Source organism: Platalea leucorodia (assembly GCF_965183815.1).
Source record: "Platalea leucorodia genome assembly, chromosome: 1".
NCBI classification, from domain to species: Eukaryota; Metazoa; Chordata; class Aves; order Pelecaniformes; family Threskiornithidae; genus Platalea; species Platalea leucorodia.
The window spans coordinates 135,824,391-135,968,569 of NC_138823.1; the positions used below are offsets into that span (position 1 = coordinate 135,824,391).

General features: G+C 39.5%; 3 protein-coding genes across 7 annotated transcripts; 1 reads left to right on the forward strand and 2 right to left on the reverse strand.

The window, feature by feature from the left end:
• Positions 1 to 6,619: 6,619 nt before the first annotated feature.
• Positions 6,620 to 67,897, reverse strand: BZW2 (basic leucine zipper and W2 domains 2). 4 transcript variants are annotated; one of them, XM_082326984.1, is made up of 12 exons: positions 67,825 to 67,897; positions 43,698 to 43,762; positions 37,079 to 37,255; positions 35,801 to 35,904; positions 32,967 to 33,032; positions 26,429 to 26,564; positions 22,840 to 22,949; positions 20,708 to 20,878; positions 20,070 to 20,216; positions 15,632 to 15,770; positions 8,974 to 9,096; positions 6,620 to 7,077 (listed from the first exon to the last, which is right to left on the reverse strand). In XM_082326984.1, exons 2-12 carry the CDS (start codon positions 43,753 to 43,755, stop codon positions 7,049 to 7,051), a joined length of 1,260 nt encoding a protein of 419 aa, XP_082183110.1. In that variant the 5' UTR covers positions 43,756 to 43,762; positions 67,825 to 67,897; the 3' UTR covers positions 6,620 to 7,048. The 4 variants fall into 4 exon arrangements, with proteins under 4 accessions (XP_082183110.1, XP_082183111.1, XP_082183112.1 ...); XM_082326985.1 differs by lacking the exon at positions 43,698 to 43,762 and having other exon boundaries at positions 67,825 to 67,883; XM_082326986.1 differs by lacking the exons at positions 43,698 to 43,762; positions 67,825 to 67,897 and adding an exon at positions 38,722 to 38,767.
• Positions 67,898 to 68,247: 350 nt separating this feature from the next.
• On the forward strand, positions 68,248 to 93,225 carry ANKMY2 (ankyrin repeat and MYND domain containing 2). 2 transcript variants are annotated; one of them, XM_082321251.1, is made up of 10 exons: positions 68,248 to 68,444; positions 71,646 to 71,710; positions 79,942 to 80,080; positions 81,951 to 82,049; positions 84,137 to 84,297; positions 85,439 to 85,653; positions 86,805 to 86,940; positions 88,781 to 88,909; positions 89,334 to 89,475; positions 91,664 to 93,225. In XM_082321251.1, the coding sequence occupies exons 1-10, from the start codon at positions 68,378 to 68,380 to the stop codon at positions 91,885 to 91,887; spliced, it is 1,377 nt and encodes a 458-aa protein (XP_082177377.1). In that variant the 5' UTR covers positions 68,248 to 68,377; the 3' UTR covers positions 91,888 to 93,225. The 2 variants fall into 2 exon arrangements, with proteins under 2 accessions (XP_082177377.1, XP_082177378.1); XM_082321252.1 differs by lacking the exon at positions 71,646 to 71,710.
• A 4,045-nt stretch (positions 93,226 to 97,270) lies between these two features.
• Positions 97,271 to 117,068, reverse strand: LRRC72 (leucine rich repeat containing 72; the record flags this gene model as incomplete). Its single annotated transcript, XM_082307945.1, has 9 exons — positions 97,271 to 97,436; positions 99,033 to 99,060; positions 100,298 to 100,462; positions 102,447 to 102,536; positions 106,850 to 106,963; positions 108,651 to 108,732; positions 111,642 to 111,711; positions 115,196 to 115,269; positions 117,039 to 117,068. The coding sequence occupies 9 exons, from the start codon at positions 117,066 to 117,068 to the stop codon at positions 97,271 to 97,273; spliced, it is 819 nt and encodes a 272-aa protein (XP_082164071.1).
• Between the last annotated feature and the right edge of the window lie 27,111 nt (positions 117,069 to 144,179).

Here is a 144,179-nt window from a genome sequence, read left to right on the forward strand (position 1 = left end):
TGCATCCTCTGCAGGTGTTGGCATAACTTCCCCTCCGCAGATTTGTTTCCATTTACATGAAGCTTTCAAGGCTCACGTGGCTGGTAAGGAGCAGGAATTAACCTTTCCTTAAATATCATAGCACAAAACCAAAAGCCTGGTGGAGAAGTGGAAGAAGCCAACCCTGAAGATTTGCTTTTCCGCCCTCGAAAATCAAAAGATGTGGCTTTTTTGGAAGAGATATACTTATGGAGTTTGTCCTCATTTTGGTTCTTAATAACTGGCACAGCTTGGCCAGCACTGAATCACAGAATCATAGAATCATAGAATGCTTTGGGATGGAAGGGACCTTTAAAGGTCATCTAGTCCATCCCCCCTGCAATTGGCAGGGACACCTACAACTAGATCAGGTTGCTCAGAGCCCCATCCAGCCTGGCCTTGAATGTTTCCAAGGATGGGGCATCTGCCACCTCTCTGGGCAACCCGTTCCAGTGTCTCACCACCCTCATTGTAAAAAATTTATTCCTTATATCCAGTCTGAATCTACCCTCTTTTAGTTTAAAACGGTTACCCCTTGTCTTATCGCTACTGGTCCTGCTAAAAAGTCCCTCTCCATCTATCTTATAAGCCCCCTTTAAGTACTGAAAGGTTGCAATAAGGTCTCCCCGCAGCCTTCTCTTCTCCAGGCTGAACAGCCCCAGCTCTTTCAGCCAAGGAGTGTGTTTGGCTTAAAGATGCTGTAGTGAACACTGGTGGGGCTAGTACTGAGAGCCTGGAGAGGTTATGTTGTAGTGCTGTTTAGCATAGTTTACGCTTTTCATGTTCTGCTGCTCCCCTGTATTTATACTTGAGCTTGCTGACCCCTTTTGGCCTGCTGTCAACAGCTGGGAAATGATGCAAATTGCTCACTCATTTCTGTTTATGTGCCCAGCTCTCTGTTGTATGGCAAACAACAGGCATGAGATGGTTGGTACTTAGAAGTCCTACCCAGGAGCGTGGCTAGGTAAGTCATAGGAGAACCCACTACCTCGTATCTCGTGATGAGGAATAGGAGCCCTTCTGGAAGGTGTTTCTCGAGTCCCAAGAAGAAGTGGTAAGAGTAGAAGGTTCTCCTGCACTTATGTGCATCCATACGGCCCAGTTTGCCCTGGGCCACAACTAGGCTTCCAAGGCATTTCTGTGTTACAAAGTTGTTAAGAAATAGCCTCTCTTGAATTATGGTTGAGATAAGAATTGATCTTTTCAGAGATTTTTAATAGACCTCAAATCTCTTAATTTGAAAAGCTGCAGAGGTAAAATAATGCATAGCGTAGAGGTATTAAAAGGAATCTAAGATCAATTTTAATAGCTAGATGATCAATTTTGTGTGTTTTCTTAAAGTAGTTGCCCAGCCATTTCTGACAGCAGAGGAAGGAAGAAGGCTGAATCGCTCATTTGTCTGGTTGTCACCCCCGTTACTAGCGCAGAGCAGGGTAAATTCCAAGCAGCAAGTGATTGCATGCAGGCTAAAAACATTATGTATGAACAATGCTTCAAAATACCAGTGTTCTGAATTTTCTGAACATTTTTATTAAAAAGAGCCTTTCTGAGTAAAGCTACTAAATGGCTCAACAAAACTAAAATATGTTCCCAAAATTTTGAAGTTACAAACTAGTTCATTTGCTTAGAAAGAACTCTTATGGACTGCAACTGAGTTGTAGTCAAAATACTCTGTCTAATTATCTTCCCTTTAGTATTGCACACATAGATTTTACTAGTGCAGTGACTTTCTCACACATGTACATTTTAAATAGCTTTCTTCAAAAATAATTTTACATTTTATAAAATTTTATTTATATATTTAAATATATTTTAATATTTAAATACAATGCATGTCACATGAATTCTAATATGTATAATATTTAGCAATATTATATATTGTTTCTATTGGACATACTATAGTAAGCATTTTAATATTTTATTTAAAATTAAAAATAATATTCAAAAATAGTTTTTCATTTTTAAGTTTGTTTTGACAACAGCATCAATGGACAGGGCCCTAATTAGAAAGAAGCCATTACTAGAGCTTAGGGTTCTTTGTTAAAGGAACATATGCATCACTTCACCAATATCTATCATCTCCTACGTTCTGAAATTTTTAAATATTAAGAGTAACTGGCCATTATTTTAATATATGTAACTAGTGGACGTGTGGTTAGCTTGCTAGAGAACTCCTTAAATCTGTAAGACTGAACAAAGAGAAGAGCTAAATCCTTAATTTTCCAATTGGTTAATAAATTGCTAGAATTGCCAAGAACCACTTTTGTGTAAAAATGGTCATTGCCCCCCGCCCCTGCCCCAGCGTATCCCTCCCTCTCCCAAGCGCGGTAACAGACTGGGCTCTGGGACCCCGCCGCGGGGCTCGCCCGGCAGGAGCGGCTTTCTCCAGGCGCTGAGTGCCAGCCCACAGCCGCCCTGGGGACTTTTCCACCGCTCCTTTCGGCACAGGTCTGGCTGCTGGGTTTGAGACGTGCTGGCCAAGCAGATACGAGGGATGCTGGCGTGGAAGGTCATCACCACCTGTCCTGGGGGTAGATCTCTATCGGACAAAAGGTGGCAAGGGTGAAAGCAGGATTGCTGCTGAAAATGCTGAAGGGAGCGTCGGCTCAGTGGTGGTTTGTGATCTGTAGGATTACTGACGGCTGTGGGGTTGGAGCCCGCTTTGTATAGGGACTGACACAGTTAGACACGTCTGCAATGCAATTACATAGTAAAAGCAGCAAGAAACTGTATTGACACCTTTCAGATATCTAACCAGTGCTTTAACTGCAGCGCCTGTCAAACCTGGCTGGCTGTTGCATCCCCAGGAAGATGCAGTCCCTCTCCTGGAGAGCACCTGCATGCCAGAAGGATGTTTTAAAGCAATATAAATGGGTCTCAGTTAAAACCTCCGCATGAGTCCAGAAGGGAGATGCCAGGAGGGAGGAATCACCTTCGAATTAAATAATCCCCATTTTAAAGTGCATCTTATTGCAATTTATTGTTGAGTAAGAGAGATACGTACAGTTCTGACATATAGAGTCCACTGATGTTTCAAAATTAAATGCAATATATTATGCAATGCACATTTTCTATGAAGTTCTTTTTATAAGACAACTGACTCCAGATTTGAAGAATATCTTTAGTGTTGACTGCAACTTTCATTTCTCTAGCAGAGAAATACTAATTCAAGGGTTGTGTTAAAAATTGCTTTGGGTTGGGGACATTTTGAACTGAAACGCAGACTCTGTGAAGGCTTCCAGGGAAGGGTACTTTGCCTGAAGAGAGTCACATCAAAAGCTCTGCCCAGCTTCTAAACCACAGGCTTATCGCAAAGCCTAATCATTACAGGTTTGTACTGAAATTCAGTCTGATGCAAACCAGGTCTAGTTGTATTTGTGCCCCTATCTGGTTCAGTTTCTGGCATATATTTAAAATGCCAGATGAAAATACACATGTGCATGAAAAGTCCCCAAGAACTGATCTCAAAGATTAAGTGGGGAAAATTCCTGAAAACTAGAATCAGAAACCCTGCCTCAGTAAAATAACAAATGAGTTTGCTGGGGGAGGGCAAACTGAGAGGGACTCCCAGGAGCTAAACTTTAGACACGACACGGACACAGAAGACATTGGGTTTTGGCAGTTGTGTGACTGAAAACTGGACAACTACTGTCAGTCCAGAATGCAACTCCTCACCCCGCTCGAAGTCACAAGTCTCAGCTTGGCCAGCAGCCCTGTTCTAAAAACACCCGTTTCTCTCCAACACAACAACTATAAAGGGAGCCTGGGAGAACTGTGTCAGCAATCACAGAATATCTCATGTTGGAAGGGACCCATAAGGATCATCTGATGGGTGCCTGGCTGGTAGGTACCTGGACTTCAGGGAAGCGGATCCCACCGAGCATGAGTGAGCGCTTTGCTTATGTCCGCTGCACGCCGAGGGCACGGACGCAGCAGGCGTCCAAGACTTGCTGCCTTTGCCACAAAGGGCCGCCTGCCGACGATGATTTTTCTCTCCAGCAGATGGCCCAGCCAGCCCGCAGCCAGCCCTGGCAGTCTCAGCGCAGGTGCGTTAAATGGTGTCCTCTGCACGTTGTTCTAGATCGGCACCTTTGAAATCAGTCTGAGTTTTAGATTATACAGAAAAGTAATTTTACATACACCCAGCTGAATATTCATTAGTACCTTAGAAAACTGCAATTTTGAATTTGAAATGTTTCCAGCAATAGCGGCTCCGTGTCAATGACGACTCAATGATACCACTTCACAGCTGCAGAGTTTGTGAACAGGGGGTCCCAGGTCAGTGGTGCCTGGCAAATTGATTTTCTGTAGTAACAAAGACTGCAATGGAAAGCATGCAGCTAATGCATCAATTCTGCTTGATAGTAGGACTGTCTTACTGTCTCCTCTAAGTTATTGGAAATGTCCACATGACATATTTCCCCTTCCAAAGATCAATACCTGTTACAAAAATACACGCTGTTCTAGATGGAAAGCTGGCATTCAACAGCACTTGATTACCGCTTGCTATTTGCTGTTTCCAGTAAAGCTAGATACATATTGAGACAAGACATTTACAAGCATACGATCTGTGGTTTGCATGAAGCGTTGACTTTTCCATAGTACAGATTTTTCTATCTGTTCTGCTCATTGGTTTCTAATGACAAAATACACCACTTTGTTAGTTAATTATGCTCTTTCATGCTTTCTCCCTGTAAGAATACAAGCCTGTCTTTTCTAAACCTGACTAATCCACTCACTCATATTTCATGCGGATTTAACTCTATGTTTAAAGGGAAGGATGCGGAGTGGACAGGCTGGATCGTTCAGCTGGGGCCAACTGTATGACATTCAACAGGGCTCAGTGCCAGGTCCTGCACTTGGGTCACAACATCCCCATGCAATGCTACAGGCTGGGGGAAGAGTGGCTGGAGAGCTGCCTGGCAGAAAAGGACCTGGGGGTGTTGGCTGACAGCCGCCTGAACATGAGCCAGCAGTGTGCCCAGGTGGCCAAGAAGGCCAATGGCATCCTGGCTTGTGTCAGGAATAGTGTGGCCAGCAGGACCAGGGAAGTGATAGTGCCTCTGTACTCGGCATTGGTGAGGCCGCACCTCAAGTACTGTGTTCAGTTTTGGGCCCCTCACTACAAGAAGGACATCGAGGTGCTGGAGTGTGTCCAAAGAAGGGCAATGAAGCTGGTGAAGGGTCTAGAGCACAAGTCTTACAAGGAGAGGCTGAGGGAGCTGGGGTTGTTTAGTTTGGAGAAGAGGAGGCTGAGGGGAGACCTTATTGCTCTCTACACCTACCTGAAAGGAGGTTGTAGCGAGGTGGGGGTCAGTCTCTTCTCCCTAGTAACAAGCGATAGGACGAGAGGAAACAGCCTCAAGCTGCGCCAGGGGAAGTTTAGGTTGGATATTAGGAAAAACTTCTTCACCAAAAGGGTAGTCAGGCATTGGAAGAGGCTGCCCAGGGAAATGGTTGAGTCCCCATCCCTGGAGGTATTTAAAAGACGGGTAGACATGGTGCTTGAGGACATGGTTTAGTGGTGGACTCGGCAGTGATAGGTTAGTGGTTGGACTTGATGATCTTAAGGGTCTTTTCCAACCTTAATGATTCTATAATTCTATGATTCTAAGTAACATATTCTTAAGGAGGAGATGAACTGGAGTGGTGCTGTCTCACTGCCCTAGTCATTCTGGGCCACCAGCATGGTCAGAGGCATGGACAACAAAGGGGGGAGTGAGGCAGGAGAAGGGTCCTTCCAAAGGAACTGGACCTGTGAGAAATGAAATGGCAGCAACTGTTACCTGATCAACTGCTGTCTGAAAAAAAGCACAAGTCGGGACATGGTTCTGCACTGGACCTTTGCTGTTGAGTTCACATCCACAAGGCACAACACAGGATTCCAGGAACTCTGATCCCGAGTGCTGGCTGTGTATTCCCCCAATGTCAGACCGCCTGCTCTGGGCTTGGGTTCTGAGACTTGCATGCATGTACAAACCTGCACATTGGCTCTATTTATGCAATATCCTAACTAGGTCCCACGCACTGGAATTGTAAAAGGCATCACATCAAGGCACAAGGAGAATATTAAAGGAAGTAGGATGGGTCTTGAGAAGTTTATACACTCATTTATGTATTTCCGTCAAATATCTGATTGTAACATCATGCTGATGTAAATAAATTTCAGATTTCACATGTAATGACTTCTAGTCATGCATGTTTTGAAGCTAATGCTTCTAAATGAGATGTTGTTTCTTGCAAAATTTAGCCATCACCAATAACTGAGTGTAGTCTGAACTGAGAACAGCATATTATTCTACTTACCATTTGCATCAATTTTGTACATGCAAAATTGGGACTCTGCAGATTTGTTCTTGTACATTTTCTTTGAATTAATAAATTGAATGAATCAACATTTGCTATGGAATCTGGTTAATCTGTCCAAAGTTATATGGAAATACAGGAATAAAGATTAGATAGTGAACCCAATTCACTACTGATTTTGTGATTAAGAAGTATGAAAACAGTCTCTTGACATTCTTGTGTAATTTTCACTTGAAGAATCATGAAAACTTTGGCAAACCAAATACAGAAAACATACACACTAACACCACAAAACTAAGATATAAAAGCCATTTATTCAAAAAAATGTGGTGGTGTCAAATCACATACACAAGCCAATATTGAGCTACAAACACAGACCAAACAGTTCTATAAACAGAAATTGGAGTGTTCATATACCATAGTACCTGAAAAAGACCATTAATAAAAAGGAGTCCATAAGTATTTCATTTCACTTTTTTCTACATGGCTCCTTGCTGAATGTTTTTGCCTAAGTTAGTGTACAATGAGCCAGAGGTAGAGTCCCAAGTAAAGCATCTAATGCCTCAGGGCTCCATTAAAAACCTTTACTCTTCTAAACAAAAGGAAAGCCTAGCCTATAGTTTTCTGTATGACACTGAAGTAAAGCCTCTTTGCTTGAACAGTACGGCATTCCCAAGCGCATTTGGCATTAACCTAGATTGAGACTGTGCTTTGCTGAACCGTCTCAGTTCTCCTCCCCTTCGGACTCCGACTCTAGAAGAGAAGTAAAACACTTCATGTAGGTTGCACAAGGACAGTGATGTGAGTAATTCTACAAAAATAACAAGATAACCTTCCAAAATTCAGATGAAAATTTTCATCACACCTAGTACTTCCTAGGAAAGGTTGGCAGATTAAACAGAATAAGCCAGAAAGAAATGAACAGCTTCAGAAGACAAAGATCTACTCTGCTGCCCTCCACTGTGGAGCTCTTCATTTACAGATCTGTCACTAGACTTTTAACCAGATCACTATGAATTATTCTGGTCATCTGCAGAGCCATGCAATGTGTATCTGAGCTGAGTTTAATACAGGATCAGCATTATTGGCTCGCTCTTCTAATCTCTGAGTAGGCTGTACTGCTATTATCCAGGAAGCACCCTTTAAACTATTTGCTCTGCAAATATCAATCATCATCATCATACAGCCTATCTAGAAAGGCATATGTGGTGTTACCCTACAGCAGGTATGACACCTGTACAACAAAATTTTTTATGATTTGTATAGCCTAAGATAAAAGTAATTTAGAAGTAGAAGGAGGAGAAGTAGAAGTAAGAAAAGTGGAAGTAATTTAGAAGTAGGAACATACACGGTGTTTTTGTCACCTAAAGCTACTTTGATAGAACCATAGAATGCTTTGGGATGGGAGGGACCTTTAAAGGTCATCCAGTCCAACCCCCCTGCAATTGCAGGGACATCTACAACTAGATCAGGTTGGTCAGAGCCCCATCCAGCCTGGCCTTGAATGTTTCCAAGGATGGGGCATCTACCACCTCTCTGGGCAACCCGTTCCAGTGTTTCACCCTCATCATGAAAAATTTTTTCCTTGTTTACTTTGCATCATACTATATTTCTGTCTGTGTTCACCTGACAGGAAAGGGCTTGCTGCCAACAAATGTTACACATTAGATCAGATTTCTCAGAGCAAACATGGTCTACATGTTCTTACAGTAACATTTTGTTTCCATTCGTACTGGACTTTGTAATTAAGGACATCTGGCAGAGGGGACACGCAGGAAAGGATAAAAATAAAGAGCAATAAAAAGGCATACAAGTAGGAGATGAAAAGGGGAAAAAAATGCTTAATTAGACCAAGATCATTAGTCCAAAGTCTCAAGTGTGAAAGGAGCTACCATTTTTATACTGCTACCTGGACATGTGAATTGCTGCAATCGCATCTGCTCCTTGGCATTACTACATATTCCCTCCAAGTTTCTAAAACCAATTACATTAAATGGATGCAAATGAACACTAATATTTATATCCCCATCTATTACACATGGATTGCTCTTCCCAACTGAGGTGGAATTCCTTTTTAATGCAAAAAAGAGAACTTATTTATTCCGTACAAACCAAAGTATTTTCCTATACAGAACATGAGAAAAACAAAAAGTTAGGGACTAAAGAAACTAGTTCCCCTCCCCAATAACTGTTTTAAAGCAGTAAATACAGACCACATATCTTAGCCTGATCATTCAGCTAAAAGCAATTTCAAATTGCAGTGGCACAGGCAGGCTTATGCTGTGTTCGTGTCACTAGTACGGATGATAATAGCAGAAAGGCACTGATACAGAAAACCGTGACGTTGCGCCTGCAAACACCACGGTACTTCACGCTGTCATCAGTGCAGCCTTCCTCCCTGCGGAAGCATAAAGAATTTATCTACAGACAAGTGGTACCTGATGACTTAAGGGCTTTACAAGGACACCACAAACATTAAAAAGCAGCAAGTGTTGTTAGGCTTGGCCATGACTGGAAACAATTTGGAGCAGTCACGCCTGCTGTTTTCTATTCTAAGTCTGTATACTTCATATGCCTGGTACAACTAAAACCTGGAAAATAAATTTGATTTGCCAAGAGACTACCATATTTCTTTAAATGAATCCATACCTTCTTCAGCGTTTTGCAGCCACTCCACAAATTTCTTCATCTGGTCAAGAAAAACACTTTTGCCTTTAGCAACATGCGCTTCTTTATACCACTTGAGGATAGCTTCTTCACTCAGAACATCAGCTGAAATACAGATCAGTGTTTGTAAAAAATCAGTGTGGTTTTTAGAGGTTAGAAGATTTTGAACATGTGGGAACAAGGATTTTCTTTTTTTTAAAGGCAGCATAAAAAAAAAGTTAATATCACAGTGGAACAAGCTTTGCATGAACTATATTAGGCTACGACTACAGAATATCTGATGCATATAAGGGATTCCAGATGCAATAAAATGTGTAATGTATTAGGCTTAAAATAAAGTACCAAATATTGTGCTTCTGTAAAGGACAGTTCTCTATTCGTCTGCTTTCAATACCCCACGTGACATGGTTGGATAAAAAAAAAAAAAAAAAAAAAAGTCATTCTGCACATCTTAGAGGTTACCACAATAAGAAATACCACGCCTTTTCTTGCTGTTGGATCACAGAACTGTGCATGGTTCTAGAAATCTGAAGTGACAGACACCTCCTGACTGAACAGTTAAAAGACAGCCAGTAGGGATTTTTTGCAATCATTTTTCCCTAAAGGTTTTATATTGTTTTTAGCTAATAAGTTTTAAGGCCTCTATTCAGACCACCCATTTTAAGGGAGCAGCTCAGATGGACAGCACAGCTGACATTTTTCTGTCAAGCATCGAGAACAAAATAGCTGTCAGTGAGGGAATGTGAGGCTGAGTGAGATTCAGAATAAAGAAAACCTAATAAACAGCAAGGACACTTATTGTTTCCAACAGATGCAAATTTAGGTCTAGCAACAGACCTCTAGCCCCAGGAACAAAGCTCCTGCGATCCAGCCAAGCCAAATATTTCAGTAATTGATGGCTGTGGAGGCAAAATCTGGGATCCACAATGGCATTTTGGCAGTTATGTAACGTGAGAGGCAAGAACAAAAAAAAAAAAATCCAACTGTATTTGTTCTATAAAAAGACTAAAGACAGCTTTCTACAACTCATTAAAAATTCCATTCTTTTTGTCTTTGAACAAACTACCCTCCCTTCCTCTGCAAAATCAACACATTTATGTTGAGTTCTTCACTGCTTCCTTGAGCTCCTTGGTGCCATCCCAGCCATTGGGTATTCGCTTGCCAAAGCGCCGACCCTGACCATCACCTTCTGCTTCAGCCTAAAGGTTATAGCAGATGTGGCAGGGAAGGGAAGAAGGCAAACTGAAATAAATGACACCAAAACCCCAAAGCATCTGATCAAATGAGACAGGGTAGACACATTTCACATATGCTGTTGAATAATAAACAGATGGAAGCAACCAGGGATACATTTGAACTTAATCAAAACTATCCCAAGACATCCAACAGTAACTGAATATGAAGTGTCCCTGTAAATCTGGAATTTAGTGAGTGTGTGTGACTGGAAGTTACCTTGTTTCTCAGACAATTTTCCAAAATAAAATGTCTTTTGCAGTTTGCTGCAACTGACAGTAAGCTGAAAATGCAGGGAAAACAGGACTGCGCTGGCTCTGGGCTTTTTTCAGTACATTTAAAGTTACGCTTTGTGAACCCTACAAGTAGCACATAAAGCCGTATCTTCCTGAAATCACAACCCACCACAATAAACTTTTTCTCCAATGTAACAGAAACACTGCAGCTAAGAAAGAGGTTTCAAACATGTTGCATTAAATACTTGCCAGTAGTGTTTAGCAGCAGCTCAAAGGCATCACAGCATTTAACAAATCAGGATTTTCATTTAGCAAACCTGAAAATATTTCACATGGACTCTCATGAAACTTCAGTTTAATCCCTGCATGTAAAAAGCTTACGTTCACCGCAGAGTCCTGAAGTTCACACAACTACATCTGCAGAATTACTCAGGGTGTGATACGTATTATGATCCTTAGGGATAGGCAAAGGAAATCAGGAGAGATTTTAAAAAAAAAAAAAAAAAAAAAAAAAAGAGAGATAGTAGAGCAACCCCCTCCCCAGCTCAAGCTTGCTCTTGGGTGTTGTGGACATCTAAAAACATGAAGCTGCTGCATAGAAGAAGCTGCAGAAACCTTCTGCGGCACTACAGTCCATATTATGATACCGTACAAGGAAGCGTCTCCAGGTAGGCACATATCTCAGTCCAAGCCTAATAGGATTTAAGTTTAGCTTTTTGATTTGCAGACTGTAAGCTCGATGGATTTGTTGCCAAGAGGAAGGGGGAACTTCTCCCTCCCTTCCCAAAACCCCAAACCTGATAATAGCAGCATGCAATCTCACTGTGTGCCTTGAAGATTAAAACATTCTCAAGCCAGGTGGATGAAAAATTTGCCTGTATATAACTCCATAGCAATAAGCCTCCTACACTAACAGAGAACAAAATGCATTCGACTACAAAAAGGACAACTATAACTCTCCCTCTCCTTTCATTCCTGAGCAATATTATTTGTAATACATTCATGCCTCCAGTGCTAATAAGAGATGATATTCTCCTGTCAGCACAGGGATGCTCAATTAAACAATAATGCAGGACAAGGTGCAGTTAATCATACCTCTAGGTTGCTTTGAAGCAATGGGAACACCGGGGGGGATGGGAGGAGGAAGGGAATGATTCATTTTGTATATATATAGTTATTCCTCATTAAAGTTGATTATAGATATATTTTAACGGCTGAAGCTGAACACTGTGGTTTGTGGGTGTGTGCACATCATTTTCACTGCAGTCCCAGGTGATGTCAGCCTGAGAGAGCTGGTTTTCCTGCAGGTGCAGCCAACTGCCACTCACACCACCCACAGCCAGCACCTCCAGGGATGTCCCTCATGAAAGGGAGAAGCTGCAGAGCAGAGAGATTGAAGAGCCCAGTGTCTTTACTGCAGGGTTAACTGGAAAGTTACTTGAAGTTCAGGTCTCAGCTTTGTACTAAATCACCCAGTTCGAATAAATTTCTGCTTTCAACCCAAACTGCATAGCCATCGGCAGTAAAGGGAAAAGCACACCCTGTCAGCTGCCACCACAGTCAATCAATCTGCAAAATTCAACTCTATTGCAGCTAACTCAGTTGGGAGGACAGAGCCTTAAGGCAAAAGCTCTTTCAATGCAAGGAATGTCACCCACAGTACAGTTATGGTCTTTATGGTATTTTTTTTTTCCTGGGAAAATTTTGCATCCAGTACCAAAAGAAAGTACTTGAATAATGAAGATATTAAAAGATAATTGTGTTCCATCTAAAAACAAAACCAGTGTATCAAGTGGAACTTGAAGATTCAGTTCTTGTAAGCGCAGGATTCCTGCAGCGTTTGAGAAGACAGTCTGCATCGTTTGGTTACAACATCTCCGTACGGCAGAAGAGTATCTCTGAGGCCTAATTATGCTGCCAGAAACCAGAGTACTATTTCACATGTACTTGTGATTCCCCCCCCCGGTATTTTGTAAACGTTGTCTTGAATTCTAATGCAAAAGTACACAAAGGCTTTGTGCCTGCTAAGGGTGTTTGCTGTTCAAAGGGTGAAATTCTGAAAGGAATGGTTATTAATTTCAATAGCATTGAGATTTCACATTTGAAATTTCCAGGTTGGACACAAACTAAAAGAAAGACTCTGCAAGTGAATATGATATATAGCATGTAATCCAGTAACAACAAGGCTTATTTTACCCACAGTTAAGGGATACACTGCAACATGGAATGGACTGAAAAACAACATACATCTTACAGTGCAAGCTTATCTAGCAAGGAGGCTGGGAAACTTATTAGGTGTCACTCAGGAGAATTCAGTAATTCTTATTCTGCAACTGGCTATTAGATTATTGGTCAAAATGCAGCTGGCAGATTTACAATTGCACTGGCTTTAAGTGATAACCAGAGAAACAACAACATAGCCAGGGATCAGTACAGAACTGGACAGCTTATTTTTCTCTATACTGTACCAGGAACACAAAGATATAACAATAGTAATGTCAACAGGCTTTAACTGACTACAGAACTGCTTTTGCAGATTATACCTACAAGCTGGTAAGAAGCTGCTACCACATAAGGGAGAACAGGACTTGGGCTTTCACTGGGGGAAGAGTGGATATTCCTCCTTGTTTAGAGACAGAATGAAAAAAACCAAACCAACCAACCAAACAAACAAAAAAACAAAACAAAAAACCACCACCACAGGCTTTCAAGACTTTCTAGGTGCTAATGAGCCCCACCATTCCTGTTAATGTGTTTAGGTATTTCCAGGCAATTCCCAGGAAAGTAATCCAAGGGCTATTTTATCATGGAAATATGGGAAGGATTTAAATGCAAGATGTTGGACATACTGATGAGAGTAGTCATACAACTAAATGTGTCAAAGCATGAGTGGCATTTGGTGCCTATCATCACTGATGACTGTCTTCTTGCCCAGAAAGCACGCCCTCATAACGAATAATAAACAATAAACTGTCCACACTCATGATAGCTGCATTGCTGTCTGTCCATCCACAGATACTTCAGATGCCTTTATTTGTCACTAGAAAAAGTTCATCAGGTACGCTGAAACCTCTCAGGATTCTGTGCACGTTACACTTCAAGCACAACAGAAAGAGGAATACAGGCATCTGCTGTTCCCTCACCACCAGCCAGTAATAGGTTTTGGGGGCTGTTTTCCTTGACTATTAGGAAACAGAAGATATGCTGTCATCAGCAACTTATCTACAATAAAGCGTATGTCTCTAAAAAGACTTGATGGCTTGTTTCTAGTGGATAGGTATGAACTGGGGAGAAGGAAAGGGTGAGCTCTACCAGCACAGAAACGAAGCAGAGGCAGGCAGCATGGCTCTGGACAAGCCAAGGCCATAAGCCGTTAAAGCTCGATAACATCACGTGGGAGAAACAGGAACTGGAGGACCAGCACTCCCACAATCTTCCCTGGTTAACGCAGTAGCATGTCCTCACCTAATGGACGCTGCTTAACTCCAAACCTGCCTTAAACAGATGGAGCTGATGACTTCCTTACTCTGCCCGGCGCTCAGAAGAGCCCTACGGCTAGTGGCTGTAAAGTCAGGCGAGCAGTTGCTAGTAGGCAGCAGTAAGTCTGCCAAACAGGGCAGATCCAGCCTCAGCCTAAATGGGGCCAGGAAGGGCTGGCAGTTGTGTCACCGCATGGCTGCATCAGATGGCAGAGAGGCAGGTGCTCCAGCACGCCTGCCCGAGATATTCCAGGCAGGAATATGGGCACAGCGACTATCGCAAATGCCGGACACACTGAACTTACAGCTTCTACTGACGGGCCATACGGTAGCTCCAAACACTCTTCTAGACATCATGCGAATCCTAGACAATATTGTGGCACCTGTAGTGCTGAGGCTAAAGGCTTCTCACCCTTCCTAACAAGCTGGCCTGCATACATCTCCAGAGTCAGAACAAGAGCACGCGGGGTGAGCGGAGTAGATGGGAACTGGGCTCTTGGAAACATGTTAAGTTTAACATACAATTTAGTGATTTATTTTCTTTTTATAAAATACTTTGGAATGTCAGGGTTGCTCTTGCAGGCTAAAGCAGTAATGAATTTACAAAAGTTTTGAAGGGAATCCTACACAAGACTATTTCTAGTTTAACCATCACTTATGGTCTGAGGTGCACAGCAGTTACGGCGCTCATTCACCATGTCCAAAGAGAATCTTCTTTTCCAAAGAAAACTGAATAAAGTGCTTGCTGCAGGTTGCAGTTTCAAGTTTGTCCTCAGTCATCAATAGTGTTTACAAATTGTAGAATTTGAGGGCAGAGGGACAAGGTGCATTGCTTTTTCATTTGATCATGAGGCCACGCTATATTGACACAAGGATGGAAATAAATGCACACGATTCACTTACTTCTGCCTTCTAAAGCTTATTTTAACAGTCTGAACTTATTTGCCTTGAACATGTACTTGGACACAACAGGGTGAACAAAGATCAATACTGGGTTTCTACTCCTGCTGATTTTTCTCCTTCAACTATTTATAGCAAGAATGTCAGAACAAACGGGTTTGCACCCACCCCATCACATGCAGTGCAAGACCATTAGTCTCTATGACAACCCGATCAGAATAAACTTGTGAAGAAGTCAACTTCACAATAAAAATTAAATCCCTCAAACTATGGCACCTGCAAGAAATTGGCAGGAAAAGGAAAAGGGAAAGAAGAATAAGGAAAGCTCCTTCTGGCAGGGAGGGAGTAACAAAAAAAACCCCAAAACCACCCCAAAAAAAAACCCACAAAAAAACCCCAACTGTGAAAAATCTTCCTGCCAAGAGGGTTTGCACTTTCAAGGTTTCTTACAACCAAGCTCTAATCTACCTTTTAAATCTGCCAGGAATTTACAGAAATGTCTTCCTAGAACTGTTTTTATACAAGAAGTAAGCCGCACTTGAACAGACCATGGACAGTGCTTGGATCCACTACAGGATAAACACCACAGAGAGAGGAAGGCTTGTTCCGTCTTTTCCTGCTGCCACACGCTCCTTTGAACTATCTCAAAGCATAAGGTATTTCAGAGTTCAACTCCAACACAACCTTCTCATATGCAATACCCAGAGAACACCTGTTTCCTATTACATCATAGGTGAGTGGTTGGCATACAGCATCCACACACAGTATACAACAGTGGACATAGACTTTTACCTTTATAAAAGAGTACCACTATCTTCTGAAAGGCTTTCATGAAGTGGATGTTGTCATAACAGTACTCCTGCACCTTCTGGAGAAGGATCAACTCTGACTGGCCTTGAGTGCTGAACACAGCAAGCAGGGGGGCATATTGCTGAAAGGAAGAGAGAGTAAAAACAAAATGCATGTCAGTATACTGACAATAAAGATAAACAAATAAAATTTTTTAATGTATGCATCATGAATTTCATCCCTGAAAATCCGTTTCGCTGAAACATTAGATTTACTTGCCAATTGCATTTACTTGAACACATACAATGCACGGACATAAACATCCATGAGCTTTTGTACGATGTGCTGCATGCTGTGAGCTAAAATCCAGTACCACTTATAGATATTTACTTTTGTAAAATCAATTTATAAAGTCCATATCCTGGAGTACTGCTGTTCGTACATTTCACAAGGTAGCATGCTGCTGATTCACAAGCGATGCTTTATTGATGTTCATAACATAAGACATCCAAAGATGAAGCACATGAAAATACAAATCTATAGTTTCACAGGGGTTTCAGAAGTCCCAGGAAATTGAATTAAATAAAATTATTCCAAGTTAACTGTGGTCCAGTGTCATTATTTTTTCTCATTATCACCATCAGAGTAGCATGACAACCTTTGCTTTGGTAAACACCAATGTTTTCAAAGCACAGCATTAACTGCTAACTTTATTCTGACAAGACAGTAGCAGTACATTGCATTGTCTTTTCCTGGAGTTTATTAATATAATAAAAGATAAAGCAAAAACTTCTTTGTTATGATTTTTTTTTCTCTAATTTCTGACCTTAAAAGAAAAAATTATGAATGACTATATCCTGTTCACTCTTTCCTTAAAAACTACAGTGTTTATATCCATCTCTCTTCAATTTCCTTTCCTCTTAGCTTGTAGTGAGTTCAGCTAAGACTGCAATCTTAAATTTAAGGTAATATTAATAGCATTTTTCAGAGCTGAAGGAAGACAAATCACCCTTACTCTTCAGAGCCCCTGGCCAAATATACATTAAGGTTACTATTTAAATTGTTCTTGCACTGCTCAGTTCAGCCTTTCTGCATCATTTTCAGTAACACTGTCAGTTTGGCATTTTTCAGCTGCATTTGCAATGGCCTGATATCTCAGAGTTCTGGTCTATGCGACCAGGGCTGCTGATGGATGCGGTCAAGTAACAAACCACCCATCAGCAGCAGCACTGATGGACACGTTCAAAAGTACCTACACTTCAGGACTTCTTTACAAGGGGCTAAATCCTGAGGGTTTTACTCAACATGATCCATGGGAAAAACTATTAAAAGACATGAAAATTGACTAAAGCATGAAAAGTTGGTCCAGAATGTCTTTTGCAAAATAATTATCAGCTATTAATGTAAAGACAGAGAACAAGAAATCACACAGCAATTGTAACAAGAGCAGCTAGGCAGGCAGACTTTTGGAAGAAACTTCCTTATAAAGTAACTATGAGAAATTACTAGATGTAGCTAACACCAGAGGTTGAGTTTTTCCACTGCTGGCAGGTATAGTCACATCTTTAGAAACAACATTACTGTTTTGGTAAAAGCAGTGCAAAACTTGTGCAGGCTTTGGGTAACAAGACTCTCTCTTTTTCACCTTTCGGCCCTTGAAGCATCCAGCTGGTATCTAGGCACGTTGCAGGGAGGCAGGGCAATATACACTGCAGTTCATTTATTTAACAGCAGCATCAGCAGAACCCACTCCCATCCACAGGTTTGTGAAATGCTGCTGTCTATAAGCATTAAGTAATTTATAAAAAAAAAAAAAATCCTATCTTTTCAGTTCAGAAGTAAGATACCTTCATTTTGCCACATCTGACTGACTCCCTTTGCATTCCTCTCTCACTCAACTGGTACAGACTTACAATTAGAAGTTTCACAAGTGTCTAACTGACTAAGGAACCATAAAATTAGCTTCCTCTCATTGCCGCCTGAGCTCAGTGGCATTGTTTTCCATTTGCCTCGGGTTAGGTAGCAGCGGATCAGCAGATGCAGTGTCACGAAGCTCCCACCACAGCCTTGCCCGCAGTGCCAATTGTCTGGAGGATTGTCCCCACCCACGGGGAATGTCTCTTCTCTGCACTGGAGGTGGCCTAGGGGGCAAGCCCCAGTGTTACAGTGAGGTTACTGGGACGATGAAGAGCTTATCCTGTAAGATTCAGGGTTTAACAGCTTGCCCTGTCTCCTCCGGAGTTCAGCTCCTGCCAGTCCTGATATGCGGATGGCACACATGGCATTTACTGGTTCGTGGCTGCCCACCACCTCCATTAGGAAGCCACCCATCCAGTAAAGCTTGCTAAGAACTGTAAACTAGGTCAACACTCTGTGCCTTGACACATCTTTTCAGGGGTCCCTCATATACAGCTTACTAGAAGAAATCTAATAAATTCAAGAGATTGGTACCCAGATGCCAGAGCTTTGGGAACTGTGCTTTGTGAAAAGTTATCTGGCAGGTACAGCCATACAAGAATAAATCCCACCAGCTGGCATGTCCCATGTCAAGTATGTATTTATACGCATCCTGACCCATGCCACCAGGGCGAAACAACTCCATGATTGCTTCACTGCATGCCCACACACAGGAGGGGAAAGGAACTAGGCTCTGTGTCATGCTAACAGCATTCATTTGATTGCTGGAGTTGGCTCACACATTGGGTCAGCTGAGAGCCCAAAGAGAGGAATCCAAGATCTGTCTCTACCTATCCATAGAGGAAGGATGTGAAACAAATGCTGTTCATTTTTGAACACCGAAATGTAAAGAATCAGTTAGAAAGGCTAAATTTCTATTTCTACTGCTTCTGTTAAAATCTTACCTGTAAGTGCAAATAGTAAATACCCCATAGAAATTTGTCCTCTGTTTTTAGACAGTGGATGTAGCTAGAAAGATGCCTATCTTACATAGGCAAGAAGCCTTACCTAATTTAGTGGGGTTACATACATAGCTGATGGCTTGGGTCAGTGAAATGCATAGGACTAAGTATCCCGTCAACAATATTTGTACAAAGCCAGTTATGTTTCTCTTTTCCCAATGTTCAAATATTCCAAAAAGTGTTTGTTAATTTGCCCTGCAGTACTAGACAATAGATCTCAATGGATACTCTGTTACAACTCAGAGAGATGAGATCAATTTTTACATCAAAAGAACAAGAAAAGCAGTATCTCTCCTCCTTCTGGAAACTGTCTCATCTTTCTACTGCTATTTGGGTCACTTGAGAGGACTTCAAGGCATTCAATCTTACCATCAAAGACTACACAAGATCCCAAGCGACTACATTTCTAGGATGACTGATTGGGAAACCAAATTCAGATGAAAGGACAGCAGTAGTAGGAGCTAAACCAACGTGGGAACTCCAAGTATGGAGAGGCATCCAATATGAAGAAGAAAGGAATTCAGATGAAGCTTAAGATGCATTTTACCATAAAGAATAAAGTACAGATTGCTTCTGTCCTAGGGCAAATCTCTGCAGCCCTGGCTATGAGGGAGTATTCTCTTGCTCATGGTTTACCAGCTTAAAAGGACTAATTCTGCTGAAAAGCCTCTCTGCCTCTGTTCTCAGTTCAAGTGTCTTGCACCGCACAATTTCCTTCAGACTTAGATGAGGAATACCAACCACAGCAATGACTCCGATGCCTCTGCATTGTTTTTAGGTTTTGGGGTTTTTTTCCACTCCAAGGTCATAAGAGTTTTTGTACCAACATGGAACTGTGATACTGCAATCTGTCAGTTAGCAAACTACAGCCCATCTTTCTATGCATTCAGTTCTCTCATCCACAAGAATAGTACCTGGATGAGAACGTAACCATGCTACACAGTGCACATGCTCTCAAGCCAGCTCCTGGCTTATTAGTTGACAAGTCACTGAGTATCCAGCTCCCGCAATCAACATCAGCAACAAGCATTTCACAAATTCCGAGCTCAGCAGTCCTGCCTGGATCTAACCAGCTCTGTGCAAAGCCAGCACAGGTGCCGCCTTACCACGCTCCCAAAACTTCTTTGCTTCTGGCAAAGACATTGGGAAGGAAGTTCCTACAGGCTTACTAGTCAGGTCTGAGCAGAGCTGAGTCTCAGCATTTGCTTAGCATTGCCCCAAGGCAAGAAGCCTCCCAGGATCGGTGCACTGAGAAAGCACAATACAGAGGCACTCAGGCTGTGGCCACCTCCATTTGCCCTGGTTCTCTGCACTGTATGCCTCAGGGCATTCAATAATCTGAACTACCTCAATTTTGCATTCATTTAACTAAAGGAGAAGGGACTATACACAATGCTTGGTGTGCTCAGTGTCAGCCCTCGAAACTCTAAATCTTCTGAATTTAAACAGGTAAAAACTTGACAGCTGTAGAATGTATTCTGTTAACTCACAGCAGCCCTTCCCCTCTTTACCCATGCACGCACCTTTAGATGTTTGAGGGCTTGCTCTGCAACCAGCTCTTCTTTCTTGTTCCATTCCACAGCATTCATGACACAGGTCCACAGGAGACCGATCACTGCTGGCTCTGGCAGCTCATTTCTCTTCATTTCCTCTTTTACATAAAGCACTACCTGGAGCAGGAAATAAACTGCTGCCTTAAGCAACATTTCCAATCAACCAGAATCGATGCTGACTTACCAAATACTTGCAGTCATTTACAAATAACACCACAGTACAGAAGTAATAAGAAACAAAATTAGAACAAGAATAATAAAAAGGAAGCATTTTGCATGTTTTTATTTAGCAACATTACTATTACTTGGCTACAAGTTTTGTCCCTCCCCTCCAACCTAACAGTTAATGCAGTTAAACGAAATACATTTTCATCAAGTATAACTGAACAAACAAAAACCAAACGCCACAGTCAGCTACACTTGCAAATCCAGAGGATGTTTTGTTGCTTTAGTCTTAAGCACAGAGTGAACTGATGAATAAATTAAAATAATTTAAAGAAAAGCAGAGGAAATCTAAGAGGTGCTCATATCCGTTCCTCTGTACCTACTGTTGACTTAAGTCTGGCTATTATTTTATCAACAGAAGTTGCAAAAAAATCACTCTTTACCTCTTTAATTGGGCATTCCTGAGAGAGACGTTCTTGTAGCTCTTTTTGAAGTTCTTTACGAGTCCCCAGTGACTGCTGAACTCTAAGGAAATCTGAGAGCTCTTTTAGACCTGCTTCAGTAAAATACTTGGCAAAATGGTCCACATTCTGCCTGTTGGCTGGAAATAGTTCCTAAAAAGACAGGAATGTTCTCCGTTAAATAAATAACCAACTATGACTCTTGACAGAATGGAATGAACATTTTTTAAGAATGAACAGTGGGAATCACCTGGTACTGCACTTAAAAAAAGTCAATGCTTGTATTAACACTGGAAAAGTCAACACTTTATTCATAATGTTGTGTTTCATTATAGTGGATGGTCAGTTATGTAAAAAACCTAACACCCTCTCACATGAAGTGCATGTACTTACGAATAACTACGAGCTTAAGATCATCATAGAATGCTTTGGGATGGAAGGGACCTTTAAAAGGTCACCTAGTCCATCCCCCAAGATGTCACTGTTTCGAGAGAAACTCAGAGAAATTATACCTTTTCCAGATTCCAAGAGTTTTGTAGGGCAAGTACAAAGGAATAGACAGCAAAGCCATTATATGCAAAGCGCATTTACCATGCCCTCCCAGTGCGTCCACACATTCACCTCTTAAGAAAAATACACTTAGCAATACATACATGGCCCAGGCACCCTGGCCTGATGTCGCTACTCTGCTGAGCAATGATTACCACTAATCCATCATTTAACAAAAATCACAAAATCCACTTTGTAATGTTACCGTTGACTTCTGTAGGCATTTCTAATTCAAAGACACTGTCAATCTATGATTTATGAAAGTCCAGCTACTTAGAAAAGTTAAAATTATTGTTAAAAATTGCTACAGCAAATGCCCCATCTTGGCAAAATTCAACGGCATTTGCTTACCCTCCAGTTCTTGCAGTCTAACAATGACTTGTGGGATGGATAGCACTTTTTTTACAAAGAAGCTAGACACACTCAATCTGATTACTTACTGAAAATGAGATTAAGAAGAAACTATCATGAAGGCATCTATGCTAGGCAACATCATCTAATACTTTACAGTTCTTTAATATAGCAGCATAATGAGAGCCAACAGCTGAAAACTTAAGTCAGTCAAGTTTGAAACAGAAGTGAGATGCAGTTTGGTGTCATCGTCGTCTGTCCGTCCGTCCGTCCGTCCCCCCCCCCGCAATAAAAACTGTAATTAGCCCATTTCCCAGCTTTATGGCAAACTATTTATGACTTGGACTCTTCAAATGAAATACAAATTGAAGAGATGAAGGGGCGTGGGAGGTTGCTTCACTTTTGAAAGTTTCTTGCCTAATCATAAATTATTGAGGTAGAAGAAGGAAATACTGCTGAAATTCTCCAGGGAGTGCTACACAGGATGCAGCAGATTTGATTGGATTATCGCAGCAGCAATCCTTTTGAGGATTTAAAAAAAAAACAAACTATTGATCTTCAGAAAGACACTGGGAGAGAAAGGCACATAACATTGCTGCATATCCATATATACTCTAAATACCTCAGGCCATTGCTACAAAGCCAGAACACAGGTTTTGAGTCCAAAGGCTGAAAGCCTTCCTGCATTGCTCCTACTAGGTCTGCTGTCATTACTGCAGGACCGTTTATGCTACCCAGATGGCTATTGCTGCAGAAAATGAGCTTACTGCGCTTTCACTACACTATTTAAACACTTGCTTTGGAAACTTATATTTTAATCATAACCCTTTATACTTTATTTATTATTTACAAAAGTAAAACATATTTCAAAAAAATAAAAGTCCTCATGCACAGTTGCTGGTGATGTGTGTTTTGTCAGCAGTGGTTAGAGAAAAAAAACATTTAATTAATTCCTAAGCCCCATATATACAGTCTTTCAGAAGGCATTTAACGACAGGAAAAAGAGAGACAGAATGTAAAAACGTGATATTTAATATTCCTGAACCTGTATCAGTGCTACAGCCATAACAATATTGCTGTGATTCAAAACATTTAAAAAATGCTAAGAGAGTCTGAGGGGGAGTTAACATGCTTACAGCAAACTACCATCTGCATTTTATTTCCTTCTCTTTCCCAAGGAGAGATAAGGATTATTGAAAATATATTGTACTTACTAGCAATCTTTTATCAAGGTTAGCTTTTCTTAAAGCAGAGGTAACAGAATTGGCATCTTTCTCTGCCATCCATGCTTTAAAAAGCTTTACAGCAAAAGAGGCTGCAATCCCTGTTTGAGAAAAAACACAAAACATGCTTCAGCTATTTTCAACAGGAATTAGAGATGGCTATGAGAATTATAGGGTTACAAGATGGTTACAAGAATATGGAATGAAAATACATTTATGACAACGGGACCAAACACGTAGAGCTGAAATGATCAATTTTTCTTTAATGCAGTATTAATTTCCTGAAGTATGCTAGATTGATTGAAAATCTTTTCATTCTGTATCACCCATCTCCATTCAATTGTTCAAAGATTTTCTTTGCAATTTTTTTTCCCACCTCCCCAGTTTACAGACCAAGTCCAATGCAAAAGGAAAACATTATGCGTTAAATCAGTTAGGAAATGAAGGCACAAAATAATAAAGCATAGTCAGGAATAAGAACTGAAAAAAAAGGCTTTTTAGCAAGTACTGGAATAGGGTTAAATAACTTTGCAACTTCAAGGTAACCGATTGTACCCTGTCCTCCTAGGAGGCATTTAGTAGCTGGTAGGACCAGGTGCAAATACTATTTTAAGTGGAAAAATTCCTTCCTCAAGGCACAACTTAGTATTTTGTGCATTAAATCAAATTAACTCTACCTCCGCTAGCTGTAGCTTTCCTAGGGGAACTAAGAAACCATTAGCCCCACACCTCCTAGTTCCTAGAGCAGCACCACCATGGCCCTGCTCCAGCTTCTCGGCTGCGAGTGGCAAGTGCAGGGAGCTGAAGGAAACCGAAAGGTCTCAGAGATGGAAACCTAGCTCATCCTTGAGGAAGGTCCTCTGTAGGCCAGTTATGCTTCTCTGTACTACACTCATATCAACATTTACCGTGCTATTGAGGGTGGTGATAATGATAATGGTATTACTATGCTACAGCCGGGCGTTATAACTTTCTGTTTCACCTCCAGTCCTGAAGCTCTGCGAGCTAGATCGGACCTACTGGTAGAAAGTAGCTTCGTCATTCTTAGCCACTTTCTAGGTAGTTATCCATTCTTTTTATTTCTAGGATACATTGACTAAATGAGTCATCAAACAAGAACAGAAGAGATTATTCCCAGAGCAGTATAAACTTCATTAACATTCATTACAGATCTTGACTGTTATGACAGTTTTGGCAACCTTATTTCAAGAGCTTAGTTGTAAGGCATGATCCTTGGAGAAGTACTATATGGAGCCACGGATGCACAATGCCATGCCAAGAGAGGCCTATAAATACTACTTTGGGCTTGTTTTACATGTTATATAGCAGGTTCCAAGTAAAACCAGCATGATGCAGCGATCATAAGGTCTATGGGCTGACTAGTCAAGACTGACAAAGCCTGGTCAACCAACAGGGGACCTAGGTGTAACATCTGCCCGTAATTTCTGAACCTGCAAACACAGTTCAACGTATCTGATGTGTTTATGAGTTCAATACCAACATTGAATGGAACTCTCTGGTCTCTGTCACCAAGCACTGTCCCCAATACCCATGTCCTAAACCCTTTTTCAAGTTTTAGCTTAAAACAACACAAGTCTTATGCCAATACAAATATCAGAGGGAGGTTGTTCTAGGACTTCACCACCCACATATGTTTTCAAACTTACTTCTAATTTACTGTCCAAATCTATCATTGGCCAGTTCCTGTATTCTATTCATGTGCTGCCACTGTCTTTTCCTTTAAATAGCTCTTCTGTTTTTCCCCCTATTTGCAGAAAGCAACTTCAGCCATTCATTTTATTGATTAACCCCGTTAGCTGCTCTTTGCATTTGCACTTGTTTTTCAGCATGGGTGACAATAAGGGTACGCTTAACCCTGATAAGGTTTCACCACTGTCTAGACTTTTCTCTGTCTCTGCTAGAAATATGTCAGCCATCCCCAAAAGACATTTTTTCCCATCTGTACATCACAGTAAAAGTAATAACAACACTGAAAAAGGGTAATCCTAAAATGAATTAGGTATTTGTCCTCAAACTTGATAGGTCTCCTATCAGCACAATCTATCCTCTCTCCCTTTCAGCCAATTCTTTGCCAATGTTACAATTGTCACGCTGATCAACAACTCCCTCAGATAATTTTTTCCTCGTGTATTTTAACCTTGCTTGCCTGCAGCATTGTTTTTTGTAAATCAAAGAAAGTATCAAGTCTATTTTTATATGATCTACCTGTTTTAAGCCTTGATCTTTTTCCTGTTTTTCGTTTATCTTCACATCTTTAATTATTCTTCCATAACAGATCTATTCCAGAACACCGATTGAACAATCTTTTCCTCAAATGCTGACACAGGTACATTTTTAGTATATATAAACCAAGAACCAAAAGTATATGTAAGCTCCTGACAAAAGTTTAGGGCTCCTACAAGCATAAATTTGTAATGCAAATGGAATTTGTTATAGGGTTTGTACATAACAATTGTGTTCTTAAAATGTTAAATTTAAAATACAACAAATTACTTGAATTTTAAAAATTTGAGTTTTCAGATGCCTCTTGTCTTCCCATAACTAGGAACAGACTTTGATTCAAAAACATTGCAGGCCATCACCCTAAGATACAGATTAGTGGTTTTGTTTGAATTTTCTCCTAGTTTAATTCTGATTCTGTAAGCTGTGGGTGATGACAGAGCAAAGCTGCAGCTGTGGCTTTTCTTTCTGCAGCATTTAGAAAACAAATGTAATGGTTAGCATGCAGCAAATGAGAACATGAAGTTAGAACACTTTTTTTTTTTTTTTTAAATGAAAGTTAGAATACATTTTAGCTGATATATAGCTCTAACAAAACCAAAAAGATTTCATGAAAACTGTTCAACACTGACAGTGCATTTGCAATTATTCCAGGTAGTCGGTAACTGGCAGAGAAAGATACTGTTGAGCAAGCATTTGGAAAATCAGGATGCCAAGGTAGATGGCTATAAATAACTAACTACATAAAAACCCTCAAAAAAAAAAAAAAAAAAAAACTCATCTCAAAAAGGCATTACACCCTAAGACTGAAAGAACAGTTACTCATCGTATGGTAAAGACAAGTCCATGGGAAAGTGTATCAAACACTGATCACTACTGGTATTAAGGCAAAATGAGAGTTTGAATATCTTTTTTTCTTCTGCAATGTCCTGTTGGCCTGCATGTGTTCTCTGTCCCGCTTCACACTCACCTGCACAAGATACTGGCAACACTTGAAAAAATGCTAGTAGGCATATCGCAGGAATAGATACTATACTTCACACTTCTGTAGTATCACAATAATACATATATTCTACAGTTTTGCACACACATGTATAACTTCCAAAAAACATAAATCCTTTGGAGCTTATTTTTGCTTTTTGTTGCCTTTTTCCTGTGTTTGACTGCCCTCTTATTAGATTTCACAAAGTATGTTGGCTGTTACTGTCTGTATATGCTTCTGCTTTAAAATACTAATTTCTGTTGTACAGTTACAGGCTTCCAACATATAAAATATGTTGCAATAAAATACATCTCCTATTAAAGCTAGTGTAAGAAAAAATATCATATAGAAAATTACCTTCTTTGACTATATTGTCAGTGAAGAGGCTGGTTAAAATTGTAGCAGGAAGAGTCCCATTGGCTAACAGGATGCCAGAAAGCATTGCCAGCTTTGTCTGTTCTGTCTCAGTAAAGGCTTTAAGAAACAGCAGAAGCTGTGGGTCAGACGAGAGAAAAAAAAAAAAAAAAAAAAGATATATTTGAGCCACAGGCAACGATAACAGGTAGAGATGAATATTAGCAGACAGTTTAATTTCTTATTTCTCGAGAAGTCCCACTATAATTAATAGCAATCACATCAAAATCTGTCCTGAAGCATGGCAGTGCCATTTCACTGATCGCTTATAATTTCACTTTCCGTAAGGACACAAGCATGTGGAATAAGGCCTTACTCAGGGAGACAAACCCTGTCCTCTCCAAATATACCTATACATGTGCAAAAATAAAAGTGCTTGTTAAAGGCTTGAGGCCCACAGAAATTACAGGATCACGGGCTTGCTGATTTCAACAGGCTGACAGGAGCCTGCCCATTCACATCTTCAGACTTCAGACTAAGCCCCACACAGTTGCGGTTCCTTTTCTAGCTTACAAAAACTATTACTCATGTGAACAATAAAAGGATGAGAAAGTTTCCTGTTTTCCTGTTGGGGAAGGGAACACAGCACAATTACAACAGATTTTCTATTGGCTAAAATAAGAAATATATTTCAAGTTCAGACATTCTTGATAAAGCTGACAAAGGACAGACAGGAACAAAAGCTGCTTTAAGACCTTGCCATTCCCACTACTAATTACAGGAGGAAACAATTAGCTTCAGAAAAAAACCAACAAATCTCACCATCTTAAGTGCTAGAAGATCTGAACTACATATTTAGCTCTTAAAGTCTAAAAATGGCAATTAAGTCTTTTAAATATCTTAATTTCATATGTTAAAATGAATGACTTGAAAGCATACTGATGAAGTACATTATGCCTCTTTTCCCTTACAACAGGAAAAAAAAGTTGGGCTAAATGAGATTTTGCCAATAGCATTACCGTTAACAATAATATTTTCTTAACATGTTGTTAGCAATCACAATATGGGTGATGGGAGAAAGGAGGCTACAGAGCAAAGTGCAGGTTCATTCATTGCAAAAAGCTGCTGGCTCCATCAGAAGCTAGCTTACAAATTTACCATCATTACCAAAAAAAAAAAAAAAAAAAAAAAAAGAAATAGAAAAAAAAAAAAAAAAAGACTGCAGACATCCATTTCTGGAGTTAAAAAGGAATTCTCATTTCCTTCTTCAGCCACCAGCACTTTATTCAGCTACCTTCTGCTGTCATGACACCCTTTTTCCTTCTCCAAATGAGCAACAGATGCAATCAAAGCAGAACAGCTCAGGCTGATGGAAAATTCCCACCCAGTTTCCAATTTAAGGGTATTTCTTAATTACCAAAACCTACCCATACAAAGGGACAGAATACCACTCATGTCCCTGCGCTTGTTTGTTACCATGGACAGTGAGAGCTCTTCTCCAAGACATCTAAGCAGCTTATCATTAACTGTAAAGCTTTCTGAATGCAGTGATATTTTAAAAATCCAGGTAACTAATGAAGTAAGTTATTAAAACTCATGCAGTGTTTTATGAATAGCTCTGCTCTGTATCAGTGAACAAAACAAAAAAAAACCCTCATTCATACGGTAGTACTTACATAATAGCATCAGCTTTAAATTATAGCTTACCAGGCCTGAATGATTCAGCCACAGACAAATCATTTAGTTTTTTTAGTGGGCTTCAGCCAAATGATTGCAACATGCAGTTTTAAATTAAAAGAAAAATTATGAAACTGTAAAATCTCAAGGTGCAATTTTATTTCAACAAACTGTGACTCACCACCAAAAAAAGTAAGAAAATTTGGGATGCAGATGAATGGAACTATTACTTCTAAATATATGGATAAGAAACAAGTGCTGTGCTGTATTTTCAAATGCAGCAATTAACTGGTATATATAATGGTGCAGGTAAAGGAACTCCAGGGCCACATTTAATGGGAAGACTGAAAACATTTTAACAGAATTTCAGTATAAGTCTAGTGGAAAATGGAGGCCCGGAGGGTTTCAAATTTTCTTTATGCAAGCTTTATCCACAATACTGTACCAAAATGAGATTTGCACAAGAAAAAATCTGAATTAGACCTTTTGCTTTTTACTGTAAGTACTGAGACTGTTAACAGAGAGGAAACGGCTTTAGATTTTTGTATAGGCTACTTAACTCTTACTCCTTCTGCTCCCATAGAAGCAACAGATGAGGATTTTGATTAGAAAGTGGTCACACTGACTACTTTAACGTTGACAGATCAGGTTTTGACATATTTCTGAGCTGTAACCTGCATTGGGTTTTGTCAGTAATGAGTAGACCACGAACAGTTATACCCCATGTCAGATTTGAGTCACGAAAGCAACAACGGCAGTAAATCCAGCTGCAAAGCCAGAGTTATGCAGTCCAAGGTGGAGAAGGATTCTAAGAGAAGAACATCCAAATGTTTGTCAACTCTAGTTTTGAGAAATCTGTATTTGTTTAAATGTTCTGCAAGGTCTGAAATCGAGTATCTATGAAGTTCACAGCCTCATCCTCTTCCCTTTCCTTTGAAACGCTCTTCTTGCAAGTCTCTTAGCATGAATCTGAATTACGGTGTTCTTGAACTGTACCCCACTGCAGTATGTTTTGAGCAGGAACCTCATCTTCTACGTATCTGTCACTACTTAAAGTACTGTTGGTGCTACTAGCATAATTTCTGTTTTAATAATATTTTTGAAAAGCAGTTCAAATAAACTTATACATGTCATTTTGTGTTGTTCAAGAATATTATCCTATACCTTCAAGCAATTGTGAAACATAGCCTAATTTAGGGGGAGACTGGGTGATGGAAAGAATCAAAGCCTTTAATAAACCCACTTAAAAACCATCAAAAAGAACAAAATGTTCAGTTCAAAGCTGTTGTTTCAGGTTTTTATTGCCGATTACTTGAAGAGCTCTTCTTTTACCATCGTGATTACAAACCCCAGCAGGGAAGTCACGAAACGTCCAAGTCACTTCAGAATAGTACTAAACCACCCATGGAAAGTTCTCCACGCCGATGCTTCCCTGCTGCTAGCCAAGCACTGGCATTACTGCTTTTGTTACAGATACAGACTGATTCCAGGCATAAAATGCACAGTTCTGGCTCACGATTTTGTATTTTTATCATAGCTATAAGAACTCCCACCTATTTAAGTGGGAGTTCAGAATGCCTAATAAGCACAAGACCAGACCTAATGTGCTGTTCCATGCTATGTTTGTCTTTAAAGAAAAAGTCTTTTAGGCACAAATTCTGGGCATAAAAGATACACGCAAGTAAAGACACACATGCAACATTTAAGAAAAACAAGTGCTGCTTCTCTCCTCTTGCGATCTGGAAACCTTAATAGTGAAAATTAAGGAATTTTATCCACACAGGGAGTGAGGTGTCTTTTTATACCTTCATTATCTGAAGTGGTCTGTTGCTTCAGCATCTGACAGTTTGTCACATCTGTAGACAGCACTGAACTGCCATTAATGGAGAAGGCAGCTAACATAACAACAGATACCTGCTGACTGATGCTTGACTTTCATTTAGCTGACTTAAAGCATCTCTGTTTACTCCCTATTTGATCTCAGAATAGTAGTCTCCTCTTATTTCAGAATTCACAACTTGATTTAGTATTCTTTGATTAGGAAAAGAGGAACATGAACAAAGGACCTCATCACATCTCCCAGTAGTCCAGACGTTCTCATATGACTCAGTAATATTTACCACTGTTAAGACCAAAAATATACTTATCTGTACTTTATCCCAATTTTGATAATAAAAAAACCTATACAGAATGCTACTTAAACATACAAACACACTATATAGGCAGCTAACATTGCATTCTTCATCCACTGACCTGAACAGAAATACATATGTCAGGAAGATGAACACAAATTTGGAACCAAGAATTTTACTGAAATTATTGCAAAATATATTGTCATAGGTCTATGCCAGTACACTGAGCAGTGCTCATATGAACTTAACCTGCCTATATCAAAAAACAGTAGGTGAGTAATGCACTTAAACATCTTTGTCTTCTGTTGAAATTGCTTGTATAAAATAATTTAGATTAAAAACTAAGATGTGGTTTGCTTATGTCACTAGGAGAAAGAATAACTGGCAATTTTGGGGGGAGAGAGTTAAAAAATAAAACATTTGAAAGCTAGAAGCAGACAAAAAAGGGAAAGGTGCTGGGAAATAATAATAATGTCCTAGAGACAAAATTATGAACTAGAAGTCATAAAGCAAAAACTTGTACAAATACTGCCATTTGATAGAATCTCTCTTAAAAGAGAAGTCCCACTGACACCATCTGCTTCTTTAGAGTGAAATTGCTGGTATTGCCTTGTTTTTTTTAACATGACTTTTTTTCTGTGAGAAGAGCTAATATTCCCCGAAGGGTTCTAGCTGCCTAATGAATCTGCCAGAAAAAACACTTTCATTGCTGGGACAGTGACCCATGAAACAACATCAAGGAGTTGCTCTCTTGCTTTTCTAACCACTGACTAACTGCAGTAGACTTTGAACTGCTAAATCTTGCAGAAACACCTTCTGGAAATAGTAACGTATCTGTCTTCTGACCCTCTATGAGCAGCTACTCTCATATGAGTTACTGCACACAGTGATTAAAGCATTAAATAGTTAAAAACCCAGCAGCCTCATCAGTGAGATTACAGTCACTTGGTGACAAACAGGGAGAGGGAGAAGGTAAGCAAAAGGCATCTACGAATAGTCCTCAAGGTTTTTAAGGCAATGACAGCGCAGGTGCGATACACAGGCCCAAACCTTCACAACCACCTTCCCAGTTTCTAATTCTCGATAAATTGCATTAACTCAGGAAAAGAGCGCACCCAGCACCCACGCCGAAAGGCCAGGTCCCCAGGAGCCACACCAAGATTCGCACCAGAGCACAAAGCTAAGGGCAGTGATGGAAGGGCAGATGGAAAAGTTACTCCCCAGCCTAGGACAACTATGGAAACCCAATCGCACGATCTATTATACATGATGTAATCTGACACGAAAGCATGTACATAAAATTGAGATTTGCAGTCTGCAAGGTGAACAAGCCCACTCTGATCCTGTGCTGCCATGGCTAGGATGCTTCCAATGGCTTTAAATGAGTATCATGACTCCAGTCACACTGTACCTCAAATTACTGCTTTCTCTCAAGCTAGCGTATGGCTAATCTTCAGATCATAGCTACTTGTTCCTCAACTAGAGAGTCAAATTATTATACATCAACCATAGTCTCATCTTGTTACTAAGTGTGCAAAGTGAATTCTTAGAAACTTAAAGGATTCAAACCCGAGCAAGTTACGGAAGAGAGAGGAGGCGGCTTGAATTGACATGGCATTTGCTTAATATGCTGAACACTCTTTGAAACTTGAATGCTATGAGTCAGCGCTTCTCATGTCAATGATTATAGTAATTAACAACAAGAACATTAGATTTGTGTGGGGATAGAGGTAAATTTAGGTCTTTAGAATGATGTATTGAGCAATCAGCATCAGTTAATAGGCATGCTAGCCACAAGCGCAAAAATAATTTCCTATATGAGCAAGAATGTATAAATCAGAGCCAAATTTATTCAGCCCCAAGAGGTGGTGGTGAGGCATCATGCTCCAGACTTACCCTCACTTGACACTTGCAGCAATCTTTCTAATATTTAAATAATATGGAAACACACTTTTACTTTTAACAAATGTGGTATTTTAGTCACAGGACAGGTTTTGTCATTATCAGCATGCCTGTTAACTTACAGCCCAGCACAGTGTTTATTACTTATTCAGGATATTAGAAAAATATATTTACATCTGTTACTAGGAACTCAAAATAGACAAAATAAGTCTGTATTTTGTTTTTCAAAAATTTCTACCCAGGTATCTCCCGTCTCCTTAGAATTCAGTATCACAAAACAAAACAGTATTCACAAATATCTGTGACAGTCTAACAGGCAAATCCTGAGCACTCTGCCAGTGGTGATGACTTTCTCTTGCACATATCTATGGCTTCGAATACTAAAACTTGTGGTTAGGATTCATTCCACAATGCAGGAGTACTTTAATACTCATACATCAAGTGACATTCTGCACAGCAGATCTGCATTTATGCTATGGAAAAAAACCACAGAGAGCTGTTCTATTAGCAGGATAGTAACACCACCTCTCATTAAGAACAATACCCCAAAGCATATCGAAGTTCTGCACAAAAAAGCCTGGGATAAGAAGGTGAGTTTGGTCAAAGCAACCAAAGGAAGCATTAATTCAGAGTTACTTTACATCAAGTGCTGCCAGCAGTATTCCCACAGAGCTAAATTTGCAGACAAAAGCTGCCACCTGTAGATTCCACCCTCTTTTCCGGTAGAGCTAAATAAAATACATAACAGCACTGCATTTGTACATATACAATTATATTAGATATAGGGTAAAAATTATGAATGCTCAAGAGGAGACTGCCACTAACATTACCTTTTTGATTTCATCTTCAAATGCTTTCTCCAGATATTTGTATCTCCTGATAAGTTTATTGAAGACCTAAAGATAAACACAGATTAACTTAAAAAATGTAACAATTGCAGCCATCCTTCTTTACAGAAAAAGGCAAAGGGAAACAAGACTGCCACTACTAAATCCATAAAGAATATCTTTGATAAGACATTTTTTTCTTTTCATTATCTCCACAGCAGGACAGAAAAAGTAGGAAGCACTGCTGGATTCTTACACTCTAATATTCCACTGCACAGTTTTCCTTTAGACACTGTTTCTAGGAAATAAGCAGCCAGCAGAATGATATTTCTGCAGTCATCTGTTGCGTTGTCTGTCTCACGGCAGACCATGAAATATCTTTCTCTATTAGTTTGTTCACAAGTGGAAAAATACAAGTTTTGCAATTCATGCTTCCTAGAGCAATGTTTGAATCAGAGAATTTATTCCAGTTTGAGAGTCGTCTTTTTCGTATTTCTCAAAATTTTAGTCTTACTCTACTTTTCACCCTGTCCATAGATCAAAAGCAGGGGAAAGGAGGAGGAGGAGAAGGAGGTTAACTCTGCACCATTCCCCTGGTAATGCAGCTCTCTGGGGAAGCTGTCAGGTGTAAACCGATGGAGTGAGGCAGTCAGGTAGCACTGCTGGGCATCTTCAATAGAGGCACGATCTTTGTCAAATCCACTAACACGAATGCTTACAACAGAACACGCTACTGCCAGGGAAAGAGGAAGAACATCTGACAAAGCTTTTACAACAAGTGTGTTCTCCAAAACACTTGTTCTCCAGTTTTCACCATTTGTTTCCCATCGTGCAACCACAGATTATGAAAGCAGAAGCAGCACAGGTGCAGGCGGGATGCATTCAGATGGAAGAAGGGAGAGAGAAGAAATTAAAAGATCACTGCTCTCACTACTGTACAAAGGGCACAAAACATATGACTCACTGTCACAGGTAAAAAGGTTTATATGGGGGACAAATGACATTATTGTTAGGCTGGATGGTGGTGGTGGGGAGAAATAAGTTTAGAAAGTTTCAATTCACTTTTCAGAGAACGTAAAATACATCAAAACATCCCAAATGTAGTATTTTGGCTCAGAACAAGTGAAAAATCAAGCTGTAGCCATGCTGAGAGGCAGAGAGACACAGAATTCTAATAAAATAAGGTGTAAAGTAAGGTATAAGATGAAAATGTAAGCTAGCATCTTGTTCATATTTCCAAACAAAATTTTGCATCTTTTTATAAGTCCCTGTAAACGACAGAAGTACACTTCATAAGCAAATAATCTGCTAAAATATCAGTATTAGCTTTAGTCTTTTTTTTTTTTTTAAGACTTTTCACTCTTTGAATTGTTTCCGCAACTAAAACCACAAAAAATAGCCACACTACTGGTTCACTTTGGAGTCAGAGTAAGAAATTACCTAGAAGATAAGGAAGCTCCAAACGCTATTGTAGCCTAGCTCCACTTTTTCTTAATACTATAAGAGCTCTATTTCCCATTATGCACGAAAAAAACTAGCGACGTCTACAAAAGGATACATCTCTTCAGGCATTAACTACAAAATGTTGACTTATTTTGGTGGCTTTTGGTTCGAAATGCAGAGAATACATTCAAAATGCCACTGCTTCAAATCCTGAAGCCTTCCTTTCAATTTTCCAACATGCAACTTTTTACTTTAAAGTTAAATTTCTCCTTGGAGGAGTGGGACTGCCTATTTTTATTATCAAATCATTAAAATACTAACATTCAAGACGACAGAATCAATGCTTTTACCAATAACAGAGATTTTCCTGAAGTAGAATACCCTGTTTTTAAGAGATGATAAAACTGATACACAAGATATATTGACTCCCTTTCCAGAAATAGGTATATTTCACTTCTTCAGATTATCAAAGATGTGTTTTTAAAGGAGCTTTCTGCTATTTAGCAAACATTTGTTACTGATGCAGATTCTGATCCCAGCATCTTTTAAATCAACCATGCACCTTTTCAGCAACTTACCACCCTCAACACCTTAGCAGGGACAGTGGCTTTTATACTTTCAATTACTGTCTCCAGCGTCCCAATAATAACTAGTTATTTAAAAAGATAAATATGTTACTCAATTAAAAATAGAATTTTGACATATGGGAGTTTCAATGGTATTGCATTTTTATGCAATCCTACTTGTATCCAAAATTGCATGGTGGCTTTGAACTTTCAACAGAATTCTTAGTGTATTTTCTCATGCAATTATTATCTTCCATCAAGGAGTTATGCCACATTAGCTTCTCTTAAGCAATGAAGCCTAAAACATTATTCATTTGTGTTAATTTCACATAGGCCTATTTGTACAAGCCTTATTCCTGCAAAAAGAAATTATATATCACATACGTAGGAGAAATGAAAGCTCTTGGAATACATGCCCGATTCCTAACTAGTTATACAACTAAAGGTTGGAGGCGTGAGCTGTATATTTTTTGTCATTCATATACTTCATGTGTTTCTAAAAATATGTTCATACAAATCTTTCAGACTGTATACAGAAAAGGTCACCAAAAATAATAAGCATGGTGTCTAAAAATATACTGAACCAACAGGAGACTGAAATAAGTAAGACTGCTTTATGCAAAAAAAAAGCATTGTCAGCTGTGATCAGATTATCTTAGACATCCTACTTTCTCACCTAAAATTTATAGGTTAGGGTAGATTACTGGTTAACTGGATTTCAATTGCCCTGTAACTAGCCTATTGCAGCCTAGAGAGTCTGCAGATGTTCCACTTTAATCCCTTTTGATACATAAACGGAAAACAGTAATCAACTATGCCTTTACTGACCTGAGCATAATTTCGGATGGCATCATGATCTTCATCTGCAAAAAATACACAGTGGTTGGTCATCTTGGTCTTGTCATTGTCATCTATGCGTGTGCCTCCAGGAGCTAAATGAAAGCAAAAAAAAGGCAAGAAACAATTTCTCGCTTCAGAGAACGTTCTATAATTATAAGATTTAATAAGTCTAATAAGTCTTATGTTAGTATCACTGAGGCAAAAGGCAAGGCTAAGAGCTAGCGGGGGAGAGGGGGGAACAGAGAGAGACAGAGCTTTGCAAGGCTGTGGTGGCACCTGACAGAAGGGACAGCTGGCCGATATGCTGCACCTTATATCACACACACCTCACAAGACTGAGAGATTCAGATCACACTAAGGAATCTTAGCTGTTTTTGAGAGCACTGAGCGTGATCCAATAAGTATGGGTTGGAGCACAACCCTTGAACGTGTTTTAACTACTACTTTAAACACCACAATAATGTAAATCCTTTCCAAAGAGAAAACTATTAGCACTCTGTTACTAATTTAAAGGACTTGGAACATCTCCATAACCCCTCTAATGCTTACCAGGCCCACGTAAACATTCAAAACACTGCTGCAAAAATTTTCTCCTAGGTTATTTTGTTGAGAGCTTTTTTCCTAGGTATTTCCACTGGCTTTTGTTTCCTGCATTACCTCAAGTCTTACAAAAACATCTTCTCTTCTTACATACCAAAGAGCAAGAAGCAGCGATCAAACCAGCGTGACCAGTTAAAAGAGCCAACTTCTTTAAAATACAGAGGAAGGCAAAAGGTGTGTTTTCACCCATGCTGCCAGTGATACCTTGGAGAAATGCCCTATGAACATGCACGAAGCACTCATCATTATCCTTCACTTCTCCTCTAAGCTGGCCTTTGTTGCAACGTCTACAAAGCAAGCTTTGCAACACCTAATAACCTGGAGTGCTGTATTACACCTTTTCATCCTAATAAATTCCCCTGTTTCCCCTAGTTAGCGTCTCTCATTTTCTTTGCTGTTGCATTTATATCCTGTTTCAGCTTAGACTGAAGGCTTCTCAGAGTGGTATCCATTTTTTGTGGTACTTGCAGAATGCATCACACAATCAAGTCCCTAGGTATTACTACAATACAAACAATAAACAATTCTATGATATGAGATCCAAAAAGTATCTAGATAAGTGAAACTGTAATACAGTTTATAGTTTCCACTTTGTAAGGGAAGACAGCATCCTAAAAGAAGCAAGGCTGATCCTCAAAATTCTGCATCAGGTACCCTGCAGTTTACCTAGCATGCTGCCAGCTACCAAAATATCAAAGAGTGTGTCAGCATAGCGGCGATAATCAAGCCGTGAGCCAGTTGCATCCAGAAACTTGGCTATAGCCTCCAGGTCACTCCCAGCTTCATTGAGGCCTTGGACAATCGTATCCCTGAAGACTGTGGGTTCAAATTTCTCCTTTTCATCTGGAATAGAGATAAAGGAGAAGAAGAGAGAAACAGTTTGAAAATTTCTGTTTAAAATCTCCTATCAGCCCGCAATTGAAGTGATCATGGCACCTAAACATATTCCTCCCATTCTGGTCAATGCACCAAAAGTTTGTTTGGTTGGCTTTTATTGCTTGTGGAAGTTTTGCAGTGTTTACCCTTGCTTCCTTCTCCTCCTCATCTCCCCAAAATACCAACACACATACAAACATGCAGGGGTAAATACATAAAAGGGAGGAAAAGCAACTACTAAAATTGTTTTCAAATTTCATACTCTTGCTTCTCTTGTTGAAGATATTGAATGTGAGTATCATTATGCATTGCTAAATCTGAGAGCAGAAAGGAAGGTATATCAGTTATGTGTAAATAATCTCACTGTAGGAACACTCCATTTTTAATTTATTGACCTTTTTCTTTAAATAACTATGGTCGCATACGTAAATGTTTTCAAAAAGACAAGTCTTCAGGAAAAGAGGAGATCAAGGTATTCATAAAAATACTTTTTGTGTAAACATTTGGGACTGGGCCACATGGAGTAACCAAGAATTTATCTTTCATATTCACAGACCTAAGCAGCACTAGGGACACAGAAATACAGCGCTCACATCGCATTTTCTACAGCTGTCCCTGGTTGAACTCGATTAAGGTACAGTCTGACCCCCAGACAACATCCCTGTGTCAAGGCCATTAGCCACAACAGATGTAACTGCAACCTCCAGATAAAGCTAGGTAGATTTACCCATACCTCCTGCTGCCCTTTCTTGCAGGCTGTTAACAGCTTACCACAGACACTTGAAGCTTCTTAGCAAAGCAAGTCCTGACTTTATACAAGGGCACATACGAAACGCTTGTTACCATCAAAATAACTCTGAACTTCAGAAACACAACTGCTGCTCTGTGACACTCAGAAAACAAAATTAGTTTGTTACCACCTGCTAACACAAATGTTGATACAAGTTCTTTAAAAAAACTGCACATATTCTATCCAGAAGCTAAATCCAGGGATTTTAGTTACTAAGACGAATGAGGATTGGCAAAATTCCTGTCTAAACATGTGCAGTCTGAAATGTGCCAGCTGCAACCCTCGCAGGCTTTTTAGGAGAAGAGATTCTGGACATTACACACCCTCTGCCTGCAGGTTTCCTTTCTCTGTGACTCATAGTGCAGCTTTTTATCCCAAATATTAACCAAAAGACCTTGGTTTCCAATAGCCTTTCCTCCCCTAATCTCTTTCCTCCAGCCACATTAGCCTTACAGCAATTAAATAACTATTTTACACACAATGCCTACTTTTATCAGCTCCAATATTTCTAATACATAAACATTTCTCTCTCTCTTTGTTCCCTTGCACGTACCTGGGGTGTGCTCATTCTACCACCTTCAGTGCATCACTTGCACATTCGCCCCCTCTTTCAATGCATTCCCTTCCCCCATAACAACTGTACCTGGAAAGCACAAGCAGTCCCTCCCACTCAGGGTCCCAGGCCACTGGGAAGCCCAAGGGTCTAGTCAACCCGTCCTGCCAAGGAGCCTGGCAGCATGCATCCAACAGCAGCTCCAGGGCTGTCTGTCAAGTGCTCAGCAGCACTGGAAAAATGAAGCATCACCTTAATTTCCAGAAATCCCCTGCTACGCCTAGCTTTTAGTGGCTTGTTGACTCTATTACCTATCTCCAAGTGGGGTGTTGTCCCATCCCCCAGAGCTGACCTCCTCAGACCAAAGCTGAGGATTACTCAACTCCATGGATACCCATATACATATGGCTCTGTGTCTGTGTGCATCGCTCATGCAACCACCTGTTCCCAACCCCAGGTCGTCCTGAAGTGATGCACACAATCATAGCGCCAACCCAGCTTCTCCCCTGCCATGCTCTCGTCATCCAATAAACAATTCAATATGCCCCTTCTCTGAACTGCAAGTGACTTCTTCTCAGGCTTTTACTTCACCCCAGACCTTGGAGGTATTCAGGCTCTCAGTTGTTACCTCAACTTTCAGCTGTGATGAAGATCTGGAATCTGCTGTTTGAGTAACCATCTCTCATATCTGCAGGGCATGGCCGTGGTGGACAAACCAGAGAGGGTTGAGTGGGGAAACTGAAGAATGGTGCCCTTGCTCTGGGGAAATGCCTACAGAGAAGCATACTACTGGAACCCCATCTGAGCTATCAGGCTGGTTACCAAATACTCAGTTGTAGCTCTCTTCCAACTTGAAGTAATAAACCAACCCGAAACAAGCAACAAACCAACCAACTCACAAACACACACACCTTTTACTGAAGTAAGTGCAAGTACTTCAGTATGTGTACTTCGAGCAGTTTTATTCACGCACAAGAAACCCAGTTCCACCCATAAACAAGTATCTGAGTATAAGTATTCTCTTTCGGGTTACCAAATAAGTACGTATTACTTGCAGGGCAAAGAAAAATGCTTGATGGCTCATTAACCAGTAAAACGACAGAGTTCTGTCTTAAGAGATGAGTTAAAAAAATAATCCTATTTTACTTTTTCAACTGTATTTTGTCTAAAAATTTAAGATGTTCACATCTAAACTGAAAGGTGTTATATGCTTGGTATCATGGCTACACAGTGCTCAATACAAACACAAACACCATGATTAATATTTCTTAGCTATTTTAAAGAGATTCTCCTCCTGTCCCAGAAGCCCTCCTCTCATCTGGAGTACCTTCCCATTTTCTTGTCTATCCCAATCTAAAAATTTACACAGGAAGAGGAGGTAAACTCATTGCATGAAAAATTATAATAATTTTATTGAAACATTTTCCTACCAAGCTAATGTACTGAAGAGGAATATGCTGATGTAGTACAACAGGGTGAGTAAGAAGCCATCATCAAGAAGTGGTGACAGTATGCTGAGCTGTCAAGTACATAATTACTAAACAAGCACAGTTTCAATCACGGGCTAGCGGAGGCAGGTGTAGCTTGCAGATGTGATGCATACAATATCTAATGCAGCAGTGCTATAGAAAGCTTTTCATTTTCATCATGTTCCCGGATCCTTTTTTCCCTTCTTTTGCTTCTAAGGAAATCACAAAGTACATTTATACCTCCCTCCTTAACAATTAATCTTAACTCTTACACAGAAGGCCTGCAACTGTATTTCTGTGGAAGGAAAATGAGATGCCCGCTTTGGCCCCCCTTCTGACTTCACGTCAATGCAAAGGTGTTAATATTGACTTTTTACTAGATAATTTTCATTCTGAAATTAATATGCAGTTTATCTTAGCTTCTTTTTTATGCTGCCATTTACCTTTTCACACCAGTTTTTTAGCAGATATTAACTCTGTTATCTATACCATGGGAACAAACTTGGGTCTCAGGTACTGCCTGTCAGCTTACCTTAAACAATACGCGCTGTTTGTTCCTACTAATGCTTCAGGAAGCTTTTTGTCCTGTAGGTATTTGTCAACTGCCTGGATGCATAAATTCTCCTTATTGCCTACTGGCATTTTTGCTACTCCTATTTCCTCCTCTTCCATTTCAGAAGACACACAGACATCAATTTGCATGTGTGCAAGTACAGCGCAGTCAGTACAATCCACATCCCACGTATCTGCACTGTAAGCACAAATCCCGGCCAGATGCCAACTACTGCTGACCCTCATCAAAAAAACAGTATTCAACAGGTACAGAGATTATATTAAGAACAAACCAAACTATTTTCTTTGCCCAGATTGCTAAAAACTTGATCTGGAACTGACACACGCCTCCTTCCCTCGGAAAGTTCTTCCCTTTACAACATCATTTTTCTTCCTTCAAACCTTTTTAAAGTGATTTTAATGCCTTCCACTATATACACTCTAGGCAAGGTTTATACCTTGTATTAGGTCGAATAATAGAACTGGAAGGAGTGGGATTTACAAGCTCTTCCTTCATAGTCCTCTCTCAAAAACGTTTTAGACACTAAGCACACTTTCAAAATTTAAAGAAAAAAAAACATTGTCATCTTTCTTTTTTGCTCTCTGAAAGCTCAAAAATTGTTTGCATCCAGAGATTAGTGGCAGTGATAGAGTTCATATGGACAATTATTTTTATTAGATGCCTGACTGCCGTGTTACGCCTCACTGTCTCCTCAGATGGCAATGCTCCTGGGAGCTGCAGAAGAGGAAAGAGTATCATGAGACACAAATCAACCGGTAAGAACTGGCAGTCATCTCTCAACCAGCTCACTCCCCCCAGCATTTGCGCATTTCAGACCCCCGTACCTGCCCACTACACATGACAGAATAGTCTCCAATGACTGAAATGTCATGTTCAACCATAGCCACTGCACTCTCACATGCCATGACTCCCTGATATCCTGAAAGTCAGGCGGAAAAAACCTAATAGTATCTTCTAGTCTAAGTCCAACACATAACAGCCTGCGACACTGCTATGATACAAAAAGAAAAAGTATACACAAACAGAAGGGAATAAGTATGCTAGGAAGCCATTTCTCTTCCTCAAGCCTTCTGCCTCCAGAATGAAAACAGGTGTCTCCAATTTGCTAAGCAGGATCCTCAAATATTAAGGCAACCAGGATCCCACCATATTTGAAGAAGAGATTTTATGCTTTAAGCACATAAAGAAGTGTTTGCATTTCTATTTTAAAGATATTTAATATCCCCAATCCCATTTAAGTGATCTCTCAAAAAAAACCACGCCCCCAGTCTTCCAGACTCCCCCCAAGTCTTTTCCTTCTTCCATGTAGTCAACGCATATCTATGGCCACTTCCAATCACTGTAACAGAAATTGAAGAGATAGGTACAGAATTAAAAATAAAAGCTCTTTATTTATTCTAATTATTACTTGTATTAAATAGGAGTCAAAGACCAAATCCGTATTAGGACCCATCATGCCAAATGCATTGCAAAACACAGCCTGAAAAGAAAGTCTTTATGAGACAGACAGAACATTTTCTAAGACAATTTTAGCAAATAACATATGTAGCATAATTGACTAACCTAGACTGAATAATACATTGGATCAATCCAGCAGTATGCATAGCTGATTGCTTTTACTGATTGATCTGACAGGTATTTCTTTAGGGACTGTTAATTCCACTCGTCTAGCTACATCTATGCTGTTGCTAGTTAATGCAGTGTAGAGCTACTGCACAATGTTCTGGACCATGCTGATAGAAAGTTAGTCCCACTAATTACTGAAGCATCATTGACATTTATTTACAAACAATATAGGTTTATTTTTTTAATTAGTTATACCTACAAATGTTGTATGTGCATCATAGAAAGGACATTTTCCATTTAAAAGACCGCAACGGTCAAACTAGCAGAGGAAGTGATGTGTGCAAGACGAGAGAAAGCTGGCACTGTTTTTTAACACGACTGAAAAAAAACTATTTTGCAATTCTCATCCAAGCTTTGTAATCATCCTAGATCTTAAGACACTCACTCAGCTCTTCAGACTCATGACAGAATTTGTAATTTTCTGAGAAAGGTTACAAACTCTTCTTTTTTCTCTCACTCACCGTGAGAAAATGCTCTTGTTTACATTTTCTGCCACAAGATGTTAAGACCAGGTGTTAGCTTTTGATCAGAAACAGGAAAGCAGAGATGGAAAAAGTCTGTTACATGACAGACATGAACCCCACCTATGTGTGTTATAATAATCTGCTTCTGCAGCAGCAAAAAATCTAAGCTTTCTTTTCACAAACCAGATTTTTTTTTCTGAAAAAAAGAAATCATTTATTACATATATTTTTGTTCCCTGCCTCAAAGTGTTGGGCATTCATCTCAGACACCTAAACCATAACAAATGCACTCTGAGTACAGTATGAGCAAGCACATTAGGATGACACTCACTGTACAGAATACCTGGATGATCAGTATAATTAGCACCACTTAACTTTCTTTAAAAATTGATGCAATATTGTACCTAAGAAAAGAGTGTTGGTCATGGTTACAGAAAATCAGTATCATGAGTAAAACAGGACTTGGCAACAGACGTGAAAGGTTCATTTATAGAGATGGTATTGAATTGAGTCAAAGAAATAAAAACAAAAATCAAAACCAAAAAAGCCAGACTTTCTTTAAGCAACCTTTAAAGAAAAGCTCATATTTTGCTTTCTTAGTTGAAAGGGACATTTTAAGAAAAACCTGAAACAAGCATCTAGTAAGTTTTCTTCCTCGTATGTAAATATACTATAAAGTCAATTAGAATCTAATTTTTAACTGAGGCTATTATTAATAGCTAATAAACCCAAATTTTACAGAAAGTCCTAAGATATACAGAGAAAATAATAAAATTCATAGAGCTTAATTAAAAATAACATCTGCACTCTTAAGACAGCTGAAGAGAAGGGAGAAAAACCTTAATCCTATTGAACTTTCACTTATTCCACCTGCCCTGTTTCTAGTCACTTTAACAAAGATGAAAATAAAGTTAAAAATGTAATGTAACCTACCCCTCTTCCTAGTTTTGAACCGCTGGCCTGTTAGCACTGGCTTCTGATTCTTATTCATAAAATTTCTGGAGAAAAAAAGAGAAAAATATATTTTTACTATGGCATTTACAGACAACAGCTTAACCTAAAGGCAAAATAAACATTCAGCGTAGCAAAATCCCAACATGTGGGGGTGGTGCATTTTTCCCCCCCCTTCTCCTGGACCGCTTTATGATCCCAGTAATTCCCATCAAGACTTGGGCCTTTGTGCAATGAGTTTGGTGGTTAAGCATCCCTTGACTGTACCAGGAACTCTTGCACAGCCAAGGTAGGGAATGACAGCGGGAATAATCAGTCATCCCCTGACAGCCTTGGAACGTATCATTGTGGATCGTAACTTGGATGGATTGGTACAGGAGGATCGGTGCTAGCATTGCTGGAATTTTTGAGAACTCCAGTAATTACCGACCCAGATTGTGGCCAGGATGGAAATTTACTGTTGCCTAAAGTCAATCATCTCGCAACCCTATAAGCAGCGGTACCAAGTGAGACCCTTTGAGCTCTCCTGGGCCGCAGTGGGCTGCGCCCAGTATCTCCCTCTGGGTGGGACGCCTCTCAAGAGTTTGCGAACTCTTAAGTTTGCAAGGTTTGCGCACTCTGAGAGGCGTCCCACTCAGAGGCCTGGCGGCAGGACCTGGGCTGAACTCCGGGGGCCCCTCACTCCTTGAGGCTCGACCTTCGCCCGCTGAGACAATCATTTGAAGTGAGTATTTCACTTAGCTCAAGGGGAATTTTTAACAGGTACCTTTATACACATATTGTGCGTGTGTGTATCGATTCAAATATTGTAGTAAATCCTATTTAATCACTGTGTAAATGCTAAATTAACCAATGATTAATTGCTGCTAAATTCCTGTGATTCTCTCTTTAACTGTGAATAAACCTTAAACTGCTGCTAGACATACATTATCCTTAGACATAAACCATTGACCAAGTCTGGGACTAGGATTGGATCCAGCTGCCCCTAGACTCCTCTCTGAGAAGGAGCTTAGAAAGCAAGGGGGTCCATTCTGAACCTTGTGACTCAACGGGAGGGCCTCCTTTATCCCCTTGTATTTTCAATCTCTGTATAAATCATCCTAATTTGCTTCTACTTCAATTTTTTTTTTATATATATATTCCATTCATTTAATAAGTAATAGAGTGAATGTTGCCATTGAACCTTGTTAAACCACACTTTTACAAATTTCTATTAAAATCACTTTTTGCAAATATCTTTGACGGTAATTCTTTAAGTGACCTAACCACTCATCCATGACACATGTGAAAGGGAAAGAAAGTTCTTGATGTATAGTCAAAGAATAATTCACGTTATCTTAAAGACGAAGAGCACTATGATCCAAGAATAACTTTGATGAGACGTGCTTCTCTCAAAACCTGGCTCTTAGCATCCCTATTAAAAAATGTGAAGGTTCAAACCCGAGCAGGAAGGTGAAGGAGCCTCTGCCCTTACTGCCGGGGCAGGGGTACAGCAGCGCTGCCCACGCAGCTGATGGGGATGGTCGGGGGCACAGAAGCTGCCAGGACACAGGACTGGGAACGATGCTGGTGGGGCTCCACAGGTCTTGCCCTCCGGCATGTTCGCCGGGCAATCAGACTCCCAGGGCTACACACCGTGCTTCTGAAGAAATGACTGTGGTCTAACCACAAATACAATGTTTTAACAATCAAATTCCTCTCAAATGTTTCTTCCAAGAATCACTATGTCTTAGGAACTTTTAGTTCCTAAAAACCTGTATGTGTTGTAAAAATAAAAAAAGATAACCAACTTCCCCCCCCCCCATCAATTTTGTGTATAAATACATAGTTAAGGACCTACATGGCACATCATATAACAACAACAATAGTAAAAAAAATTGACGCTTATATTACTTCAGACCTTAACAGCGAATCTCAACATGGAATGTTAAAAAATTTGGGAAGTGATCATATATTAATGCCATTTTATCTAAAGAAAACAAAACTATTTTTCAGCTTTGGATATAATTAGTTTAATCACACGAGACGCAGCTTGCGCAGTGAGCAGCTGAACCGACAGCTGAATGCAAACAGCAGTGAATACAAGGAAGCTTTGCAGCACGTGGCAATCGTCACCGGTCATCCCCCTGTCCTGCCAACAGCAAGTGCCAGCACTGGGACTTATTTCATACCCTGCAGGTCATCAGGTCACTGTTAGATACGATTTGCTCGTCCAGAATTAAGCCTTACTATGCAAGAAGCTTTGTCCTTTGGGCATGTTCTTCTAGTAAGTTTAGTCTTACCAAAATTTGTATTATTTGGATTTCTTCATTGCAGACTGCAGGTCTAGTTTAAAAGTACATACATTTGCTAACGCTTCTTCCTACCACAAGCAAGGAGAAACTCAAGCTCCGTGGCTAGAATGACGCCATCAATCACACCTTACTATCCAAGTAATGCTCTCTCTACCCCTGAAAGTTCATTTAACAACTCTGTAAACAATGCTCCAGTTATACAATATGTTCTCATTCACCAGACTACCGCTTCTAGTTGCAGCTTCACTAGCTGGCCACGTCTGCAGCATTTTAAATGTTTAACTTGGCAAACCACTGCTTTCTAGTCTAGGTCTACCATTTTTCCATTGTCAAAAACTGCCCACATGCACTGGAAATAGCCAGTACAGTTCAGGGTCAAGACTGGTTTTGCTTCCCGCAAGTCATAAAAAATACAAAGATGCAACAAGCAGTTAAACTGAGAGGTTCACATTCATCACTGAGATATAAAGCTACAGTTTTAACAGACCAAGGAGCATTTCAAAGCAACTGCAACACTAAATAGCCTTCTGGAAAAATTATTTACCCATCTGCAAAGAGAGTTAAAAATGGCAAACCATGATCACGGGATCTTTTAAAGTGCCGTAGGATCCAAGCCTCCCTTCACAACAGAGCTCAAAAGTCTCTTTCCCGACTTAGCTGTCTCCGTGGCAGAGGAACAGGAGGTGCTTTACAAATTAATTAGGCAGATAATCTAGCAGTCAATGGGGATAAGCAACAGCCCAGCCTCTAGCCAGTGATCGGCTAGATTTGACATATTTATCTGCTTTGTCTTTCTGCCTTTCAGTTATTTGAAAGAGACTGATCTATAAAATGTAATATTCGCCCCGCTAGTTTTGGTTGTTTTTATGCTTGGCCCCAATACCTTACGCCTTGTTCTGGGTCTAAAAATGTTCATTTCAATAGATTGCAAGAGGAGCCCATGAGGTTTGGAAAGAAAGTGTCAAGCAAGCCACGCAGCAGGTAAGAATTAATCCTCTTGTCACAGCTCTTTCGGAGCACAAACATGCCATCGGGCTGAGATCGACACTGCCCACTTTCTTAACGAATTCCTTGGGGTCAATGAAATGAATGACACCTGACCTTCAACCCATACTGGTTGAAGGTACCATTTCCCAGTTGCTACAAAAGATATAAGTGCATATGCTGAATTTCTAGCACTAGACTTCTCCAGTCCTTTAATGCAGTGTCTTTTTAAACTGCGAGAAGAGTTGCACACACCTGAAGCTTGACTATCAGGTTTTAAAACTGTTTCCTGTGAATATAAAATATGCCCTTTAAGACAGCTGGGAACAAGATTATAAAAAAAAACAGTTAAAGTAAGACTCACCACTTGTGACAGATTTAATGACTAGAGGTTCAGTGCAATAGAAGAGACTCTTGAATAGTTAATTACTAGGAACACAGGACCTGCCTTCTTCTATATTTAGCTTTAAATGCACTGTGCTCTAATCTGATCGAGAAAGGGTCAGGCTTTATAAGGCACTCCCTCAAGCCCTGGCCCAGGGAGAGCACAGGCACTTTCATCAAGAAACTGCAGCACAAGCCTGAGCAAAACCAACCCAGTGATCCACATGACAGCCCAGGATTTATCTATACTACAAGTAACACCAGGTATTGCAAATGAGATTTTCAAGTGCTGTTGCCACCACAACAGGAGGTGCCCGGATGATAGTTTAAAATTTACAAAAATGAATGAAATGCAAAAACTTTTTTTTTTTAATCAAGAACACACCACCAACAACATAGAAGTGATGGCTGAAGGTTGTAAATTCAGGGTGGCAGCATATAAACCTGCACAGTACATTAGATTGCATTGCAGTGCAGCCTGCCTCACAGATGTCATGTAGCTATAAAGCCTTGAAATCATAAGAGACCTTGAACTATTACATATATTTTCCACTTTGAAAGGTACAGGATCTGAGCAGGTCAAAGCCAAAGGCAAATTTTGAAATGCCAGCTAGAAAAGCCATAATGGTTTTCAGAGGGGTAAAGATCTTAAGGATGGGTATGGGTAGGAAGGAAATAGCCTCAAAAAGAAAACCCAAACCACCAGTCAAAATTATATCTTGCAGCCCAACATCCGCCAGGATTCATACAAATTGCCAGCAGGAAAGACAGCAAGACATGTGGAAATGATAGCTCCTTAGCACAGTCCTTTCACAGACTCCACTCTTCTACAGAAGATGCGAGAGGCTCAGCAATAGATGCTTTACTCTTGATTCTCCCTTTAGGATCCAGAAAACCTCTTGTAGAAAACTCATGTTTTCAAATTCCATACCCAAATACTTTTTATTTTGTAAGCAGGTAAGTCAGAAGCTGGGCTGACTCAAGTGGGAGATGTCAGACAGCAGTATGGAACCAGGCACTACACTCCAGAACGAGCTCATTTTCCATAAAAACCTCAAAATGTCCAAGCCTGCTGATAACTAACTTGCAGCTACAAAATTTTTCAGAAAAATAAAAAAAAAAATGCATAACTTAAAACAGTTCCCCAAATTCCACTCCCATTCTTGTTAACAGGCTTCTACAAAACAGATCCATACTTAGAAAACACAGAAGTTGTTGAGTAGGTCCATTCTTCTGAAACTGCTTGAAGTCCACAAGTTCACCCTTCTCTAGAGTTGCTTCTCATTTACATGCTAAAGACCCAAAACAGTTAAAATAAAACTGAGGGACATCTACAATTGTAGATATCTAGACATATATGATATAGCATTTTCTATAATCGACCAATCCTTCTCACACAACTAATAAAAATTACAACAGAATTAATAAAACCAGAATTAATAAAATTAGTCTATAAAACCAGCAATAGATGAAGTTACTTCAGAGCTTCAGCAAGCTTGAATTTGCTTAACAAGTTAGAAAGATGCAGTCTTTTATCCATACCACAGGGAAATTCTTACGATAATTAACTCCTAAACTATTGAAAGCCTTGATAAGGCTGAAGTTTCTACCAAGCTAAAATACTGGAAACATTTGTCCTTGGAAACATATTGCTAAAATTGAAAAAAAAAAACCAACAAAACTGAAAACCTTTAGCCAAACCAATACTATTCTTCTAAGCATGATTTTACACTTCTTTTAACTGAAATCTCAGAATCATCTGAGATTCTTCAAAAATGGTCACAATGAATTCAAGAACAGTTGCTTCACAGCAGTGAAACTTCACGGCCCTAGTTACGGAGAGGGGGAAATCAATGCCAGACAACACAAAAAAAAGAGCAACTGTTTCATAAAACTCCCTACCAAGATTTAACGACTCTATGTATGCAGGGCACTGTAACAAGGGTGAGGGAGCCCACGGGGGCAGGCGGTGGGTGACCCTTTGGGCAGCCCACCAGCAGGCTCCAGCGGCACTGCTCCACGGGATGCTGATGCTGCTGCAAGCACTTGTGCTGATGGCATTTGATTGACAGGGTGCTGGAGAGAGCTGCCAGAGCACCACCAACAGCACCAGCTTTCACAGGAACAGATGCTTGGCAGGAATTATTTCCATTCCCTTCCCTTGCTCAGACATCATGCAAGACAGGAAAACTCATCACAGTCAAATAAAATAAAAGCATAGATGGGGAGAGCTTCTATGAAGGAAAAACCCCAACGCACATATCAAGGTCAATCTCCCCCCTGCGCCCCAAGAAGTGGAATATGCAGGACATTAAGAGGCTTTATTGGGTCTTTTTCATCCAGCAATGTTACTAGGCATTTTCACCCTCTCACTGTTACAGTTAGGATGAAAACCTAAAGAGGGTTTTCCTCTTCTTTCAGCAACAAGCCAAGGAGTTATGTTAAAAGCAAATTACCAAACTCGAGCAGCACGGAGGAAGAGCTGCCCTTGCACTTCTGCTGGAGAGGAAACATGTCAGCACACAGCCAGCAGCTGCCTCCGCTCCCCAGGAAGGCAGCAGGCAGCTAGATTATGAGCTAACAAAATCTGTAGGTGGAAAACTCATAAACCATTACCAGTACAGAGGAACAGAGCGATATAAGGGGATGACAGGACACAGCGGATGCAAGGCAGCCGCCAGTTCTTGCCAAATCCTTGTCAGGCTTCCCACTTTCCACGCGGATACTGAGTCCCTGTGAGAACTCTCGCAGCTCCTCCTTTTCCACAGCCACTTCCCAACACCCGGGTGCGGCGAGAGGCGAGCAACCGCAATGCACATCAGTCACGCAGCCAGCATGGTTGCTGCAGCGTTCACTGCCGCGACAGCTGTGAAGCATTTTCTGCTTTAACACAGTTTTAGCACCCTCGTAAGGCTACAAAATCCACCTCGGCAACTGACATTTCCCAGTTTGGTCAGTGTGAAGGAAAAGCTCGCTATTTACACATCCGAGGCAGTACGATGGCTAGCCTCCAACATGAAGAGCGGCCACAACACTTCCTACCTCCTGCTAATGCTCACTTTGATACCGTTGAAAAATAAGGAAATAAAAAGCTCTATTTGCTGCTTCCCAGGGTCCCAAGTGGTAAGGACAGGACCAGAACACCGCTAAGAAGCCACGTCTCCTCTCTCCTCCACTGCACATCTGGGGAGCTGGCAAGACCAAGCCCTTCTCACTACACTTAGTAAGACATGCTGGGTTTTCTTTACGCAGGTTGACTTGTGCTGTTTCATCATCCTTTTCTGACTCTTGCCCTCCGTTCCTAAAACACAGTTTTTTTTTAGAAGTGATTGAGAACCTTGAGGTCTGTAACTTCAACCATGGTACAGATCAGCAGGAAGGGCAGCACTGGCAGCCGGAAGGTTTATCTTGCTATTTTGCCCCCAGAGGCCACCAGTAGAGTTAAAATGTTTACAAAACGTTTATCCCAAAGGTCCCACTCAGTACAAATAGCAAAGCCAGAGCCAGGCTCTCACCACGGTAAGATCCCCTCAGTGATTTTATTGCAGAAATGACTCAATGGCAACATGCAGGGATTAAGCAGTCACATAACGACATGCAGGGTAAATACAATGAACCTCATGTTTTAATATTACCATGAAAAAAAGGATACTGCTAATCCATATGTTTATTGATGAAAAATACATCTTCTGTTATGGATTAATTTTGCTTATGACATTACAGTACATGAAGCAACTAGACACCGACCTTTGATTTCATGCTTGGAAGCATGCCCTAGTCACCAGTGGCTATCATGTGTAGTATCTTAAGATAGTGTTGTACCAGGTTTTCAGCATGCACTGAATGCCCTGTCTTTCCCAAAAGAGCTTTCCAGAAGCTCTTAATACACTTAATCTTTCTTCCTTTTTTTTTTTTTTTTTTTCTTTTTTTAATCACAGGACAGTGTTTTTCCACAGTAAAGAGTAAGTGTCCACTCCAATAAAAGTACTTGTTCTTTACGAGTATACCTAGTCAGAGAGAGAAAACAAAGACATGAAACAAGTGGAATTGGTTTCATTCTGCAGCAAGTGCAAACAAATACCAAAAGAGAATGAAACTTAACACGCATTAAATAAAAAATTGCGCTCATGCAAGATTCTCCAGTCAAGAATTGTGCATGCAACCCGTGAGTAGTTATGCAGCCAGGAAATAAGTAACCCCAGACAAAAATGAGAAGACAAACTCATCAAAATTTGCACCATAAATCTCACCATCTAACTGCTAAACTGGGATGCATAGGAAGATGTTTCTTGAAAAACAGTCAAAAAACCCCACTGCCACCAATTAATGTATAATCACACACTGCATTAGAGATCCAGCTCACTGCATGTATTTCAGGAGAGCGGGTATTTCTTAGGTCACTTAAGAAGAACTTCTACAGAAGCGGCTCAGCTGAATAACAAGGTAAAAACAAGACAGAAACCTCCCACGACCGAAGCACTCCAGATGCACTTCACAAGGTCAAGAGAACTGTAAATTGAACCACCAAGGCAACGGACCTCTGTGTGTTGTAATCAGCAACCATATGAAATATGCATGAGTCATGGCACAGCCAGTGGGAAGAAAAAAAAAAACAAACCACCAAGCCAGAAACAGAGAAAAAAATTCTTAATCATTGACAGGTGAAAATACAAGTCAAGAAAATGAAATCATACACTTGAGTTGACACACACAAAAAGTTATCTTTTGGTAACAAGGTTTCTTTGAGCAACTAAGAGGAGGAATTACATATAATTCTTCAAGGACGAGGTATTAGTAAGAGCTTTTCTCAGACTGTTGAGAGCTCTCTTAGGCTGCTGTGCTCCTAACTGGAGTACCCTGAAATAATGGAGATGGTGTATTGCTACAGATCAGTTCATACCCAATTAACATCCATTTTAAGGTGATGGCTAGTCATCCAACTGCAAGCTTGCATGCCTTGCCAGCAGGAAAACCTCTTACAAAAAGAAGGGGATAAAAAGGATCAGCAGAGATCAGGGTCAGGTGAACTTAGAAAACAAGCAGAAGATGGTACTCCTCCAAAGCTAATAAGGTGTTTTTCCTTATGCAAGACACAACTTTCAATGGACTGTGTAGATGTTAGAATTCTTGAATTCAGAGGGACATTGGATGTGCTGTTTACCCTGAAAAATATAACCACCTCAGCAATCACCGTAAGAGATGATGTTGCTAAAGGAAAAACAATGTAGCTGAAATTCTGCGAAAATTATTATAAAGGTACTGCTGCAATTTAGCTCAATCCTTCATTAATGTCTGGCAGAGAGAGTTGTACTAGCCACTGTTCACAGTACACTTGGAAGAAATCATTAATGGAGTTACTTCATAGGGTGCCCCTGAACCAGGTCTCCAATAAACCAATAAATGCAAGTATTCAGAAGAAAAAGTGTTAAAAAAATTACCAGAGAGGCTTCATTCCTAGCAATGAAGTCTGCCAGACACAAGACAACACAAGAACAGCTCAGTAATGAAGGCCACTGCACGAAGAGCAGCTTTCTCATGTAGTGTACCCCTCCTCTGCTCAAGTCCACCCTGCTTCTCTCTTTTTAACATATCAGCCCACTGGAAGTTATATTTTTACAGTGTCGACCCTACTCATACAATTCAAATATCACAACAATAAAATCAGATGGGCCGCTTCCATTTTTCTTGCTATCTCAAAGCTCCGAGCATCAGCAAAAGCACAGGAGATCACCAGTGTCTCCAGGATAGAGTGCTGCAGCATTTGAAAACCCATAAATTGTCTTCAAAATTACAAGGGCTAAGCTTAAAAATAAAAAAAAATAAATACAAAGTGTGCATTCTCCAGAAAGCAATGACTCCCAGTTGCTAACAGTTTATTATTTCGTGAACTAAACACAGTAATCGGAGGAGGGATGTATTAATAGCCAGCACCTCTTACACACTTGCAAGCAGTGAAGGCCTTGGCTTTAATAAAATGACAACTGCTGTAAGCAGTATAGCAAGTTTTAGCTTAGAATTCCCTAATTATTTCTTCAAAGCACATGGAAGGGAAAGGAGTTCACTAAGTTAACACATGGCTTTTGACCTGCAGGACAGTGAATCAGCTCCCAGATACTTGAATTCTGATATTTCTGGCTTAAAAAAGAAGGCACAATGAGCCAGCAGTGGAAACGCACAACGCTTTGCACCATGTCAACTATTCCAAACATACTGGCTAACACTGATTATGCTGTTAGCAGCATTCACTTGGACAGAAAAGGAGTCCATAACTGACTTGTATCACTCTTCATCCCAAAAGCAGTCCCACGTTCCCTGTGGCTGCTTCCTCCTCCTCAGAGCGGGTTGAACATTTTGACAGAACACACTCGTTTTGGTGAACAAACTCCTGGAGTGGGGGATAAAAGTACTCAACACTCGGATTGCTTCAACCTACAAATAGTTATTTTCTAGGCAGTGATGGATGCAATTCCTCTCAGACCGAGCTGAGATAATTCTATGGCAATACTGATTCATATCCACAAGTTGGGTGTTGAAGAAAAAAACCAAACCCCACCCAACAGTGTATGGCACAGGGTGCCTACACAATCAACTATTATCCTAGGTGAGTCAGAAAAATAGCTATTACAGACTGAACACGCAGAGAAGGGGCACACGCTTGCTATGCTACCCACTGCTTGGCAGCTCACATACCAGCGCTCTCAGCCTTACTTCAGAAAGGCATTTCTTCACCTCTGTGCAGAAGCCCGAAAAGTCTTAGATGAATTCATGGAAGAGTAGTCTATCAAGGGCTGTTAAACACAGGGATGATACAACCTTCTAAGCTGAAAATTGCTGTAGGTATGACAAGAGCAGGGAAGAAAGAAATGTAGCACTCCCACCTATCTATATTTTCACACCACCACATCCTTTCCTTCCCCCTGCCTTTTTTTTTGTTTTACAGCTACCCAACTCTACAGGCCACTTTCAGAGACCAGACTCTGGACCAAAGGCCAGTTTCTCCCAGTAAGTCAAGCTTTGGTCTGAGGTCAGGTAATTTATAGGCATCATGTCTCCCACACAGCTCCTTCTCACTCTTAAATCTTCTTAAATCCATGAACGCACAAGACAAGCATTACTCACCCACGACAGCCTACTCCACTTGGGAGTACTATGACAACAGCACTGAGAGCCGGGTGGCAATTCAGCAAGGCCAGGTGAGAAGTAAACAAAAAACCCAAGAGGACTGACCTGGGTCAGCACATTGCATCACTAATTTTGTAGGAGGCCTTTAGGTTCCTTCTTTTAAGGTGAGGGAAAACATTCAAACTAGTTGCCTTCAGTGATGAAAACACAAAGCTTTGAGCCAGTCTGTACAGAATACTGTGATTCACCCCACGTATTTCTTCCCAGTGATTGAGGATGCCCAGCGTCATGACAATGAGCATATTGTAGAGACTGGTAATAGGAATCACATTGGTATTGTGATTGAACTGTGTATTGCAATTGCTTTACTTTGTTACATGTAACTCACATTTGCATTGTGTTTTTAGTATATTTTGTATCACTCTGCTAAATCAGAAATCTCATGTAACACCAACGATCTTCAGATAAGTAAATTAGATATTAAACATCACACCCTCTGCGTGTGGAATATCTAAAAGAAGCTGGTCAGAAAGTATGGGACTCCGACACTATTCACACGTCAGAACAAACTGGGAGACCAGTCTCCGTGTGGTAACCAAAAAGCTCAAATGCTAAGCAATCGTGTATGGCAAAATTTCCTCTATTTTGATGTACCATGTGCGGACACAGTCATGGAAGTGCTCAAAACACCACATTTCTCAATTTCAACAGTTCAGCTTCCCTTTTCTTAATCTTCTTCCATGATGTATCTGGACATAAATGACATTAAATGCAACACTTATCTGGAAACATAAATGCAAAAAACCAAGAATGTGTCTTTGTTGGTAATCCAGATTCAGGACACTGAAGTCCATCACACTAACCCAAAGCATTCACAGTCTATCTATAAACACGGCATTGCAAGCAATGGCTATTATGAATGCTATGAATGCATCTTGATAGTTTTGCTCCTCAAAAAGATATATTTATAAGCAATTTGGATCATAATTGCAATCAGATGAAAACTCAGTTCCCAAAAATACATTTATATGCACAGGTGGCCAGAATCTCAGAATTAAGAAACATTGCCACAAAAGGAAGTCAAATAAAGTAGCAATATAAATCACCGAGCTAGAAAAAAATAGAGTAATTAGCCTGTTGCTTCACTAATTTGTATCTGTTTTCCAGTATTAGCATCATGTGCTAACAGCATAATCACATTACAAAAAGCCAGCAGAAGTTATTGAGCGAGAGACATCTATTTCACTCAGACGTAGACCAGAGCAGGTATATATTATGTTACCCCACTCCATCACAGAGGCAGCAAATCCCGCCTGCGGGCAGTACCGTTCGTGCTGCAGCAGCTCTGAAGCGCCTCATGCCCACACACTGGAAATGGAAGCACGGACAGCTGTCAGTCAGCTCAGTTCAGCGCAAAACCCAACAATTTAATTGATGCTATTGGTTGTGAGGACCACTACCTATTTCACTGTCAATCATTTTAGGAGGCAATCAGCTAAGCCAAAACCCATATCTACTTTTCCTGACTGAACAGACAACTGGCTGTCAGAACCCAAAAATGGGGTGCATTTGACCTAACTCTAAAAATGAATGACGACAGACACCTAAGTCTGACCCTGCAATCCTCACCTCTCTTCACGATCAATGGAGAAAAATAAACATTTCCAGAAAATAGCTTATCTAAAATATTCTGCTTGTTCGTCTTAGGGTGAGATCTTAACGGAATCCCTTGTGACCAGCTTCATAGCTTCAGCTTTAGGCACTTTTTAGATATTTGGACTAGATCAAACTTCCTCCATCAGTTTCTACAATGCTACAACAAAAATTCACACCTGCAGATTGGCAATCTGTGTGAAAGTCTATAGCTCAACAACACCTAAAAACATCTCAGGCAGAGTTAAGAGTTTAATTACGCAGCCAAAATTAACATTAGGACAATTACAAATGGTATATTATTCAGTTCTATAGTTAATTCAGTAGACCTGCTTGTTTATCTTTCTGAAATGATTCACAGAATTTCCATTGTTGGCTGGGAAGCTTCAAAATCCAGCGTACCACAAATATGCTGAGACAACAGGCTCAGCGTCAGACCGCAACAACCCACCCACACCCAACCCAGTTTCTGAAGCCAAACGTTACTGCAGGAGTTATGGACTTCTAACCGGAATAGGTTTAGTATCTTTTTAAATGGGCATAAAACATCACTACGCCAGCCAACCTGGCTTCCTTCGGCAGAAAAAAACATACATCCGCTTTGCAGTTGTTTAGGCTGTATCAGTGTCAGCTCAGCACAATGGTATTTGACACTATTAATAGGGAAATCTGTTTTCTTGTTTATAGCATCACTGTTCATGCACTGGAAAGGCCAATATCAGCAACCTGCTTTTGCAGATAACCTAATAAAGGTTGCACGGGATGTATGTCTGTAGGTGTATGCATACATATGTACATGTAAGAGTGAGAATGCCAATAAAAGCTACATTAGATTTCTACAACTCACTGCCTACAAGGATGCAAGATATGAAGAATTTAAAAGGTTTATGAACGAGACAGCTAACGGATTTTTTTTTAAAGGACTTCAGAAAGACATGCCAGTTAACCTAGGGCTCTTGAATGTGGATCTAGAAAAGGATTCTACAAAATACATTAACTTTCAGTGAAAAAGGGGCATAATACCTTTCACTGCTACACCTCCTGTCTTTTTGAAAGAAACAGAAGCTTTTCAAAAGCCAAAAACTGTTAACAGCTACTGCGTCTATCATACAACGAGGAAAACAAAAAAAAAAAAAAACCACAACCAAACTTTTTAATTTTAAGACGTGAACTGATGCTAAATCCCAAAATGTAGATCTGTTCGGTCATGGGTACAGCCAAACTCTCAAAGTCAATGAACTGACTGTTAAAGCCCATGCAGACCAATGCATTTGCATCCCACCTCGAATGTTGCTCTGCCAGTTTGATATGCTCTGTAGAGTTGAAAAACTAGAAAACCTGGCATATGTTCTTTGCTAATAGAAGATAAAACGCAAAGGTAGCAGAAGTGCCAACCTAAATTTATTTTTTAAAAAATCCAAAATAAAAGAAAGATATTCAACGTGACTCTCAATTAGGGGCTTTGCAACAGATGCTAATTTTCCTTTATTCTTGACAATGCTGCAAAAACAGAGTTGGTATTTCAGATTAGGAATATGTTGATATGAACCTTTATTAACCAATTGTTGATAACACTAATTAAAGTAGCTATTCAGTAAGCTAATAACCTAGTTATTAACAAGAATTGAGTAATTCATACTGGGATTACAAAAAACCCAAAGTAACAAGGATGTTGAAAAGAATAAATGGGGAATATCTTGGACTATACTATGAAGACAGTGCCCTTTTCCCCCATCACCGACACCTTGCTCTCCCTCAGCTTCAAAAGATTTTTTTTTTTTTTTGGTGTTGTCTCCTCATGCCATCACACTGCTTTTGCAGCACTGATACCTACCAGGTCAGACTGAAAAGGTCAACAACCATTTAAAGTCACAAGACAGGTGTCATGGTTTAACCCCAGCCGGCAACGAAGCACCACACAGCCGCTCACTCACTCATCCCCAGTGGGATGGGGGAGAGAATCAGAAAAGGGAGAAAACTCATGGCTTGAGATAAAGACTGTTTAATAGATAAAGCAAAAGCCGTGGTTTGTAATAGAGTGGCTTTGGTGGGCATCTGGCGCCCACCCAGGGTCAATCCACCACAACAAAGCAAAGGGAAATGGGGAAAGAATCATGTCTTCCTATATCCAGGAAACAAAAACAACTCAGGGAGGGCATTAAGCTGCTAAACTACTCCTAGCATCAAACAGGCTACTCATGAAATGCTTTGGCTTGACACATTTGGCTTCCGAGAGCTGTGGAGCACTGCTTACAGATGAAAGTTCAAGAATTGCACAATTTCATCACAGGAGAGCTCTGATACCTTGATGATTTAGCAGTGTAGGCCACTAAACAACCAGTCCACTATCATAACAAATGATCTTGGAGGCACAACAGCAATGCAAATAAATTGACATACTGACGGCAGGGCACATTGGGAAGAAGGCACCATGACTTTTCAGCATACACCAATAAACATTTTAACAGGAATAAAACAATTGAAAATATAAAGCCCTTCCCTTGGCTCCTTTGGAAAAGTAAATTATGAGTATATTTTCCTTTCTCTAATTCAAGGAAAAGTCTTCTAATAAAGTTCTGCAAAACAAGATAGCCAAACTCAAAACCTGGCAGAAGACCTCATCCATGTACTTGAGCACAGGAGAAGCTCCCCTGTGCTGGGAAGGGAGCTGAGACTGATGCGCAGGACGATGAATGTCAAGGGCACAGCCAAGGATTCAGGCGGCCCTGGGGACCCACTGACTGGGGCCTCTTTTTGCCACAAAACGTAGGAAAAAAAAACATCTTGGACAGAATATGGGATTCAACAGCACAACACCAGGCTTCCAGAGCACTGGCTCATGGTTTGGGGATCCTCAGGTCTCGGTCACGGGAAGCCATGCATTAAGATAATATAGTCAAAGCAGACCTAAGACAGAAAAGAGATTTAACAGCACAGACTTCAGGAGCAACCTCAGAGAGGTGCAGAGAAACGGCACAAAACCAGCAGCAAGACTCTAACCAAACTCATATCAATATTGGTGCATACAGAGAAGGTTGTAAACTGAAAAGAAACTCACCATCCCCTCTTCTTTCTAAAAGGTTGACTTCTCCTTGAGTATTTAAAACAAATATTTTGGTTTTCTAATTTTCTATCGGTTGAGGCATGAAATGGTAGTGAAAATAAATGACAAACCCCGTATCTGCTACTGCTTAGTAATACGTTCCTAAGATTTCACCCCTGTGCCTTATCAGAAGAAAAATGACTAATGTATAACTTGAATGCACTGAATGCATTTTTCCTCTTAAAAACATTTCCAGAGAAGTAGGGGATTTTATTTATGGAAACAAAACCTAAAATGAAAGGATCACTTAAGCTTGCAAATTACAAACTGTTGAACTGCTTAGACTTCTTTTTCTGCATTAAAAGAAAACACATTTAAGGAAAATACATTAAATAGTGATTATTACAACGAAGTACAACCCCAAAGCCATATTTAATTGTTCTGCCTGCAGCAGTTGAAGGAGTTGTAGAAGGGTGTAACTTGTTGGGATTCAACACATCACAGGAGGTGCTTCCTTCCTGTGCGTCCCTGACCGACCTCTCTGTCCCAGACTGCGTCTAGCATTTTCCTTGCCTGACCTGTCTGTCCTCAATTCTAATTCTCACCAGAGGTAATCCATCCTTCTTACGGGCTGACTAAAAGCAATAATCTTTGCCCGCTACTATGAGTCTGCAAAAACTGCAAGCAATCTCTATACAAAACTTCTCCATCTGACCTAAGAATAACTCAGATTTTGCAGAGCAAATCCTTATACAGGACTCCAAAATACGCTTATGTATGAAGCACTCAATGAATTTTAAGATTCCTACAGAAAACTCCATAGTTTCTGTACTAGGAAAAAAAACACATTTCTAATTTCAAAAGCTTTTAGACATGTAGCAACCAACACCTCTTACAGACAAAGTCCCTGTTACAGTAAGAATTACTTACTGATTTACTGAAATATTTTCCTGACTTCTGGGAATTTAAAAACCAAAATACATAACAAAAGATTATTTGGTTTATATGGCACATGTGAGGAAGTTTTTTTACTATATTAAAATGTACTTAGTGATAAAAGCATATCTAAAGATGGAGTGGGAACAAGAATGAACAGGAAAAAAAAAGCTCTTACCACGTGTATCAGCCACTACCCAGGTTTCAGGTTCCGTACTGACTCATGACCAGCTTACCTCTTAACTACTTTCCCTTTGCCTAGGAAGTATGCACCAAGCACCTCCTAGTCTTGCAATCTGATCTACGCAAGCTGCCGCTTGCACCTATCCAACCCCATCACAAAACTGTGATCTGAGTCGGAAGGTTTACCAGCAATATGTTACAAACATAGGATTTCCCTTTATTGTGCTTGCATTATACAACCACACTTTACAGAAGACAAAAGCTGTTAAACCCTGAAACTCAAGTGATTTGTTCTGCTCTCCGCTTTACAGCACAGAACCTTGAGAAGCACTATGGTGCCATGAATATGGCCACCACACCACTGTACCCTCCCTTTGGGCACTGGACTCTCTCTTTATTTTGCTTTTTATTTTGGAATAGCTTTTACTTTGACTTTTGCAGTCTCTTACAAGATCTACAGCTAGATTTAAGAAGTATGGCACAGCAAGTTCAAAAGGGTTTTCAGGCATGGCAGAATATTATTGCACTCCACAGACTTCTCTCTAGGGAGAAGCAATAGATTTTTTTCCATTTGTCAATCTTCCTCTCACACACCAGCGTTACCTCTCAGTGATCCTTATTACGTGCTTTAGTTATCTTTGAACAGATAATTACTATTTTAAATTAATAAGTATTGCTGCAGTGGAGGGGAGGACTCATATTTAATCAATAATGGATCACATGGAAAAAGAAACAGTATCAGAAATCAAATCCACAGTTCAATGGGCAAGCACGGCAGTTCACAGTTGAAATTTATTGCACATGAGATATCAGAATGGAATTACTTTACCTGTAGGCTCAGGCAGCAAGACAGATATAGGTGACAACCTATTGCCTCATGTGCAACACAAACCTAAGAATTTTTGAATTTGAACAGGAGAAATGAGGACAGAAAATTAGCTGAGGAGTAGAAGATGCTGCCTCTTAAAAGAAATCTGAACTTAATAGCACATATCCATTCAATGCATGATCTTATTCCTCTGTCCTAAACAATCACCTTAAGCCTGAAAACAGGTACATATATCTGTAGATGACTGTAAGCAGAGTTTAAATAAACTTCTCTTAGGTTAAAAAAATACTCACAGATTAGATCTAATTAGATATGTTTAACCCAACTGCCTCTGCCATTCTTCACCAGATAAAAGGTTTAATTGTCACTGACTAACTGCTGCTGACACTCCCAGGGTCTTCATTTTTCCCAGTATCGCACTCATCATTCTCTAAACGTGGTGCAGGGTCTATACGTGCTGTAAAGTTTTTCAATGTCCTTCTACATGGAGACGTATCTCCCTTGCAGCTTTATGTAATTTTATTTACTTTACATCTCTGAAGTTTTTAATTTATTTTAGCAACACTTGTCTGAAAAGCCATTGCAAATCAACTCTTACAGAAGCCACGCTAACGCATGATTGGGTTATTGACACCTCTTGCAAAGCTTAAGTGGGAAAGAACTTAGTCTTGCAGAGGTGCTCAGCCGGCCATCTGACACATATTGCTCTGCACTCACTAAACACATCTCAGTCCTTTGTCAGCAAAAAGCTGCTTGTATGCCATTTCTTCTGTTACACTTACAAAAAAAGTAAGTGTCCTACCTACATGGAATTCATATGCATGAAACAATTTGTTTAAAGGTTGGATTTCTCTTAATCAAAAAGAATCACAGTGACTTAAAGTCTCTTGGAAAGCAAAAAAGATGTATTATCCGAGCAAGCTGTTCATACTAGGACCATCTAGAACAAACAATTAAGAGAATATGAAATCAACCTGCAAAGGAGCAATTTTTTTTTTTCCTAAATTACAGATCCAATGTTGAGTAAATAAATGGAGCAAGGTGTAAACATATCTGGTTTTGTTATGAAAGTAGTGCTGATTTTTTTTAAAAGAAGCTTTTAACCAGGTAGTACAAATGCACGTTTATCTAAAGCATTTTAGATAGGTCACAACACCTGAGCCCTTCGGCTGGGGCTGCACGGCTAGAAGGTGCGTCCCCTGGGTGGTGGATAGGGGATCCCTCTCTGGAGGGTGCACCGGATAAAATTGAAGAAGGTGCCGCGAACCAACGCAGCCTAAGGGAAGGCCACCCTGACAGAAAAACCACTGGCCCTCCAAGTCATGGGGGTTGGGCAGGAGGCCAACTACCTCCTCCCGGAAAAAAAATAAAAAGTTGCAGAAACGACGAGCATCAACTTTCAAAAAACCCGAAATGGCGGGGATGGAGAAAATCAGTAACGAAGTGAGGAGGAGGAGATGGAACTGGATCGGTTGAAGACTGCGCTGTGGCCCTTGGGTGGACTCCAGAGGGAAGAAGAAAGCAGGGTTGCCCAAAAACGACCTGGCGTCGGATGGTGGAGGTTGAGAGGAATGGTGCAGGCTGGAACTCTTGGGAAGCAGCATGGCACGCAGCCGCAGACCAATCGAAGTGGAAGAACGATGTTCGCGCCTTGTGTGCCTCCTGGCACTGAGAGAATTCAGATCAGACCAGACAATACCTGAGCACCCCAAAATTCCTTTGTCCTATTAACCCTCACTATCTGCGAGATGATTGTGTGGGTTGCCTTTGCGTGATTAGCAGTTAAATATACACACAAAAATAAAAGCATGTACTCAAAAATGCACTTCGCAGCCTATACAAATAAACTTGTGAGCAGTTTTCTCTGAAGAAACCTCTGTAGATGGCTGCTATATTGGCTATATTCTCGTTAGAAAAACACCAAAGCTGGTTCTGCTCAGTCGTATCAGGTCTAGGAGCAAACCACCAACACTTGGGCTAAATCAGACTAATAAACCCTGTCAGGAGGACTATATTGTTCCATGAATCTTCAAGTCCCAAACTGGTACTTTTGCACTGCTCTGTCCTGTATTTCCCGCTGGAGAACATTGCTCACCTCAACCCTGCTTACCCAACAGTCTGGACCAGACAGCCTTTTGGAGGATACTTTGGTGTCCTTCTGTCCCATATTCTTGAGAATCCTTCAAGTCAGGGTTCAAAAGAAGATGAAGCGAGCACAGGTCTCACCTTGCCAGGCCTTGGATACAGCCAGAGTCAAGTTTTGGGATTTGCTCCTAAATTTCAAAGCACAGAGAAAGCCTAACTTTGTACAAGGTCACACAGGGAATCAGTAGCAGATGGAGATCTCTATTGATGTCTCAGATGAGCACCCTGACTATAGGAATAACTTGTCATTGAAAGATATACCTATTGTGTTCAAACACACATCGTGCTCGCCAGTCCCTGGCTGCTTTCAGTTATTCTTTTGCGGTCTACCTTTTGGTAAAAAACAAGACTTAGCAATGTTGACAGATCATATCATAGACCCAGTGGCTATACTGAGATTCAAAACCAGATGAAACCTAAAAAAACCCCACTTAAAATAAAATAAAAATACATACGGAAGTCAAAGAGTTATACAATGCCAATCAACTGGGGGGAAAAAAGTAACGTATCCACAGATTAGTATCTGTGAGATCTGAGAGGAAAAAAACAGAGGATGTTTCTAGCAATAAAAAACACTCGAGCTTGCATGAACTTGAATTGATCTAAATGAATAATCCTATTAGATACTCCTCGCTTTGGCCAGGATACAACCATCAGGATTGGAGACAGCAAGACCAAAACCCAATGAAGGTCTCTCTGAAAGGCTCAGTTCCACATGAAGGAGATTTCCCATAGCCCAGGCCATGCAGAAGACAGAACCATTTTACAAAAACACACTTGAGAATCACATGAAATGGCTTTTATATAGGAATGACTAAATAGACTTCAGGTTGGCAAAGACAGTGGCGGGTGGTAATACAGGTCTGTCAAGCCACGACTGCACGTCAAGGGAAAACAGGGAACAATTCTTCATCATCTCCCAAAACAGAAACTGGGGGTTGGGGGTGGGGAATCAAATGTGTGCTGGTTTGGGCTGGGGTAGAGTTAATTTTCTTCATAGTAGCTAGTATGGGGCTATGGTTTGGATTTGTGCTGGAAACAGTGTTGATAATACAGGGATGTTTTAGTTACTGCTGAGCAGTGCTTACACAGAGTCAAAGACTTTTCTGCTTCTCACCCCACCCCACCAGCGAGGAGGCTGGGGGTGCACAAGGAGCTGGGAGGGGACACAGCCGGCACAGCTGACCCCAACTGACCAAAGGGCTGTTCCATACCATATGACGTCATGCTCAGCACATAAAGCTGGGGGAAGAAGAAGGAAAGGGGGAAGTTCAGAGTGATGGCGGTTGTCTTCCAAAGTAACCATTACATGTGATGGAGCCCTGCTTTCCTGGAGCTGGCTGAACACCTGCCTGCTGACGGAAATGAGTGAATCAATTCCTTGTTTTGCTTTGCTTGCATGAGCAGCTTTTGCTTTACTTATTAAACTGTATCTCAACCCACGAGTTTTCTCACTTTTACCCTTCTGATTCTCTCCCCCAGCCCACTGCGGGGGAGTGAGCAAGCGGCTGGGTGGGGCTTAGTTGCCAGCTGGGGTTAAACCATAACAAAATGAAACCATGAAGTAGCTGGTTCAAAAACAAATAAAAAGAGGTCCTTTTTCAAGCAGCTGCGGAAGTTATAACCACAGCGTGCTGTAGATGCAGAGTTTACCTAAATCCAAAAAACCCACCACAGGCGATCCAATACAAAGGGAAGTCCTTAGCTGTGAACCAGTTGGATGGGAGCTAGGAGAATAAGTCATAGGAATATCAGTACTCATTTGACCTGTTCTTTTATTTTTCCCTAGATAAAATGTACTGGATCAGACCAAATTTCTGATCATGCTAAGCCCTGGCATAGAAAGAGGCTATAAGATCTTTGACCCATGCTACCACTAGCAGAGCAGCAGAGCACATGGCCATAATTCAAGCAAGCCTCCAAGATACAAGCAAAAGTTAGTCATTTGCGAGAAAACAGCTTGAGACCAGTGAAATGAGTTCAGCATCTCTATAAATCCTCTCTTTTCCTCTCTTCCGTGTCTAAAGACTGAGAGTTTCAAAGTGCACTCTCCAAGGCATAAGGCAGAAATCCTTGTTATTTTCTTGCACGAATCTTGCTCTCAACAACTGCAGAAAACATCAAGCGTCTAGGAACACCTGAATACATAGCCTATATTCCATTTAGGAATACATTGATTACAATAGGCATCATAAATTCCCACAAGCAGACCCACACACACTAGAATCAGCAAACTACAGGGGAAAAATGTCACCACTGGTACCTGTTTCACAAATTGAAAGTATGAGATGTATCACCTGACAAGGAAATAGGGAATTTTTCATATGTAATACTTATAATTTGAAATCTAAACAATGTATCGAGTTACAATGAGGTTAACATTTCCTTCTCCCTCCGTAATACCCAAAACTTAAAATTATTAATTACCACACAGTAATACTCACAACTTAAATATGTGAAACAGATACAGTAGATAAAAGAAAATGCATTAAGGTGCAAGGCACAAAAGTACAGAACCTACATTTTCATGTTCCAGTTCCCTGCCCTGACACAGACTCCCTGTGCTGCCTTGGAAAAATCACTTGCTGCCACCATGCTTCAAATTTTATACATAAAATGGAGGTAACAGCACTTCATTACCTCATCACGATCTCGCAAGGATAAACCAAAGATTGTGAAATGTCCGCAAACTACCAGATTGAAGGTCATACAGAAACCTTCCATAGGCAGGAGCAAGAAACATTTTTAACTAGCGTTACAGTATTTTATTACCCTTACAGATGGAGCACTCCTGCAGCCTTAAGTCACCAAACGAGCTCCAGTGAGGCTGCCAAGGAAAAATTGTGTTTGCCTGTTTACTCTGTGAACTAGGGTGCAGTGACAGTACTGACATTCTCACGTTAAAAAAAGATGAATGTAATATGCATACTTTTGTACATTGAATGCCTGTCAGGTTTTTTTTGAAATATAAAAAGAAGCTTGTAGGCTCTTCTTATTTAATAGTGCCATACAGATTATCAGCGTACTATAACATCACAGAATTTGTTCACAGCGGGTAAAATTCGCACCCTGCAGTGAGCCAACAACAGACCACTTAAACCCTAATTTCAGCCTTCACGGTTCAGCCAGTGACAGACTTCTGCTAGCACTACACGGGGATATCTTTCTGGAGCAGAATATAAAAAACTCTAAGGTCTTGAGGACATTTCCTTCAAGCCATTTTTGGTTTCCCACAAAAAAAGTCAAGGGAATCTGTTATAATTTGAAGTTCAAAGCAACCTCTCTTATTTACACTTGTTGATTCAAGTAAAACTAGATGGTGGTACAACCTTGTATTTCCACGATTTTTAAAATCAGGAAAACATACAGAATTCAACAGTTTCGTTACAATAAAATCGTATCACATTTCGGTTTTGTACCCAAATAGTTATGAAGATACACTAGATTCAGTGAGCGTGCTCTTCCGTGAACCAGGAAGCAAACAATCTGACTTCACCATTTCTGAAAGTCAGTCAAGCAATTAACAAATGTGAAAACAGAGAACAAGCTTAGTACTTAAGAGATTCCAATAAATAAGTAGCCATGAGATGACCTGCAAGCACTAAGGAAAGAAAAAAAATCAGCTTGCTGATAAGGTTATGTCTTCAAAAATTGCTTAGAGGAAAAAACAGGTTCCTTAAAAGAAAAGACATAAAAATTGTACGTTGAAGAGTAGGACAAAGAAGGGTAAAAAGTACCACCAAGTATTAGGATTCTGCTTTTCTCTCTCGTACAAGCACACGCAGAAATCAAGGATATTAAACCCGTCTCTGACCCTTGCTGGGGATCTGCAGGATCATCCCTGTGCCTACTAGCGCTTCGGCTGGAGGAGTGGAAAGTTGGATCCGTAACAAAGATCATTTTTCCACCGGCGGTTTAATTTTAGAAAGGCGCTAACAAAAGGCACCGCTCTGAACACCCCAAACGCGTTACTTCCCGATTCATCAAAGTGCGCTTCCTTTTGGATGCCGTGACACAGCCACCGCTTTAGCCGAAAAAAACACCTTTTCCTGCCCAGCAAAAGCCACCCCGCAAACCGATGCCACAGAAAGGCAAGAAAGCCCCGCGGAAGGACGGGCCGCCGGGTACCCGCCAGCAGACCCAGCGCCGCCCGTGCCGGGGGCCCGGGGCTCCCAGCGGGCTCCCCCGCGCCCGCAGCAGGGGCCCAGGCGCCTCGCCCCCCGCAGCGGCCGGGGAGGCGAGGGCGGCCGGGGCGCGGAAACCCGCGCACGGCGGCATTTCCACGCGCGGGCCTCCTCCGCGGGCACCCGCTCAACCCCGCCGCCTCGCCCGCCCGGACCCGCGACAGCCGCCGCGCACAGGCCCCGCGCCTCGCCCGCCCGCCCGCCCGGCGCTGCCCCGCCGCAGCCCGCGGAAGCCGCCCGCCCGGGCAGCGCCGCGGCGGCGGCTGAGGCGCCGCTCCCGCCCGGCGGCGGCCGCGCTCTCGGCGGGGTGGGGCGGGGCGGCCCGGCCGTGAGGGGCGCCCGCCCGCCGCACCTGTCGGGTGGTTGCGCGGTCCGGGGAGGGGAGGGCAGACGCGGCGGCGGCAGCAGACAATGGAGGAGTGAAGGACGGACACATTGACACACGGGCGCCTCTGCGGCCGCCCCCTCCGCCCGGCCGCACCACTCCCGGCACCTCCCCGGGGGGGGCACGAAGGCGGAGCGGCAGGGAAGCCAGAAAGAGGGTGGCAAAAGGAAAGCAAAAACCCGTTTTTCACTTCCAGAACAGGGATAAGAGAGGATCAGTCTCCTTCTCTCCGGCAGCGCCGAGCTGGGAAGCCGGCGGAGGGGGACACCCGGCACCGAATCCCCCCCACGCGTCGGCGGGAATGGTTTACCCCGCGGCCGGCCCCTGGCGAGGCGGGGCCGTGGGAGGAAGTCGCCATGAGGAGCGGGGCGGGGGCGGGCGCCGCCGGGCTCGCCGCAGGGAGGGGGCGGTTGGGGGGCGCTGCCGGGCCCAGGCTGCCGCCGCGACTGGGCTGAGCGCGCCTCGCCGGGCGGCACCGTCCCGAGTCCGCCTTACCGTCTGCGGGGGGCGGGGGGGCGCGATGGCTCCCCCCAGGAGAGGTGACCTGAGCCCGGAGGAGAAGGACTTGCTGGGAGTGATCGCCTCAGGTGAGCCCGGCCCGGCCCTCGCCCCTCCGCGGCGGCGGGCGGTAGTGCTGCCCCGGCGGGCCCGGCCCCGCCGCCTGCACCTCCTCGTCGTCAAGCTGCCGCCGGCGCCCCTCTCGGCGGAGGCTGCGCAGCGCCCTGGCCTGCCCTGTCCTGCCGCCGCGGGCCGGGCCCTGTCGCAGCTCCGGCGGGCCTCGTAGAGCCCGGGCGGGTCCCCCTCCCCGCTGCACCGGCCCCGCCGGTTGCACCCGAGGAGGGTTTGCTTTCGCGCCCGGTGGCGGCGGGCCGAGGGCAGGCCGCGGCCCCTCGGCGGGGGCGCCGGAGCCGTTACTGGCCGCGCTGCCGCCCCGCGCGGGCCGCGGGCTGGGCAGGGCTCCGCGGGCCGCCGTTCTCGGGGGCCCGTGGTACGGGCCTGCCCGCCCTCCGGCCCCCGCCTGGGGGCCCCGGCCCCCTTCTCCCACACGGGGAGAACGGCCGTTCCCCTGGAAGCGAGAGCGCGCTTCCCTCGGACGCTGGCGGAGCGTGGGGCCGGGCTGTGGCCTCCCGGGAGCGCAAAGGGGGCCGCTTGCCAGGCGTGGAGGGGCGTGCATTGCTGTGCTCTTCGGGCTGGGGAAGCCCAGCTGCGAGGTTGGGCTAACTAACTCTGCCAAGGAAAGCCTACGTTTTTCTTGTGTGTGTTCATATTAGTAATGTACACTGACATTTGTCTATTGACTTGTGTTAATGTGCTCTGCAAAAAAATGTTTTCTTGGGGATAATCCAGTTCTTTAGCCTGTTACAGGTTTCCTTATGTGCTGTTGCCAGACCAGGATGTCCTTGAAGACACGATGTTCTTAATTTAACTTGAGCTTGTCCAGGGTATTGTGCACCTCTTATCCCTTTAGACTTTTATTTTGCATTTAATGTAACTGTTGCAGTTTCACCACGTTATGTGGTGCATATGCTTATTGCTGGGGGGCTTTCTGTCACACTTACTGTAACAGTTGGGTTTCATGGTCCAGCTACATGGAATTTCACAGCCCTATCTAAACAGTTATACTCTAAATGGTATTTTGAAAATTGTGAGTGATGTTTGTTAGTTGGAGGTAAACTAAAAACACCTGATGTCGTCCACACATTTCTGTATGTAGTTTTGAGGCAATTCAAACCCATAAGGAATTTTATTTATAGTTTTGGGGCTTCACTCTCAATTATATTAAAATGTTCCTCTATGTCAGAGCCACAAGCGTAGGACAGTCAGCAGTGAATTTATTGTGTATCAGAATCAGTTTGATTGACTCACTTTAATCAGAATTTCAGGCCTTTGTCTTGCAGACACTTCTAACTGGCCTGATGCTTATGATTATGGTCATGGGATAATTCAGGTTGGAAGGGACCTCAGAAGGTCTCTAGGCCAACCTCCTGCTCAAAACAGGTCAGCTGTGAGGTCAAACGAGATTGCTCAGGGCTTTATCCTATCAGGCTTTGAAAACCTTCAAGGATGGAGACTGCACGGTGTCTCTGGGCAATCTGTTCTGCTGCCTTACTGGGCTCATAGTGAAAATATTTTTCCTTATATCCAGTCGGAAGCTTCTTTCTCCTTCAACTTCTGCTTGTTGTCTCTTTGCTTCCTACCACGCGCCACTATGAACAGCCTGGCTCCAACTTTAAGCTCTATCAATTCTATAAGTCTGACTTCTCTGTCAGTTTAGTGTCTTGTTTGGAAATCCTTCAATGTTTTGTCATACAGAACCTGAACTTGTAAATGCAAATTTGCTATGCTTTACTTGCATTAAAATTTGCTTTGAAGATCACCCCTTGAAGACTTATGTTTCTCATGTTTGTTCTTTTGCTGGGATGTTCTGAAATCTACTCCAGGTCCTAAGAAGCTTCTCATGTGTTAAAAAAAAAAAAGTATTTGGGGGAGTGGGGTAGTTGCAGTGCCCTGACTGTCAGTCAGTGTATTTTACTGGGTCTTTATCAAGTGTGTGAGATGACTCAGGTGACTGGCTTTTTTCTCTAAAATAATTAATTCTTTAAAAAATGGGTAAAGAAACCTGTTTAGTATAGTTAAACCACACCAAAAGCTTTATGAAATAATTTATTTCTAGTATTTCTAATGTTTTTTGAAAGAAAATGAGCCAACACTGAAGTTGCAAGAGCTGCTTTGCTGAAAATTTGCTGGAAGAGCACCTCCTTGTGATATAGTGACGATAAACATGAAGCCTGTCATTAAAATGAGGGATGTAATGCTTATTTGTATTAAGCACATCGCTGCTGAAAGAGCTTTGCTTATGACTGAATCAGTGATCAGAAGTTTCTGTTAATTTGCAATAAACTTAATTCCCCAAACTTAGACTCTTTGAATGTTCTTTTATTTCTATGTGTTTGAATGTCTGTTGAAGTTGCATTGACAGTACTGAATAGGCCTTCGAAGGGCTTTAGATCAGGTTCTTAGATCTGTGGCTTAACTGAAAGAATTCTTGTAGCAAATTGAAAAATACAAAGTTATGGTCTACTTTTCCTTGCACAGTTTTTCTCAGACTACAGTCTACTTATGCATTTGGCAATTTTTAGAAATGTCAGTGATCAAGCTACCTTGGTGCTTGTCCTTTACACCTCTATTCTTTATTACCAAAAGCAAATTCCTTCCACTTTCGTGGACCTGGGAGGTGGAATGTTGCAAATTTCACATTTAAACAGGAAAGGAGATATGAGTAAATTATAAAGCGTGTTTCATTCAGACCAGAAAAGTCTTTGAAATCGGATAATTCCCTTTTGTGAGAATTTAGATAGCTCTTTTAGACATAAGATGCTCCAAAAGAGGTCAAAGTGCAGAATGTGTTAAAATGCTCAGTATCATTTTACTCATTCAGAATTGTTCTGATCCAGTTTATGAAAAGACATTAGTGTCCTGTTCTTGTGTGTGTTTAGGTCAGTTACTTCACAGAAAATGGATGTTTACTTCTAGTGCATGCTCTCAGACTACTCTTGGATGTTGTGACTTCTTGGCTTTTAGCTTGAACAGAACACTGTTCATGCCTAAGCCTCTTCACTAAGTGCGATTGATTTATTGATGATTAGTCTACATGCCAGGTGGTTAATCTTCAAAGATTTTGATTCTAATCAGGAATGGAACTGATCTTTTTCCTCTTGATTCTCAATTTATTCCCTTTCTCACCCCCCCTTTCTCTCTCTTTGTGTCTTTTTTTTTTCTAATTAAAGGAAACACCGAGGAGGCTGGAAGGCTACTGGGCAGCAAGAATGTCCGTGTCAATTGCTTGGATGAGGTACAGTGAAACTGTACAAGCATTGTGCTGGGTTTAGCAAGGAGAAAACTAGGTCTGAAGGCCTTCTTGTTGTTAAGTAACATTGCTATATAGACTCCTGGAAATCAGAGTTATTCTGAAGATATTTCTAGCCTGCAGCTGAATAATGAACTTTTGAAGAACTCTTACTTTTTTTTTTTTTGAGAAAGTTTAAAGATTAATGTTACTTATAGTACTATACTGTTTGTATTTTCTCTCAAGTTCCAGCATGAGCTTTGGTGTCTGTAAGGTAAGATGAAGACTGCAGCAAGACACATGGGGGTGTTCCCTGACTTCTTGTCACCTCCACTGAACTAGTCCCTCTGCTTAGATAGCAGCAGACAGTGTGGGTAAAGAATACGTGTCCCCATCTCATGCTTGCATCTCATCACCCAAAGCCTTATATTTGCAGAACCATGAACATACTCAGTGAGCAGCTAGGTCAGAAGTGGAAAAGACACCACTGTCTTTTGCAGAGGCAGATGTGATAGACATGTAGAAGGTAAAATCCTTAAGTGCTACCTGAAGATGGGAGGAAGTTTGTGGAGAAAGGAACCTGGTGTGACATTCATATGTTTCCTCTTCCTTTTCTTCTTACAATGTTTTTGTAAAGCGTGCAACATTAATATGAAGTGTAACATGGAAGCAAAACTGTAATTGGCCAGCTTGCATGCTAGATCAATGTGTAATTTATCAATTTAAATGTCAATTTGTATTTTTTCCCAACTTTATCATTTCATAAGATCACTGGGAAATTCAGGCTAGAAGGGACCTCAGAAAGTCTCTAGTTCAGCCTCCCACTGAAAGGAGCTTCAGCTCTGAGGTCAGATGAGGTTGCCCTGAGCTTTATCCTGCCTGGCCTTGTAAACCTCCAAGGATGGAAACTGCACAATATTTCTGGGCAACTTGTTCCACTGCCTTACTGTACTTAGAGTGAAAATGTTTTTCACTTATGTCTGAACCTCCGTTTCAAATTACGCTCATTGTCTCTTGTTCTCCTGCCACCATAACTGCAGAGTTTGGCTCTGTCTTCTCAATGATCTTCCTATAGGCACTGGCAGGCTGCTGTTGGGTCCCACCAAAGCCATCTCTTCTCCAGGCTGAACAAGCCCAGTTCCTGCAGCCTCTCTTCACTGCACAAGTGCTCGAGTTCCCACCATGTCTTGGTGGTGCTTCACTGAACTCACTGCAGTTTATCCATGTTTTTGTTGTACTGGAAGGCCCCAAATTGGACAGGGTATTGTAGATGTGGTCTTGTGAATGCTGAATGGAGGCGAATTATCATTTCATCTACTGGTTCTCTTCCTGGAATATTATTAGCCTTTTTTGTGCTGCCAACAGATCCATTTCCTGATTATTCTTAAATACAGTTAAATATTTAAACCTTAATTTCTAGTTATGAATTTCAACAAGCTTCTGACAAACTACTCTAAGATTTACAATTAATTTTAGGAACACAAGATACAATGTATGTTTTCAAGTGTGCTTTATTGTATGGACTTCAAAAGCTTTTCTTTTAGTGTAATTGCTGAATGACTGCAGTCTTGATGCAGTATTAGTGCAACGTGCAGGATTACTGTTGAGAGGATATGGTTTATTAATAGAAACCATAACTGAGTTATGCCTCAGGCTATTGTTAAAGAAGAAACAGTATTAACAATACTTGCCTAATGCTCACATCTGACTAAATACACCCAAGGCACATAAGGCTTAAAAAGTTCACGCAATGGACTTCTTGCAGTCTCCTTTTTATCCCCAAGAGTGGTGTGTAATGACACATATTGAACAGGAAAGGGGTCAGATTTGTTTAGGATTCTTAATCCATCAGTCATCTCATGTCAACTTCTAGAATTTTTCTACTATAAACCATTTTCCATCTAGTGTGTTATTCTAATATCTATACATAAATAGAATGTGTGAAACCCCAGATAAACATTAGCTTCATCTGTTATTCAGCGTTGCCACAACTGGAGATTACTTTGAATGCATTGGGTCTTATTTTCTGCTGCTGCTTCCTTAGCAGTTTATTCTGAAATTCACATTATTACTTATTTTACTAATGTTACTTATTTTACTAATGTTACTTATTTTACTAATGTTAAGGAATGAGGAAACAGCCCTGAACATTGAATGCATAGATATTGAAATGGGAGCACAATTCAGTTGGGATCCAAGAACTCATTTCCTTCCTTAAAGTCCTTTTTACATGAGAGAATCCACAGAACGAGCACAGGTTTAATGTAATTCTCTCTTCTATTTGTGGTACAGCAAACATGCAGTCACAATTTAATAATTTCCACAGGCTAGAGAATCCACAGCATCCAGAAGCAGGCCATTACATACTGTACTTCCTGATTTTAAAAAATAAATGCATAAGATGGCCCTTTAATTTTTGGTTTGACTGTATATTCTAATTGCTTAGATCTGCTTTCTTCTAAATTACAAACTACTGACAATCAGCAGTCTTTATGTACCTTTAGACAAGGACCAAGTTACATTTTAATGTCTTCCAAATGCCTTGACTTTTTACATATCTTGCCTAAAGTTACGGTTCTTCAGTAACTGAGCTGTAACCATGGCTCTCTTCCGAATCCATTACAGTTGTTTCACCTTCTTCCCTCACAGATGTAGATGTGAGCTGGACACAGTGTTTCAGCGTTGCTTCTGCTGTTGTTACATGTATTTAAAAAAATCAAAAATCTCTTGTCTATATGCTTTTCTTGCCCATGTGCCAAGACTGCTCACCCTTCACCTCTTCCTGTCTGCAGTGCTCTACTGGGAGCAGCAGGTCACTGGAAAGCAGAGTAAGACCCCTTTATTCAAATCAGTTTCACAGATGCCCGTCTTCCAGAAGATTATAGATATCCAGCAGATACAGCCCCGTTTTTTCCCAGCATCTTTGCTGACTACATCAATTTTTTTGTTGTTGCTTCTTTGTGGATTTAGGTAGTTGAAGAAAGGAAAGGTATTTGGGCTTAATCACCGTCTTTATGAAAACAAAGAAATACTTAGCTCTTCCACAAAACTTGTCCTTAACAGCTTGACTCTGGCAACTTTAAAACTTCAGGGGCATGTAAGCTCAGGTGTCCCAAAATATTAGAACAAATAGATGGGCAAGGGAAATGGATGCAAAATAAACACAAATATATCTCATTTAAATGCACACTGCTTAGTCATTTTTTGTCCTATTTTAGATGGAGTGGTTGCTAATTTGGAAACATAGTATGGAAGAAAGTGTTGAGGAATTTTCTTTCCCCTGGGAGCACAGAGCTTGTAAATAGTGTTGTGACTTAATGTTGGCAGTTTGCTGATGTTAACTCCATCCATTTGCAGGGTGTGGCTAAGATCTGTCAGATTATTACGGAAGGGCAGTCTAGAGGAAGCACGTGGGATTTCTAGCCGTGGAAGTTTCCTCCAGTCATGTTGGTAGTTAAGGTTGCAAAGGAGCACTGTAGTGCTACAATCCCATGTCTTCTGCAGATGAAGCAGAGAGACTTGACCAGAAAAGGCTTCACAGCTTTTCTGCATTTAAAATCATTTTAAGGTTGTTCATAATCTTCTTATCTACAGAACTATCATTTGGCATTAGCAGCATTACTTTTTTCCTCTAGTTTGGTAATTCAGCTGTTCACTTCTGTAATAAAATGTATCTTTTAGAAACAGTCCACTTCTATGTGCTAATTACAGAACTGAACACTTTCTGGGAATTACAGCAGCAGCCTGCTTATTACTGTATGAGATATGTGTAGCTTTACTCATACTGATAATGTTCAGTTCTTCAGTTAATCTATCTTGCTATTCCAGTATGGACTTCCTATGCTAGCAGAAAATGCCCAGATCCTTTGCCTTTTTTGAGGAGAGTGAGTTCTGTCTTTTGATGTTTTTTACACACTATTTCAAAATACACAAACCAAAGAAGATTCAACAGCTATTAAGAATTATCTGGTTTCAATTCAGGTCGCTGACTGATGCAGGCTTTAACTTTTCATCACCGCAGATGAACAGAAAGATCATCAGAGAACTCTAATGTGTTACATATGTGAAACCAACAGCTCAGCAGGATGACTATAAAGGAGGAGCGCTATAGCTATGATCGACATATCTGCACTCACTGAACAGTATTTCATATTCTAGTTAGTTCATACTTGGCTATAGCTAAAAGTATTCATGCACGTATCTGTTGATGACCTTCCAAATCCAGCTTGCAGTAAGTTTAAGATAGGTAAGGGCAATCTTATTCAAAAGCTTTAAGGGTGAAATTTCTAAAGGCTTTCATCCAGTGAAAATTCAAGTCATGTATTTCTAGACTGGCAGCATTCAGTACCATTTCTGTTAAAAGTCAGAGACATTTTTACAATCCAATTCCAAATACCTACCTAAACTAGTCTTAATGAGTTGATCTGATTTCAGTAGTGCTCTTCCTTTTTATTTAGGGCAGTTGATTCTGAAGACATTCCTCAACTAGTATTTCTGTGTTCCTTGTGACACCTGCTGGTTTTGCATCATTTGTTTCCTTTTTAGTAATTTCCCAAATATTGTCTCAAATTAAAGCCAAACCTCCAGTCTATGTGTTTAGTTTGTAATTTTCTGAATGAATAGAACTGGTATAGTTGCCTGAATCTAAAGAATAAAATAAGGCATTTTTTCCATGTTAATGTGGGGCTGCATTCCTCATTGCAAAATGAGCTGGGAAAGGGAGAGGTGGATGCTTTAACGGTGTCCGCATACAAATGTCTATGACAGTTTTTCAGCTAGGGTTTTTACAGTCTTGTCTTTTCTCTGTTCTCTATTATTTTCTTTTCTTTTTTCTATTTCCCCAAATCACCTCTGACTTATTAGGCAGCTAGCATTCACACATGCAATGTCGTAGTGTACCCCAGTACCTGCTGAGGGAGCTACTCCAGTGTGATCCAGCCCACGTGTGCCATATCTTGGCCACATTTCCGTGGTTGAGAAGGGTGAAGTGAGCATGAGAAGTGTGAAACACTGGGAACCTTGGGACCACTTGGATTCCTCTGTCCTCTTGAGTAACACAAGTCTATGTGGCTACTTCAGTAGCGAATCATCAGTATTATCTACAAAACAATGGCTTTTAAAAATGCACGTGTATCATGTCTGTGTTCTCACACAGTCAGCATGAGTGTTTAAATGCTCACAACATAGTCAGTTTTCCTGCCAAATATGCACAGGTCACTGGGATGTAATACGGTTTGTGTATTTGTTTTGTTTTGTTTGTCCCGACTCTTGTTCCCTGGCCACCCCCCACTCCCCAATTCCTCGGGTCAACGAAGGCTGAGACAGTGTTATTGAATACTTCCTCTGTAGTTCCTAGAAGGCAGAAGGTTGCTTTTTCAGTTTATCATCTTTATAAATTTGTGTTTATTCATCCTGTGGAAGCATACCTCTCTCAGGTGCTGAAGAGAGAGAGACTGACCTGCTTTCTTCTTCCCCTGCTTCTGGCGGTGGAGTCCAACCCCTCCCTGGTTCTGGTACACATCTGCCCCTCCTGCCTCCCCACACATCCTTTTCTTCCCTTGTTAGCTGATCCAGCCCACTGACCCCATAGAAATTTTTTTGGTTTTTTTTTTTTTCAGTTGAGTCCCCCACCATGGCAGCATTAGGTCAGCATAGCTCTTGGAATCCCATCCCTCAGTCCGCTTCTAGTATATTTTCAGCATCAGGAACTGGGAAGGGTGGTGTGTAATGGCTGGGCTGGCTGCCACGAGGCATAGCCCCTCTGTGCCAGCGAGTCCTTGTTCGTTAATGAGCTGAAGAACCTGGTCAAGGGAGGTGCCAGGCAATTTCTAGAGGCACTGCAAACTCTATTCCCCTTGTACAGTCAGACATACAGGGAATACTTACAGCCCTGCAGAAGACAGGAGATGTTAATTTTGCTCCCTGTAAACCATGTAATATCCCTGCAAAGTAAATGAAACTGGGAAAGATTCGTTTCTGTCCTATGGAATGAGGTGAAAAGACTGGATTTTTGGGCAGAAGAATGTTACATAGTAGCTGCTAGAAAATGGATTCTTCATCCTATGTTCCATTTTGGAACAATAAATAATTTGTTTAATCTGTATGCTTAATACACTGTCTGCTAGTTTAGGCTTTTAAGTATGTTGTATTGACAATCGAAATGTCATCTGTCAGAAAACAGACTGTTGCTGGACCTCTCTTCGATATTCAGCCTGAGAAGAGTATTTGCAGCCATTTCAGTTTCTGCATAGCGACATAATACAGGATACCAAGCTTCCTGGATAAGCTTGTGTCTAGCCTGTCCCTTTTTTGTTTGCTGTGAATGTGAAAGGCTGGTATTAGTGACTTCAAATCCAGTTTTCTAACAACTGTCCATGTGTTTTCTGCTTGATAGGTTTTTTTCATCCACACCACAGCCCGACACTTTCAATATTTAATCAAAGGCTTTAAAAAAAGTTTCCCAGGAGGAGGGGATGACAAAAAAAACCCAAACCCAACCTTTGGTCCTATAATCTTCAGACAGGTTTTTAAATTGAAACAAATGGCATTCAAGATATAACCAAAATTAAAATCATTGTTTTCTTAAAGTTCTTTCTCCAGTCTGTGTTCGTGTCCCTTTACAGTACTTTTCTGCGCTGCTAAAAGAGGCGAATCTATGCTATGACTCCAGACTGGGATTGGCCCATGAAAATTGCTGTCAATATAACGTAACATAACATCACATAACATAACGTATTTTCTATATTAGGATAGAAAGCCTTTACTTACCTTTATAGGACCACAAATGAAACCTAGCAAAAACAATCACAAATTTCTTTCGTGTTTGTGAAGTGATCTCTTCAGGTCTTTTGTTTCTTTAATGGCAGTTTATGTTGCAGTTTACCAAAATATTTCAGGTTACTAAAGTATAATGCATCAAGTAATCATTTTTTATTGTTTTCAGTTAGTATGGGGAATAATGAAAATATAATACTTAAAAATACTTTCCTCATTTCCCTCACCTTTAGGAATTTTTTGAAAATTATACTGATAAATATAACTCAATTGGGTTTTATTCTATTATAAAGTGAAACAAGAAACATATTAAGGCTCAAACTGACAATTTTATTACATTACCATGCATTTACAGAGGTGCAGTAACGGTGTACATGAGTGTATTCATGCACACAGCCTTAACCTGCAAAAAAAGGAAGAAAATGCCATTTTGATTTCCTTCAGGGACAAACTAAAGCACACTCCCTTGGATTCAGTGTTGGAGAATGTTCCTGGGCAATTACTATGTCTTGGCTGGTAACACGAATCCTGACTTGATGCTAAGTGAAAATAAAGAGCACATTGGAAAAAGCGTATCAAATTCTAAAAATGGAATGTCATGCAATTTTCTCAAACAGAAATGTGCTTCTCCCTGCCCTTTGAGAGGGAGAGAGCCTGCACTAACAATCCACCCTAGTTCTGAAAATTTCCCGTAGAGTTTACCCAGGTTTGCATTTATAATTATACCAGTGCAACTCTAACAAAAACTCAGTGCCTCCCTTGCTGAAGCTAATCCTTTTTGTACTGGTGCAGTTTATCAAAAGGCAAGGTTTGAGACTATGTGGTTGTTAAAGTCTAGGTAGAGCTGTGTATCTTTACAAGGGCTTTCAGAGCTCTGGCTGATGTAAGACCACAGGCACGGTACCAAAAGGGTGGATAAATGGGAGAAAGGAGGATAGCACAATTACCAGTAATCATGACTCAAAATGAGCAAGATGGGTTTCAGGAACTGCAGATCTTTGTAATGGCAAAAACAACAAGAGCCTGTTCCTAGTTTTCTTGTTGTTTATCCTATAATGCAGGGGAGAAAAGAAATAACTTAGGAACCTAACGAATTTTCTAAAACAAGCTTTTCCTGCTAGCAGAAACATTAGTTGTCTTTAACAATAATGTCTTATACAAAGGCCAATGACAAATTGGTGGTAAATGGTTTTGATTTATTCAGCACTGCTCTGTTTTCAAATATATAGCACAGCATAATCAGAAAAGTGACATGGAAATGGAAAATCTACTGCATGTTAGTAACCATATTTTTTCATGAAGATTTTATGAGCTTTTTTGTTGTTGCTAACTTAAATATTACATGAGGCTTTGGTAGTTATACTGAGTATGTATGTAGAAGTAAAAATTATCAATGGTATGAAGATCAAGAGATATAACTAATTTTTTTTTGTATGCTGCTTCCTTCCTCTTTCTTTTGTTAGCATGGCATGACCCCTCTAATGCATGCAGCGTACAAAGGGAAAATAGACATGTGCAGGTTGCTCTTGCGACATGGGGCTGATGTTAACTGCAATGAACATGAGCATGGATATACTGCCTTGATGTTTGCTGGACTTTCAGGTAACTTACTAAACTTAGCTCACTGATTTTTATGACATTGATGGGTACAATTTGCCGTAAATTAATTATTTAAAGAAAAATGTTGACATCTTTCTATTATTCAGGTTTACTGTTGCTTACGTGAACCATGTGAATATGTCGAGACCAGTAGAATCATCAGGACAGTGGGATAGGATAGCTACTGTTCAGGCTTGGGATCTTTTTTCATATAAAAATTGACTTTGCTTAGTATTTTGAGGCATATAGTTTTCCATACTTCGTCGTGTTTGTTGGATCTCAAAATTCAGTCTGCTGTGACTGTTTCCTTATGCAGTGGGATACATTCTGTTTAATTATACTGTGGTACACTGAAAAAGATGCTGCACCAAACTGCCTTTTTTTAGTACTACAAATCAGTAGCTTTTACTAATATTTGAGGCTTGTCAAATCAATCCAGTGTTTTTCAAATTTTGCCTTTCTCCTATATTATTTTTGCAATTATCTTGTGGGCTTTTAAAAATGTATTTAGTAAGTTTTAAAAATGCATATTCTCACATTAATTTTCCCTCTCCTCTTGCATTATTTTTTTTTTATGAGAGCGCTTATAGCTGTATATATCTTCTCCTGTCTCAGGTGGTGGCTTGCAGCTTTCCTCTTGCTATTCTTTTTCTCTGATGAAAGGAACGATTATTTCCTTGAGTGAGAAAAAGACATTACATAAAAAACATTGTTCCTTCTGGGGAAAAGATTAGATTTGGGAATATTAGGTTATTTTAAGTATCTTCTTTACTAGGCCACTTAGATCTTCTCAAAAAGGAGATTCTAAGGAAGTAAGATTTCTTACCAGGTAGAGTTTAAATTCTGCCTTCTTTCATCAGAAGTATGAAAAAAGGAAGGCATATGTGTGTATATGAACCTTAACTGGATTGTCAAATTGCTTTTCTGCTAAAACTTCAGTAAAAAGATTTGGGAAATTACAGCGTTCTGTGGCACTGAGTAATGTCAGAGCTGCAGCAGATCGGAAGAAACTCTTAGAGGTTGTTAAATGACTGCAGCTTTATGGAAAATGCTGGATTTTTACCATTTTCTCACAGCTGAGCTTTTAACCTGTCATCCTGGCTTTGAATGCTTCTGAGTGTTGACTTTAAGGCCTGTTATCTGTGAGTGTAAAAGGTACATGAGCACTACTGATGCAATGCCTTTGTTTTCAAATCAGAAACATTCATTTCCACCCACCACCCCCTTCTTTTTTTATATTCACTTTTCTGTACTTAGCATACGCACAAAAACTGATAAAGTAAGAATACCTTTGAAAGCTGAACCAGCACGAGTGGTGACAAGTGTCCTTATTAGTCTCTGAAGGGCACCAATTAAGTCATCTAATCTTCCCATCAAATTTTAGCTTCATTTTACTTGGTATTTAGCCCAGTCTGAACACCCAGTTCCTGCTGTGGAGAAAGGAACAATCTGTTCCCTTCTCTATGCTCCTGCTACATAATAGTACTGCATTTGTTTTTCTTCTTAGAATAGCAAATGTTGTAGTTGAACTGTCAAACTAGATTAGTAGAATTTGCTTCTATACTGATGTCCAGAGGGACCAAGCTCTAGTGTAGTTATACGCGTATGACTCCCATGAGCTCCACGGGGCGCTGAATGTGCGTTACAGAGAGCAGTTTTTGCTTTGATTTGACCCTCTGGAACCATAAATAAGGAGGCAGCACTGTGCCTTTCTCTTAATCCATTCTTAGAATAATGACATGAAGAACATTCATTTCCCTCGGTGTTATTCCTGGTCTTTAAGAAATTCACTCCTTGTTTTTCTACAACATAAAGAATTACAAGTTCTGGTTTGTTCTCTCTCATTCCCCGTATCTTTCCCCCCCAAATTCAGGAAACAAAGAAATCACCTGGATGATGTTAGAGGCTGGAGCAGAGACTGATGTTGTTAACTCTGTGGGAAGGACAGCAGCTCAGATGGCTGCTTTTGTGGGTAAGGTGGAAGTCTATTATCATTTCCTAAATTCCTAAAGAAGTAAAATGTTAGATTCTGATGCTTTTTCTTGGAGAAACATTATTTAATGACCTGTTCTGAACTGACACAGTTGTTCAGCTTTTTTTCTACATCTCATCCTGTAACAGAGTCAGTTTGTGTTCTGTTCCCATGCTTTGTTTCATAAAAGCACAAATGAGCTTATCTATAAGAATAGATACTGCTGTCCTCCAGGTGTGCAAGATTTTGCAAATAGTAAGAGGAAGCTGGTAACACTTGAGGTGTCTGAAGTGCAGGTGTGCGCTTCTGCAGTACAAAGCGCATGACTGGAGCTTCCTCTGTAGGAAGGGACGAAGGTAGCGGTAGGAGTCAGGAACCCTCACCTGAGCTTTGCCACGAGCATGCTGTGTGCTAGCCGTGAGTCACCTCCTGCCCTTCTCCCTCTGCATGTGGAAGAGGGAGAGGTCTCGGAACCTCTTCTGAGGTAGTCAGTACTTACTGACCGGGATTTGTCATTCCAGTATGCTGTGTGATCCTGGGCAAAACGTGGAACCAGGCTTTTTTCTGTTGTTATGTTTCATTTTGTCTTTTTTTTTTCTAAACCCTTTTTATTTCTTTACACATCTTGACAGTGCTGGGAGATTCCTGGATTAACGTTCCCAGATATACCACTTTTTCTCTATTTCTAGCAGGGACATGTGATAAAATATTACCAGAAAAAGTGGAGTCATTTTAATGACTCAGATATTGCTGTCCAGATGACCTTCCCAAAAATGAGGACCTGTACTTTCACTTCAACACAACCTTCTCGTATTGTTTAAGTGTCTGAGAATTCTCTTACAAGTCCATTAGGTGTTCTGGATTCAAGGGCCTACCTTGCCATTTAGATTTACTTCTTGAATAGTGAGTTAGTGCAGTTTCAATTTCAGTCATATCTCCGTTTAAAGAGGAAAAGATTGACATTGCTCACTTGAGCTTCAAGCAGCAAAGCCTTAACTATTCACTTAGTATGTCAGAGAAGACCACTCCTATTAATTATACTTTGGATTTGGAGAGTCTTTTCCAACGTGATGCTGAATTGAGTTATTAGTGAATGGGGAATGTTATCTCCAACATAATTTTGGAGAATTCTTGTTTCAAATCTCATCACGTCACCAAGATAGAATAAATATTTTCAAGCATACTGAGATATGCTACTTCGTAAAAGTCTGAACATTGGAATCCATTCCTGTTCTTTTTTATTCTCTGTCCAACCAACATTAATTCATCTGTCTGTGTGTGGGAGGTGAGGATACTTCTTGCCCTGTTATTTGTCTTGTGCTGTGCTCTATTAGCTCAGAACAGTCTCTTCTAAAACAGTGGAAGGTTTCAAATGCTGGAATTTGGTTGACTGTGTCTTCTACTGATTAATAGGATTAGTGCCAAGATAAATCAATCAATTTAAAGAATGTGGTCCTGAACTAGAGAAGTTAAATTTTACTTTCCCTTTAGCCAAGTAATCCATCATTTTGTCAGATGCAGAAAACAAGAAGGGGGAGTAACTTCTCTCATCTTGTTACTTTCATCACAGTCCTTTTTTTGGTAAATTTTAAGCATGTTGTGTTTTTATAATTTCTCCTGCTTTAGGTTAATACACTATTACCTGTTTCAGGTCTGAAAACTTACAAGTCCCAATGCAAATGTCATTAATTTTTGAAAGTAGAAAGTGGAGAGAACTTTTCTTGAGAAATGTTTACACCAGTATGACACTACTAGTATAGTATAACTTTGGGGAGAAATACCTATTCTCTTAGTTTTGGCTTACCAGGGAAAGAGGATGCGGGAAGGGGATAGAGTTCTCAAAATGAAATTTCAAGAAGTCATTCCCTGCTGGGAGTCAGTAAGTTACACTTACTGAACGTAGAAGTTACACATACTGAATGTAAAAGAATGGCAAGAGTTGCCTCTTACCAATACAAAGCATATCATGCTAAGCTCCTGTGTGGGTAATTCTCACCTGTATTGCTTATGTTAAATTTGGTTTTAGGTCTTTTTTTTTTGGTGGTTATTTCATTTCATTGGTGATTTTTTTTCTTGTGTGTCTCTAGGTCAACATGACTGTGTGACGGTCATCAACAACTTCTTTCCTCGTGAAAGGCTGGACTACTATACTAAACCTCAAGGCTTAGATAAAGAACCAAAACTGCCAGTAAAATTAGCTGGGCCTCTACATAAAATCATTACTACTACTAACATGCATCCTGTTAAGGTGGAGTAATATGTAAATTGTATATGTTTGTTGGCATGGGAACTGTTTCTTTATGTCAGAAAGCATTCAACTCTTCGAAGTCCGATTGAGATCAAAAGCATTATCCACTAATTCAGATGCTTCTGAAAATGAGAAAGAATTGGGCTCAGTGTTTAGACATGACTCAAAGATGAAGCTATTTCAGTGTTTATATACACGAGAATCTTGAACTAACACCTTTAAGTGGAGAGATTTGTACTTTTTGCATCAATAACCATAAATAGCTTTCTTTTTTGGCTTTTTTTCCTAGCCCCACTTGAAGTGGAAACGTAAAACAATTTCCTGTCTTAACAAAATCTCATTGTTCTCTGGGTGCTTGTCTCAGCATCTGTCTTCCTACCTTCATCACTGGTTCACCATAGTAATATTCACTGCTGCTGCTGCTGTTTCTGAAAGTATGGGCAAGAGGGGTTTATTTTTACTTCCCAGTATTTTGGCTGAAAATAATGTCTTTTATGGTTTGCTCTTCCAGTGTAGTTCAGAGAAATTAATACACCTAAATTCAAAGACAAATTCCTTGGGCTTGGCATTCAAAGTCAGCAATTTGTCAACAGTTGCCAACCAGGTATCTGCAGTACATACAAACAGTAATGCACCAGCGGCAGCTAATTTAGCAAGCAGAGTATACAGTTGCCTCTTAAAATGGTTAGTTCGGTGCTTTACTAGTCTACCTGAGGTACTTCAAGATTATGTGAGGCTGATGCGTTCTGTGAAACTGCTTAAATCATACAAGTCGAGTTTATTTTAGGTGTTCAAAAGGAGAGAGATTTTAGGCCAGTGTATAGTAGTTTCTGTAACTGGTTCTTTTGAAACAGTTTTGATTCTTCAGGTTCTTATTCGGGAAAAATCCTTATTATTTTTAATACCAGTCTTAATTTTGAATGTTTCTTTTATGGGAACTCTGAGTTACAGTATACTAAATAGTAATACTAAATAATGACTGGAAAAAGAAGGGGAAGACTGCATAAGGTGGAAGTAGAGGACTATTAGAAACTCCACTGAAATTTAGCTACAATGAGCTATGTAATCTTTAATGCTAATGCACAAGTTTTAAAAATATTAGTTCCTAATTGGATTACATTTTCTTCAATCTTTCTCATAGATCGTGTTGCTGGTAAAAGAGAACCCTCTATTGGCCGAAGTAGAAGCACTGCAGAAATGTTATAGGGTTCTGGATCTAATTTGTGAGAAATGTATGAAGCAGAAAGACATGAATGAAGTACTTGCTATGAAAATGCACTACATCAGTTGCATCTTCCAGAAATGTATCACATTCTTAAAAGAGCGAGAGGATAAACTGGATGGATTTATTAAAAGGTATGTATTTCTACAGAGAGGTCTGAACGCATACGTATGAATCAGCTTTACAGATACCAGAAAAAGACAACTGCAGTAATAGATTGGATTGTCTTGGATAAAGGCTATGCCAAGTAAATTTTGAAATAATCCCCGTTGCAGTCACTTCAGGGTGGCACTGACTCCCTTTTTTCTGTCTGAAGCGGCATTGTCCTTTCCTGGGGTACAAAGGAGACATTCCTAGAGTTTCAGCTCCCTGCTGGAACTGGTTAGAGCTTGGCAATCACACATACGCTGTGAAGCAGCAGAGAGCAACATGTGGTGGAGAAAAAGGGGAGTGATAGGCTTGAAAAAAAGACTTTCTCAGTGTCTGATATGGATCATCTGGGAACATTTCGCTTGCCATTTTGCTCTCCAGCAAGTCATACAGGGTGAGATTTTTTTTCAAAAACACTTAAGCAACCAAGAACTGCAAGTCCCACTGGCTCTGGATGAGACTTGGACTCTTAAATCACTTAGATCTTCAGAACCTACTCAGAGTTACAAAACCAGCTGCCTGATCTTAAGTATCAAAGTAAATGACCTGGCTTTTAGAAAGATCGCATTCCCCATAGACCTCCACGGATTTCTGTGTGATACTGAAAATAAATTATGAAGTCAGCTTTCACACACTAAAATCAAATAGTTCATCAGTGATCCATATAAAAAAGCAGGAGCCAACCAGATAAATATAGAAGCTTCAGGACTATAACATGTTATTAAACATAAGTAAAGCAGAATTGGTATTTTAAAGTATTGTGTATTCTCCAGTGTTTGTTTTTACAATGCTCGTTTTTAAACGCAACAGCGTTTTGCTACTTCAGTCTGATGTAGATACTAGTCTACCTGTAGATGGTTATTTTTCTCTGTGTGGCTGAATTAGTAAGTAGTGGTTTCAGAACATACATTTAGTTATTTTATATTTCATAATGATTGTGCATTAGAATAAAAATAAATTAATTTGCATTTTAAACACTGTTGCATTTGAAGTTGTCAAATTATTTTGAATTATAATTCTTCTCTATAATTTGAAAGAGGACAGAGTCAGGAGAACAGAGTACAGCACGCTGTATATTTGTTCTTGAACATTTACTATGTGATTTCTTATTTGACTTTCGTTTTAAAAAATTTAGTCTCTTGAAAGGGAGAGATAAAGATGGTTTCCCTGTATATCAAGAGAAGCTAATTCGAGAAAGCATCCGGAAGTTCCCTTACTGTGAAGCTACGTTGCTCCAGCAGCTCGTGAGAAGCATTGCTCCTGTTGAAATAGTAAGTTTTTCCTATCAAGAAAATACTTTCCAGGCAACTTGCATGGTAAAGTCAGTTTAAAGTAAGCCATCTTTCTGTTTCTCAGCTTCTGCAATGTATTATATTAAGGAAAGGTTTTTGAATGTCCCTGAACTCTCTGGCAAACTGGAATTTTATTTTACATATTGCAGGAAAATGATCTGAAATACTTCAACTAATAGTTTTTTCCTGTGCCTATAATGAATGCTTAAATACCTCAGCTTTTAAAGAAAATTGGAACAGTTTGTTTCTGTGTCAGAGCTTTCTTTTCCTACTCTGGGATGTCTATTCAGTTTTTCTTTGCCCATTTGCTTTTACAAATTGTAGATTCAGACACAGATGAAACCCATTTTGCATTCTTTTTCACAATGTCTAAATTCAATTTAAGATCAAATCATTTCCTAGATTTAATGCATTTCTAGTGTACACAAAAATTTGGTAGTATATGATGGTAGAAAAAGGGAAGACATTCTGTGAAACTCCTTTTATCACAGAGAGAGGCAAGATGATGCAATATAGAGTAAAATGCATATCTAAATTAGGAAATCAAAATTACAAGTAAAAAAATCTAACTTCAGTTTTCCTCATACATCTTTGCTAGCACGCTCTTCATTATAGTACTGTTAATTAGTTCATAATAAATCTCACACAAGAGTTGTTATTCTTTTTTAAGAATGTTCTCTCTGGTCTCTGAGAGCTAGATGTCATATGCACTGACACCGGGAAAATGGAACAATTTTGTGACGTGTTTGGATTATGCTGAGTGAATTAAAAATAGCCTCCATCTTAAGTGGCTCCAGTCTACTAAAATGTCCTGAGGCTTAATGCAATCCCTACTGTTTGTCTAAGCCAGAAAAATAAACACAGTGTGAAAACATAAGCCATCATGATGCATTAAGACTTGCTCTAGAGTAAACATTTTCCTTCCTGTCCTTTTTTTCTTGGAAGAGCTTGCAGCCTTTTCTGCCTTCTCCCTTTAAAGAAATACAGTTTGTTGCCTTGGATTTCTGTCTGTTATGCAGAACTGGGAAGGAGGAGATGCTATAAATTTTTAATTCCCTGGAAGGCCTTGCCCTTTGGCACGCACAATTACTTGGATTCAGTCTGGGCATCTCAGCACTGTCGTAATAGTTATGATCGTGCATATTCCATGGTAGTCGAACAGTTTAAGGGTTTACTTAGAGCTGGAGCAACCTGGCATTTCTTTCCTCCAATGTTTACGTCATTGCCCAAGAGAACAGTCATGATTTATGCTTACCAGTAAAATATACTAAATCTTACTGCTTGTATTGCATGGGAAAGATACTGCAACTAATATCTAAATAATAATATGCGAATAATTTTTTTGAAGATTCCGAGTTCTGACCATTTGGTCTGTAGTATCTGAGTACACTGAGCACAACAGTATTTCAGTGACAAGCAAATTATCTTTCTGTGTGCCAGCACAGAGACTAATCTGTGAAAACCTGCTGCCTAGGATCTACAAGTGGATGACAGTGTGTAAAGAACACTGAGTTCATTCATAGTATTATTAATAATTTACAGAGTAAAAAATTATAATTTTTATCCTCCCTTCTACAGAAGCTAAGGATTGAGTTAACTTTATATATAAAAATCTGTCTAGTTGTATAAATGTTAGGTTGTGCATGTTCATTGAAGTTCTGCGATTTAGTTTTATGTTCTTGCTGCTATGGCATCTTCAGTGAGACTGCAGCTGGCTGCTTGCAAGTGTGCATTGCTTGTTTTGTTTTTCTCTTGTGTGTCCCTCTTTATGATAGTGTTGGTTTTTAATCTCATTATCACCTCTTGTCGTACCTTTCAGGGGTCTGATCCCACGGCTTTTTCTGTACTGACACAAGCCATTACTGGCCAGGTGGGGTTTGTGGATGCTGAATTCTGTACAACTTGTGGGGGAAAGGGAGCAGACAAAAGATGTTCAGTATGTAAAATGGTAAGAATCCATAAATAGTTATAATGAATCACAAAAAATAGTGCCACTGAGGTGCTGAGGATTTTGAATGCTTGGCTCTTTACTGTGTAGACTTATGCATGTATGCCTACACTGAAAATGTGCAAGCCATCTACATCTTGGAGAAATGCCTGAAATTCACAAGTAGGAGTACTTGGATTTCCAAGTGTGTATGTTTAAGAATTAAGAAGGAGTAAAATTTCTGTATGTTTAGAGTTAGCAAAACAAACTATTCTTTACAGAGTTTTATATAGGTTAGAATCACTCCATATGAGCTTACAAATTGCTTAAAAATACCATTAAGTAATATACATAGAGAGATTTAACTTGGTACACTAAGAAATACAAGAATATTGTATATTTTTTTAGTACATAAAGATGAATTGATAGCTCTGGTAACTTTCAGGTGATGTACTGCGACCAGAACTGCCAGAAAATACACTGGTTTACCCACAAAAAAGTCTGCAAGACCCTGAAGGAAATCCATGAGAAACAAGAACTAGAAGCTGCCAAAGAAAAAAGGAAACAAGAAAAAAAGCAAAAGAAAGGTTAGGATCTATAGTTTGCTTGCTGAACCTAATGCTGCATTAACTGCACCACAAGGGACAATAGTAACAGGTCTTAAAATCTGTAACAGCTGAGGTTGAAAGAAAAATCTTTGTTGTAACATAACAGCATACCTGCATTTGTTGGAATTCTAGTCTTTCAATTTACAAATGCTAGGTGCTTTCTGAAATCTGGTTTTTAATTCTAGAGTTACACAGGGTTCTACAGCTAAAGCGTTCTGAATTACACTGCACTGTTTCAAAATCCAAATCTTTAATCAAAATCATGCAGAAGTTTCATGCTACTGTACCTTTTGTTGGAGGTGTTAGAACAAGTTGGATAATAAGAAGGAAGCCCACTCCTTCCAGTTGCAATGGTTAATGTAGATGTTAGTTCTCCTGTAATACTTTCTTCTTCATCATCACAGTATCGTGTTGTGTTGTGTACTTTCAATGTGAAGAAAGGAAGCATTACTCTTTAAATTGTTAATGGTGTTTTTCTCTCTTCAATAAGCAAATAATTAATACATAATGACAGAAAAACCACTGTATCACCCCCCTCCAACTTACTGTGATACGATGTTTCTGTAAGTGAAATAATAGGAAAATCACTTTTTCTCTTTTACAACTTATTAGATTCCCCTTCCCTTTTTTGGAGATTGTAGAAATGCACTGGACAAATCACACTTTTCTTATAATGGTAGTATTCTTCACTTCAGCTGGACTGTAAAAACTATAGCAGGTTATAAATGAGGAATACATTAGTAATTATTGAAGTTTTCAACAGCTTCCTGTTCCAACAGTTGCTGTTGCATGGGATCAAGATGACTATGGAAGCTGGAGGCAAAGCTACTAGAAATCCCCGCATATATTGCATACCAACACAGCAAAACATAACGAGCTGTGAGCAGTGTGGTGCCTCACACCGGTGACAGATACACACGCTTGCAGGTTGATATTAACGGAACACGTCAGTGGCCAGCCGCTGTCCTCTTCAGGGGAAGAGACAGCATCTTGGAAGGCTCTTCTCCCTCCCTTCCTAAAAAGGGAAGCTAACATTTTTGACATGTTACTACTGCACTATCTACATGTTAATCTTCACTAATTTCTTCAGCTACATGTCCAACACACTATAGACCTTACCAGATTATGCATTGTTAGCAAGGCAGTGAATTCATCCTACCTTCAGGTCACCTTGTGAATGGTGGTGCGTCAAAGCTGCTCTTATCAACAGCAGTTTGATTTCAGAAAGCTAATAATACTCCCTACAAATCCTGTACATCGGGGTGGGGGGAAATCCCACAGCTGCAGCTACAAGTAAAACCAAGCGTTTAAGAGTTTCCACTGCACAAGGGCGAGTGTTAAGGAAGTCTATGCGTCAGCCCGCGCTTAAGGCAGTTAGCTCCATAGCTAAATGAGACCTTGGCAGGGCTTTGGCAGGGTTGTGGCTAGCTGTGACAGTGTTTTCAGCTGGCTGTCAACCTTAACAGAGAATGAGAAACCAAGATGAACTCCTTCTGAAGGTGCTGGGGCCCCCAAGTAGGCTTTCCCTTCTTTCTTTTTAGAATTGCTAGCATACAAACCCTACTCAGCAGAATCAGGGCAGGAAGTTATTTAACAATTTTTTTTCTCTGAAAACATTGCTTGAAAAGTAAAGGTGCAATAGATGATTCCGTTCCATGCAGTCAGGTTATAAATTTTAGGATGACTCACTTCAACTAAAGTTCATTGTGGTCAACTGTTTATTAGCAAATAATTTCTTCAGTCTGTTACATGCAAAAATGCTTCCTACGTAATCACATACATGCCTTTTTTTTTTTTTTTTTTTTTTTTAAAGAAAACCCACAGGTATTCTATGTTTAACTGGCCTGCAGCCTTTCTTTGAAAAGCTAACTGTAAGAATAGTGTCAATAAAGCGTGTTTGACTTGAAAGTTAAAATAACTGTAGGGTCCTACTCTGCTCCTCTATATATTAAAAAGAAGTATGGCAAAATTGAAGATAAATTAATGAGGGCTTTGTGTAGGGTTAGTTTCGGAGTAATCTTAGGGTTTTTTTGATGAAGCTTGGTTAAATTAATCACCTTTGTAATTGATGCAAAGTTTCCTAGTGTCTATTATTCTTCAATAATAAAAATGTTTGCTTGCAGATGAGTTCAGTGTTTGCTGATGATGCAATTTCTCTTTTGTTTAGATGAAGTGCAACTAGCAGAGGGTAGTTCTACAAGTGAAGAACAGTCAGATCCTGGTCCAGATGCTACCAAAGAAGTGGATCCCAATCGTGCTACTGACCGACCAGAAGAACCTGAATTTACCAAAGAGACGGAGGCACTAGCCCTGCACCCTGAAAGTCCACTGGAAAGTGAGGCTGGCTTAGCTGACATTGCTCTTCAAAAAATTCAAGATTCTGAAGAGTAAGAAGAGGGTGGAAGGGACTAAGAGTTTCGGCTACGTCCCTGTACCTCAAGGGTCCTAAAAAATTTTTTATGCTGACTATGTCCGAGTTCTTACAGCATGGCTTATGCAAGACTCCCTGTGAAAGACAGCATGTCTCTGTCCATCACGAGATGAAATACTGGCTAATTTGTCTATAGATACTTCAGGTTCTGTTCTAGATTGTCAAAATAGGTATTTATTATCTGATAAAAACTAGAGTGGCATAGATCCATCTGTATGTATACCAACAGTAAGCATAGTAAAAATCTATGAGTATCTGTGGTTAATGAGCCACTTAGTGAAAAATAAAAAGCATTTGATTTGGATTATTCATGTTTTCAGAACCTAAAATCTATTTTAATTGTAATTTAAATATTTTTTCTGCAAGTACACAGAACTGTAGTTAAAAAGCATTGGGAAGCCAACTGTTAAATTGCTTTTTTACACCGCTTTATGAAGCTTTATCTGAAGGGATTCAGTAGCAGTTAAGTTTCTGAAGGTACTCATCTGAATTCTCAACTTTTCATGACATTACTGTAAATATTTTTGACTAGTGAGTGCACAACAATAATGTCTATTTTGTGGCAATTTTATTAAATGATACTGCTGTTTCAGATGTCTCAAGCTGACTGGGAAATATGTGTTTCAACAGAATTATTTCACTAATGATTTGGTCAAGAATATTTCAAGTTTATCAAACTCTAATGAAGGGAAGACCAGAATGACTTAAAAGTATTTTGACTGACATGGTTTCTAAATCTCAGCTTTCAGGGAAAGATGCCTTTGAGCACACTGGGATGTTGCTTATGAATTATTTCATAAACATAAAAGATGCTTAATACTGTTCATGCTGAACCCGGTCGCACTGAATTAGATGGGAAAATTCATGTGTGAATTGATACGCCTGGGATTTCACTTAGGCTTTCAACTAAATTCCATATCTAGAAGATAGCTTCCCTTAACTGTGCTGTTTTCACTCAGATTTACTACTGTGTCTCATGAAATCAATGGGACTGCCACAACTGAAAATATCGCTTGCTGCATAAGGATGGCAAAATTTGAGATTCTCTAATTGTTGGATGAATAACTGGTGTTTTGAACGTGGCAATATCCTTCAACTTAGAGTAATAAGGACCATCCTCAAAACAGAGGAAAAATGCTGTTAATTTTTTACTATTTAATATATTGAAAGTTTTTGTTTAATATTCTGAAAGCTGTAAGAGTGAGGATACATAAATGCAGCTGTGCAGGGAACGTACCTGTGTTTTAATTTCAAGGATTAGTAAATTGTGAAGAATAAAGGGAAGTTTTTTAAAAGAAGGGAGCTGTGTGGCCATTCTGTTGACTGCCTCTGTGAATGCCTGTTGGGACATACGGTGACAGTCTCACGCGACACACAGGGGCCTCCGGTAGCTGGGGTGTACAGCTTTAACTTCATGGCAATTGGCAAGCAAGAGATGCACGCCTGGAACTCAGATATGGAGTCACCGTCCACTCTTGGATCTGGGAATGCAGAAGTGCTGCCCGTTCCCTGTTCTACACCTAACATTTGGGGCTGACGGGGATGTGCTGCTCTTCAACGTTTCTCTGAAAATGCAAGCCCTTTAGGACAAATTATTCAGGATTGTAGAAGTATGGTAAAATGCACAGCACAAATCCTGCTTTCACTCTGCCAGCCAGTGCTTTTGCCTGATAAAGAAAAGCCCCAGCAACAGGAGAAAGTATGAACATTGGAAATAGGTGTGAAGTGTGGGATCGTTGATGGGGATTATGGAGTTGCGTTTGTTCTCATTCTAACTTGAAAAGGCTTCAGAGTCATTACGAGCAGAGGCTGCCTCGCTTCCCTGCCTCTGCAGCGAGTCCCAGAGGAGAGCAATTGCAATCCAAGTCAGGGTCCTGGTGCGCACTGAGGCTCCAGAGCTGTCTCGGCTGTCCTCAGCTTGAGCCGGCCACAGCTCTTCTGTTGGAAGCTCATGGTTGGTAGGTCCTCCGTAAACCTGGAGTAATGACTAGCTCTTGCGTAATCACCAACTGGAGGAACCATCTCGTGACACGTTACTTCTAAGGCACTTACTTAAAGTAGAATGAAAACTCCTATGCAGGTCACTGACTCCTGAAGCAAGGTTTTAAGTGACAAGACAGCCGTGGAGTGCCAAGCCAGCAGACACTCTTGCACCTTCAAGGGTGTGTCGTTTTCCCCTCCACCAGGAAAAATGGAGTTCTCACTTCTTCGGCTGTTTTGGTAGATAAAAGAACATAGCAGCCGTGAATCCGCCTAGCTGGCCTCATCACAGCTCTTGCTCCCCAGTTCACTTCTAGCCTGTTTTTTTGTATCATCTACTCTCTCTTCTACTCTTTTCTTCACCTTGGGAAACCTGATGAATTAAGAATATATAAAAGCTTCTAAAACTAGCCTGTCTTCTAGTGAACTAAATGTTGCGTGTTCAAATCACTTCAGATTTTTGATGCAGGTAGATTTTCAAGGTTTTTCTTCATCTAACTAAAGGGAATTCTCAGCAAAATTTGAAATTACCTTTGTAATTTGAGTGTTTCTTCATATATTAATAGCTAACGGCATTCCTTTTTCACAAATGGCTCTAAACCAGACTCAAACCTTTTGACAAAGCTCAGATGGATGAGTATATGGAAAGCATTGCCTTTTAAGTAAGGTGGGTGTGTTGGCAGTTGGTGATTGTGCCTTGTTGGACAGCATCCAACATTTGCAAACTACTGTGAACAGGTAGCAAACGTTACGATGAAGAGCTTCTGGATGCCATGGTAGGGGGTTTTTTTGTTTAATCTATGCATTCCTGGGACACTTGTGGCCAAAAAATCTAAGAGGTTTTGATGGACTTTTCCCCATCAAAGATCATATATATAAAGTAACTCATTGTGTTCTCTGAGCCCATCTATATGCTCAAAAAGATTACAAGAAGTCATGTTAAAATTCTTTAACAGTTACTCCTGTAAATGTATACTTTCTTTTAAAAATCTATATTCTTTGGGGAAAATGTTAAATTAGTTGTTAAAAAAGATTCTGTAAATAAATGTTGAAACATTGGATTGCAGCATTCTCTGAGCAGAAAACTGAAAAAAAAATCTTCATTTCACTTTAATTTTTCTTTAATCCAAAGAAGACAGGGGCAGAAAAATATTCCAGGCCAGAAATACTGTGCCTCTATTTTGATCCAAAAATTTGGAATCAATGAAATTTACTCTGAAATGACATCATTGCTTACTACCTTAGTCTAGCTCCAAATTCCAAGTCTGCTTTCAGAGAATATGATGTCTTAAATTCAGCCTTTTCCATGTCTATTATGACATGTAAAATCTACAGATTCTGGGATTGTGAAATTGCTGCTATGAAATGGTTACACCATAGACTACGTCCATGAGCATAGTCAGCTGTCAGAGTTCAAAAGACTCAAGACAAACTAGGGATTACACTTACTAAACCTAATGGACAGTTACTTAGAGGGGACCTCTTCTTTAAGAAAACATGTTAGCCGAAGCTTAGTTTGCTCTAGCTTCTCTGTCGACTGATTCAATTTGAGAAATTAAACATTCTTGAAACAGAATCGAAACCAATGTGTTGATCTACCTTTTAAAACCACAAAGATGTGGCTAATTTAAGGGCATTTACAAAATGCATGGAACTTTAAGCAAGAAAAATGGGGAAGTTGAAATCAAAAAGGAAGGAATCTAACATGAAAAAGGTGAAAGGAACTACAAGATGTAACAAAGATGAAATCCTGTATCTGGGATGGAGTAATCCCAAGCAGCCGTACCGACTGCGATCTGTCGGGATCTGCTAAAAAGGACCTGGGGTTCCTGGTGGGCAGCAAGCTCACCTGGAGCCAGCAGTATGCCCTGGCAGCACCGCAGGTACACGGTGCCATGCAAAGTATAGTGCAGCCGGCAGATGGAAAGTGCAATTATTCCACTTGACTCGGCAGTTGCTAGGCCACACCTGGAATACTGTGTCCCATTTTGGTCAGCTCAGTTGGAGAGAGACATTAAAAAACAAGAGAGGTCCAGCAAGGGTGCCACCACGATGCTCAGAGGGTTGCAGGAATTTGGTTTGTTCAGCCCAGAGAAAAGAAGACTTGGGGAGATCTAATCACAGTCTTACAATACGTAGAGGCGGTGATAGAGAAGATGGGGGATGCGCAGTGACAGGACAACAGCCAACAGGCCCAAGTTGTTGCCAGTGAAATTCCATCTGAATATAAGAAAAATGCTCTGGAGTGCAATTAAACAGTGAAAGAGATTGCCCAGAAGTGGTGGTACCTCCCTCATTGGAAATCCTTGACTCACCTTGACAGGGCACTGGATAACCGGATCTCAGACTTGCTTTCAACAGGAAGGTTGGAATAGGTAAGCTCCAGAGATCCCTGCCAACCGGGACTGTCCTGTGACTCTGTGCTAACTTAGAAGAGAAAGAAGGAACTCAGAAGACAAGCCACAGGCTGAGGAAGGGCTCCGATATATCATATGATAGCATTGACTTTCAGCCTTTGGCAGAAAGGAGGGAGAAAGATGTAAGGAAATGTATTCTTTTCCATCTATCTGCACATCTCCCACTAGCTTCCTTAGTGGTAACAGGCTTCAGAAGCCCAAAGTGTCGGGTGTCGTGCTACAGCATCGTACGGCCCATGTGGGTATAAAAGAGTGTGTGAAAACCAGTCAGGAGTCTTGGGGCAGTGCATTGTGTATGGCAAGTTCTGTCTCTCCCAAAGGACCAGGAAGCAGAGGCCTCCAGCCTGGGAGAATATTAGCAGCCACAGACAAGAGCTAGATATCAGCGTGCCTACGAGCTCATGGTTCCACTGTACTGAGACCAAATGAGCATCCTCATAAGCCTAAGAGTTTTCAGTGTGTTCATGCAGCACACAAATTAGCAAACTGAAACTTTCATCCGTCTCAGAAATAGAAACAGCTTAATGGTTGCTTTCTTATATCTTTAATTTGAGGGAGGAAGACAAATTACTGCTAGTGAACACAGTAAGTCTAATTCTCTAGTAGAAACTATAAGGAATGAAATTATTTATCCTTAGTTTCTTAAAAATTAACTTAGCTGTTTAGCTTTAATAATTTCTGATAACGAAAGTACGGTAAGAATTGCATTCCAAGCAATTTTTATTGTAACATTGCCACTATTTATCAATTGTTTTCTTAATTTCTTCACTCTCCATATTACACATCTGATGATAAAAGGAATGTTACACTAATACTTTTTTTGCTGGAAGTTCATTTAATTAGATGCATGTTTTAGTGTACTTGTGTTACAGAGATATTAACTTACTTAAGAGGCTTATCTTCACACTAGAGAGAGGAATAATTTTTTTCTTAAGGAAGAAAGCACTCATCTAAATTGGATTGTCAGCTTCTCATGGCGTTCTTCTGCTTTGTTTCCAAGCCGTCTTTCTTGACAGGTGGCTACTTTGTTCCAGTCAACAGAGGAAAATTCCATTAGAGATCTTGTCATTGCCCGCAGTAAAACAGCATCTTCGGCGTTCTCAAATGGTACTCTGCAAAAAGAACAAAGCAAATGCGCATTATCTGCATGTCTCCAAACTACTTTGGAGCTAATTTACTAGACCCACTGTGTGTAGAAAGTGAAGTTAGAAGTCATAACGACACCAACAGTGAGGATTTGAAAATTTTACATGCTTGGAAGGCTTCCTTCTGTTCACAAATTTAAGAAAGCAAAACAAAATGAGAAAAGGTCAGAATCACAGGATTTTAATGAAAAAAAATCATGCCATAAATTACTTAAAATACATTTATAGTAGACTTTAAAATGTTATTTTGTTTTCACTGCTTTTTTTCCCCACAAAAATTATAATTCTTGTATACTTTTAATGCTCTGATTCAATGGAAATCATAAAACTAATTTTATGATTTCATAGTGATATGATACCCATTAATACAGATGCACATTTCTTTCAACATGGATCTTTTAACTAGCCGCCATGCAAACATCCCTTCTCCAAGCTCTGAATCCCGAACCCTGTGAGCTTGTGCTGTTCATGTGTTCCGCCACAGCTGCAGCCTGGGAGAGAAAAGTGGCAGGCTCACAACATCAATGCAGAATTGACAAGGACTTCACGTTAGTCCAAAACCTTTTATCTCCGATGATACAATATTAAAATCTGATCTTCTAAGAACTTATTTCATAAGGATGTACTTGTAGCAACACTCACCTAATATAAACCACGTGACTATTTCCACCGAGTATAAGACACTTTTTGTCATGAAAAGGTACCTTGCAAAGCCTAAGCATCTGCATAAGATGGAGAGGAAGCGGTACATCCATTCCATCAATAAGGACAGCTAACTCCACTGAAAGCAGGTAAGAACTCATTTTTAAACATAAATTAGCTTGATTGTAAAGAAAGAGCTGTACTCAAAGTGAGTAGCTATATAAAATGAAATTGTTAAAGGATATCATCATATGTAGGTTTTTATTATTTCCTTAATAATTTTTTCAAATATTTTCACGTGTAAAGCTAGAAAGTAAAAACAAGCTTGATGTCTGAAGTTAGTAAATTTACTCTTATAAAGATAGCATCTAAAAATGTCATCACATTAAAATGGAACCTTTATACTGCCTCAATCCAGACACAGAGATAACAGAGATAAGTTTTACATTTATTTCTATGATTTTTGAAACCAAACAGAATAAAAGTAACGACAAGTACAGACTAAAAAAGTTTCATTCTACAAGTCATAATATTTTCCAGAGGGTATGTATTCTTGAACAGCCAGTCAGGAGAAAGGTTTCTGGGCCATAATACAGAACAGCTATTCTAATGGTCTAATACTTAAAGCATGCTCTTTCTAGTGATCAGTATTTGATCTTATAAATAAATAGCATTTTTATATACCCATTTCCAAATGTGGAATACCTTTCAATATTAAATTTCAGATAGCAATGGGTAGGTTGTATCATCAGAATAGTATGGAGCTGCAACTATGTTAAATACAAAGACCAGAAATTTTTTCAAAAGCTCATTTTTACTGGACTTTTTCTCTGGTTAGAGTATTTTTTAGGCACGAAAAGAGCAAATTAAGTAAATGCCTCAGAGATACAAAAGAAAAAAAAAATCCAGAAAATTACTTACTTATTTGTGTGATTTCCAAATTCACAACCTATAACAAAAAGTTAAAATTAAGACATTAATGGCTGTACAGCATTTTGATTAGCTGAGGATTACCATGCTGATCCTAAATTACTTGTTCAAATGAACTGAAAACTAGCAAATGATTTGAAATGTTCAAGATCATTTTTTATTAAGTTACAGTGGAAAAAACTATCTGTTGGGATTTTTTTTAAGTTTATGTAGTTCTTCTATTTTAATTCCCATAGACATACATAACCATGCATTTTTTTTTTCTTTCACAGAAAGATGACGCCACTGTCTATATATGTGAATGATTGCATTGCAGAGGTAAAGACAATTGTATGCCTACTTGATAATTATCAGCAAAACAAACAAATATGATTAAACTATCCTTTTTTTCCCAACCCTTTCAAAATTATTGTTAAATATACTGCTTTCAGGTTTACTATTGTGATATATACATTAAAAAAAATAGCAAGTATTTTATTACTGTTCCAAACTTCATCTACACTTACTGTTTAAAATGCTACCATTTCAGTCATCTATGCACAATATTGTTTTTCTTGTCTTTAAAACATCAAAAAAGCAGGTAAGACTGTGTGGGATTTCAAGGTTTGTTCTGGATTGTCACACGGTACAAGTCACAAGGTTCCAGGCAGTATTCACCTGCTTTCTTGTGCCAGGATCATGCTGTCTTCCAGATCTGAATGTTTTAAGAACTCTAAAATGTACTTTATATGCTATTATAAGACATCATTAAAATATTCTCAGCTTGAAAAGTATCAAAAGGAATCTGCTTACAAAACTAGACAATATATGTAAAACTTAAAACACTATTTAGAAGAAAATACTTTCCAAGAGATTATTTTATAAAAGCACTAGAGGGCATCAAAACTCTATGAGCTGATCACTGTCTGAGACTCCACCTAGAAGTGTATTGAGATGTTTTTAGTTAAAGTAAAACTAAACACTCACAAGACACATATTGAAAAAATGAAATTTTGTTTGTTCAGCTATCTTTAAAGACAATTCTGTAACTACAGGGAGTGACTAGAACTTATTTGCCACAATACTCTTAGTAGAAGGATTCATTTGTTGCCTGTTGCTGCTACTACTACTTACTTTATGACGCAATTTGGTTGAGTTCCTGATGCATTTGTACTTTATTACTAAAATGAGTAACTTTTCATCAGATGAATGAAAACAACTTTTTTCTCATTCAATCACCTAAAAATGTATGCTTTTCCTTCCATTATGATAAATACCTGAGGGCATCATCAGTCTTCTGGCTGGTTGAGCGCATCTGCTAGATCCCACTGTAGTCCCCAGGGGTGTATTTACTCTCTTTCCAAAAGCTATTGACTGCATGACACAAGACCTTTCGCGGTTATACAGATGAAGCGCTGACTCCCTTTCTCTTTGTGTAACTGCTGTTAAAAGGGATATAAAAATTGTATTTTTTCTACCAACTTAAAAGGCTGGTATTATCTATCTGCATGCAGAAGGTAATTCACTTTTTTGTGCAGAGTTTTGTAACAATAGCGGTGTAAATCTGCATAATTTCACAACAATTCAAAATAGGATCATGGAGTGATACTTCCTCAGGCTTTAGGGTGAAGCCCTGTCCAAGAAAATATTTTTTTCTTTTAAGTGCAGTAGGATCAGAAGTTTTAAACCAAGAAACTAGAAAGCAAGCATTTTCATACCGCCTAAATGGGATCTACTGCAGAAGTCAGTAAAGATTTGGAAGTTTCTTTATGAATAGCAAAAACAAGTCCTGGTTCAAGGACAGTTCAATTCCCATTGCTCAATTACAGAGAAAACTGGAGGAGTACAATCAAAAGAAAAGCTTCAAATTTTCCTGTTTTGCACTTTGATTCAAAAATAACTTTAACTTTTAAACAAAGAGTTTGAGACTGTTAAGTCAAATAGGGGATTTTAACTTCAATGATATGAACTGCATACTAACCTAGTACTTCAGCTATGGAACAGAAGTGAGTTAAAGGTTTAGAACAAGTAACTAACTCTGGCAGAAGCATTTTGAATTCAGGGAAGTTTTTAAGTCATGGTGTCTAGGGGACCAATTAGGAAGGAACTGCAGTAGTCATGCCTGGAGGTAACAGAAATGTGAGCACACGTCTTGTGTAAAGGAGACAGCCAGGACTGTGCTGTGGTAATGTTCCACAGATGGTGAAGAAGCTTTGTAATGTTAGTTCACTAAATAGAAAGTCCAGGGTACAGCCTGATACAAATTAATGCCTCAAGTCTTAATCCAGGACTGATTACAGTATAACGGTATTTAGGAGATTAAGTCCAGGAAGTTATACAGAAGTGTTTCTAGAGCTGTAAATGCAACGCGTATTTTCCAGCACGTTAAGCTTCAGTCATCGCTCCCTAGTCAAAAATGATCATTAGTAGAACAGCCTGGCAGACGTGCTAAGCACAGATGTAACAAAAGACCAAATATTCAAGAGACTGGAGGTACCAGTGCAAAATGAATGTGTAAGCAAGCGGCCATGTGGTCAGATCCAGCAGCTCCGCATGCTGTAGCCCATCCACCAGCGTTCCTTCACGACAGAGCTACACAGCCTGCCAGCACCTGCAGATGTCCTGTGGCTGCCTTGCTCAAGTCTTGCATCCTGATTCTCCTAGAGACTGGGAACAGGTTTTCAAGATAGCATTGTTTCTCCTTGCTACCTTCTCAGGAGGTAGAGCTGAGGTAGGAATCAACACCTTTCTCAGTGCTCTCCAGTTAATTTTCAGTCCTCCTGCCAATCACACAGCTCTCCAAACACCAGAGACAAAAATCACCAAAGCTGATTTTCTGGGTCTGCTGTGGCATGTTTATGGATTGACTGATTTATCATCTGGCTACTCTTAACACAATTTTTTTTTCTGTAGAATTTACAGTAGACAAGCTGTGAAAGATCCTCTTGGTGATTTATGAAGATTTATATCTGAAAGCTTGGTCAGCATGTACCTCATCAAGAAATGTGCATATACATATTTAAGCTGTACAGAAACATGTAGATAGCTGAGGATGTTATCCATATCTAAGTAAACACACTCACCCATGTGAATATACCAGTTTAAATGCACAAATGTAGGTACATGTTTCTAAGCCCAGGCTTTTATCTGTCTTACCCAAAAATATATACACCAACAGTCAAGATAAACATACACAATTTAAAAAGACAGAAATCAAAAGCATTTGGCAAAGAAAACTGTTTATGCCATGCAAGCTCTATTTGCTTGACAAATCTTGCAAAAAATGGGTATCTGTTCATTAGATCTTTTGCTATATCAACAAATGCATGTGAAAGAACAGGCAAGACCAATTCACCTATTTTTCCAAACTGATTAAAATCAAAAGCAACTGTCAATACTTTGTGAGAAGAGGAAAGCAATCCTTACATTTCCTGTCAAGGAGCTGTACTGAAGGCAGGGAGTATATCACATAAAGACGGTAGCCTGGGTCTTGTGTCAGAGGGTTATGGAATAGGTCTGCAAAATGTACACAGAAAAAACAAACAACATCACAAAAAACCAAACCCAGCAAAAGAAAAACAACTAACTTAGGAAGGCAGGAAAATTAAAGATCACTAGTAGCCAAAGATTTTGTACAAAATATTATCAAATTCAAATTGTTCTTATGCTGGGTAAACAAAGCACAGCCTCTTTACAAATGCAAAATTACTCAACTAAACATGGACTGCAAGAATTGGCTTATTGCAGAGTATGCAAAATACCACAGGCAAGAACTGAGTAAAGACGCCATCATGCACTCCAAACCTTTGAAGTATTTTTTTCTATTTTTTATGATATACAGAAAAAAACACTGCTTGCCTTTGGTTTTCTTATGTATTGTTAGGTGATACCTATTTTAAATAACAGTAGTCTTTTAGGTGTGACAGCTTAAAGTTAAGACACAAAATTTGTAGGGAGAGAGTTATTAAAACCAGATGAGCTTTAGGACACCTAAGGCTGATATAGCTGATCATAGCTATATATGTATATATAGCTATGATATAAAATTTTTATCCCATAAACACAATAAAAAAAGTAAATACCCAGTCTTCTGATGTTTTGAAAGATGATGAGTTTGAAAACTCAAAAAACTTACAGAGTAAAGTGTTTAAAAGGGCCTAAGTTCCTGAGAACCTGGGTCCCACTAACTTTCATTGAGACTTGAGGTACCTTAGCAACTTGACTAAAATACTTACGTTCAGGTTCACATTACCTGCATAACCAAACCTTTGCCACACAGAGACAGGTATCAGTGCTGTGTTGCTGCTTTGCCAGCTGTGGAACATTTGCCTAGCTGACATGCCAGATCAGTTTGTTTCATGAGAGTGATATCTGAGGTTGATTAAAATAGAAACTGGCTCATTCCCAGATCAGCTTACAAACAAACAAACAAACAAACAAACAAGCGTTGTTGGATGGAGGTTTTTTCCTAAATGAAAAACATAATAACGTTGTTTTTCTCCTTATACAAATGCTGTTCTTCTGAGACAGTAAAAATAATTAGGAGGCTGCTACCTTGAGATCAGAGTAGAGGAAAAAAATCTTTAATTAATAATTTTGACAACTTCTACCAAGGTTTACACGGGTCCGTTTTTCTCTTTTTGAGGAAAGGCTGTGGCTAATATTCACTCCAGGGTAAAAAATCCTGTTATATGTAATTTTAGCAGTTAGGGAGGGAAAGATGGTATTACATAAGCACATAAGAGACACTAGAAGAAGAAAAAAGTCTGGAAATATTCCACACAGATTTGTAAACTACAAGATGCCATTTCACGCTCTTCAGGATAACTATGACTGCCAAAGAGGGCTCAGTGCTTGGTGCGATTTAGCAGTTATTTTGAGGGCACAGTAAGGCTGGAATGGGCATTTGGTATCTCCTACACAGAAAATGTCTGCTCATGCATTCAGAGGACAACTTAAAATATTTTAATTCTTTAACAAATTTTAAAAAAATCACTGTACTTAGAAGTTTTAAGAGACCCACAAGGTGGCAGCAAAAGAAAGTTCCATTTTTACCAAACAAAGTAGTATATAGCTATTTTTTCTAGAAAGTGTTAATCAGAAAGAATATTAGGTACGTATCTGATAAGTCTGTTCTTGAGTTGAGAAAATATGTGCTAGCATTCCAGAGAGAAAAATGTTTCAGAAAGATCTCTAAAAGCAGGTATGTTTCATAGAGGAATGGAATGAAGATTCAAGAGAGATTTTTCCAAGGCACAAACCGGGGTTGATACTAAGTACTTCTGAATCTGGATGCTACTTGGAGCACGTCCCTCCTCATCAACACTGATTTGTAGGTTTGGTTTAGAGTATATGAATTTTTCTGCTGCTTATTCTTACAATAAATCCAACCATTGTGTGGATCAAGATGGTCTTATTTTACAAAACATCTGGAATCAATTCTTGGCTCTGCTATCTACTTTCTTGTCAAGGTCATGCAATTTTATTTCTACAAATTAGGGATAATGCTTTCTTCCTCCACAGTTTTGTCTGCTTTCTCTATCTGGAGCGTAGGAAAACCGTGTGCCTAACCCACATGGGGCAGAAAGGAACTACTGTGGTAGAAACATAGTGAAGAACAAAAGGAGTTTTCTGAGGTCTAGCAGCAAGATGTTATCAGCTGTGGATAATAAATCAGTTGAGGCAATTTACAGAGTACATAACAAAAATCTCGCATTCCAAAAGGGAGATGTGAGCACAAGCTGAGCCCATAAAGAAACCCTCCGTATCTCCCAAAAGGCTGCAGTTGTGAGGAACCCACTCAGTAAATCTTTAGAAGCTGTCTTCCCTACACACCTGATGAAGAATGGTGTTATGCTACAAATGCAGTGCAGGGCAGTGGCTAAAAATCACAAGAGAGCCTTAAGGAAGAGAAATGCAACACTTTGGCAGCTGGATGCTACTTCTGAACTGAACAATAATAGTGCATTAGACTGCACCATTGCAATAGTTCTAATGTCCCCAAGGGCTACAAAATAATAAAATGTTATTATGCATCCAGAAGTTCTGTTGAAGGCTAGCAAGTGGGTTTTTTTAACTGGACTGTCCAGCAATAAAAAAGATCTACCTCACAACAGTGAGAACTCTCCTGTTCCCAAAACAGTTTTTATTTTATAAAGGTGAATTATGAGCGCAGGCCTTTTCAAAGCTACACAGTGCAAATTCTGCACCCATTTCACATTTCTGAATATTGCAAGTAGGCAAAACAGTAATATGATATGATATATAGGATATGACTTTGAAAATGTATTTTGTTCATTTACTGCTGTCATTTACTTCAAGTATGACAGTGCATTTTATTAAACCAATAGAGTCCTGTTAATTTGAGAACTCATTATTATGAAATCTCCTTGAAACAAACACATCGACAATTTTTTCATGACTGCAAAGGTCAAAAAGGAAAGTTAAGGTTATTAAGTTTCTTCCACTGACTAGCGTTTACTCTGATATCTTTGAACTAAAGAACAATTTTTTCATCAGGGTAGATTGGTGTATTCTGTATGTTGTTTGATAGTTCTCTTAAACACTTGCTTTTTTATGGTGGTGGCTCGTCCAGTATGCACCCAGTTTTCACTATGCCTTTGTGACTGCCATTCATAATAACTCGGCAGCACTTTAACTGTTATTTATTTCCCACAGATGGTTGCAACAAGTACAACAAACTCCCTGTGCTTGTTGGAGCTCCTTATTAATTGGTAGGGCTATACCATTAAACTCAAGTGACTGCACCCTTCATACATAGGATGTCTGTCCAGACTTTGCCTAATCACTTCCAACAAACGCATTCTTAAATGGACTGTTTTTGCAATGAAAAAAATTACAATAATTTGGGCTGGCATGTTGTCTTCCTAAACACTGGATTTGTTTTTTAATTTTGGCCCAGTGTCAAGTTCAATTAAAAGTGTACTTTTCAAGCCATATTTTGCTTTCCCGCAATCAGACGTTCAGTTTTTTGAGTGCATAAGGAAGTATGGCTTGATGACATTCACCTCCATTAGTTGTGTCACTAAGATGTGAAACTTGTTTCCGTTTTCCAAAGTACTGAACATTTGGCATGACCTATGACGACATTCTTTTAGGAACCATGGAAAAACTGCTTACACTTTCACTTTCAATAGGTTAATAGCATATAATCCTACTTTCCCTGGAGGCTAATTCTTATATTGTAACTCAGTGGTGCCAACACTGTCTTGTATAACTTAATTTGAAATTTCAGAGCCTACGCTACTTCCATTTCCAGCCAGTATATCAAGAAGTATGCTACTTAACAGACATTTTTAGACTTAATATCTAAAATATATTTATTCTTCGACTCTAAAAATCCATAGAGTCTGCCAAAAAGATGCAGAAAGTACCTTCTACGAGCAACAGAATTAATGAGGCAAGAATTTGGGTTCTATAACCTATCACTCACACTCTCAACAGCAATAACACCCATTTCACAACTCACTTCACCTCTGTGATAATCTCACTGTAGTCCTGTGTTCCCTTACAAAAAGGTAGCAGTTTACTGCTTTGACTGCCTCCAAGCTACTCATCCAGGAGACTGGCTAGCCAGCAGCCAAAAAGAGTTAACTTCTGAACTCATCTGGCAGTTTTTTCTTAGTTGAGGTACTCTCTGTGGAATTTTCATGTCTTAGAGAGCGCTTTCTTCTGTCAAATTTAGTTGAAATTGATAATTAGCTTGAAAAGCTATTGGCAAATGATGTGGAAACAGACAAGAAACATCCTGATAAGAAACACTAAAAAACTACTGCTCACTGTTCTGCAAAATAAAAATAAGGTATTACTTAGGGTCTGCAAGCTTATCATTCCTTTCAATTCCTTCACTGTTTTGCCAAGTTTTTTTAACTGGTTGTTGTGTAGCAACAGAATCTGTAATGCACATAAGTGTTTCAAAGCACCTGAAATAAAATGAAAAACAATTAATTATTTTCACCATACCTGACTGCCTTTATTAGATAATTACTTTGTTATGCTGCACATTGAATTCAATATTCTACTTATCCATCTATGCCTGCCTTCTGGTAACACCTTTCATGAGATCAGTAAAAAAAAAAAACTAATCTTTCTAGTCACATCCTTTGAACATATGCCAACTTTTTTCATTCCAGTTCCTTCCATTTGTCCCCATCACCCCTGCCTCAACAAATCAGCATCAACTGATTTGTATCTAAACACAAGAAAAAAATTTTTCACGATGAGGGTGGCGAAACACTGGAACGGGTTGCCCAGAGAGGTGGTAGATGCCCCATCCTTGGAAACATTCAAGGCCAGGCTGGATGGGGCTCTGAGCAACCTGATCTAGTTGTAGATGTCCCTGCCAATTGCAGGGGGGATGGACTAGATGACCTTTAAAGGTCCCTTCCATCCCAAACCATTCTATGATTCCGTGGACTGCATCCTCTCTTCTTCCTCACTTCCTTCCTCCTATATTCCAGTAATCTTTGATTAATTCGTCTTCACTTCCTTTTACCCTTACCCAATATTACCTTTGCCTCACAAACAATAGTATATCCCCAATACTACCTTTGCCTCACAAACAATAAATAGTGAATTCCTTAGAAAATAGTTCAATTTCAAATGACCATTAATGTATTAAAAAGTTATTTTAAAATATTGTTGTGGCTGACCCAGACTATGTGTTCACATCCTCATGCCACATCAGGCATAGGCGTCTTATTTTTCAAATTCTATACAGTATTTCTCATCCACAGTTCTCTACCAATGATACTTGCCCTTCTGTTTACTCATATTTTGTTATCTTCCATATTGTCTCGTGTCCATATGCTTCTTTCTTTCAAACATCCATTTTTCTCAAAATCTCACAGAAACTAATCAACACCATTTATCATCCCAACATTTCATAGTGACAGAGAAAAGTAATATATAAACATTTAAATGTCTAGAAATGTCACAGGCTTTGGCCTCTTCATTCACAAATTCACTAGTCTGGTACAGCCACTTGAATCTACAAGAGCAAGCAAAACTGAAATAGAAGTGTAAGACAGATGCAATTTTACAATAAAACAGTTTTGCAGTAACTTTGCAAAATACTTCTGATTATAAATGTAACTACATCATGAAGAAACTGCAGTACCTTAGTGACTACCTTACAAGTGGGACAACTTACTAATTTATTAACCTTTTATTTTCATGTTAAGTCTGTCACCACTGCTATCAGTTTTTCATCATATAAACGTAAATGGCTCTCAAAAGGTACTTCTATCCAGTTACGGAGTACCTGATCAACAAGAGGACTACAAATCATTATGTAAAAAGAGCTTTGCATGTTCATTTTCAATATGAAATATGGTCATGTAAGATAAAAAATATTTTACAATTGCCTGACATTAAAGTGAATGACATTTCATCCCTTAGGCCAGGATAAATATATCACCTTATTGCCACTCATGTATGCTGGAACAATTAAATCTCTAAGAAAATAATTAACATGTATTGTTATGCATACATAGCAGCTTTCAACCATTGAGTTACCTGCTGTCATCCACTTTTAAAAATTTGAGTACCAATACACAGGAAAGAAAGTATAGGCCTCTGCTCAACAATCTAAAAAGTGAATATTGGTACCTGATATATCTGTCAGTTCATTATTGTTGAGATAGAGTTCAGTCAAGCAATAGTTATTGATCAAGAAGGTTAAATCTTCGATCTGAAATTAGAGTTAGAAAAATTGTTACATGTCAGTCTTTGGAGAAGTATAAACACAGCCTCTTGGAAACTGTTTAACTACAGGCAGTTTCTTGTATTTCTGATTAAGACTCCTGGTTTAAGGATTCTCTTGACAGCTGAACCTTCATTAGAAATACTACTTACACATCAAATACACATAGCACAGACTTACCTAATTTTTGAACTACAAATTTAATATTTGTATTTGGAAACAGATGTCATTGAATTACTAGTCTTCACATTTTCTTTTACGTCAATTCACATTTGAAATATTTTTTATTGTGAGAACACCCTTGCAGGATGTAAAAATTCTATGTTTATTTAAAAATACTCCTGAAATAGATCCTTGGAATAAGCTCAGCATCTAGTTTTAAAATTATTTCTTCATCAGTAGGTCCAAAGAGCACATATTTGTTCTAAATTTCCAAAAATGACATTTAATCAGACTTACAGAATCAATTCCAATTACAGAAAAAAATGGCATGTATGGGTGTATTCCCAAGAAAGAGTTATCATCTTCAGTCCCTACGAAATCTCATCCCCTTGGTTGGAGAAGCTCAGTTCTAATATTGTCCTGACTTCAATGTAAGGTAAAGTATATGCAATGGGATACCAAGCTGACCATTATATTAGTTGAGAACTGGGAGTACTAAGGGTGCCTGAGTATTTATCCTACAGTTAAAATGCAAGCACAACAAACAGAATTTTATTCCTGGCACTACTTTGGTTTCTGTGATGCAAAGTCATTTGTTAGTGGGGGAGTGATTTCAGTCCTTGAATTCTGCCACTGATTTTAAAACCAATGTGCTTTGCTCAGTGTATTTACAGTATCTGAAAGCTGAAAGGAGGAGAATAAGACAGAGGTTTTTCCATTCCTAAAGTTCTCTGAAATCCTCTGAGAAAAGGTATTTTAAAGTTCAAAATAATACCATTCTCTGAGTCTTCCTTCACCTCAGAAAAAACTAGTTCAGTGAAAACAGCAATATTCTACAAATAAAAAAATCCTGTTCTTCACAATGATTACTGTACCTTGTGTAGTGCAAAGCCCACACATACCTATTGTCTATAGTGGCGTTTCTCTATCTCTGACAAGTCCAGGTTTTTAGGATCCTCTGAAATTTACTTTTTTGTGATAAAATTATTGTGATGCATTTTTAAGGAAAGAAAAAAGATCTCAGATCTTCTGAGTTCAGAAAAATATGTTCCTCTTATTACAGCATTTAGCTGAGACTTCTCCTAAGAAAAGCCACTGAGTGGCTTCTCCACACAAGTTATATAGAAAATGACATTTCCACACAAGTTACACAGAACAACAAAGAACGCTCTTTGTTACCGCTTAGGTAGGAAAGTGAGATCTGTGCAAAAATCAGATTTATTTATCTTTTATAGTCAGCAAGATCAGTTCTGCTTAGTCATCAGGCCATTTTCTCTTATTCTTTAGTGTCCTTTAGAAATACAAGGGAAAACCTTATTATACCTGTGATATTAGTTCAACCTTTTAATGTATCCATATTTTTGCTTTTTTTGAAAATAGCTGGATAACCACAGGTCTTTCAATGAAGTCAACATAAGATGCTATATAATTGATGCTAGCCTGGGGCAGCAGATATACGTACACTCCTAAGTGACATGGAATGTAAATTTATTTTTTCTGCTGCTCACAGAGCTACTCATTTGCCTGAGCAAGCAATTCTGGTGTTCTAAGAACTTGAGCCCATTGTGAAAGTCATGTAAACTACTGTACAGTAAGATATTTAAAACCAGGTTAGAAATTCATGGGGTTCATCACTTTTCTTGCTTTTTAATTACCAGTGGCTAATGGTGAAGGTTTGGATTCAATTCAACCATTTAATAATGGTTGGCTATGTATTTGGAGATTTCTAAATCAGATAATTCTACTGTCAAGTAGATGATTTTGTGTAAGATGCCATGTGGTTAGACTTGGCTGGAAACTGTAGTGTCTGGAGATTTTGACAGAGCATTGTCTTAAAACTCCTATAGGATATAATAAATACTATAATCTAGATTTGCACAGATGGAGAAAGGAAGGCACGTTGTTTGTGTAACGGATTTAGGACCACACAGTGCACTAGAAACAAGAGAAATTAATGTGGCCCAATTTCATACCCTAATCACTCGCCTGGAAATCTCTCTTAAATCAAAAAGGTTTAAGTGACACAGCGGCCTGCGTAACGGCAGAAGATACCCCATCAACCCAAGCATTGCAGTGCTACTTCCTGTGCACAGGGAGAAGCACATTTAAAAGGGTTATATGTCACTCTTGTGTGCATGAGGGCAAAAAGGAGTCTCACCTCAACCACCAGCCTGCCAGGAAATAAACTATGAATGTCTGCAAGGGCATGAACAAAGAGCTACGTGTTTCCTGCAGTCCATTCCTTTCTTGAAAAACTAGGAACACCAGAAGTTGTTGTAAGAATACCCTACAGCCCTATCGCCCCTCGGTCTGTTCCAAGAGCTGCCCACTCTGGTGGGCAGGGTATACTTGCTATGAGCTACACTGGAAACTGCTGTCCCGCACCTCAGGTAGCAGTATGCTATCAGGCAACTTTGCCAATAACTTAGTTCTAAATGTACTCAATCTTTCTTTTTATTGCTAAGGTATTAGCACAAAACCTCATCTTCTTAAATACACAAAATTTATAAATGTGATGTGAATCTAAAGGAAACTACATCAGCTTACACTCTGTAACGTAAAATAAAATACTGTTTCTTCAAAACTGTCATATTTAAATCAGTTAAATTTGCCTGAAAATTAAAAATAATTTATTAGCTTGACAATTATATAATACTGTATGCTAGAAAAATTATGAAATAATAATCAGCGAGTATAGATGTACTGTTCTGCTCTTTAAAGGAACACCTAATTACCTTATTGTTGTTAATCCACAAATACCTTAACCTATGAAAACGTGATAGACTTGGGATACTTCTTAGTCCTCTGGTGGAAGAAAAAAAAAATAGTAACAAATTTCTTAACATTAATGGTGCTTAATCACTTTATAAACGGTTGAATTTTTTATAAATAATATTATACAAGCACTAAAAAGCCACACTTCTGTAGAAATCATAGCAGAGGAAGATGCAAAGAACAAGATGGCAGAGAAAGTGTAAGCATTCTACACATCTGAAAGCATAACAAAGCAGCAGGTGGTAAAGAAATGGGAACAAACTAAGTGATACATTATTTTTTTTTCCATAACAGCATTTATTTTCCTAGGGAGTATGAGTCCCATGTACTTTGCAGTTTGTAGAAACTGCTCAGAACACAGGAGGAGAGGTTTGGCATCCTGGGGACACAAACCTAAAAGGAAAATTGCTTTGAAGGTGCAGTGTGGATTGTCCAGCCACAATGCCAGAGAAGCCAACAGAAGACAGACACCAAGGACTTCAATGTACATCTCCTATTCTTTTTCATATTAGTGCATATTGTGAAATCTTTTGCCCTTTTTTCACCCCTCTTCTCTCCTGTCCTCATACAAACTTAGCATTTACTCATATTCATTAACAGTCTTGTTTTAAATAAAACTGCACACCCACTGAGGCTGGAACTATCTCCTATGTGCTGGCAGGGTTCTTTCTTTAATTGTGTATCTAGCACTTTGAGCTTGCTAATGTACTATAAATAACAAATTACCTACTGACCAGAGAATATTAGTGAGCTGCCGAGTAATTTTCACTAATTGCTCCTTCTTATTTTTCAATGCTTTAAATAAATGTTCTTCATTTCCTCTAGAATAATTATAGATGACCTTTATATGACAAATTGTAATTGACTTAATAAAACTTTCCTCATGGATTTTAACATGTTGAAAGACTAGGGCCAGTGTTTCAGAAAGAACTAACAAGATTGATAAAAATTAACCTCACATCATCAGCCTAAAATGATCTGCCTGTTTTCCAAATGTGAAGCCTAGTCTCTAGCTTCCCATGGTTTTGGTTTTGGTTTGGTGTTTTTTTTTTTTTTCCCCCCAACAAACCCTCCAGATATAGACAAAGGGAGTGGACACCTTTTCTGATCCTGCGTTTGAAAAAAAAATTCTGTCAAGAGCAAACTCTACGAAGTTGAGGTGCTGTACTTTTGTACTCCTGCATTTCTGAAAATCACATTATCCAATGCTGCTACTTGGTTAAACTGTTTATTTGGCTTCCTCAAATAATCCATAAAAACAAACCCTGCAAATATGTATTTATGTGTCTATTGTCACAAGTAACCAGAAAATACATTACTGCAAGTAGTAAAGACAAGCAGATGAGTGTTGACAGGGCATACAGAGCTCTTACAGAATTACTATCTAATTCTATGATGTTCTACCTGTACACCCCTGAACTATTTTTCCGGTAGCAATGCCAAAACGTCCTCATCTTCTTTGTCACTGCCCTATACCTAGTTTACAGGTTTACATTTTAATTGGCTTGACTCCCTCTCTAGTAACAGCCTCATCTTGACTAGCTTCAAGCCTTGATCTGTTTTGTTTGGTGGGTGTTTTTTTTTTGTGTGTTGTTTTTGTTTTGTTTTGTTTTTTCTTTCTGGTATTAAGGCATTCAGTTTGCCCCAGGTAGAGCTTAATTCCTCTAACACTTTAAAAGAGCCTGCCCCTTTCTGTATGCCTTCCAGACTTTGCATGTCTCTTACAAACTGATCCTTTTTGGCCTGCAGCACTCTTTTCCTACCTACTGCTAAGTTAATCAGTTTTCCTAGGATGACAGGTTTCAGTGTCCAAACGTACATTGTTTTCATGTCCCTTTAATAGTAGTGGTTTAAAAATACAAACTCATTCCCTCTTACTTGATTGACTTTAATCATTATTTTTTCATATTCTTATTTCAGCCAACAGAAAATTATGTCAAACCAACAGTTAAGGAGGCATGATCTGATAGTGAAATTGGCTGAGGTTCAAGGTTTGTATAAATTGGTACAGAATAAAAGGAATTCACTTCTCTGACATCATCAAAAAAGCCAGCTTGCATCATCTTTCTCAAAATGGTTTCATGGGAAGACAGATCACTTCTATATCTGCCATCTGAACATTTCTTATCATTCCATACCAAAAAATATTTCAAAGCCAGTGAGGGCACACATTTAAGTATTTAAAATCAGAAAATGTGCCTATTAAGACTGTATACACAGTCTTAATTCTTTTATACATATGCATTATAATAATTTTCTTCTATTGTTTAGAAAATATATATATGCATCTTGTAGTTTTCTCATTATTTAAACTTATCCCTTAGATTTCATGTATGTTCTCTTCTTTCTAAAATACATACTTTAATAATTTTGACAGTAACTATGTTTTACATCTTCTTTTCACAAAGCGTCAAATACTTTCTTGGTGTAAATCAGGAGATGTCTTAAGGAATTTAAAGATACTAGTGGGCACATTTAGATTTTCAGGACCACCTGATTTCCACTAAAAATAGTCTAGGCAACACTGAAATCCCTTAACACCTTTTTTTGCATCCACAGGACCTAGAGACCTTGAAAACCTTGTCCCTGAATTATTAAACTACATTAGTTCTTTATATATGATATCAACCACACGAACACTAGATGCAGACAGGTATGCAATACCTGGAATTATGCCCTGGCCAGAAATTCAAAGTATGCTTTCCAAAAACTCTGAAGTATGCCCTGTCAGGTGTCCATCTTTCTATGGTAGCCTCTCAGCATGTTCACCCTACAACATACACCTCTATCAACCTAGATCACCCACAGGTTCATGAAAGCTTTGCCTTCCTTCACTTAGCATGCTTTCTTCTCCCCATCTGCCCTACATCTGAAGCTGTTTCACAAAGCTCTCAGAGGAGACCAGTTCTCTGATCAGTACTGCCAGCCCCAAACAAGTGTTCCCGTACTTGTACTCACTTCACGTTGCCCTGCTCTCCCTTCAATTCTTAACAGTAAAGATGCAGGTAATTTCAAAGGCGCTACCAGTAAGTTTTACTGTTGCAATAACAGATATCTTCAGGGAGGTCAGAAATCTGGCAATTCTCAGACTGCGCAGGTCCTGTGTTTTTTCATTTGCCTTCTTGATACTCTTGCCACCCAGCCTTATGAGCCAGTCAGAAGAGGCAGAGATCAGCCCATTAAGCCTCACTCCCTCTGCTCCCTGTGGTAGAAGTTCATGCACAACTCTTGTGAACTTACAGACCCTTGAGCAAGTCTGGGTTGCTGGAGAAGGACTGTGTATCTAGGGCTGAGGCAGTTAACTACTGCACTGTGAGTACAGCTCTGCTGTGTATGTCAGTGTATCTTCACCATTTCTTCCTACACAACATGTATAGACTAGGTATAAATATGATTTACTAATATTTCACATATAAATGACGTTCCAAGAGTATCTGATACAGAAAGCACTATGAAAGGTACCACTTACTGTGCTCTACTTTTAGTAAAAGCCACAGAAACATATTTTACTTACTGTCCAGCCAGATACAACACCAAGACATCCACATTCCTCTTAAAGCCACAGATCTTCAGCTGTTTTTCTACTGCCTGACAGTATACAGTACATTTGTCAGCATAATATACTGCATAATTATAGATTCATTACAACATACGTATATTCAGTATCTAAATTAATATGCTCACCAAAATTAATATATGCATCACGCCACCTCGCAAACTATAATGTAGTCCAAGAAAGATAAAGAGAGATTAAATTAGGAGCCTCTATTTTAAATTGACAAAAATACTCCAACGATTATGTTACACATATGCTAATTTTCTTTTCAAGTAATTTTTCATTACTTGAAAAAGTAATGTCTGTTGATGGGAGAATGGGCTTCTCACTCATGTCAGCCAACCCAGTACAGGTGATCAACAAGAAAACTGCTTAGCTTGCAATGCAGTTGCAATTTTGTTTTATGCAACTTTACTTCATGCACATGACATTTTAAAATCATACATCCAGAAAACTCTGCTTGTACATTTAATTTTGAAAAATGTAGACCCAATTTTGATTTTCAGAGTATATTACTGACATGCTGTAATTTGTAAAAGCAATGAATCATAGCAACATAAGCATTATGGATCTCAGTTACTAGTGGTCGATATAAAGTAGCATGTCCATCAAAAAAAAAATGGTTTTAATACATGAGTTATTATGCCCAACATCATTTAGATCACTGTTGTTTAAAATACAAAATTGGTCTAACTTTGCAAATACAAAATGGCTTGGAAGCACTGATGGGCACATCTAGAGAGGCCTATATTGGCTGCACAATGACTCCAGCATGTTCTGGGCGTATTGAATATACATAAAATAACTGCGGGTGCACTTGCAAACGTGCTGGATCTGCACTTTGTGAACAGAGCACGCAAGGAGCTCGCGGGCCTCGCAGTGCACACGAGCCGCTTTCTCCACACACCTGACGTTGGGACAGCGGCCATTTGCCCAGCAACTCGGCATGGCCAGGAGCCTGACCACAGCTGTCGGGTAGGGGAAAAATCCAGGACAAATGGATGCATTTTTCTTTCTACAAAGACCAAACCTGCAGACGGAAGGAGAGGTGCTATTTGGGGAAGAGCAGCTGTGCGACAACCCCAGGCGTGTCGATGCCTGGCCCCGGGGACTGCAGACAGCGGGCGGCTGCCAGCCGTAGCCATGGGGAACGCACCCCTGCTGCAGGAGCAGAAGCCCCAGGCACCGCGTCCGACGGTCGCACTCGGGAACACCGTGCCCCAACGTCTGTGTTTCTCACACTCCACTATTTGAGATCTCACCCCTCCCCGCCCGGGGAGCCCCCTTCCCAGTCAGCCCCGGGCCCCACCCCACCACCCCGCGGCCAGAGGCGCCGGCAGGGCCCCCAGCCGCTCCTGCGGAGCTCAGGTGCGCGGCTTCTCCCCGCCAGAGCCTCCCCAGGCAGGGCAGGCTGCCCCGGAGGAGCCGAGCCGCCCGCTGCCGCCCCAGGGCGGACGGGGGGCGGCGGCGCAGGCCCGCTCCGCCAGGGCAAGCGGGGCAGCTTCGCTCCTTCCGCCGCCGCGGAGCAGCCGCGCACGCCTCCGTTCGGCGTGCGGTAGCCAGCTTCCCCCTCTCCTCCGCGCCCCCGGCCCGGCAGAGCGAGGGGGCGAGGCCGGCGCCGCCCGCCTGTGGGGCCGGGCCGGGGGCGCTGCGGAGGCGGGCGGGGTGCGAGGGGCCGCTCCAGGGGCGGCCGCCGTTCCGAGCGCCGGCGGGCGCCGGGCGGGAGGCGAGGGAGCAGCGGGGGCGCTGGCGGCGCGCCGGGGCGGGGTGAGGGGAGAGGCCGCCGCGCCGCGCCGCTCACCTGCCCACCGGCGCTGGCGGCCGCCGCCATTTTAGAGTCCCGTTCCTAAGCGGCCGGGGGTGCCAGAGGCTGGCCGGGCGCGGCGCTCCCCGCGCTCCCTTGAAGGCCGAAATGGCAGCCTGAGCCGCCGCTGGGCAGCCCGCAGCTGGGCGTTAACCCGGACGGGGCTTCGCGTCGGGTGAAGGAGGGCGATGGCGGGCGAGGGGCGGCTCCGCCGGGAGCGCGGCCAGCCGAGGCTCGGGGAGGGGGCCCGGGTGCCGCCTTCCTGCGGGAGACCCCGGGGCGGCGACGGCTGAGGGAGGGGGGCGAGACCTGCTTTACCTCCGGGAAGTCTCCTGGGTCGGATTCGCTCACAATCCTGAAGAAGTGTGCTGCCCTTTTTTTTTTTTTTTTAGCTACATTCCTCTCTGGGTTGGTTTTTTTTTTTTGTTTGTTTATTTTTAAAGCACAGATCCTATGTGCATATATGTCACCTATCAGGAAAACACTTGTGACTTTAATTTACAGCTAATTTACACTGTGTGCATTACTCATTTGAACTTGCAGATCACCTTGGTGCCTGAGAAAATGCCTTCCATCCCCACTCCTGGCACGGGCCCACTGCTGCAACAATGCATTTGATTGTAAAGGAACACAAAATGTTTATGACATCCACATGTGCAAGCAATTATTGCCATGTTGTTATTTTTATAACCATTTTACTGCATAGCACAAGCTGAAAAATAGAAAAAGCTATTTCCAGTGTGTGTATGTGCACACTTATGTGTATGTAGTACAATGGCAAAATGTTTGATCAAGCTACAACAAAAATATGTCTGAAAACTTGGAGCTTTATTTAGAATTTAATTTACACAGAGTACTCAAGTTAGCAGAAATAGTCATTGTAAATTATGTGCAACTGATATACAAAGAGCAAGAGTTGTGTGCGCAAATATATGAATAAGCTGTCCCTCATGGAATTAATTATGTGCATGCCTTTGCTTGTTCAGACGACTGAAACTAGATGTAGTGTGTATGATGGAGGAATGGAACTACAGTTCAAGTACTACATTGCAAATATCTAATTTTCATGGAAAAATTGTGTGGGTGGCTGCCATTTCAGCTAGGTAGCTTTAAACAAATAGAAACCTCAAATAAGAAAGACTAGACATCTTAAAAGTATAAAACTGACAACAGAAATGCCTTTAATCATTTATTTTAGCTTCTAAAAATATCTCTAGGGTATTAAAAAACATAAAAGAGGAAATGTACCGGAGAAGAAGAAACGGGTACACAGATCCGTGTTTTTTTCATTTTTACACTCGAGTTCTGTGTTTTCAATCAAGATAAAGCTACCACTTTAGAATTGTGAAAGGTGAGATGGTTATTAAAGAAAAAGTCAACTTTAATAATAAAATTGTCTTATCAAGTAGTTCAATTAACATGATATGACAAGCAAATTCAGTAATCGAAAGTATGGAGAGAGAGAGAGAGGGAACCTCTAGAAGGTATTTTGTTGCATTCCAACACAGAGGTGTGACAGATATGGGCTGAGGTTTGTTTTGATATGTTTTGTTTTTTTGTGGTGCTTGTCTCTATTAATAACTGGTAGCTACAGACTTGGTCTGGATGCCTAAACAGAGACTTCAAAATTCAATAAAGGTAGTTATCTTTTTCTTTCTGCATCTGCAAATTGACACTTAAAATCCCCACTAAGTTTAAAGGAACTTGGGCAGAAAATGAATATTTTTGTATTCAGACTGAACTATCACCGTGTTTTACACTGACTAGGTGTTGTCCTTTTCCAAAATATGTAATCTATCACCTATTTAATCCTATTCCTGGACTGCTGTGCATAAATGAATAAATGATCATTTGTCTTTTGGGATATTCAGAATAATGACTTACTTGCTATACATGTTTTTCGAAAAAGTTCTCATTATACTTCTGTGCTAAAAATACTTAATTTGCTTATACATGGATATGCAGTTGCAACAAGACAATGTGATCTTGTACTATCTGATAACAGAACATGAAAATAGGGGTAAGTACGGATCTTCTGGTTTTACTGACAAAGGTGGTAGAACAGAACAGGAGATTATTCATTTTGTAAACCACCAGGAGTGCAGATGCCTAGAGGAGTTCATCTGACCCACAGATTAAGACCTTTTATTCCCTAAAGTACTTCAGAGGCCTCCTAGTGCATTTGCGTATGTCCGTGCTTCAGTCCCGCACCATGGGTAGAGGGGATTGTCACTGTGTCACTTTAGAGACCACATTACAGAAACATAGGTTTGCTTTGGATAATAAAGTTCAGATTAAACCTGGTTTAAAATGTAACCTGTCTGTCCACATTGCTGAGCCCCTTTATACGGGCTTGGATGCTCCCTAGTCCAGTCTCCCACATTCTCCATCCTCTCCGGGCAAAATATGGTGGGAAGAGTTTTATCACAGTCTAGCAAGTGATACTCGGACAATAATTAGGTGATGGGCTAATCATTCTACCATTTTTTATTTTGTTTTTTGACTTCCCAATGATTTCGATAGGGCTGTACTGAAAAATTGAGAGCTCAATGGCTCTTTGTAACTTAACCTATTGTTCAATAGCTGTGAAAGATGCAACATGCTAAAACTGATGTCTAATATGTGATATTTTTAGTCACCAAAGTTTATAATCTTCGAAATTCAGTTGTTCTTTGTCTATGATATTAGAACCATGTTCTTTATTTTTCAGGGTTTATATTTGATTCCTGTTTTTCAAGTCCTGTATAATTTCTAAAAATTACAGTTTTGAAGGTTTCCATTTCTCTATATATTATACTAGTAACATTATTGTTTCATGCAATGTCCCCAAGATTTTAAGTAAAATCTATTTTCATTTTCATGTAGATAATTTAAACTAGTTGCATATTAGTCTCACCTTTGTAGCTTTATTGACCCCTGATTTAATGTTGAGTGTTTCAGTGCATCTCCCTGATAATGCCTGCATTTTTACAGCACGTTTATTTAGTGTAAAAGGGAAAATATTTAACAATGAAAAACAAAATAGCAAGATTGCACTCACCACTTTTTTGAAGAAATTCATACAATAATACACACCATTACAGTATGGTGCTTGCACAGTTCTTTCCTTTACTATCTTCTATAATTAAATACTTATAATCAAAGGTACTGGGCTGTATGGCTTTTTCATGAAAGGCATTTTTAAAAAATGCATCTTCATTTTATTGAGTCAACTAATTCATGTTGGAAGGGATCTTTGGAGGTCATCTAGTCGAACTCCCCAAAGAAAGCAGATCCTACTACAGAATTATTTTCCATCTCACGTGTTTGTACAGTTCTGCATACCTACAGAACATCCATCAAAAAATAAGAGAATTATCTGGGACAAATTTAAAATTGCCTGTGTTATACTAATGCTACATAGAAACTAATACAATTAACTTGCTTTTGAGGGTGTACGTAAATTTCACTTGGAAAGGTGTGAAGTAAATGCAAAATATTGTAGATAAATGCATATTTCCTTTTTTCTTCTTGTTACCGGAAATATTTTATCAGTGTTTATCAGGTGAAACCCAGCAGCCTGAGGAAAGATCAGTAGGATATCCCACCTGCATTCCAGCTATTGCTCCAGAAGAGTGCAGGTCTCCCGCAGGTCCCGTAGCTGCAAGCCCTGTGCAGATGTTTCAAATATTCCAAGCTGTCTAAAGCATTCAGGCATTTGAATGACTTCTCTCGCTCATACTATTAATCTTGCTGATGGCACTGACGACATCACAATGACCCTAACAAGTTCAGGAGCAGAATTTTGGGTGAATGTGTTTTTTTTTTTTTTTCCAGTAAATAATACAAGCTTGACCCTATATTTAAACAGTTCAGACTATTTTCAGTTTGAAGCTAGTGATTAACTTGAATGATTAGCCTACTGCCCAGGAAACAAAAAATTTGAATTCTTTAGTTTTTCTAGTATTATGTGTAATATAAATTAATATATGTTACACAATGGTAAGTGTAAGGGAAGAAGGCAAAATAGTCCCAGCAGACTGCATCATATGGATGAACTAGCACATTCAAGTCCAGCTTCAGTCTGACTTGACATCTGAATCCTACCCTGGAGAATAAAGACCACCACCCCCCCAAACGTGACAGGCCTGATAGAGAAGCGTTCCAACAGATACATAAATGCTTGGTCTTATTTTTCTATCAGCACAATTTGGATGTATCATTCATTTCAACATAACCAACTCTTAACTTTGTTCTCTGTCCATTCTGCGTGCTGGAGTGTTCCTGCAGTTCAGCTTCCAAGTCTGATCGACAGTCAGAAAAGAAATTCTTGCCTGCTGCAGCTCTTTTATGGGTATGTAAACAACATTATGTAAAATTATTACTCTCGTCTCAGGAATCTACATCCTAATGTTTCAAAATGTTGCATGTGCACTTCCACAATGGTTTGTATCTATCCTAACATATTAAAAAAATCCCAAACCTCCATTGCCATGATCACATATGCTTTCCAGAGGATGATAACTGGAATTCTTGGTCCTCTATAATGTACAAGCTTGGAATGCCTGAGGCTTCCTGGGAAAATATTTTAATAGAGAAATTATTATAAAAGTGTCGGTGTTAGTCATGTAAGTAAAACCGCTGTATTCAGTACTTGCAATCAAGTTACTAACGTTGTTGGTATTTTTCATAAAAACATACTATGCATGTTTAAAACTTTTAATACTGCTTCCTGACCAAATTGACCACCTTAGCCTTTCAGTAATAACTGTTTCTAAAAGGATAATGTCTGCAGAGCTCTCTACGTGTAGAAGTCAATACTGTTCTTACTGATGTCTGATGGCAGTGTGCCTATTAATTGGGTATTGGAAGGCCTGTATCCATTGCTGGCCCTTATCTGTGGAACCATGAGGGCTCAGGGAACATGTTCAGAAAGCACAGGCATTCCCAGTAACAACAACAAAAAAATGTAATAACTTAATTGTTCGGTTAATGCCATGAAGATATAACATGGCAAATACATGTCCTGTGGTGATTTCATACTGTAATATGAAATACATGTAAACGATTATATGCCAATACAAAATAAAACTAAAGTCTGAAGAAGAGTTTGAGTTTATACGTGTAAGAACTTGCATGTACATTGATTCAGGGGAAAAGGAGTGCAATGACAATACCAGAACTCTTATAATTATTATCTTAATCATACAAAAAGTCTTAATTTATATCATAATGATCATGCATCTTAATCTAAATATGGGATAAATTGTGTTTATTGGCTACCTGGCACTGCAATTGTTTCTTCATGCCTCCTGCCCTGGAAAAAACCCTGACTCATCTGTCTCACTGATTTGATATTTTGGGATCCTGTAACTTCTGTTTAGTCTATTGAAGCTCTACTGACCTAAGCTGTGTGAATGAATTACTTATACACTACATTACTACTACTATTCTTATGCTCTAATGATTACCATATACTCAGTACTGTACCTGAGCTAAAGGTACTAAAAAGTAGCTAAAGCTACTAGAAGAGTTAGGATCACATGGCATCTGGACACCGTGGCAGTGTATCAAAGGCAATTGATGTATTAATTCTCAGTTGTCTCTTCAATCTGTGTACATGGCAAAAACCACCATTACAATACTGTCCTGCACAGAAAACAGGACCTAGGATCTAGGCCTGGACCAGACCTTCTAGATCAAGTCACTGTTTTCCTCTTATGTTCATATAATCACATTCATAAATTTGTTATGTTATTGCCAATTAGCAGCAGAATGAAAATAGTATAATTATGTTTCACAACTGTTCCTGTTTCTTCTTTCTTGCCTTCATGCTTGAGAAAAAGGGAGCAGGTAACATTGAATGATGAAGGGCTGGAGAAAGTGTTGGAAGAGCACCTTCATGAACTGCAAGATTCTCGCAAACTACATAGTTGTGATTGACTTTTGAGGTTTTTCTACAGCTGGTAGGCATGATGATTTCACTGTCATGTAGGAACAGTTTAATAAATTCAGATTAAAGTTTTCTTATGCCCATGCTCTCATTTTTCAGATTATTATCTTGCAATGATACGTAGAGGCATTATTTAGACCCATGACTAACACAGGTATGTGTTCAAGTTCACAAAACTGTACCGGGGAGAAAAACACTTGAGAATATGTTTGTAAAAGTGGTAGGGAACTCGAACAAGTAACAGTCATTGTAGCAGAGCACAATTTGAATCCAATATGGACTCTTTGGAACTGTCAAACACAGAGGAATTACTCAAACTACATGAATTATAAAGAGCTTTTAGAGAACTGCTTGGCCTTCTAGGTACACTGGTACCTTTGAGAATTTGGCTTTTATGCCTGTCAGGCTGAGTTTGTGATTTCATTTTAAAAAGACATTTACGGTTATAAAATCACGTATGGGTAGAGCCCACTTCCACTTCTACAGAAATATCTGTGTTTTTAAAATAAAGTGATAGATGTGTTCTGTAAAGTGTACCAGCAGACCTTAAAAGCAATTGTCATCTTAGAGAGCTCTTCTACCTTCATATAGTTCAGTGTATAAACACTGCTTTAATCCGTAATACAGCTTTCTCCTCTTCTAAATATATTTGGTAATTGCTCCAACACCACAGTAAGGTAACTTTTGGCGAGTTCTAGGGTTTTTTTATTAGCAAAGAGTAGTACTTCATAACTGTACGATTTCTAAGCACCAGCTGAAGTATTTTCAATCCATTTACTGTATTTATATTTCCCCAGGCTCCCACTAGTTTGATTCCTTCTTAGACAAATGTTTCCAGTAGCTGCAGGTGTCAGAGCTACCTGATTGTTTGCCTTCAGGAAATAGACGATTTGCTGTTAGTTAAAGGTTATTAATACAAGGAAGCTCCCTGTTTTGTGTGTCTGCTTATTGATGAGTAGGAATAACTTTCCATTAAAAGGTGATTGTCTGATGTGATAAAAAAAAAAATTCTAGTCACACACACATACATACATAGCATTGGCTTTTGTTATTTTAGCTCATTCAAGGTGATAAAAAGATTTCCACCTAAAAAATATTACTCAACTAGACTGTTTTGTTGAAGCCAAACATTTTTAGGAAGTTCTAGTGATCCAGAAAACTTATGTAACTTCAGAGTGGAAAGGAGAATTGTAAGAGCTGAACTTTTGGTTTTAAAAAATACTACTTTGAAACAAAGCATTTCACATAAATTTTTAAAATATTCTGTCCAACAAGGACATAGTTCAGAATTTTTAGATACTTTTGCAAAATGGAGTGGATGCCTTCTAGTTATTTCTCTGTTTCCTTACTGTCTTTTAGTAGTGACATAAGTTTGATCTTGCTTATTGTAATTCTGTTTTCCAGAACTGTCACCATTTTGTCAGACAGTTCAGAATACAGCTGGGGTTTATTTGCCTTCAAATTATTCTATCTCAAAATTCTTTTCCCTGGTTACAACAAAAAATCATAGATTAAATTTAAGGTGGAATGCTTAATATTTAGTATTGATTCAGTTTAACTGTGTAAGATACATAAAAACCACCCTGGTTAAACTAGTCCACATAATCAAGAAGACATTAGTGTATCTAGAAGGATAACCTTAACCCTTGATTTCCCCAATTTTTTAAATCTAATCGGAGAACATATATTCCATGAAATTCATGCCAAACTATCTTATTACTATATTTACACAGTTTTGGTTCCCGATTTGATGCACTTCTTTAATTTTTCACATTTTCAAAAAGTAACAAAAACATCCATCCTTTGAAAATCCTCTAGTACTTGTTACTTTCTAATTCATTCTTTACGTCCAGGAATTCAGTTTTTACACGCTGTTCCAGACTCCTTTATCTGAACTGCGAATATGTCCAAGTGGGAAGAAAAAAGAGTCACATTTCTAAGCTGAAAGTGTGAACCCAGCTTCAACAAATTGTATTAATTCTTCAGCCTCAGTAACCGACATCCCCAAGGCAAAAATATAGTAGCTTGGGATAAAACTAGGGATATCTCAAAAAATTCTCCAGTATTACAGTTTCCCTTTGGTGCTCTGGGACAAAGTGCAATTCTACTAAGTTTTTAAAAAATCCTAAAAATTAATGTTTAGCAATCTGATTGACTAAGAAAACTGATTTATGCTACGCATTTTGGAAGGTGACATTAGACACTTGCTTGTAACTCCCGACGTCTGAATAACTTTTAAATTTAGTCCTTGGTTTCAGCTTGAAAGACAGCGAAAAATGTACACGTTTTCTGAAACTACACTTCATATATGTAAATGACTTGATTAAAATAATCTGTAGGGCCAGGAATAAAATACTGCCTAGTCTGCACTGGGATAGTTTCTGCAAGATTTCCTGTGTCTGCCAGTGCATTGTTGGGAACTTACTGGAGTTGGATATGTATCTGCAAGCGTTTTATTACAGTACCATCTTAACTCTCAGAATGGTCTAAAACATGTACTATTAGAACATTAATAACTGCCAATAAATCTTATGTTTTTTAAGGCTAATCTTAGGTCACTGGTAAGCAGTGCTGAATATTTAACTCCTGGGTAGATGGGATTGTAGTTAAATACTGTTTTTTCCCAAATAATCACTAGCAAAAAAACCCCACCACAAATAAGAACAAGCTGAACTGCCATTCATTGCAACTGGCTTTCTGGGGGTTTTTTGTTTTTTATTTTTTTTCCCCTCTCTATTACTGTGCTAACCACATACATAAACAGCTTTGGCATACAATGTGTGTGCTAAAATTAAACAGCACATCCTGAACAATTTTCTCTGATCTTCTCCCTTGCTGCCTAAAAGAACCAAAGAAGTCCCAATTAATGTTTTAGAAATAGCTTCAACACAGGTAGAAAGCAGTTCTGCAGAATTCTCATGGAACTTCAAAAATGACACGAATATTTGGAACTGGTACCTGGGACATCCCAGAGTAAAATTCCAAAATGTTGCTCTGTAGCCTCAAAGCGTCCTCAGTCACCTCGGCAAGGCAGTCAGACCTCACAGCCCTCGCAGAACAGCCAGTGCAGACAAGTGCCTTTGCAGCCCTCCTGACAACACCACAGTGCAACACCATCCTCGATGCTCTGATTGCCTTCAGGACTTCACTGTTGGTCTTCAAAGTTCTTAACGGTGCAGCTTCTCATTATACTCTGACTCTCAGCAGATGTATTTACAACAGTGATCCAGTATTACTTAAGTTGTACAGCCCATGCCATTTTGTGTCAAAAGGATAGTGGAGGAATGGTAGACAAGAAGAAAGAAAACATTGAAGTTGTGGAATCAGAGAGACATAAAGGTAAGATCAAAAAAACCAGAAGTGTGTGCTCCTGTCTTAACAATCCCATTAAGAAATGTAACTGTGAAAATTAGGGGAAAGCAATGCCTTGCTTCAGTGGCATTCTTCACACAGAAAAGATTATCTCCTTTTTATTAAACACTCAAAAGCAGAAGACCTTTATCTAGATTTAAAAGGGAGACATACGAGTTATAAAACCTAGTACTGCTGTGCCTGACTCCTGGAAACCCTCTCACTTTCAGAAATTCAGAATTTTGAGTGAATGTGCCATGCTCAATGCCCTGGAAAAATTAGGTGTCTAGAAGGGGATTAATTGAAATTAGTTTGCAGGGCAGATTGTAAACTAAGCTAGCCAACAGAAAATGCAATTTGCAGCTGTGACTTCTGTGGGAGTTAGGTGCCCAAAGCAGCCCAGTGCCCTTTTCTTCTGCCTGTAAAGAATGAAGAGGACATTCAGAAGTAATTTTTGGGCAGGGGCACTGTACTCAAAGGGACTCCCTTTGTCCCAGAGACTGTCCAGCATCAGCACCGCATGCCAGTTGCATCAATCTTTCTGTGTTCACTTTCTTCTGAGAAGGTCTTCTATGCCCCAAATCCTATGAGTACAGAGCGCCCCAAATCACTCCTCTGCCAGATTTGCGGCAGGAATTTCAGTCTACGCCTTCCATGAGCAAAATGTAACTGCTGGTCCACTGGATACACTGCAATAATGAGGCTATTCCACTTACCTTTTTTTTTTCCCCTCTCCTTTTGTTGACAACAAAAATTTCCCGTAAAAAAGATGAATGAATCTCGTTGGTTTCTGTGAAGAGATGATACTTTCATCAGTAAATCCTGAAGCTTTATACCAAGGAAATTGTTTTTATCCATGTTTTACTGATGGAGAATTCAAAGCACAGAATTCTAAAAGCACAGAATGGCAGTGATGTAAATAAAATTAAGATCTATTGACTCTCAACTCTATGCCCAAATAGCAGGGCAATTAGAAGAAAAAAAAGTGGATTTAAAGATATTTTAATAACATAGTTTTTAAAGGTTTTAGAATACTTAAATGCATGCAGTGAAGTTTGAGTCTGAGAAGAATTTTTTGAAGTGCCTGAAAATTGATATGTTAAAAGTGATCCCACATTCTTGCTTGATTGGGACACTCACAGAATATAGTGATTGTTTCCATGTTCCATCAGAAATTTTGAAATAACTTTTTATTCCAAATTTTGGCTGAAAAGCGGGATGTTCTTCAGAGAGAGAACATACTCTCCCTTAGCCTATGCTTTATCAAAGTGAAGCTGGTCACTCTTTTTGAAAGATGTCTCCATATTTAATACTAACTTTTGAGACAAACAATTTTTAAATGGGAACATCATTGTTTTATTCCCTCAGCCTCACAAACTAAGAACTTCCTTTATATCACATTTTGAGAGAGCAGATAGCTTACTATAAGAACATACAAGAAAAACTGGAAGTTGAATTGAATCCAAGTCCATACTGTGAGAATGTATTTTCATATTTATATGACAAAGACACAACTTATACAAATAAGGAATTTTAATTGAAAAATGCTGACAAAATCCTAACTATTTGGACTGTGCAATCTGTTTTTGATTTCGGACATAAAAGAGTCTTAATTTTATAGAAAAGACGTGATGGGACTATGTATTATTCAAAGTTCTCAATTGTCAATATAAATATTATGATCTTGTTCAACAGTGAGGGGACTGTATTCATTTTGGCAATATTCAAAATTCAGTCAACCATAGATTATGAATGCCTTTAGACACTGTGCAATGGTGCATAAAACCAGTCAATTATCCTTTTTGGCTAGGCTTATCTGGCACTGAGACTGGAAACCTGTTCTACTGTGAATTGTATGCACCGCAAAAATACATACAAACTATTTTCTTGTTTCTGTTCGCTTAATTAGTATACATGACATTCCTAGTCGTACTGGGCATGGGAATCTTTACCATCCAATTTTCACATATGTGTCCTACTTCTATGAAATTTATCTAGGAATTAAATAAACCCAGTTTATCACTCTTTAGAACCTTGTTGTATGTATCTTCTTGTCTCAGTCTCATGTGGTACCTCACCACGTTATTAATCAACGGGTGCAGCATGGAACTCACAGTTGTGCAGCATACCATGAGATTTTTGCAGCATTTTGAACTCCACATGACAGTAAAGGAATAAATGACTTTGCAGTACGGTTCCCTGAATAATTACTTGAATTATACTGCCAGTATAGGTCAGTTTGGATCTTTGCCACCCCTGCTATTAGTAATCCTGATCAGAAACAGACAATTGTACCAAACTGTGCATCCTGTCAATCTGCTCATCTGAAACTCAGCAATATCAAGGAATTTCCTTGAATGCTATACAGTGGCCTCCCACAGAGGAAGAAAGGAGCCAGAGAAAGATACTATATTCTCTAAGCTTCCTGCACATCACTCTGCTTTATTCAAAGTGTCAAACCCCCTCTCTTCTTGGCTAAATAAGCCATTCGTTTAAGACTTGATTCCAATCAGTAATCCAGTTCACCATTACATTAAAAATGGCACATCCCATTTTATCACAACTGTAAGGCATGGAAGTTTTCTCCACATTCCTTAGTATATGTTGCATTTAGAGGATGCTCTCTTCAATCATACTATTACTGTCTTGACAGTTTAGTCATTGTTATTCATGAGGACTTCTTGATGCTTATCTGCAAGTTGTTCAAACTTGTCAAGAAGATTACATAGCAATGACGTTGAAATGAGAATGAATGAGGCCTTTGTGTTCCACAAATCAGTAACAGTCAGCACAATGCTTGTATTTTTCTCCTGGGAGAAAAGAAGATGATAGCTGCCTGTGGCCATAAGCTCCTGTACTTGTACATAATACTTGTTACTAAAGTTAAACCTCTAGCATATGAGGTGGAAAAAACATCCCTCAAATGAAAGTGAAAAGGGAAGTTTCCAAAACCAGTGTTAAGCCTAAGCTGCTAGAGCACGAGAAATACTGAGTGTTAGAGGAGGCAATGAACATATATGATTCAGAGTCTTTGAGGAAAACTTTAAAGACATTCCAGAAGAGCCTAGCATAATTAAAAGAGTTGTAGATCGATAAATGCATTAAAGGAATAACCAAATAGCACATTAGAGGAAAGTGTAAGTATTACTGAAGCACAGCTAAATATATTAGCCTGCTATAGCAAAAATAAGGTACTCCTCAAAATTTTAAATTTGAAGTTAATGAGTAGCATTACATATAAAATAGTAGGTTGAAATAAGTAAGGAGGAAAATCAAACTATAGTCTCCAGAATTAATTTTTTGAACCCTTAGGAATAAGCAGTTAGGAAAAGTAACCTGTCTTACTAGAAAAGCAACTATCAGATAGATAATATGGAAACCTTCAGTTTTCTTTTCACCAGTATGGCAATTGGATCCCAGAATTTGCTGAGAAGCTCTCAAAAAAATTTAAAAATGTTTTGGCATTCTGTGTAACAACATGTAGCTATAAGGGCAAATTCAATGAATAAGGCATTGAGCAGCTACCTTATGAGAAGAGACTAAAAAGGTTGGGAGTCTTCAACAGTGAAAGGAGAAGGCTGGGAAGAAAAGTGATGAAGGGTTACGAAGTCATGAAAATAGTGGACAAGGTGATGGCAGAACTTCTGTTCATTCTATCCTGTAATACAAGAACTTAATAAAAATAATAGAACATCAGCTTAAAACAGATAAAACATTTCTTTAAACACAAGGCAGCGGAGTTCCGGCACTCGCTATCACATGAGATTGTAGAGGCAAACTGTGTCAAAAGATTCAAAAAGGGATTAGACAAATAGAAGGACAATATTGCCATAGGGTAGCGATGTACCTCTGGCGTCCCTAACACAACAATGTTGTATCATGGGAAGTGAAAGAGGAATGGCCCTCTGAAAACAGCTGGGCTTGTTTTTCTCTGTGAACAGCCTCTCCTATTGCCACTGCTGGAGACAGAAAACTGGGCTGGATGTACCACTGGTCTGACCCAGTAAAGCCTTTCTTACATTCTTAAAATAAAATTAAGAGCTCTTTAAATGCAAGCATCAATCTGATAGGCATTACTAATCCTAAAAGTGAATGTGAAGCTTGAATAGTTATGTTTGCTGTTAAAATAACTTAAGAAGTCAGTGTTACTCATCTTGGCCTCATAAAAGTCAAAATTGGGTGTGCCTAGTAAAAACATTTTCAGTAAATGATGTCCTCTCTTTGCAGGAATACTGCTGCTTTCTGAATTGTAAGAATTTGTGGTTACTATACAACTTGTATATTTTAAGATTCTATATTGTATCATATACGGTGAAAGTACTACATGGTTGTATGTGCTTACAAATTTACAGTCAGACTTAACCTAGAAACCAGCATACAGCAATGTATTACAGCTTGTTAGAAATATAGTGGTGCCAATAGTATTTCCCAACACACTGCTTTATTTTTACATTTATGATGTAGAAAAGTCCAGGCTCTAAAACTCATTTTGTTGGCATAAAAAGGGGATGATTGTGTGAGGTTCTGTTGAGGATGAGCTCACAAAAGATCAGTAAATTTTCAGCCCATCAGCCATAATTATACACAGATGCAATTCTTTCTCTGTCTCCATTCTTTTTTAATTTTATAAAAGACACCCTATAACTCTATTTGCTTGCATCATGAGAAATATAAAAGTAGCAGACAGCAAATGTGTAACACGCGTATCAGTAATGCCATCTTCCAAACGCTAAGAAATTCAGTAGAATACCCTGCTTCTATGGAAATCTCTCAAAACATTCATCCTATCACACCAAGAAAAAAAATAAGCATGTTCTGAAAATTAATTTTTCTGGACTCTCTGTTTGGCTAAGGAGAAAAGGTTTGATCCAGGGCTTTTTACTTAGCTACTACATGACATACCTTAGAACTACGTAACAAATCTTCAAACACACAGTAGTCTGACTCATCTGTGTTTCCATTTTGAAGTTCACTTTGCTGGATGGACTGAAGTTTCCAGTCAGATTCACAAAGCCCATCTAGGTAGTCTTTGCTCTGCTGGTAGGTTCAGGTGAGCCACATGAATGATGTCTACATTAGTAAGCCTGATCTGATCTGAATTCTCTCAGTGCCAGGAGGCACACAAGGCGAGAACATCGTTCTTCCGCTTCGATCGGTCTGCGGCTGCGTGCTCTGGAGTCCAAGGGCCACAGCGCAGTCTTCTGTTGTTTTTTTCCTCAGGACATGACCGATCCAGTTCCATCTCCTCCTCCTCACTTCATTACTGATTTTCTCCATCCCCGCCATTTCGGGTTTTTTGAAAGTTGATGCTCGTCGTTTCTGCAACTTTTTATTTTTTTTCCGGGAGGAGGTAGTTGGCCTCCTGCCCAACCCCCATGACTTGGAGGGCCAGTGGTTTTTCTGTCAGGGTGGCCTTCCCTTAGGCTGCGTTGGTTCGCGGCACCTTCTTCAATTTTATCCGGTGCACCCTCCAGAGAGGGATCCCCTATCCACCACCCAGGGGACGCGCCTTCTAGCCGTGCAGCCCCAGCCGAAGGTACATTAGTAAGTAGTGCAGGCTAATAGGAAAGGATTTGTGGCATGAAAGAGTTAGTGATGAGAGCTTAACATCCACACCACGCATTTCAGGAAGGTTTACATAGGGGTATTTCTAGCCTGGTGCTGTGGCTGGAGAGCATTAGGTGTGCTTTGGGAGCGTATCTTCTAGTTTAATCTTATCCAAAAGGAACCTAGTTCCTATGCTTTGAGATTGCTTCGTGATGCATGATGAATACTCCAGAAGCACATGCCAAAATGCTAATGGTGAAACGCAGCCATGGGTATCATCAACGTTCAAAGTGAATTACATTTCAGTACTCTAAGCACAAAGGTCTTTCATGGTCTGGGTTACTTAGAGGCCATGCTTGTGAAGGATTTGCATCAGAATAGTACTTCTAACTTTCCTTTAGTATGAGACTAGATAAGGCTAGGGAAACTGTAAGACATCTGAGCAAATATGAACTCCACAGAACAAAAAAGAGAACTTTTTTGCAAATATAAATATTTGTTTTAACTACATTTATCCACCAGATGGTGTCCCACAACATATCCTTTACGAGCTGCCTGAAAGAATGAGGAATGGTTCTACATCTCTTTCACAGATACCAACACTAGATTTTTGAAACTCATAAATATTTTTCAATACTTGAATGCTCAAGGACAAATTTTAGATTTTATCAAAATGCCATATCTGGAAAAAATAATGGTAAATGGTGCTCTTTATTGCTGCATTACATTTTGCTCATTTTCATTTTTCAATAAGGCATGGAGGAAGGAAGCTCTTAAGTGTCCATATTGTATTAGAAGTGTAGAAAAACTGCATGGTTTAGAGAATATTGACACTAAACTAATCAATTCAAGCTGGTTTAGGAAAAGGTCGCGCTTATATAAATAGCAAATATTCTACAGTATACTCAATGACAAAATTTTGAAAAAGCTAGGCCACTAAAAAGTGGAAAAATAGATCCTTTTGATTAATGACTCAATAGTGGAAGAAAGTTGCCCATACCCATCTGTGTCCCAGACAAAGTGAAGGAGATGGTTTATCTCCTGCCAGCACAGAAGGAAGATCTTACAATGGAGAATTCTGGTGAATCTTCAGTTATGGTACCCCATGGAGTCTGTAGTAACAATAGGGAAAGGAAATGTGACAGACTAAAAAAAAAATCTCAAAGAAAGCCAGAAGATGAGAATTTACTTTTTTTACTGAATAGGGCTACAGGTGTGTATTTGAGTGGAATTTGGTTCTGTTTATAAAAGTATAAAATATCACTTTAAATTCTCTACTAGCAGAATAGAGAGACAGGAAAAAAACAAACAGAAAGTAAAAATACGATCTATGGTTCCTGTAGCGTATTGTTCATTATGTATCTGTTGACTAAACTGAAAGAGCTCACGGCAATAGGCTATATTACCATCTGTACAAAATGCTTCATAAATTCGTGACATTTAAGCCAACACTTCCAATACTTTTTCAAAATTAGGAGTCTAAAGCTGGTTTTTAAATCAATGGCCCGATTCTCAGTTGCACCAAGTGCCCAACCATATCTGCTGAGTCAGTAATAACTACAGTGCCCAACATCTTAATATAACTTACATAGGTTTGCAAACTTTTCCCCTCACCTTTGCCACTGCTCTCACCAAGATATTCTCCCCTGATGTTTCCTCTTTCCTCGGCCGTATGAGAACTGTTGCCAACAGGCAATTTCTCTGTTGGACAAGTAAATACATAATCATGGGTAAAGAAGGGTTGACCCCATACCATGTAGATCCCAGACTCAGAGTTGTGACTGATTCAGTGAACTTTGAAGACTGTCAGTGTTTCTCTTCCTGGTGTCCTTTCCAGCATCTGCTTTGGGTGAGGAGGAAGGTTCTGGAGCTACCACGAAGCAGTGGCTTCACTGCTCCATGGCCTCCCTCTGCTTCTGCTCTGTGCATATCAGTCCTTCTCCCAGCAGACATTCCCTCAGCACAGCTCTGTGCCTTGGCCTCATCCATCTTTTAGCCACTTCTCAAGCAGCGTGATTCGTGGGGAGTGACCTATGTGGAGAACTGGCCCAGAATGACAAATAAGTAACAGTTACACAAACAGCAAAAAATCTCAAGAACTCACTCTTCTTGTGGCTTTAAGTCATAGATTTCTATGAAGTGGTTGAGGTAGAGCTCATAATTTGATATAACAGTGATTAGTAATGATGTGCAGCTATTTGGAACCCTATTTAATAGTATGCTCCATCCTTTTATTCACTGTATTCTGTCTCCAATTTTCTAATTAGTTTCCAATCTTTGTATTTAATCCTTGTTTATTACTAAAACTTATTTTTTTTTACTTCTCAGTAAATAATGAAACTCAGCACTAATGAAACATGAGGAGCAACTATATGTATCCTTAAGTGGTTTAAAATGTCAGCACTCACTACCTTTATTCCTTGGTATGCACCAGGACTGTAGCACTCTGCTGGTATGTGGGGCATCAGTATAATTGCTAAGGCCTTCTGCAGATTCAGGAGTTTGCCCTGATGAAATACAGAAGAAATATACCTCCAGGGGTTGGAAATTTTGGTCTGAAACCACACTACCTGCCTGAACACATAACCTTGCCCCCAGTTCACATCAAATGACACCAACCTCCATCCCACAAGTTCTAGGAGCACATTAGTTTCATGTTCATGAAAGCACCAACCTCCCGATTTGTGTCTAGCTTTAGAATCAAAGACAACGTCTGTATTACTTATTCATAAACTAGTACATTTCAGTGAAATCAGTCTAATGATTCCAGAATTTCTACTGTAAGATGTTTCTAGAGAGAATGCATAATTGGACTGTGCAGAGGTACAAATGGCCAGCACCCAATGAAAAACCATCAACCAGCCTGAAATGGGCACACTTCTTGTTATATGATCTTTATATGTCAAAAAATCAGGGGCAGGTGGGGGTCCGCCTCAACTAATTAATTTTCCAGCGGTATCTATTTGCATGATGAAGCAAAGCTTGTGAAGGGTGGGAACGCATATAACTTTTTATTAAGGTATTCTTCACTTTGATACTGCTGAGAATTTCACAGCACTGTTCTTAAATTAGATTTTTGTCATGAATGCCTTGATGTTTTGTACTCTGTGTATAGTAGGCCTCATGTTATATTCTTGGAGACAAAAATAACTCCTTTGTGTTCAGCTGAGTAGCTTGGTAGCTGTCTGAGAGACTGAACAGTAATAAATGAGAGAGAAATAAAAGAAGACTTAGAGATTACTGAAACTTAGTGTGCCCGTGCCTTTACAAGGCAAAGTACCGGGTATTATTATAGATGAGAAATCTTTTTGCGGCCAAAAAATGAAAGCCCAAACCTTCAGACTCCAGATAAGACATACATTCTTAATAGGGGTGAATATCCAAATTAACAGAAGAGATGGATTCTGCATCTGCTGAAGTGTTCCTTCACATTTCAGTGCCTTTCTGAAACACATTCTTTAATCAAATATAGGTTATGAAGTTCAGTACAAAAGTACCTGGATGAATTGTATATAATCATCTAGCAATCTCCCCTGGCCTTCAATATTAAAAAAGCTTTGGGAAATGCCATAAAATTGGATCCATGCTCTGTTTACTCTTCCATTTAAAAAAGAGTAACAAATAACATTTAAATACTTTTAATGTGTGCGTCAAATATTTTGCCCTATCTGTAGCCTTTAGAATGAATAATATGCCTTTTTTTTTGTGGCTTTCATAGTCTCAGATTCTTGGGCTGTAATGAAAAATAGTGCCTTGCTTTAGTGGCTGTCTTTTTCAGACAAATGTAAAGCTGACAGAAACTAAACCATCCTCGTGAACCAACTAAAGGGGACAGCTGATTTTCTTAGGCTCTTTTAAAGACTTCAGCCAAAATTAGTTTTCTTTTTTTATGTTCCTCCTGCTAATACAGTCTCAGAAACAAGAAAAATTTGCATTCCATACACTTAAAAAGAAATAGAGTCTTTTCCTTCTGGTTTTCTGAACAGTTATCCTTGAAACAAAGAAATACTGTATAAAAGACTTTACAGCCTGTGGCACAGAACAACACGCAACTTGGCCTATAGACCATGTGTGTAAAAGAAAAAAAACAATTTTAATGAACTATAGGTCCCAAGAAACAACATCAATTGTTATCATTACTTTCTTTTAAAATTAAAATGGTACAGTTTTAAAAGAATTCTTCCAAAAACTCATAAAAAAAAAAATGGAAAGTATCTTGATTATAGTTTACAATTAGAAAGGGAAAATGTACATTTAAAAATGTTTTTTATACATGTTTATTATCTGTACCATATGAGTTGTGCTTTGTCTGTAAGTGTTATATTGATAATTTACTTAAAATGCTTGGATAAGGACTGGCCCTTTGGCAGGAGTGAGGTAGCATGGAGTACATAAAACAAGAATCAGTTTAATCTGTTTCTTCTGGTGATACATTTTTATTTTGTTGAGACTTTTGTCTCAATGTACAAAAATGCAGTTTCAATTTGATTTAATATTTCTAATGCCATGTACTAAGTCCATTATTTTTCCAGTCTTAACTATCTGCATTTCAGTGAATGGTGCAGCTACTCTTCAGCAAGCTACATCCTGCCTCACTTATGCACAATTTCAGTTGAACTCCGTGAGAGTTTTTTCTTCTAAAGAAGTAGACATTTGAGTTCTAACTTGTATCAAGCATTTTTGGATCTTTCAACATGCTTGATGCCAAAATACAATGCTATATGACAGTTTTGTAAGCTAACAAAATGAGCACACACTAAATCCTCCATTTTATTTCCACTGTAACAAAAAAGCTCATAATCTTAACATATACATTCACCTAATACTATTACTTGCATTGGTTGCTTGCAGGCAGTACTTCTTTTCTTTCTAAATTACTGCTATGTTTAGTATTTTCTATTTTTAACAGAGCATACCAGTCTGGCAAACAATTGCTAGTAACATTCAGTTCATCACCCTCTTGTAGGAAAGTGCTTTTGCTTGTCTGTAGCCTCATTAAGGCTTCGTACCCAACAACTGTCTCATCTGCATGCAAAACATAAAGAGCTGGAGCTAATATCCACATGTATCTGGCAAGGAAAGCCTAACACTCTAAGCATTAGTTTTAAGACACCCTGGCTATAACTGTTCCAGTCCCAACCAAATCATTTCACTGTTTCTACCTTCCCAGGTACTTAGTGGACTGGTAAAGTTTACAATCAACTGAGTATTTTGAAAAATCCAGGGTCCTGGCCATTGCATGTAGATAAAAAAAAAATAATTATTTTTTCAATAGTGATAGAATTTTAGTCTAGTGTTTTTGGCCAAAACTTCCGTGGTCCAAGGTATGTGTTGTGCCTCCATGTCTGGTTGTTGCTCCCCATGCAGCTTAGTCACATTTAGGTGATTTTGAATGAATGCAGTTTGCAAAGTCTGTTGGGAATTTCCAGGATGAAAAGCACTTTATAAATGTAAAATATTATATTATTACAGCTGCCTCCAAGAGAGAAGTTGTGTTTAGCAGAACATTCGGAAAGAAAATTTACAGAAATTTATTAGAAGCTTAATTTTGTTTCCAAACCACAGTCACTAGAGATTCAAACTATTTATCTTGAATTGTACCTGCCAAATTTTGATGAGATGAAATTCTCCCCTCCCCATTTAAAAGAGCGGGATTGACCACAGTTATACTGCAGACTTTAAAGTAACCTGCATTATTAGGTTTTCTCCACATTCCAACCCATCTGCCTTAGGGTATTAAACCCTACTTTCATCTCTGTGAGGTTCAGTATTTCCAAATCCAAGCCATAAGGCCATGTCTAGACTACAAACTGAAAAGTGGGTTTGACTGCACACATGCGCACACTAAGCCACATGTCCCACAAATTTTCCATCTATACTTTCGTACATAGCCCACTCACAGCTTGGTTTTAAATAATCTACACTGTTACAAAGAAAAACAACCTCCCAGTACTAGCTGATGAACCATTACTATGATTGATTTTGCCTGGGTGCAGGCCAGGCAGACTGCCTGAACAAAAGCTTGGCCCACACAAAGCCACTGAGTATAATCAGAGTTTCTGAGTATAGCGAGAGTTTTTCCACCTCCTGGCACTCGTGCTGAAATAACGCCTTGGTATTAGTTTAAGGGTTTGTGGTGTGAATTATGGGAGAGTTAGGTCTTGAGAATATTCTGAGATCCACACATGCTTGACAGTATAGATGCAAATCCTAGACATAAAAACATTGTAATGCCCTGAAAATCACGAGATTAGATTAATGAGATATTTTCAAGTACGCTGCCAACTTTTGATGCTGGAGCCCAAACCAATTAGGGTTCAGGATACAGCCTGAATTTTTACCATGCAAAGATTACATGCGCCACAAAGCTAAAGGCTAGATTTGGAGAGCAAACTCAGTGTTCCTGCTCCTCAGATGTTTTGCTGAAGGTAATAAGGCAAACAATAAGCGACTTCAATCCTCTGCAACATCCCTAGCCAAAAAGGACCTTAATAACCAAGAGTAACCCTGAAGTATGATTACATTAAGCAGCCTCTGTATTCCTGGGACTGTCTTCCTTCCTTTAATCTTTGTGTGTGGGATAATTAAGATATTTTGAAGTTCTTTCAGGTATTGTAGTTTCACAAAGTGGTGTTTAGTCTTATATGGTGATGCGGTATTAAGTCACTGCTACATTACCTACTGTATCAAAATAAAGAACAGTTAGTGATACAAAGAGGACTCGAATGGGAATGGAGGATTCCCAAGCCTCCCTTCCAAGGACAATCCCAGATTTCTTACAGTAGCATTACTGCATGTGGCATGAGGTTCAAATTTGAGTCTCAGTGCTGAATGTCATAGAATCATAGAATCATAGAATGGTTTGGGTTGGAAGGGACCTTAAAGATCATCTGGTTCCACCCCCCTGCCATGGGCAGGGACACCTTCCACTAGACCAGGTTGCTCAAAGCCCCATCCAGCCTGGCCTTGAACACTTCCAGGGAGGGGGCACCCGCAACCTCTCTGGGCAACCTGTTCCAGTGCCTCACCACCCTCATAGTGAAGAATTTCTTCCTTATAGCCATAGGAAGCAATGCATGTAGGAGGGGAAGGGGGCTTCTAGGGAATGATGCATTCACTAATAACCTCTAGGCAGACTGAACTTCTGCCAGGAAGAATGAAGAAAAGTCCTCCCTCAGATGTTTGCAATGAGGACGTGGGAAGGACTGCCACCACATTATAAGCACAAGAGTGCTGACATTAGTAAAAAAACATAATGGAAAAACTGAGAAATGTAAACTATTTTTATAAACAAGCTAGATAAATCAAATATTTTATAACCATGCTATTCATAAATATGATGAGTTCTTTTTAACATGGAAATGTGAATCTAATAATGCTAATTAAATAAAAGCTAATAAAAAGACCACATTGGTTGCTGCATATAGACAGTTATAGTTCAGGCCTTTTAGACCTAACTGGTGAAATATCATTTTCCTGTGTTGGTGGTGACATGGCATCACTTTATTTACATTTTAGACTATGAGATCTCATATGCCACCTACTGGACAGATGTTTTAAATTAATTTAACGTGCACACTATGAACACAGATTATCGGAACACTGCCAGCTAGTCTCTTGGTGACTGTTTTACTGCATGGAGGCTCTAAACCCAACTCCCGTCAAGACAACTGAAAGATTTCTGTTGACTTCAACAAGGTTTGAATTGGAACCTTAAAGAAAGTTAACACTGCAGCAAAAGCATGCATAGTTCTTCCTTCTGACAATTTATAAAACAAATCATGTATCTTAAACAGTTTATTCTTGACAGTAAGTGTTTTCTATAATGTAAAATAAAATGATGTATTTCATGGCCATATATACCTCTGTCCTTAGTAACAATCATATCCATTCATTTTTGTTTATACTTGTTGACTAAATGAATAGTAATAAAATAACCACTTTCCTCACTTCACTTAAGAACAGAGAAAGTAATTAAAGTCTTATTGAGTAAATTAGTTCCAGTAGTTCAGTTTTAGTGCTTTTTTAACAGACCTTATAATGATACTGAGTGTTGACAAGAATTATGTATTGGGTTGCCCAGAACAAAATATTTTATTCTGAGTAAGATATACTGCTTTTATGTTCTCTATACTATTTTTAAAAGGAGCAAAAGTATCTATTCTATGTGAAATTTATAACATGCTACATATGTAAATGTGGTACAGTTCATGTAAGAAGCTGATGTAAACCTGGATATAGGCTAGAGTAGACACAACCTAGAAGTTCATGTAGGCATTTGAGATACAACAGCATTTACTGCCATTCTCTACAACTATAAATTACAGAAATTATGCTATAACTTCTTGCACATATAGAAGTAGAAGTAATTTTTAAGTAATTTTCCTTCAAGTAATTTCTTTAAAGGAAAAAAACCGTCACAGATATGGTTCATTACTATTTTAAGGAGCTCTACAGCAACAGGTACTTTCATCTGTCATAGAAACTACTAAAATTCTTTTCTACTCATTTTTTACATAAATGGCTGTGAAATGCATTGCCACTTACTAGTCAACAGAATCTCCTCAGGATACCTATCTTATAAAATTTGTCCCCAAATTGCCTCCTGGACCTGCCTGATCTACTAGCTCTTTATGACATTGTGCAAGTATGCAGCCTTAATAAGTATCTCAAATACTTTTCCTCTCTTGAAGCTTCAGCTGTGCAAAAAAATCTCTGGAGAGATACCCTCCCAACCCTCTGTCTCCTCTCTCTATATTATATTTGTGTACGTGAGTCAACAGCAACAACAAAATGTTCTCACTGTAAAAACGCCTAAAAAACTGTTAAGCACTTTTAGCCCTAGGATTTTGGAAACTTGACTCTCGGTGTGCATCTTATGTTTTTAGTTAGGGCTGTATTGTAGTCATAGTAAGTTTCACTAAGCTTTAGTTCAGTAAAAATGTAATTTTATTGTTTTAAAAGAGATCCTAGAGCACTCCAGTGAGGAGATCTTCAATTGGCAGGGATCCATCAGCTCTTTCTGTTACATTTTCTTTTACATGTGAATTCAAGGTAATTAAAATTGCTGGAAAGGAAGTCTGGAATGGGCTGTAGTGTCTGCGTGGGCAGGTGATAACTTGGTCCTGTGTCTTAATTTCATTCAGCCTGACTCATTCATTGATTGCGTGAAACAGTTTGGGATTTAAAAGAGAACTAGGTGACTAAAACTAACTTCAGGTAGGAAGAAAATATCAGTAGCTGAGAGTAAAAACCAATGCATGAAATTATAGTCTTATAGATCCTTCGAGAGAGAGACAGATCTCCATTGTAATTAAGGTTCTCAGTGTTTAAAACTGTGTTTGGGGTGATAATGTGGAAACATTTGCTGGATTACAGCAGATCCTACACGTGCAAATAAGAGATTTTCAGTACTGTACAAATGTGCCATAATATTGGATGGATTAATTTTAATAAAATAAGCTGTGTACACTTTGTTCAATTATATTCTGTTTCATGGATTATAAGTGAAACCCTGATACCAAGTGCGCGGTAAGTCTGTGAATTTGTTGTGCGGGATGGGCCATTTCTGTCTCTTGGCAGGGAAAGGATTACACAGTATTACAATTATTAAAATTCTAATTTGGGGCCAGGTTTTGCCCTCAGGTACTTCCTTAATTTCAGTAGGGAGTTGTGCGTGTTTATCTGATTGAAGAATTTGGACACTAACATTCTTGATGAAGGTAACTTTTTTCTTTAACAAGAATATGCACTAGCCAAATCTCAAATCTGAATGTAGCAGGGATAGGTTTCTTACCAGGAGACAAATGTCAGTAGCTGTTCTGTTTTGATAAGGTAAAGCGATTTCCTTGTAAGGGAGTGGGAGATGGAGCAGAAGGAAGGAAAGAGGGATCTTCTTCCAGATACCTTGTAGGCTTGTTTTTAAATTACGACTTTGGATCTAACAACAGGTTTGGCAAGTGTTTGCCTAGGAAATCCTGAAACTATGCCAGATTTTCTTAGCTGGTTTGTTGTAGAGTGTGCATTTTTTAAATACACTGTAATCATTTCAGACCACGTAATTAGAAACACAAAGCAGTTTACTGAAACATAGTGATATATTAAGAGTTCAGTTAATTACATGTAAAGAAACAAGACAGACTTCAAAACCTTTACTCAGTTTCTATTTTATTTGCAACTGGGGCATGTTGATGAGACTTTGCCTGCTTAACATTGAGTAGGAGTTTCAGAATTTTAACCTGAGGGTAAAATTTTCAAAAGCATTTAAGCGACTGGCTCACTGAAAATCAATAGGACTTTCATTCCTTAGGGCAACATTTTAGAAAGTATGTAGATACCGAAGTCCAGTTGACTTCAATGTCTATGTGTATTAAAAAATCCTGCTTTATTGCCCTAAATCATTTTAAAATAGAAGTGTTACATTTCAATGTCACCTAAGAGTTTCTGAAAATGTCACCCCAAATAAACAAGCTGTTATTCTCATATTTTTTCATTTCTAAAACCCTGTTTTGTTTTTCTTTCTTCTTCAACTTACGCAGATCATAAAACATGGTTTGGGTGATAATAAGCCACATTGTCTTCAATCTGGTTTTAAAATTTTACCGCAAGTGTTCAAGAAGAGGTGGCAATTATAATTAGTGCAGGTAGTTCTTCACTTTACTGTAAATTTTCCTAGAATTTCAAAATAAACTTCTATATTTTCCCCCTTTCAGTCTATTTAATGTCTTTTTAATAACAGTGATAAATTGCCTTCTTTGAAACCACAGCCTGACCTAAATTATTCTGTCTACATTATGTATAAGAGCAAGTAGAAAAAAATAAAATTGTAATACGAAATCTTAGGGAGATGAAGACATAAATCAGAACTAATTAGTCATTCTCATTAATGAGAATATATGTTATGTTTTCCATTGAATCTCTCAAATGTAATTTACTGAGAAAATTTAAAAGTACCACTTAGTATAGAAAAACCTCAGTATTCAAAAAATCTTTGGTTTGAGAATGTGTGTGGGGGGATATCTTGGTTCTCTAACATGTCTTCTGTATGAGCTTCAAAACTATGCTAACTTGTTGCACAACAGCTTACAAGTTCTCAACAGTTGCATTTATTACAATTTTACCTCACTTTCAGACAAGTTCTCTTATCATGCTCCAAATCACATTTTATGCTGCTTTGAAGTACGTTACTAATATGCTTATTGCTTAACAGAAAATAGCCTGACAGTCATTTCTGTTTTAAGGTGCAAAGTAATAAATGTCAGTTTCTTTTTTGTAGTCATTTATCTGAGCCTGTACTTATTCTCAAAGTATCTGCCTTTGGAAACAAGTCAGAAGTGCAATGCTCTAATGGTCTTCTCTTTGGCGGTAACAATAAAAATATAAAAACGAACTTTAAGCCTTTCTTTCTGTGCAGCCTTCATTCTAATTCTGGCCTTTTCCTGTCATTATTAGAGCTGGGCAGGCCCAAGTTTTATGAAAAATTGGGAATTGCTTCTTATTTTGTGCATGTTCAGTGATCATGTGGGTTGCAAAGACAAAGCTCTCTGGCAGTCATTTGTACTTGTCAGTGCATACCCTTCTATTCCCTGTGGCTGTTTTGTGCTGCTAGACAGGTGTGTGCACTCCGCACAAAACTTTGCCCTTTGGACATCATTATAGTGTCTAAGAAACATGGAGGATGGGATCCTGACAGACTTACAAATGACCATGAAGAAGGGAATTCTCTTTTGGGATCTTTACAGAACATATGCCTTGTATTATTCTGCATCCACTGAGAGAAGTGTGGTTTTTTCCATCACGGAAAATGGAGAAAGCAAGATTTAAGGTGTGAATAACTCTGGATACCGTTCTCTCTGAAGAATGAAGCAAGGCTGTTAAGATACAAGAAGCAGTTAAGGTGAAAAAAGCATGTAGTTAAATGTAGCACTTTATCCCTGGGTACATGTGTAAACATTTAAATTAATCTGGTTAACGGGCTTCTTCCCTGTGCCATCCCCACAGTCACCTTTCAGGGGTCTGACTGAACACTGGCCTTTACACCATGCCAAGCAGCAGAACAGAGCTCTTGTGCATCCCTAGGAGCAGTGAAATCCCGTCTCCTGCGCCCTTCACTCCAAGCATTCAACCTCTCCAGACACTCAGGTATAGTCAGTATGCCCTGGCTGATCTTAAGCGTCATAATGGAAGATAAAGGAGAGAGAATTTATTGCCTAGGACTCAAAGCATATAGGGTTTTATAGATCAATAAGAACATCCTGAGTTATGCCCAGAGGCAAAAAGGAAGCCAGTACAGACTTCAAAGACCTTGT

Bases quoted from the DNA above. Each gene is read 5' to 3' on its own strand.
- BZW2 (XM_082326984.1), bottom strand. From the start codon at position 43,755: ATGAATAAGAATCAGAAGCCAGTGCTAACAGGCCAGCGGTTCAAAACT. The intron at 35,905-37,078 runs GTAAACTGCAGG...GCTTTCATTTAG, and splicing joins GGTAGCTGGCAGCATGCTAG to CTCCTGGAGGCACACGCATA. The intron at 20,217-20,707 runs GTAAAGAGTGAT...TTCCTGCTCCAG, and splicing joins AGGAATGCCCAATTAAAGAG to GTAGTGCTTTATGTAAAAGA.
- ANKMY2 (XM_082321251.1), top strand. From the start codon at position 68,378: ATGGCTCCCCCCAGGAGAGGTGACCTGAGCCCGGAGGAGAAGGACTTG. The intron at 68,445-71,645 runs GTGAGCCCGGCC...TTCTAATTAAAG, and splicing joins GCTGGGAGTGATCGCCTCAG to GAAACACCGAGGAGGCTGGA. The intron at 85,654-86,804 runs GTATGTATTTCT...TAAAAAATTTAG, and splicing joins CTGGATGGATTTATTAAAAG to TCTCTTGAAAGGGAGAGATA.